Source organism: Cavia porcellus, unplaced genomic scaffold (assembly GCF_034190915.1).
Source record: "Cavia porcellus strain 051 isolate PalLab524CR breed Dunkin Hartley unplaced genomic scaffold, mCavPor4.1 scaffold_2, whole genome shotgun sequence".
Classification (NCBI taxonomy): Eukaryota; Metazoa; Chordata; class Mammalia; order Rodentia; family Caviidae; genus Cavia; species Cavia porcellus.
Genome location: NW_026947485.1, coordinates 20,993,903 through 21,138,081, shown reverse-complemented (window position 1 = coordinate 21,138,081; position 144,179 = coordinate 20,993,903). Strand labels below are relative to the sequence as shown.

At 37.0% G+C, this 144,179-nt stretch overlaps 1 long non-coding RNA gene across 2 annotated transcripts; it reads left to right on the top strand.

Moving 5' to 3' along the window:
* Positions 1-27,841: 27,841 nt before the first annotated feature.
* LOC111756871 (uncharacterized) lies at positions 27,842-135,518 on the top strand. 2 transcript variants are annotated; one of them, XR_010044158.1, is made up of 5 exons: positions 27,872-27,997; positions 30,451-30,727; positions 32,968-33,038; positions 66,592-66,764; positions 129,950-135,518. It is a non-coding gene; the product is annotated as an uncharacterized LOC111756871 (long non-coding RNA). The 2 variants fall into 2 exon arrangements; XR_002791254.2 differs by lacking the exon at positions 30,451-30,727 and having other exon boundaries at positions 27,842-27,997.
* The last annotated feature ends 8,661 nt before the right edge of the window (positions 135,519-144,179 follow it).

The following is a 144,179-nucleotide window of genomic DNA, read 5'->3' as shown; positions in this document are numbered from 1 at the left end:
AAAAGTGCTAAAAGTGTTTTAGTAGTCCCCCTAGTATTTTCTTGTTTTTTGGAGTAACAGAGATGTTCAATCATTTAATAAATATTTAGAGTATCTAATCTCAGCACTAACTCTAATCCTTACTGGTTGAATGAACTTCCGTAGTTAGTGAAATGCACTCTCAGTTTCCTGATGTGAAAATTAGGAAAATAAAAGTACATACTTCCTTAGGCTGTTGTGATAATCAAATAAATGAATACATGTGCAGTGCTTAGAATAGTCTCAAACACTACAAAACTATAACTTGTCAGTTTAGGTGTAGAAGGCATAAGGATTATACTGTTGTGTACCAAATTACCCTAAAAACTTGGTAACTTGAAACTTGGTAGCATTATTACCTTATAGCTTCTGCAGACCAGAAATCTGAACATGGCTTACATGGGTCCACTGCTTCACAGGCTGCAACCACGCTGGGCTGTAGTAACCTCAAGGCTCACCTGGGGAGAATTCTAAACTCGTATATGTTTGTAGGCCGGATTTGCTCCTTGGTGGCTGTTGGCCAGTGGTTGCTCTTAATTACTTACTGTGTGAGTCTTTCCAACATGGCACCTTCCTTTTTGCAACTGAAGGAGACAATAGAGCTAGTTAGCCGAACACAAGTCACAGTATTTTACAACCTAATTAGGGAAATAACTTTCTCTCTCTCTCCCTCTCCCTACCTCTTCCCTCTGTCTCTATCTCTCTCTTTTTCTCTCTCTTTCTTGCTGTGACTCACTAGATCTAGCTTATGCTGAAGGGGACAGCATCACCCCATGTGTGAACACTAAGAGTCAGGACCATTGGGAGCCATATTTGAAGCTGCCTACCATGAGAATGAAGGCTATAAATGTAAAGATTAGATGTTTGTTGGGAAGATACAGATATTAGGAAATAATTCTAGAATAAAATGATATTTACAATTATTGATAAGTACCACAAACTGGAACTATACTGTTTGATGAGAAATAATATTATTGAAACGTAGTTTGAGTTAGAATGTTTCCAAAGATGGCATCTTCTGAGGAAATAATTTTGAACATTAGTTTGGGAGGATGAGTGGTGTTAACCAGGGTTAGGAAAGGGAGACAGGAGCCTCTTGGAAGAGTGAACTCTACTTTTTGATTGGAGGTACAGCTCACTCGTGCAGAATTATTTGGGGGCCATCTTAAGAAAACAGTAACAACCACCAGTAATGTTCACAAGAGTACTTTTGATTCTAGTTAAGGGGTGGGTAAAAAATAAGAAAGCAAAGAGTGTATGTGGATATTTCTGTAAGAAGCTTGGGTAGGGTTGGGAGGTTATGAGTTAAATGTGTTATTGGAAAAACATGAAGTAAAAGAGAGAATCTTTTTGGAAGCAATGACATACAGACAAGAGCTAGAAGCTAATGACAGAGATGGGCTAGTGAGAGAAACAGGTTTCTGAGAGACAAGAGGAGAAGGGACTGAGAATACAAATGGGGAGACTGGGCTTTGATGGAACCTTGCCATGGTAACTGGAAGAGGAGATGGTATGAGCAGATAGTTAGTGAAGGCTGATTTTCTACGAGTGTTCAGGATTCTAAGTGGCAGAGGCTCAATAAATATTTATGAACAAGTGACCTTATGAATCACAGTGACACAAATAGAATGTAGAGGAAGGAGGGCAGGATGGGGGAATTGGTGCCCTCCAACAGGGCAAGGAAGAAAGGAAGATGGGATTGTCATAGGTGCCATTGGACTCAGGTCCAGGAAAGACTTCTTTAGTTTTATTAGTATGTTCTCTCTCAGTAGATTGTTTTATCGTGGGATTTATTCTCATGTTGTCTCCTGAACAGGGAACAGCCCAAAGATGGTTTTATTCAACTGCATGGGCTCTGATGTCTTTTGGGCTTGCTTCTTAAACCAAACTGAGCTGGACAAGATGCGGACAGTCCTTTCAGAAGGAGCAGGGCCCGGTGCTGTGGGAGCCATCTGCTCTCCAGCTCGTGGTTTCTTCTCACTGGCTTCCAGATTGGCGTCATTTCCTCTGCTTGGATTGAAGGCTTGCAGAAGAAACATGTGAAACATACTGAAAGCTGTTTTATTCTGGTTAAAATGCCCGTTATTTCTCACAAAGTCCCTACCTGATTTATTCTTCCTCAACTTTTTGCAGAGTTTCTCTTTTGAAGAAACAGTCTAATTTGTTGGATGCTTAAGATGGCCTAGCCATCGCTGCCTCATTTGGGCTTTGATGTCAGGATCTCAGACTTAAACCTTGTTCAGTGTCACAGTGTTGAGGAATGTTCATGTTGAACAGTTTAAGAACGCAGATTTTGGAGTTATAGTTCTTTAAACCAAAGTTTTTTTTTTTTCTTTCAATATCTGGGGATTGAACCCAAGACCTCTGCGCTAAGCACTGTCCCCATGCCCCTACCCTCACTTTTTAAATTTTGAGATAAGTTCTTGGCAAGTCTCTCAGAGTGGCTTGATTTTTGATCCTCCTATCTAGCCTCCCGGAGTGCTGATACTACAGATGTGTTCCACTATACCCAGCTACCACATTTTTTAAATCTGTAAAATAAGATAATTTTGGAACCTACCTTGTAGAGTTATTTTGAGGACTAACTACTTGTAGACTACTTAGAATAGTACTTGGCATTGATTATTAGCTCTATTGCCTTTTATTACGTCATTTAATTGGTGGTGACTGAGTTTTACACGTAGAACTTTAATTCTCACATTCCATAAGTAAATTCACATTTGTTTGACAGAATCATCTTTTCTTTTCATTTCTTCCTCCTAAAATATTTTTACCCCAGGATCTTAAAAAGATCAGTCTTCTAAATGCCTCCTGTGAACCTTTCATTCTTCAGTCATGTACATTTTATGACTTCTCCGTGGAGGCAGAGGTGAAGAACAATACACATTCAAATCAATATAAATGGTTCTAACCTAACTCTGATACACTTTTTAGTTACTTTTCAGCTGGAAAGTGACTATTAATTTGACCATCATGGTTTGTTTTCTTCCTGTATATGCTCTGTTCCTACTGGTTCACATAATGTGGCAAAAGGCAAGATCAGAAAGCACCAACACGCTGGTCCTGTAGGGGCACAGAAACGTAGTTATTTACCATTAGTGTGAAAAAAACCAGCAAGAGGGATACATAGCATTTTAGGTACCGAGGGTCACATTGGCACTGTGAAATCATTTCCTTGACCAAAGGTTTTGGATCATTTTTCTGGCATGCTGTGGAGGTAACTAGACTATTAAGAAGAAGACTGAGGTAGATAAAACTCTGTTGTCCTTCCAACCATGTGATCCTGTGTCCAGAGCACCAAGTCTGGAATTTCTCTCCTGGCAGTGTGATGGCCTTGTGTGAGGATCTGCTGAGTCATTTTAACTTCGTAGGGGGCCCAGACGTCAGGATATCCCAAACATCAGTAATCAGACCTTTCCCTGGACTTCTAAATTACTTTGAGGTCAACTGTAACTGTTATTTCAAAAACTGGCTCTCAGTGTGCATTCTTCAGGATGACAGTATGACTTTATTTGTAGCTCCATGACAGTTTGGGTTGTCAATTTCTGGTGAAGAGTTGAGTAGGTTACGTGTACTTTGGCATGAAATTTGATATTTTTCCTTTTATTTCATGTCTACCTTGGCATAGATGTGCCACAGATTTTTTTTTTTCTATCTGAGGCATCACTGACTGCCACCCAAAGCTTTATATTAAGCTAGGATTTTCTCTCCTCACTGTGTTTCATGCTTCATTCGTACTGTTGTGATCGATCATGTCTGTGGTCTCAGAGTCACAGGCGTGACAGTGGGCAGATTTGGACCCTGGGGGAAGTTCTCCTCATATTTTTACTTTGCCAGAATGAAACCAACTTCCTTTTGAAGGTTCCAGGATGCTGTAAACTTACTAAAACTCCACTCTTACACTGGTCATGAATTGGCAATTATCAGATACATCGATGTCTTACTTCCATTGTATGGAAAGAAGAAACCCAATTGGATGTGTCCCATGTCCTGAAAGACTTCACATAAATACTAGAGAGTAGAAGGTAAGAGGTGCTAAGGATGGCTTTTGATGCCTGGCATGGATGTCCTAGGACTAATGTTGGGAACATTAGTCCCAACACCGTTAAACTAGCTAGGAAACATAGGCAAGCATGTATGAATATTGTCTTTTTTCTCTTGAATATTCCCTTCCAAGGCTTTCATTTTTTCCTTTATCTCTACCTTGCTTGAACTGCAAACTGGATGCATTTCCATGGAAAGCCCTGGGCTCCCTAATTCCCTCTTAAAACTTTATATGCTTTCTTGAGAATCATCTCTCGAGATTTATTTTTTGATTGACTAAGAAATGGGACTTGGTTTCAGCTGATGCATTAGACAGTGGCCTTCCTTTAGATCACCCTAGGTCCTCTAACAGTTGAACAGTGTGGAAGGAACACACTTTCTCTGCTATGAACAGTTAATCTGTCAACATGAGAGGAAAAGGAAAAGCCAAAAGGCAGAAGTCTGGGAGTGGAGTAGCAGTTTGTCTCCCCAGGACATAGCTTAGTGCCTTCTTGATGTGCAATTGCCACTTGGCAGAGGGTTGTTGATGAATAAATGACTGTATGAAAACTAATTTAATGTGAATAGTTAAGCTGGATTAACTCCAAACCTGTTCTTCCTTTTCTTGAGAACGCTGAATTAAATCCAGCTGTTCTTTAGCCTACCAAACTATTTAAGCAAGTTCCTTTTTATGTCTTCCTTTTCTATTTATTTTACCCTTGAGTGGTGAAGAAATAAATGCTTCAACTATTATTTATTGTTTAAAAAGAATGACATTTTGTGCTTGTTATCTTCTTTATTGTCCGCATTGTGCACATTTACTTATTTTTCCTAATGCAATTCGTTTCTCAATAACAACTTACTATGTGACTCTTGCGATTAATGTGTAGTGGGTTTCCTAGCTGAACATTTATATTTTCTCCTTTCTGCAAGTCTCTACTGCATATTTTTCCTGATCCAAATTTTATTATGTACACTGACCACATTATTAACTTTATAAATGTGACCTTGAAGTTTCAAATAAAATGAGATGTATCTCCTAAAATGAGACCAAAGTGTTTCAAAAACAGGGATGTGCTTTCCCCAGAGATTTTTGGCAAGCTTCTGAAATATATGCAACATTAGTCAGGCTCATTGATCTAATGTGACACCTGACAAGCTGAGCGGGGACTTACTAGTGGTAGATTTATTTACATGATGGTGTGCACAGCCCTGGGGCCTTCAGGGTGCTACCACGGTGCTGTCAGGTAGAGCAGAAGTCTGAATCAGAGCCCAGCATCCCAGTCAGCACACACAACTTTCCCTTACCTTTTAGCCAGCACAATTCAGCAATTGGCACCAAGGTCACTCTTAACATTAACAATCATCCTCTCTGAAGTGCTAGTTACTATACATTTGATCTTGACAGCACTTTAAAAATAGTGCTCATTAAAACACAGATAGGTAACTTTACATCTACTCTAAAATGCTATTTACTTGTATATTCCAGTTCTCATTTATATAATACCACTTTAAAAACGGTACTCATTAGAACATACCTGGGTAATTTTACATTACATTTTTTCTTGACAGTTATTTTTATCATTATACTTTTTTATTGTTGTATCACTTCGAGTTTACTTGTCTCCTACTCTCATTTCCTAGCTTTCTTTTTCTTCTTAAATAGTAGCTAGTACTGGTCCTGCTGACTAAATTCGGAGTCAATTTGAAATTCAATGCAACCGCCAAATTCAAACTTTAACCATCCATCCATCCATCAGTCCGTCCGTCCGTCTGTCCGTCCATCCACCCTTCCATCCATCCATCCATCCATCCATCCATCCATCCATCCATCCATATATCCATCCATCTTGCCCATTATTTTTCTTCTTCTCTCCTTGTCTTTCTGATGCACAGAATTCAAACTTAATAAACAGCACTGAAGTCCCTATTTCAGGAATGCCCTTTGTATTAATGACCCTTCCATGCCTCATTCCCAGACTTGGGTCCCACTCATAACACATTCTATTTTCATGTAATCACTTTGTGAATTCAAAGATACTTCTGTGTTTTCGAGGGGAGCCTTCCTTCTTTGATAGAAACTGGGAATTTCTTTATAGTTTTCACATTTATTTGTGCTGATTCTCAGCCCTAGACACAGGGTGAAGTATATCCATAAGGTTGAGCAGATTCCATCTGCAAAACCAAAGACAATTTCTTTGTGCTTGTGGGTTGGTGTGAAGCTGAGGCAGAGGCCAGTGGCAGCCACATCTCCTTCCCTGTAGAAAAAGATGACTTCAGAAAAAGAGTGAACTGTCACATGAGAAGCACAGAAAAGCAGGTAAGAGGGATGAATGGAGATAGAATCAGGAGGGAAGAAACTCTTGGTGAGTTGCTTTTTGCAGATTTTGTCAGTATTGAACCTATTTCAACAAACAAAGTAGCTTCTTTGGCTTAAATTAGAATTGAATCTGTGTCACTTGAAATCCAGTCCTAATCTAGGCATCTTTCCTAATTTTAAACTATCATCCTCCATCATTACTGGCAATCTGTTTCCAAAAAAAAATCTTTAAAAAAGTTTCTGAGTAATGCTTTTCACAGAAACTTCCATGGTACTATCCGCTACTAGAATGAATCTGTACACTCTTGGCTTAATTTCAAAGCCAAAAAAAGCTGTCATCTATGAGTTCCCAGTGTTTCAAACCACTAAATGACGTAGGACATAATTTAAAGAACAGCTAAGCATCAAATACTCTAATCCACTTTGGAGGTCAAAGGAGTTTGTTTTAGAAAGTTGCAGAATTCTTAACATTGTCAGTGAGAATTGATAATTATCATCGATGACAAATAGGCTGAATCTGATTTAAATTTTGGATTCAAAAGAGCTTGGCCTGCAGGTCTTTTCTTGAGGAGGGTCAAAGCTTTTAGAAAAACTAGGACCAATTCAGTCTGTTTTTCTACTTCAAACTGCTGCAGCCAGACAAGCAGACGAAAATGCCCAAATTCTCCGTGAGAAAGCATTGCCCAGGTGATTGCGGTGTTTTTTCCAGACAATTTTTGCCATTTTCTGGACTTCTGTGCAGCAATAGCAGAGCACTGGAGTGCACTCTCCAAACTCAGTTGGTCTTTGAGGGACTGATCAGTTAGCTTTTATGAAAATGCTTTCTTTAAAGGAGACCTTTAGCATGTATTGGATTCAAACCATCATGGTTTATTGCTTGGATATCTGTGACTTGGGAGAGTGTTTTCCGATAAGCAGACTTGATTTATTTTTCTAAACTGGTGAATCTGAATGTTTTAGGATTCAGATCTCCTTCACTAGTTAGCAATGAACTCATATCAAGTTATTTTATAAGAGCACTCTAACATCCACCAAACTTTTGGAGTATCTATGCAATGTGTGCCACGTTCCTTTTGACCTTAGAGGACATTAGGGAGGACGTGAAGGGCATCTGACATGTGGTGAAGACATGAATCTGGCACTGATGGAATCAGGTTGCAGTAGGTGAAGGGCCAGCGAAGTTGTACTCCAGCAGGTGATGCACAGATTCTAACTTAGCTGGTTGGGAGATGATGGGCTCTCCCTGCCTTCATCTTCCTGCCTAATAAGGGGACTAATATGGAGCAAAGCTCAGTAATTTGGGCGATCTGTCTTTTTCTTCCTCAGTGATGATGATACACTGGATATTGAAGTGTACCTGTGCCAAGAGCTCTTGAAATTATAAACTCACATGGATCTTATTTCCCAAATATTCCCCAGTGTCTTTATGTTACATTTCCATAAATGCAAGTTTTGTGATGTGACTGAATAATCACAGCGTTCTGAGCTTGAAATTCATATGTTTCAGTAATAGAACTGGAGGTGAGTCAATGACCCAGGTTTTCCAATGTTTCCAGGTTTTCCTAGGCGGAGCAGCAGGGTAGAGAGGAGGTGATACAGGCGTGTGGGTCAGGTGCTTGTGAGGCATCGCCCACTCACCTGCCTGGAGCAACACAAAGTGGAGTATATTCCTTTTCAGAGATACACACTCCATGTGTAAATTTATGTGCAAATACATTAATAATACATCTAATACACATTTAATATAGAAGTGTGTGTAACATAACATGGGGCAAATTAAATGCATGGATGGTTTGATTTCCACAGGAAGTTGTAGGGTGTTAATCATATATTACACTTAAGGTTTTCCTCATTAGTCTTCTGAAAGGGTTTGTTTTACAGCTGAAATAGGAGTATTCTCATGACCCTTTCCCAGTAGGCTCAGTCCTGGGGAGCAGGGGGCAGTCCTGGGTATGGCGGTGTGTTGCACTCTGGCCTGAGCCTGGTGATTTTTTTGCCCCGTCTTGTCTCTCCTCATTGTCAATTAGCCTACAAGATTCTGTCAGATTTTTTTTTCTAAATTACAACTCTGATTATGAAATTGCATGGAACATAAATTTTGATGTGCCCACACTATTAAATTAAATGGAAAATGTATCAAACTAGCATTCAGAATTCTCTAAAATACAATATAAGCCTTCATAGATATCTAATTGAACCTTTTAGTTTTTATGCTATCAAATTAGGCTATTTACTGTGCTGCTCCTTGTCTTTTAAAGTCATTTCCCTCCTTTACAAGCCCTATCTCAAAAAGCCACTGCCGTATTTTTCCAGCTGCCAAGAAACCTGCTGTGTTCTTCCAATGGCTGTTTTGTGCCCGATGAAAACCTGCATCAGGGGAAGTCAGCATGAACTTTTCAGGGGCAGAGCTTGGTGTCTCCCTTTATCTTCTGCCATATTGATTACCCCAGCATGGTCATGTAACAGACTTCCAGTGATACTGCTTAGGCTAAAAATTGAGCTTGAATATTCTCTAACTTTTGTCCATCCACTTCATTATCTCCTAAGTTCAACCTTAGGTCTCCTTCACAAATTCTTCTCTGATAAGGTCAGCTGGAATTTTCCCTTATTATTGGGTAACTCATTATTTTTGGAAAGGCTTGGTAATTACTATTTTATTTAAGCTAATACAGGTTAAAATTGTCCAGCATATTTTGGCAGAGAATACTTAATGAAAAGTAGACAACACTCAAGTTCATCATGAGGCAAGAAGTATACTGCATTAACTCTTGCAGAGGGGATAACATCTACAATTTTGATTATTGCCACCATGTGAATGGTGGTGTTAACAGTGTAAGAGTTACTTGAGTGCTCTGGGGACCTATCATATTTTGGTTCATGTTTCTGGACTGTACCCACTCTAGGACTCAGATGGCTTGAATTGGGAACCACACATGTACTGGCCTGTTTGTTTGTTTATACATGTTTATTATACATACTGATCACATTCATCATAAGGAATTTGTACCTGGACATAATTTTTTTCTTACTCCTTCCTTTACTTCAATCCTTTCTCCCTCTCCATTTTGTCTTACAGTCTCAGGCAGTTCTGAGTTACATCCATAGCTAAAAGCCACTGGTTTGGAGCTTGGGTTATGTTGGTGCTGGAGAATAGGTTTTCTTCAGACAGAAAGCAATGTGTGCCTGACTTTGGTTTTCTTGATACACGTACATTTGAGAAAATGACACAGATATAGTATTGATGAGCTTTAACCCTCAGATACTTATGTTAGAATAGTAAAAGAAACTCACACTCCTAAATAAAGGACAAAGGATATAGTTGTAAGCAATAATTGACACAAACTGAGTGTTTAAGAATTCACCTTTTTAAAAAACCTAAATGAAGGCATGTGACGTTCTATCAGCCATGAGACTTCTGGTCTTATTCTAGCTATTTCTATTTCTACTCAAAGGAAAAAGCATAATTTTTTTTCTCCTCCAGTAAAGCTTTCAGTTCTGTTTCTTAGTCACTTTCTTGTTGCAAGACCACAAGACTTGACACCCACAAGTTAACAGAGAGATTTGTTTTGGTTTACAGTTTGTAGAGGTTTCAGTCTGTAGTTTGCTGGCTCCGAAGAAGGATGGCATAGCACAGGGCCGTGGCAGAAGACTGCTGGCTGAGGAAAGCTGCCCTTGGCAATGGCAAAGGGGAAGCAGAAAGGGAGAGGGGAGAAGCTGAGGAGGTGGATACACCCCCAGGGAGCCGCCTCTTCCTACCAGAGCCCAGCCTCTGATGGCAAGTCAGCCATAAACCCTTATAGCCTAATTACCTCTGAAAGGCCCATCTACGAGCACACAAGGCTCTTGGGAGACAGATAGATCTAACTCATATCACTGCAATCCTTAGCGTGATTACTTTTGTGTTTGTGCTGCTTAGATCCATGGACAGATCACTAAGCTCTTGGAAATATGACAGTTTTGGATGTGTATTTGTTACTAACGTCCTCTTTCGCATAAGCAAAATAGTAAAGGAATCAAGTTCAGGGCATGAGTCTGTAGTGCCCACTCGGGGTCTACATGAGAGATGCTAAAATAGCACATTAATGGTGTGAAAGTGACACCTGTTGACATGTTCTTTGATGAGTGTACTCATTTAATTTCCATAGAAACAAACTTCTAGGAACATGAGCGAACTTTCATAAAGCTAACAGATTTGCTCAGGAATCAACTCAGTGAAAGACTTAATAACTTGTATCCTTCTAGTTCTCCCTTGGCCTTAGTTAATTAGAAGACTACTTCTCTGCTTTAAGGCAATATCTTTGGTTGGCTCTATACATTTCTGAACCATTTTGGTTACTGTAACTCAGCTCAGTTTTCCAATTTCAAGATCACAATTTAATCTAGAATTCAAAATCTTCCCCATCTTCCAGTAACCTCCAGTATCTTGGGATGGGAGGAAGTAAGCCAGGGGAGATTCTCTAAGGTGTTTTTGTGGTCCTGGTTTTAATCACTGCTGGTTGACTGTGGCTGCTTCTTTCCTGGATTTCTATGCCTCTGTTTTGATCTTTTCCTGGGGAACTAGTGTGGTCTCCCCACTGCCCAGTTCTTGGATAGTGAAACCTCACGTTTTCTGGTGCCCGTAGTTTCCACCATCAATCTTTGAGTTCTGTTGATACCAGCTGTGGAGCATAGCTGACTCTTCCAGGAAGATGATCCTCCCCAATATCTTGTTACCTAGGAAGAAATGATGAGCTCAAATAAGGAGAATGAAGGGAAATAAAGTTCTCCTGCTCTCTTCCCTCCAATGCATCCCCTGAAAGGGAGGTGACCATAAAGTTAAACCGAACCAAGTATTTGTTTTGAGAATCAATTGTACAGATGTCAGCAATCAACTAGCTTTTTTTCTTTTTTTTTAACTTATTTTTTAAAATTTTATTTTAAAGAGGATAAAATCAAGGAAAATAAAACACAATAAAACCAATCAAAATAAACCAGTATAAGTGATACAGTACTTCAAAACCTTACAAACTCAACAATAGTTACCATAATGCCTTTTGTTGTCTTCAAAATAGCTACAGATACCTTAGGAAATAGTAAAAATTGAACCGAACAAATTAGAATAGAAATAATAAAAACACAACAATGAATAGAACTAAGAACTTCAAAACAAGCCAATAGTAAATCCAAAATGGCTGCCTATTAATATGTCTTGCTATGTTTTAAATAGCTGCTCATGCCATTGGCTTTAACATAAATGAAAGAGAATAAAACCCAACCCAATAAAACAATGAAAAGGATATGGTTTCCAGGCAGAGACTGCTTTCAGGTGAGGCCTGGTTCTCCCTCTGCAGTCTGCAAATGGCACTGACTCACAGAGAGAGGCTTGGGTCGGGCTGTCCCCACTCCAGCACTGGCCTATGCATGGCGCTGGTTCCCTGGCGGGCATCACCTCCTGATGAGGCCTGGTTCTCTCCCCACCACAGTCCACGGATGGCCTCAACTTGTTTTTTATTCCTACATTTCTAGGACAAATGAAAGCAGGCACTACATGTGGTAATTATTACTGTTTTTGTTTCATTTTCTCCCATTTTGTGTCAGGAACGCATAATGCTGAGGCTCTTTTGTTGTGGCTTAGCTGGTCATGCTTTGGTTGTAGTGATTTGTAGAATAAGTGGAGCTGAGGAGAAAATTTCCATTTGAGAAAATGAGAAACAATCCACTTGAAAATTTGAGGAACAGAGGAAGAATTTTGTTAGGAAGAAGTCTTGGTGACCAGCCTGATGGAAAGGCATCTTAATCATGTAGGCAAAAGGGTACTTTATAGAGGAAAGAACATGAGATGTAGAATGTAAGTTTTTATTTTATTTAAATTTTTTTATTTTGGCCTCACCTTTGCTGCTAACTGCTATATGAGTTAGTGCATTTTACATAAAAGAGATTTGAAAGGCAAATAGAGCAGAAACCTGATGTATCGTGTGTGCATTCAACAGCAAGGACCTGGCTTTCATGCTGATGGGAAAGTTGCTTCTCAGTCCTCTCATCTGTAAAATGGGGATCACAGTGGCACATACAGCAAGATTGAGTTGATATTCTAGCATGTTTTGTGTAAACAGTTGCTAAATACAAAAGCAAGAAATCTGAGCATCCTTTATCTTTTTGGGCCATGGACCAAGATGATTAATTACTCATTGTAGTAACACAGCCAGAGTCCCAGCATCTGTGCCTAATTTCCTGAGCCCCAGTTCCTGTAGGGTGGCATGAAGGCATCTAGTGACGTGTGTGTAGGGACCAGCATCACAGTGGAGGAAGCCTGGGCTTGGGGATCAGAGATCTTTGATGACTGCCTGAAAGCCTGCTTCACCTTTGATCCAGAGATTATCAGTTTTTTCTTAGAGAGAGAACTGTGTCTTCTAAGACAGGTCTACACACATCCTTAAAAAAGATACTCTAAGTCAAAGACAGTCAGTGCTCTGCTCTACATGCAGAAATGTAGGAGACCCATGGAGAGCTAACCTTGGCATGCAGGTTTTGCTTATGATAAATAAAGCTGTTATAGACATTAGCGTACAGATTTTGGTGTGGACATTTTTCCCTCCTGGGTGAATACAAGTTGAATTTCTAGGTAAAATGACATGGTATGTTTGACTTTGTAAGAAAATGCCAAGCAGTCACCCAACGTGCTGTACCATTTTATAATCTTACCAGCAATGCTTGAGATTTCCAGTTGCTCTGCATCCTCACCAGCGCTTTGCTTGGGAAGTCTTTTTAAATTTTAGCCACTCTAGAGTTGTGTTGGACGTTGCCCTGGGTTTTAATTTATATTTCTCTAATAACTAATAATAAATACTTTCCCACACACTGCTGCTCCCATATTAACATCTCTTTTTGCCAAAATGTCTTTTATTTACCCTTTTATTAAAATTGTAGGTTGTTTTTAATTGCGTTTTCTGAGTCCTTCGTAGGCTCAGGATATCTGCTCTGCTGTGTATTTTGTGAGGAGATAGTCTTCCATAGATCTCTTGTGTTTTTGTACATTTTGTGAGCAAAGGCACTGACAGCTATTTTCCAGACCACCCGCCTATATAGCAAAAGAGTTGTGATGTTGGAGAGATGAGACGTTGTCTCCTTCTGAGGACAGGGAAGGGTTTTTGCTATCAGGATAATAAAGATAGTATAGTATCTCCCAGGTTTTACTGTAGCTCTTTAGAAAGAGTGAATTGTTCTAAGCTCAGTTTTTGGCTACATCCATGAGGCCTGGCCACACATCAACCCCTTGGGTGCCTGCCGCACTGTAATACGTGCCTGACTGTGACCTGGGAGGTTTTGCCAGCTGTGAGAATGCATGAATTGGCAGGACGGAAGTTGCTAGTAATCAACTTGCTAGTGGTACAAATTTCTCACACCCTTCATAGTTCTTAACACGCAAGTGCTTTCCAAAGTTTTTCTTCTAAATCTGTGGCTTCTTTTTCGTTTTCTTCTTGAAAAGCAAAATGTTTAAATTTTGATGAGGCTTTATTTATCTTTTCTCTGTTGTGGTTCTTACCTTTTCTATAAGTTTTTGTTGAAACCAAGAAAAACATATTTGTTTTTTTCTCTTACAGGCTTTAGAACTTTAGGCTTTACATGTAGGTCTATGAGTCACTTTGAGATTTTACATGTGGCGAGAGACTCATTATTGTACTTCTTTGTATAGGGATATTAAATTGTTCAGCAGGATTTGTTGGAAAGATTATTTTTCCACACTGAGTTTCCTTGGAACTTCTGTAAGGAAATGAATTGGCTGAAGATCTACTTACATATCTTTTTGTACTATTCTGTTCTTTGTATGTATACACACTACCTTGGTTACTGAAGTTTTATAAGTTCCTGCACTTAGATATATTAGCTATATTGTAGCTATAGCTTTGTTCTTCCTTTTGAAATTTTTTAATATTTAATTTTACTTATTTTTTTTATTAGTGCATGTTGTAGTCCATATTGTTTATGTTCCTTGTGTAGAGCTGGTACATGCACACAACACATTTGCATTCCTATGGACATTTGAAAATCAACTTGAAGTTTCTGCTGGAAAAAAATAAAGGTGAGTGGAGTTTCTGGGGTTTTATTTGGATTGTATTGAATCTTTAGATTTGAGATGAAGTGATGGTTGTGCAGTCCTGGATCTCTTGGTTTAATACCGTAATTTATCTATTTAAGTCTTTATCTCAATAATGTTTCATAGTTGCCACTTTTAAATCTTACAAATATTTGTTGCATATCCCTAAATAAGTATTTCTTGATGCCATTGTGAAAGGTACTTATATTAGTCAGGGTTCATGAGAAAAACAGTATCTATCTATCTATCTATCTATCTATGTATCTATCTATTTATTATCTAACTATTATCTATCATTGATCTATCTATCTATTTGATTACACAAGAGGATTTATTAGGTAGGTCTACAGGATCAGAGAGAGAACAGTTGCAGTGGCAGTCCACATGCTGGAGTTGTTCGTAGCTGCTTCATCCCAGAGGCCTCAGAACAAGAGGGACCTAGGATGCAGCACTGGTGACAGGCCTACAAGCTCCCTGGAAGAGAGTAGCTGCTGTGGGTCTGCACTGAAATGCTACAGAAGCAGGAGTGGGATCCACAGGTGGTGGCTGCAGTGGCAACCTAGGGTGCTACTGCAGCCAGAGATCCCTCCCTTTCCCTTTTGTTCTATTTGAGCTTTAAGTCTATTGGTTGGTGCCACCCACATTAGGGAGTGTCTTCCCCCTTCAGTTTGCTGGGCCACATGTCAATCATTGCTGGGCAGGCTGGAATCACACCCAGAACTGACACATGAACTATCACAGTAATGCTTTCTGCAAGTTTAACTTCTAACTTTTTATTTCTAGTTATTGGGTGGAATACAATCAATCTCTGAATATTGACTCAGTCGTCTCAAGAAATTTCCCTGTAATCCCAGGTTATGGAGAGTTTCCATCATGATTTAAATATTGAATTTGGTTGATGATATTTTCTATATTTGTTGAACTGATTACATGGTTTTTCCTGTTGTGAGTTTTGGAATCAATAGCTTGCTTTTCCTTTATTTATTTTAAATAAAACTCACATTTCTAAAGAGAAACTAAGGTGCCAAGTGACATGATGATTTATTTTTTCTATATTGAGTTGAATTAAAATTGTAAAAATTTTGTTAAGGAATTTTGTGCTTGTACTGATCTTCAGTTTCTAAGAAACTGGATAACTTTATTGAGTTTTGATAGTAAGATAATGAGGTCCTCTTACAATGAAAGGAGAAATGTACCCTTTTCTACTTTCTGGATGAGTTTGTGTATCTTATTTACTTTTAAGTATTTGGTAGAATTCACAAGAGAAACTATCTGAGTCTGAACATTCCTTTGTGGAAGTTTTGAAATTATAAATTTGTTCTCTCTGGTAAATATAGAATTAGTCAAGCTTCTTTTTTCTAGTGAATTTTAGTATTATCTTTGAAGGACTTTATCATTTCAGCAGGGTTATCTTAATTATCAAGTAATTGTTATCATTTTTCCTTATTCTCATTTTAACATCTATAGATTATGTGGTGATGTCCTTACTCATTTTTTTTGAGATGCTAGACCCAGAGACTTGTATATGCAAAACAGGAACTCTACCACTGTGCTACATGCCCAGAACCTCATTCTTTTTGTTTTTGTTTTTGTACCAGGGATCAAATTTATGACCAGCGCTTGCCTGGCAGGTGCTTGTGCTGCTGAGCTAAATCCGCAGCCCCCCTGCCCAAATGATTCTTGATGTTGACATTTTGTTTCTTTTTCTCTGCCTTTCTTTCCCTCTATCTCATTTAATCTTTCTGGCTGGGGTTAATCAATATTTTTCTTTTCTTTTTTTCTTCTTCAGGGAGTCAATCTTTGACTTTATTGCATTTCTCTATTGTATTTCTATTTATTATTGATTTTAAAAATCTAACTTATTTCATAATTCCACTCATTTTGAGTTTATCTTTTTCTGCTTTCTAAAGTCTTTCATTTATAAATATTGCTAAAATAGTTCTTCTAAGCACTGTATTAATTGAATCATATAAATTTTGATATGTTATAATTTCAATCTTATTCAGTTTGTTTTACAGTTTATCTTGTGTGATTTCTTGTCTGACTTTTGGGTTATTAAGCAATGTAAAAAACCAGAAACTTTCTATTTTTATTACTGATTTCTAAGTTAATCCATGGTAAACAACATAGTATGTTCTTTTCATTTTCTTGACACTTATTTTATGGCTGAAAATATGGCATGTTAGAAAAAGTGTTCCATATACATTCAAGTAGAATATTCTGCTGATGTTGGTGTACAGTCTTCTAGAAATGTCAGGTAAGCAAATTTGCTTAATAGGGCTATTATCTTTTTATATCCTTACTGATTTTTATATCCTTACTAATTTTTTGTGAGTTATCATTGAAAGCATTTTAGAGATACACAAGTATAATTGTGGATCTGTCCCTCACTCTCTTCAGTTTTTGCTTTATTTACTTTGAAGCAAAATACTTTTCTAGTAATATTCTTTACTGAAATCAACTTCATCTGATGTGGATATTGGGAGTCCAATTTTGCTTTGGATAGTGATGACATAGTGTGTCTTTTGCCAGTTTAATATATTTTATCTGTCTTTATATTTAAAGTGAAGTGGTTGTAACAGTATGTACTTTGGTCTTGCTTTTCTTCTTTATGTCAAACCTGATGATCTTTGCCTTTTTATTGGAGTGTTTAGACAATTTAAATTGATGATTATCAATATTTTGGGTTTAAATCTCTTATTTTTCTTATTTGTTCCATCAGTTCTTCACCTTTTTCTTCTTTGGAATTCATAATTTCTTTCATTTTTATGTACATTTTTTAGCCTATGATACACTTTGAAGTGGTTCTTCTAGATTATATATCATTGTTTTAATGCAACCTATTTGTTATATTATTTCATGTAAAGTTTAAGAGTTTTATGATATGTTTTTATTTTTCCTTTGTCAGTTTTTGTATGCCTTTAATTTAATTATTTCTACATTTGTTATAAATCACATGATACAGAATATTGTTTTGATTTAAATGGTACTGTATCTTTTAACATTTTAAAAGGTCTCTAAAATTTTTACATTTACACACATGCATTATTTACAATGTTTTTCATTTATATATATCAAAATTTCCCTCTAGTGTTATTTTCCCTTAAACACTATTTTTAGAATTTCTCACACTAGCAGATGTTTACTAGCAATGAATAATGAATGTTTGCTTTTGTGTATATGAAAAAGCCATTAATTCCTCCTTCTTTTTTCTTTTTTTTTTTAAAGGCTATTTTTGTGAAGTATAGAATTTTGTTAATTTCTTTTCTTCCTATTGTCCTCTGGCTTTTGATGTTTTTAACCAAAAGTTTGATGTCATTCTTATCTTTGTTCCTTAGTATATTATGTAGTTTTTTCTCTGGTTAATTTAAAGTCTTTTCTCCTTAAATTATTGACTTTTAGCCACTTCAGGATAAGGTGATTTGGTGTGGGTTTTTTTCTTGTTTTTATTTAGGTTTTGATCATGGAGATTATTGGATTTGTGCCTTTTAGTTTTTACCCAAAATTAATTTTTTAACAAATATTTTAATTCACTTATTCTTTACTTCTTTCACTTTTGCATTTCTTTTTATAGAGATATTAACCGAGAATATGTGACGATCTCAGTGTCTTTAGCCTTTTATATGAAAGATGATATAGTAAGAAAGAAAATTTTAATTTAAAAACTTTTGTTTCTCTTTTATGCTGGTAATAGTAAAGTACATTGAATAATATCAATTTTACTTTCCAAAAGAATGGTAATTCATATTTGCCTATTTGGCATTAGGGATACTAGACATTTGCTAATTAAAATTCTGAAAATATTTGTGAATAGTTTTAAATATTGTAGGCATGTATTGGAGTTGCAGAATATTTACAATTTAATTTTAAGAAAATCTATAGCTCAATTTTTGGTTCTGTGTTTAGCCATGAGATTGTCACTTCATTAAAAGAGTTTTAATATGCTTATATAAAGAAAAAATTATTTAGGTCAATAATCTTGTGTTTATGCCAAACAGACATAGAAAGATCCAATGTGTGTTATATGCTCCAAAATAAACTAATTATTTTGTGTGACTGATACTGTCATCTTATGTAGCAAGAAGATTACTTATTATAACGAAATTAGCAACTGAATATTTCTAGAATATATGAAATGGAAAAAGTACTTAAATAGCATTGATATGTAGAGTACATCAAAATTTTGGAGCAAATTTCTCAACGTCCTATGAGGTAAGCAGGAAGAAATTGCTATTATATAAATACAGTAAGGTCAAATTTCAAGTTTGTTACATGAGTCACATTGTTGAGGAAGAAATCCTACTCATGAGATCTTTATTACCTCTTTTGCTATTTTTGTGTATCCCTGTTATAATTTGAAACCAAGGTTACTAATAAATCTTTAAATTAGTGTAAATGGTAGTTTATTTTATTTTAGAAAATGTAATGATATTGTCCTAGTCATGGCAAATAAAATAGATTAGAATCATCTGTGGACTGAAGAAGCACTACAGCTCTAGCAACCACTTTCCCAGATAATTAAGTCTAGGTTTATGAATTAGAAGGAAGAGCTTATTCAGAAGTTGCACATGGTTATGCAGCTTTGTGGATGTGCATCTATACACACGTTTGAAAGGCAGGAGGGGTGGTCTGTTCCTAAGGCGATGCATGTTTAAGCAGTGTGAGGCAGTAGCAAGAGTTGTTTTTAAAGTCAGGAATTTGGAAGAAAACCGAGGGCAAGAGTTAAAGTGAATTTGAAATGTCTTTCTTGATGGTTTACTTGTTATTACAGACTATTTTTGATTCATAGATCGCATTACTGTGTTATCACTTTTATAGAAGAGATTGTTTTATAATTGCTTTTATACGTGGAAAATACGCATTTCTTCTAAATAGGTTCTTTTTTTCATATAAGAAATAACCTAGGGTAGATATTTGCTGGAATTGATTTAACTCCCAAAAGATTAGGAATTTTCTTTTTAAGTTTGGGTATTTTTATTTTGTTGTCTGTTATCCTGAGGGTTGCTACCTATCAAGAATAATATGCTTTCTGTGGTATTGGTTACATCCAAGATGCTTCATTCAGTCAGAAAGCTGCAGAGAAGGGGCTGTACCTGGACAGCCTGTCCCCTTTTGCTAGGAAAGCAGAGTACCAGAAGCCTACCTGGAGACTTTCAGTACATCTCATGACAAGGACTGGGTCACATGACTGTAACTAGCTGCAAGGAGAATTGGGAAATCAAGTTTGCAGATTCAGACTCATCATAATAGACCACCTGAATGCAGTGTAGGAGTGTGTCATGGGTGGCAATGAATAGTGTCTGTCACACAGGGCATGTGTATGTCATTACTATAATGTGAGTAGTTCTGTACCATAATGTACATCAGGCATTCACTGAAAGAGAATTCCTTTGTATTTTAAACATCACCATAAATGCTAAAATCCTCCTAAAGTAGCTTTATTTATTGATTGGGTCTCTTTTACATCCATGGAGGAAAACACCAGATGATTTGCTAAATATTTAATTACAGATCCAGAATAGAGAGAAAATACAAACCTACCTTTCAAAGCATGTAAAAATTTATCACAAGACTTTTATGGAAGCAAAAGAGTCTTCTAAATGTAAGCTGTGCAGTAGCTGCACACACAATATTGATATTTATTTTCTTTGATGTTAGAGTCTTTGATATTGAGCAGACACCAGACAGAATCATTTGCCTGTGTCCCACCATTCAGTCATCAAGATGTTGAAATAAATATTTGAAAATACAGTAAAATCTTTGTTTGTGAGCATAATTCATTTTGGAAGCATGCTTGTAATCTAAAGCACTTATATATTATTTCTTGTTCCCCATAAGAAATAATAGAAACTCAAATGATTCATTTCACAACCCAAACATATTCATATAAAAGTGGCTACAGTACTATAATATAATAGAAAATAATAAAGGCAATATAAAATGTAAAGAAAAATAAACATATTAACCTGCACTTACCAAGCTTCCTGGCTGCTGTGAGCAAGATAAGAGAGAAGGTCATTGTGCAGGACCGCTTTCTCCATCACTAATGGAAACGCCACTGTTACTGGCTCAATGGAATTTTTTTTTTGATGCAACTTTAGCAAGGAACCTATCTATCCAATGACCCTTGCTTTTGTGTCTTTTATGGACTTTGCAGAAATGTGACATTGCATTGCTATTAAACAGATTCATAGCTCCCGCAGATAACCTTTGGGTGTTGCTTTTCTACAAAATTTTGCACTGTTTCCCACATTGTGCACATTTCCCCAATCTCTGCAGAGGAGTTATCCAACTCCTCTGGACATGATAGCTTCTCCACAACCTCCTGCCTTTGGGAGATGATTACCCACAGTTCCAAAGTGGTGAGGGAGACAGAAGAGAGAGAAGGAGGGAGAAGGAAAGAAAGGGAGAGGTAGAGGCAGGAACACAGAAGCAGCATTGGCTCAGTTGTGATCATGTGACATTTCTCATCAGGTACCACTCATATTGCAAGACATCAGTCATTTATCACGATAAAATGTATTACAAATGTTTTCTCGTTTCATCTTGTGGAACACTCTCAGAATAAGCCAATCACAATCCAGAGTTTTATTGTGTAAATATGTAGTTTTTTTTTTTTTAGGAAGAAAGGTAGGGCATTTGAGATAAAATGGTTCAAGTTAAAATCTTCTTTCAGTCTCACAGAAGATGACCTGTGCCTCTCAGGGACACAGGGTAAGAAGTTAACATCTTTTCATTAGGAAGAATGCCATCATGAGAGTATTTATATCATGTGTGAGAATGCGAATATAGGACCATTTGTTCAGTATTGAACAAGATGAGTAAAGTTATCAAATACCACATTGTTTCTTTAAATTTTGATATAGGGATAGAACAAATATGAGCTGATTGTATTTGCCTACTTTTGAGATGTTTTTGGCAGTCTAAATTCATACTTTAAATTGCATAGATGAAGAAATTAATGATGTTACACTTGAAATGTTTTAACTATAAGTCAGACACAGAATGTTCACTTAGAAACATGTAAATGCAAACGAGAAATGTGTGAAGAATAATGTGCCTGGATCTATAGGTATCTGTTTTTAAAGTGATGATCCAGTCTCCAGGCTAAAGAATGTACTTGGGAGGTATATGATTTCAATTTTATTTTCATTTTTGTGATGCTATTTTTAGTTACTTGAAAAATAATTTCAAAAGTGGCTGCACAATTTCACATTGCCACCAACAGTTTCTCCATAATCTCACCAGAATTTATTATCTTCTTCTTTTAGTAGAAGTTTTTCCCTCGCAGTCATCCTTGAGTTCTCTTTCAGCAATGTGGAAACTACATTATAATAACTTGCCCAAGTTCTTACAGGATATAAAGCTATGATGGCAGTTCAGGCAACCCTAAGGGCAGAAGGGATAATAATCTCTAAATCCATTTTACTTGTCTAACAGATTAGTGCTCAACCCTAGTCTACAATAGAGTCACCACAGGAACTTTAAAAACATACTGATGTGTGGCCTCCACCCTGTAGCAATGAAACAAACAAAAGCAACAAACTCAGATGACTCTGCTACGTGGTCAGTGCTAAGGACCACAGATGATATTGTGGACCTAAAGGATGTGATTAATCGGGTTGCTGAATCAGGGTGCATGGTAGTCCTTGGGTACTCAATGATTCTATTCCTGTTATATTTCATGACCTGAAGGCCAGTGCAGATGTGCAGATGAGTGTGTTGGGTCTTATTTTAAATGTTGTTACATCATCTTTTCCAGTTCTTTATTTTAGGTGATTCACGCTGAATAGTATGTGTGTTTCATGTTGCAGCTTAGTCCTTCATGTGGCTGTTACAGTGCCCTATTTATCTCTGTGGCCTCATGGCATTGACTGGAAGTTTAAGAACACTGCGAGTCACTTTGAAATTTAGGGAGACATGGGATCATTGTGATTAGTCCTGGTTAAGTGCTGGAAATGACAACTGAATCATATACAGCTTTTTTCATTTTCAGTGTTTTTACTGGAACTGAGTAAAGATTTATAAGCATTTAATCCATATTTTTAAAGGAAGAGAGAATATAATTTGGTTTTTTAGATTTTATTTTAGAGAAGATAAAACCAAGAAAAAGAAAACAGAATAAAACCAATAAAACCAAGACAGTATAAGTGACACAGGATTTCAAAACAAGGTAATAGGAAATCAACAATAGTTACCATAATGCTTCTTGTTATTTTCGAAATAGCTGCCCATACCTTGAGATACAGTGAAATAAAACAAAACAGAAGCAGAATAGAATCAATAAAAACAAAACAATGAATACAATACAGGACTTCAAAACAAGATAATAGTAAATCCAAAATAGATACTATAATATATCTTGTTATCTTCAAAATAGCTGCCCATGCCATCAGATACAACAAATGAGATAAAACAGTATAAAACCCAACTAAACAAAACAATGAGAATGATACAGGATTTCAAAACAGGAATAGGGAATTAATAATGGCCACCACCTTCAGGAAAAGATCCCCATAGATACTACATTGTGTGTTGTTATCATCTGAATAGATAATCAGACTACCACTGGCTTTAGGTTTCTAAAGGCTGTGAAACACTAACCACTACAAGCATCAACTTGTATTTTACCTTATTAGCTATCATCACAGCCTGTGTTTCTCCGGATTGGCCAAGGACATCTAATTTGGACACACACACAAACCTACCTGGCCATACAAATATTCATTTTAGATGAGATGAATAAAAGGACAGAGATTAATTCTGTTAGAAATATCCTGACCTAGAATAAAGAGTTTGTGTATTCTGGTTGTCCCAGGGTCATCTTTTACCTAAATTTCAGGTACACTGTTTTCCATGGTCTGTGATACATCACCTGCCCTCAAAAATTCTTTCTGGAGGACTCTGGAGAACATGGCGGACAGACAACAGCAACTACTGAACGCTCTCTAAAGGCTCGGCTCAGAGGCCAGGAATGATGCGGACTAAGGAGATAAGAACCAGTAGAGATATGCTCTGCTGACTCAGGAATGAACTGGGCTGAGAGAATCCAACTTGGAATACAGTCCTGGCGCTAAAATAGGAACAGAAAAATCTCGGTGTGGAGGCTCGACTCCGTGCCATTGGAAACCGCGGCTTGGATTTCCCGCCGCGCGGCGGCCGGCCACCTCCACAGCGGCTCAGCAAGGAGAGACGCGACCCCCGAGCTCTGGGAACGGGCGTCTGGGAACGGTCTCGGAAACGCGACGGGCAGGAAGGAAGGCTGACTGGTGGCGAGGTGAGCGAGGAACTGACTCCCTACCGCAGTCTGACTCCAGCGGAGGTTTTTCTGGGCGCGGGCAGTCCTGTAAGAGCAGGGCGCGGTGGCAACTGCAGCCGCGCATTTCCCTCTCGGACGGGATTGGTGAAAGGTGCCTGGCCGGAGGGACGCTGCTCGCGGACTCCCTAGGCTGGCCTAGCCCAGATCCCAGAGCCTGACGGTGGCCCGGAGGAGTGACCGACTTCCGCGTAGGCTGCCTCCTCCGCAACTCCCTGGGGCGCAGCGGTGAGCTGGAACAACTAGCCAGCGCAATTCGATCAAGCTGTAGCTGACAGGCAGGGAAGCCGGGCCTCCTGTGTAAGATTACATTTTATAAGGAACAGAAAATATGGGGAAGGGAAGCAACAAAAAAGGCTCCTCGACCCCCAATCCTGAGAATCAGGCAATAGTGGACACTGTACCAATATACATTAAGCGCCATTTAGAGAGCCTCATAGACCAATTCAGGCATGAAGTTATCAATGACCTGAAGCTAGAAGTATGCAGAATAGTTAGAGAAATGCTAAGCACCACCCAGGAAAAAGCAGATGGTGGAGTGGAAGAACAGAAAAAGAGGGGAGAATTGCTTGATGGAGAAAACAGAGAAAGCATTGAGTATGTGAAGCAGGTGCAAAGGGACTATCAAGAAATCAAGAAGTATACCCAAGACTGGCATAACAGCTTGAAAGAAACTAAGGACAGACTATCTGAATTGGAGGGCAGACTTGAAACATGGGAGAATGAAATGAAAAACTTCTTAAAAATAACAAGAAACACACAGCAATAATACAAAGACAAGAAGATGATAAGAGGAGCCATAACTTAAGGATTAAGAACATAAAAGAAGAAGTAGGGACACAAACAAGTGAACTACAAAAGCTACTCACAGAAATAATCCAGGAGAATTTTCCTAATTTAGCAAAAGGTAAAGATACTCAAATATATGAGGCATACAGGACCCCAGCTACCTACAACCCTAACAGAGAAACACCCAGGCATATAATAATAAAAATTCCAGAAATTCAATACAAGAACAGAATATTAAAAGCTGTAAGAGACAAGAAACAGATCACTTACAAGGGAAGACCCATCAAAATTACAGCAGATTTCTCTTCACAAACCATCAAATCACGAAGAGCATGGGGAGAAATAATTCAAGCTTTGAAAGATAAAAATCTACAGCCAAGATTGAGATATCCTGCACAACTGTCCCTGGAAATTGATGGAAAAACGAGGTGCTTCCAAGATAAAGAGGAACTGGGGGAATTTGCAACCACCAATCCAACCCTACAGAAAGTATTGCAGGATATTCTAAAAAAAGAAAAATACAAAGAACCCAGAAATAGGGGCGGGGAGACCACAACGAATAGAGCAGAGACCAAAACGAAGAAGACAAACTGACAGCTACTGACAGAAAAAGAGCTCAACAGAAATGAGACAGAGAAGATTGGATGATAGGAACAGCTTTTTTTGGAGAAAATGACATCTTAATAGGTAATGCTGATTTAGTACCATCTTGTTTTGAAGTCTCATCTAGCTTTTGTTCTTCTGTCTCCAATGGTCTAAACAGGTTGTATCTTATTGGATTTTACTATGTACGATAGTATAAGAAAAAACCTTTTAAAGACAAGGAGATTATACAGAGACCATTGTTCATTTTCTGTTAGTCGATTCTAAATACTCTATAATGCTGTTATTCTCTTAAATGGATTTACATTGTTTTGATATACTTAATGCTACAGTATATGAAGTTGTACTCAAGGACTTCAGGGAGGGAGTCAATATGGTAACTATCTTTGGGTCAGGATTAGCTGGTGGTGAAACACTATTCTGCTTAAATGGTTATGTTTTGATCTGCCCTGTTTCGCTGTTATGCCCTCTTTTTTTTTCTCAATCTCCACTCCATTATTTACTTTTTTATTTTTACCCATTTAATTACAGGGAAAAATATAGCAGGATATAATATAGTAACCCACTTTGACCTTCTATTATCTCGATTTGAAGCCCTGTATTACTCTCACCATCTTGTTTTTGACTGAGGTTCCTATATTCTGTTTTGCTGGATAGTATCAGGTTCGAAAGTTTAGGCATCAGCTGAGAAGATAATGAGATTCATTATAACGCCCATTCTCGTTGACTTTTATCTACTTTTGAAGACCTACAATGTCTCCAATGTTTTGGTTTTGTCGGTTTTATTCTTTACGGTTTTGTTCAATTGTATTACAACTAATGATATAGGCAATTCTATTAGAAATAGCGGGAGGCATTAGGGTAACCATTGTTGATCACCTTGTATTATGTTTTTATATTATCTATTATGTCCACCCTTTTGACTTGACCGATTCTGTTCTGTTATGTCACATTTGGTTTTACTCTCTTCCAAAAAAGCAACAAGAACCGTGGGAGCAATGAAACCCAAAATGTGTAATAGTCACTGTACAAAAGAGAGGAAAAGAAAGTGCTCTAAACTATATAACTGCATGTATATTTAAAAGTATAAGATAGAAAATGATATCATAGAGTTTTATTGGATCATTGAACAGAACTGTTTGCAGTATCATTGGTGGAATGTCCACTCTACAAGCTTTAATTTTGTGACTTGAACAATTATTTCTAAGATGGCAATATGTAATCCATTAACTAGTGATTTCCTACTGTGCATTTTTTTATTCTGTAAATCTGTATAACTTGTACCCCTTCACTGTTTTTTTTTCTTTCTTTTCTTTTCTCCTTAAATAAAAATTAAAAAAAAAATTCTTTCTGAGGTGTGTGTGTGTGTGTGTGTGTGAGTGTGCATTTAAAAAAACCTTGTATATTACAATCCTGATTTCTGATTAATTTAAGCAATGTTGCTTTATTAAAATGACTTTATTGAATTCCAAATCTAATGTTTACCAGCTCTAGACACTAGCCAAACTGATTAACTCTGTTGAGACTGAGTTTGTTCATCGCTAAAGTGCAGACAGTGTTATCTACAGCTTACCATGGTTGCAGAAATGAAAAAGAGAAAATTTATGTGAAGTGTGGTTAGTACAAAGTCTGCAATATAGTCATTTCCCAATGAATGTAATTTATCCTTTATTTTCCTTTCCCTTTTCTCAATTAAGATATATTCTTTGGAAGACACTAAGCCTAGTCATTTATATAAAAGTGACAGATTATGTCACTTTGTAAATTTCCTAGAATGTTTTATGGAAGTGGGCTTATTCATCATCATGATCATGATCATCATTATAGACAGTTCTAATGCTTGTGCATACTGTCCTGAGTTACAGGGTGGATGACTTATATTCTTCATAGAAATTTAGTCAGTGAGAGGAAAAGGTTGGTCAAAGGTTGGGAATGTCACAGAGTTTTCCATTTTGTGTCCAAGGTAGACCCACTTAGGGTCACATTTGGTGATGTGTTTTGAGCAGGTGACAGTTAATGAACATCCAGGAGGACCTGTCATCAGAGCTCCACTCCCACTGATTCAGGGTAAGGCTAATATGAAAATCAAGTCTTAGACATGCATCTGGAGGCACGTGATCTAAAAAAGAAATTTGACAGTGCTGTCCTGAAAATCATTACAAAGAGGTAACAATTCAGTAAATAGAAAGTGTGGCCTTTATCAATGTAGTGCCCATTGGAGATCTATTAACACAGCCCGCTTCCAATTGGTAGACACGACAGAACAAATTCTGGGAAGGCTTGAGGTGACTTGGAAAGATTTTTCCAAGATACCCCTCCTGGGAAATTGGTCAAAAGTGCCTTAGTCTTTTCTGTGGGAGATGTGGATTCTTTTGTCCAGGGACCAGTTGAAAGAAGAGTGTGGATTTGGTTCTTACATCCTCTTGAGGGCACACGTTATTTACAAAAGGAAATTTATATTACATGATCCCATCAAACTTGGCATCCAGAAACTCAAGCAAATATTTACTCTACAGGGATGGGCTGGCAGTGTTAAGGTAGAAAGGTTGACCCTGTGCAACTTCAATGAAGTTTATCAAGTTCTTAATGGAATAACATTATCTATGATGAACAAATATTAAGAAATTGCCTTCAGTAATTGCTGGTAAATATTTAACAACACTTGTGTGTCAGACAACAGAAATAGAATAAATATCCAGAAGAAAGCACCTTTTTCATCCTGCTTGAAGTCAGTACTAAGAAGTTATTGGAAATAAGATTTCTGCCTTATGGAGTGGGCCCTCTGTTACTGTATGTTCTTGTGGCTTCTGAGTCAGCATTACAGGGAACTGTGGGAGCCTGCATGGCTGCCCAGGTAAGCTTGCTCCATTTTGCTGACTCACAGACTCCTTGAACATTGTACTGCGTTGTGCTGAAAGTTCTTTTGGCACCAATTCTTCCTGATTAGTTTTGGCTCTTTAGAATCCTGGAGCTGTGGTAGATGATGTCACAGGGTGCAAAATATCAGTGTGTGTCTTTAAATAAGAGATCAAAGCTAATAGGCAGTTGATTTCTAAGTCTGTTTTGTAAGTTTTGGAGAAGAATATCAAACATTCATGAGTCATTAAGAGTGTGCAACATGAAAAAGAAATGGAAATGTGTATCTTATTTAGGCATTAATGCACCTAAGCTGATAGACCCCAATAATCAGACGAAGTGGCTGAATCGACTGACCTCGATTTCACTTTTTATTTTACAGCCATCTCAGTGTACATATCCCAAATGTTTTATTCTGTCATTGTGCATGATTCTTAGGATGACTTTTGGCCAGTCTAAACATTGCCTAGGAGTTGTTTATCATGTTTGATTTATATGCCTCCTGGAGCATGTGTACTGTTAATTTCTGCTTGAGAATTTCCAACAAAGCAAACATTTACAAAAAGAGGGTGATTTTCTTTTAGCTATGATATTGGACCAAGTCAGTGGTACCAAAATAGATATCACTGTGTCTAGATTCCCAAGAATTTAGTCACAATCACTGTACCAGTTGTGCTGGGAGAAACATGCTGTCTCCCTAGAGCTCTGCAGGGTATCTTGTCCACTGTTCAGTGGAGCTGTTTGTGTGGCTGTAAGAGACAAGAGTCCCTGTGCTCCCTCACTCGAGTCCCTCTGCCAGTTATTAGTAGAAAGCCAAACTATTTCCAAGATGATATTATGTAATCTATTAACAGGTGATTTCTTACTGTTATGTTTTTTTTTTGTAGTTATGTATTATGTGTAACCTTACACTGCTTTGTTCTGTTTTGTGTTTTTCTCTTTTTCCTCTTAAATAAAAAAAAAAAAATAAATAAAAAAATAAAAAAAATAAAAATATTAAGAGGAGAACAAGGCAAAGGAAGAGGAAAGATGTTAACATAAAATTTTCCGCAGGAATTAACAAGAATTCACCCCACAGGGGAAGTCCTCAATTGCTGCTTGCTTAAGAAAATGTTTTCACCACTCTTGCCAATGCTGTGATATCTAGGAGGTATTAAACAATCCAGAAAGTTTATTCATTAGCTCTGATGCATCTTAATTCTTGAGAAAGCATGGAAATCATGTCATTTCTGTCTTCTCCTTGAAGTTGGGAATTGGAATACCAAAAACTCTTTTCCCTCCTCAGAGCAAATGCATTAGTCCAATTTGATATATTGACTCATAAGCCACACAGTAAGTAGTTTGAGTCACTGTGTTCTAGAAAATTAAGACTCCGTATTGATGTACCACTTGGCTCTGACTCTGAAATGAATATATATATAGTTTTTCAAATGTTCCATTTGGAAAGTAGATTAAAATATTCAATAAATGATCTCTTATTTAGTAAGTGCTTCTTATGGAGACCGCTGGATTCAGGGTAAAAGACTGTGTGTTCTGGGGGGGTCCTTTCTGAAATATGCCCTTTCTTAGAACTTCTGACTCAGTTGGGGTGTGTTCTAATGCCTGTGCCTGTTACGGGAACAAAAAAAAGGAAGTGGAGTTTGCCTGAGAGAGGCAGCTCCTGGTCTAATGTGAGGATCATTCTTCCTGCTTCGATTTGAGCTCAAACTCCAGGACAGCCACACTCTAATCATCCACACTGAAACTTAAGAACCAAGGATGAATGTACCACTTAGGATCGTCGGTCACATTATTTTGGTTTCTACATTGAATTAGCAGTGCTAGAAATAGTTATTTACTTGATTTGCAAACCAAAATATTTGAGATCTGAGGAGAGTAGACTAATAGCTGACTCATGCTGCTCAAGAAGGACTTCAAAGAAGTTACCAATCTGGATACTATATCACCCAATTTTGTAGAGAAAAAGCAACCCATCTGCCACTTTTCCATTAATCAAAATCATTTAAAAATAGGATGTTCTTCCTCTGTGAAATTATGAGTCTCTTAAGTTATGAGGATGTTATTCTAATCTACTTAACTCTTTGGGGGAAATTCTAGATTTAACAGTTTTATGTACAGCTTTTGTTACCTCAGAGATACTTTCTACATAGAAATACTTCTATCTTAATAAAGTGTCCGAGCTACTCTGAGGCTGTCTTCTGTGTCCTTAGAGGTGTTTACTCCCTGCTTCTGCTACATTTTCCTTACAGGTCAGGCTAACTTTTGGTGCTGAAGTCAAGGGAAACCAGACCTTGGATGAGGGTGTTAGGTAATCAGTAGCAAAGCCACCTTGTTATCTGAGAGGGGAAGCAAGTGCGTATGGATTGTGGCAATATGTTTGATGAATTCCATGAAATCTTGAAAATCAGTGTGTCTGTAGAGTCATTTCCTTTTGTTTTTCTTTTTTAACAGAAGCACCGTGGTCTAATGGAAAACAGCAGGGCTTTCAACAAGAACCCCAAGTTCTTATTTGAGCAACCAGTTTTCCCTTGGGTGACCTTTGACTATTTAACTTATCAGGACTTCAGATTCCTGATTTATAACCTCAGAATAAAACCATCTTGGATATTTAGAAGTGTTGACATGCCTCAGTAAATTTTAGTTAGCCATTTTTTTCTTAGCCTTCTCCTATCACACATGAGAAAAATATTTAAAGGATATGACAACAATAAAGAAGAAAGAAATGAAGGTAAGTGTAGAACTAGCATCTAGGAGGAAAATTGGGAAACAAATGTGGCACAGGTAGCTTGTGACCTAAGGTGAACGTATTTCCAGGGAAAGAATTTTACATGCCTGCTGATAAGAAGCCAGTGGTATCCCAGAGCTGGGGCAGGTTCCTGCCAACTGCTGTGTGGTTTGATTTACAGTGCGTGAGTTATCTTGATTCTGTTCCTTTAATACTATCTGTAGCAGATCAGAGCCCCTCTTTTGTGAGGCAGAATAGATTTGTGCTTTTTTGGGAGGACAGCTGGCTTGGTTAGCATTGTTGGAGATTTTTCCTGAGGCTTGTGGTACCTGAATGAATAAGTCAGCTGTGAGACACTTTTGGGCATGAGCTTTTCTTTCTGCCAAGGCGATGTGAGTATGCACAGAACAAAAACAGAAAGCTAGCCAGACAGCTCTTGGAAGACGAATAGATCAATAAATATCTTTTCCATCATTAAATGCAATCTTTTACAATTTTTATCTCTCTTCGTGCACCATAGGCTTCTGGATTTATTTTGAGAAGAATGAGCTTAGTTTTCCTAGCTGTCATAGAGTTACCACTGACTACTTGTGCCTCAGTCAAGAGGCAAGAGCAGAGATAACTCTAGTCAGGTCACTGGCTCGGAAGAAAGAACCCTAAAAATAGCCAGGAGCTATGGAGCCAGGTAAGGTGCCTTGAAAGTCCTCTGAAATAAGTGAATCAAAAATTCCTGCTCCATAAATGGGACTCTCATGAACGCAGGACAGAGTCTGATTAAGCTTAGTCCTTTGTGATTAAGGTAGTCCTTTGTGAGGAGTTCCTAAGTATAATCAGAAAGCTGGATATCCACAGATGGAACGCATCTTTGATCAAGAATGCTCAAATTGCTTCATGTTGGCAGGCCCAAGCAAAGTGTAGACTACAAGGTAGACGAGAGCCTGGATACAAAGGAGGAACGCATAAAGCATGTAATCCTTAGAGAGGAAATTAAAAGTTGATTGTATCCAGATGGCTTCGGGAACGTTCATTTATTCCAACAATGATAGCTGCAAAGTGCAACAGTGACATCCTTCAGTGCATGAGCTGGATGGAGAGCTGGTTCATTAGCGGAGGACTGGACTTGGATAGAAGCATGCAGAGCTCTTCTGGAGGAACAGGACCGAGTGGGAGGGAAGGGAACTGCACACGGATGGGTCTCTGTTGATTACTGTAGTAAGGAGGGGTACTCTGTGCCAACTATGGTTTTCAAGCTGCATTATCACTAAGTAGAAAGGAACACAAACTTCTGTATCTGCTGTCATGGTAGTGCAGGAATTTGAGAGAGAAGATAGCAGTCTTATAGAAGGCTACAAGGTGTGGTTGAAAAAAACATAAATGGTTAAAATTAAAAAAAAAAAAAACCAATACAGTGAAAGGCACATTGGAAGAACAATGGGATAAGTTTTCAAATTGAAGGAGAGTATTCTGAGGGCGTTAATGGACATGTGTTTTTAACGCAATCTATTTAAGATTTATATACTAGTCATACTCTTGTGTCACACCTCATATAAAGGAAATTGTTCTTAAGAGAATTTAGGTTTCAGATACAACTGGGGGGTCAGGAGAACATTGTCATAGGTTTCTGAAATTCCTGTGGATTTTACTGATGACACATTAGGAATGCCAGAGAACACAAGAGTAAGGAAGATCAGAGTTGGCTGAAAAGTGGGTGAAATCAGAGGACGAAGTTACATGGAAATGATCATCTGGGTGATGAGGAACAACCAGGGGATGAGAAAAATATCTTAGGATCACAGTTATTTTTAGAGAGGGGGAAATGTAGAAGTTTACATTTTAGCTTCATACATCATCGTCATCGTCATTACCATCCTCCTCCTCCACTTCCTCTTCCTCAAATTGGATCATGCTTGTGACTTTGAAGTTGTCTGTGTCAGATTGGTTCTGTTCATGTAGGTTCTGGCCCATGGTTTTGGACCATGTTTATTAATATTGATACACTAGACTTGAAATATATTCTGAGGCCTTTAGTTTATTCTTGTGTTTTGGGTCAGTTTTACTGAGGTATAATTTATACATGAGTTTCATTCCTTTTAGTATATATTTTTGTGTGTTTTGGAAAATCTATACACTACACCAACAAGTCAAAGTTCCCCCTATTCTTTGTGCTTGTATTTAACACCTTATCCTCCCCTCAGTTCCTGGCACCCACTGATGTAACTTTAGTTCCTTTTGCCTTTTTGCAGAATGACAGTGAAATGTAACCAGATACTTCTTTAAGACCTTTGCATCTGGATTCCATTACTTGCCATAGTGGGTATGTGTATCAAAAGTTTTTTCCTGGTTCTTGCTAAATTATCCATATTATTCCAATGTATGAAAATATCACAGTCTATTTATGAATTTACCAGCTAAAGGACATGTGGGTGGCTACTAGTTCTTGGAGTTTGTGAATAAAGTCACTAAAATGGTCAGTTTTTGTGAAGTTTAAATTCTCATTTTTCTTGGGAAAAAGTCAAGGAGTAAGATTGTTGGATTGTATAGTAAATACTTGTACCTCCTAAAAATGGCTGTACTGTTTTCTAAAGTGGCCCTATCACTTTGCAGCCCCACCAGCCAAAAATGGGAATTTTAACCGCCACTCTCTGTGCCGGTGCTATTAGTGATTTATTTTAGTCTATTAAGTGCATGGGTCATATTATCACACTGTGGTTTTAATGTGAATTTTTCTAATGATAACTAATGCTAGACATCTATATGTTTATTTACCATTCATATATTCTCTTTGATGAAATGTCAGACCAAATATTCTGCCTCTTTAAAGTATTGTTTTCTTATTTCATTTTAAGAGATTTTAAAGCATGTATTCTAGATAGGATTGTATCTGACATTGTTTTTTTTTTAAATTAAAAACAAAAACCAAAATCTTAAGATCTGATTTTTTTAACTGAAACTTGTACATGTGCATGAATTTGTGTCCTGGCTCTTTATTCTGTTTCACTGATCTGGGAGCTGTGTTCATGGTCCATGTTCAGTGGTCCTGTTAACAGTGGAATAGGTGGGTTTGGCTCCTGTTCTCTGGGTGGTTGGGACAGCTTCTGAGACTGGGACTACAGGCTGCATCCACTTCCACCGTGGTACACCTGCTACCTAGGGGCAGGTGGGCCCTCCCAAGGTGGCTGTCTTTGGCCTTGGACTCCATGGCTGTGGCTGATCAGCTCCACTGGCTGCTGATTTGGGTCGTATAGTACTCGATCCATGGATAATTGCTTGCCAAATTAGCATTTCTGTGGGTAAGTGAGGACTGGGATGAGGACTAATCTGCCTTCTTGCTGACCTCACTCTGAGATACTATTCAAGACTGTTTTATCCAGATTAACTGATTGTATTTTTATTTTTATAATAGTGTGTTTTGAAGATTATATTTTGATAAATTTTAATAGCTTTTTAAAAATGAAATTTGCTTTTGGTTTCTAATAAATCACTACCTAATCCAAGGTGACAAATATTTTCCTCTTTTTTTAAAGATATTTTATAGTTTAAGGTTTTACATAAGGATCAATCTACTTTGAATATTTATTGTGTGTCAAAGTGGTTTCTTTAATACTGATATCTAATTTTTCAGCACATCTGTTGAAAAACAGTTCTTTTATGTTTAAATTTCCTTGCATCTTTGTCAAAGCAAAAAAATTGATCATATTTGTGTTGGTAAAATTCTGGACATTTATTTTATTGATTTGTAAATCTACTTTACGTTAATACCATGTTTTTTAAAATTATTACTGCTTGATAGAAAGTCTTGAAATCAGTCAGTATGAGGACTTTAATCCTTATCATTTTTAAAATTTTCAGAGCTATTCTGGTATCTCTATCTTTCTAGGTACATTTTAAAATATTACCAATTTAAAAAAAATCAGAGTGGGATTTTGATTAGGATTGCATTTACATCTATAGATTAATTTAGGGGGAACTAGTACCTTAACAGTACTGAGTTATCTACCATAAGAACGTGTAATATATCTCTCCATTTATTTAGATCGTCCACGTTCCTCTATCAGACTCGTAGTTTTCAGAAAATTTACCGATGTTGGTCATATTTTGTTAAATTATATGTAAGAATGTCATACTTTTTGCTACAGTATAAATATAGCTTAAATATTTTTTACTATGAAAATATAATGAAATTATAAGCATATAAGATGAAACTGATTTTTAAAATGTTTGCCTTACATGTTGCATTGCTGAAGTCACTTATTAATTTCAGTAGAGTTTTGTAAAATCTTTGATTTGCTATGTTTGCTGCAAATAGAAGTATGTATTATCTTTTCTGACTTGATTTGCATGCCTTTATTTTCCTCTTTTTTTTTCTTTATTACACTTGCTACAAATTCCAGTATGATTTTACACACACATGTAAAAACAGATATCCTTGGCTTTTTCATGATCTGAAGAATAAATGTAGTCCTACATTAGGTATGGTGACTTGTGTCACACTGAAGAAGTTCCCTTTAATTTTTACTTGGTTGTCATGGCATTAATGGATGTCAAGTTTTATTCAATGCATCTACTAAGATAATCATGTGATATTTTCATGGATTAATTTCCTAATGATGAAACAACTTCATTTTACCAATTTAAATCTCATTTGAAGATTGTATTCATTAGCTTTCCTGTTTCTGGGATGAAATGCCTCACATCTGCAATTTAAAAGGCAGGATGGTTTGTTTTAGCTCCAAGTTTCAAGTTTTAAGTTTTATTCCATGGTTGGCTAGGTCCAAAGTAGATACAAAATGTTGGAAGGGTGTGATGGGGAAAGACCATGGCAACCAGAAAGCAGAATGTGTTGGAAAGATCCAGAAAGGACTAAGTATAGATATAGTCCCCATGTTCCTGCCCCCCACAATGACCCACTTCCTTCTAGTGGGCCCATCTTCTACGAACCCATTCAGCTATAAACTCATCCAGCTGTCTAACCCACTGAAGAAGTTAGTGCCCTCACACCACATTAGGAGTCTCCATGAGTCTCTTAATGCAGTCACATTGACATTAACTGGCACAGTGATGCATTATCAGATAGAGACAGATAGCTAAAGCTCATTTGCCAAAACTCTACTGAGGAGTTTTTGTTCTCAGTACTGGGTACTGGACTCAGCCCCGTCCAGTTTTTATTTTGAGATAGGGTCTCACTATACTGCCCAGGCTGGACTTTAATTTGGGATTTCACTACCTCAGCCTCCCAGAGTGCAGGGATTACAGGTTATGCACCTCTATGCCTGGCTTTCATTAAAGACTTTTGTCTGCACCGTTGATAAGGAATATTGGTCTGTAGTTTTCCATTCATTATAATTCATCTGGTTTTGGTATCATAGCAATGCTGGCCTCATAAAATGAGTTGGAAACTGTTTCCTCTTCTAGTTTTTGGAAGATTTTGTGTATCCTTCATATTATCTCTTTCTTAAGATTTTTTTATATATAATCTGCCAGCATATCCATCTGGTCTTGGTATTTTCCTTGTTTGGAAGTTTTAACTACAAATTCAATTTATTTAAGAGATTTATAGATACTTAGGTAATGTATTTCTTCCTGAATGAACTTCGGTAGTTGGTGGTTTTTAAAACAATTGTCTGTTCCACGTGAGTTTTGAATGACCGATACTTACAGTTGTATCCTCTCACACCTCCCTCTCCCCTGCCCCTGTCCCCTTGCTTTCCTTGTTCCTCTGTCCTTTAAAAACACAGTCAGCTTCACCGATTCTCTCCATTGTGTTTCTTTTTACAATTTCATTAACTTTTAGCTAATTCATCATTTCTCCCTTTCACCTTGCTTTGGTTTCATTTACCCTTTTAAAGATTTCTTGAGTAAAATTTAGATACTTGTTTTGAGCCTTTTCTTTTCCAATACAGATATTTAATGCTATATATTTCTCTTTACTCCCTGCTCCTCAGGGAGTAAAATATGTCATGTTTTTACTTCAATCCAAGCAAAATACTTTCCAATTTCTCCTGTCTCTCTTTGACCTATGAGCTGTTTATCAGTTTACTGCTGGATCTCCAAATACGTAAAAATTTCAATATATGTTTGTGACTGATATCTAGATTAAGTTTGTTAATATTTTAGGACATACTTTGTGTGATTTTAATTATTGTAAGTCGGTGGAGATTTGCTTAAGGGACCAGAAGGTGGCTTACCATGTTGAATATTCCTTGTGCACTTGAACAGAATGAGTACTCTGCAGGGTTGGGTCATTCATTTTATAAATACCAATCCTCTCATGTTGTTTGATAGATTTGCCCAGGTTCTATGTTCTTACTGACTTTCTCTCTGCTTCTTTTATTAATTACAGAAAATAATTTTTTAGCTATAATGATGGATTTTCCCATTTTTGCCTTTAGTTGTGTCAGTTTTTTAAATTTTAAAGAGAAAAACAATAAAAATAATGATACGAAATTGCATTTCAAGTCTTTATTAGGATATCCATGCACTTAGGATTGTAATGTATTTTTTGTGCATTGACCCTTCTGTGATTATATATATATTGCCATGCTTTTTGCTAAAGAGCTTTGCTGTTCTAAGATTCATTTTGTTTGACAGCTTCCTACTGATTAGTTTTTGTATAGCTTATCTTTCCCCATACTTTTAGTTTTAACTCGTTTGACTTCTTAGATTTAAGGGAGGTTTATTGTCTTTAGGATATATTTGCATTTTGCTTTTTCTTTTCCAATCTATTGTTTGTTTTTAATGGTTTTGTATTAACACGGCCTTTAATATAATTATTGATAAGATTACATTAAAATATACCATCTTACTGCTTGTTTCCTATTTTTCCATTATTTTCTGCTTTTCTTTTCCGCATATTTTTAGATTATTTTCAATCCTAATTTTCTTTGTTTTCACTATTGGCTGATTTTTACTTTTTAAGTCTTTTTATCTCATATTCTAGCAACTTCAGTATACATATTTCTAATTCACTGTAGCAGTCACTTGACTGCTTTGAAATGCATTAAATTGGCAATTACCAGATTTTTGATGGGGAAATTTTGTTCCAGTACTCGTTTGTTGGGTATGTGAGGCACAGGCTAGAACCTCTTGGTGTTGATTACCTGGAAACTTGCTACTCTTTCCAGTCAAAACAATTTGTTCTGATACTCATCAGTTTTGGTCTTGTCGCACTTCATGGAACCAATTAACAAAGAGTATCAAGGTGCGCCTGTATAATATAAGAATTTTACAACAATATACTTCTGATACACCCTCCTAGCGTTTGAGCTAATGCTATAAGTTTTATTTTTTCTTCCCATTACTGGGAATTGATATCACGATTTTTTTTTTACCACTGAGTTGTATCTTCAGTCCCTTTTTTACATTTTGAGGCAGATCTCACTGAGTTGCTCAGGCTGGCCTTGTACTTGAGATTCTCTTTCCTCAGCCTCCTGTATACCTGAGATTATAGGTTTGTGCCACCACACCTGAATTTCTTATCTATTTCCTATTAACACAATAAATTTGTACTCTCATTCTATTAGACAGTGATTTTAGAATCATTAAGACTAAGAAAACATTTTTTTGTATTCACCTTAATTTTAATGAATTCTCAAGGTCTTCAGTTCTTCAATACCATATATGGGAAATTTATAAGTAGCAGAAATTTATTTCTCATAGTTCTGGATACTAAAAGGCCAAGATCAAGGCATAGATGTTTGATTTCTCAATAGGGTGCTTTTTCTGGTGAGCAGGACACTGTGCCTTCAGACGGCAGAAGGGGAAAGGAAATTTCCTTGTGAACCACCTCATCCCTTTCATGTGCAAGGCGCCCTAATGGGGACACATTTAAACCACAGCATTCTGGGATGGTCCCTTCTGCTCTGGTTAGTCTCTGTGCTTTGGTCTGAGTAATTTCTCACATGACTCAGTACACTTGATCTGCCTCCAAGTACACTGAATTGTTTCCAAGAGCCCTGTGTCGACTGATATGACTGGTGTGGGCAGTTCTCTGTTTTTAGCATTTTCATTTAACCTTATTGTTTTCATCTTTCTACTAAAATTCAGTATGTTTATGCATGTTGACCGCTTTTTTGGCTAGAGCCTTTAACATGTTTATTACAGTGATATTTAAATTCACTGTTATGGTGTACATATGGAACATCTTTAATTTTCTTCATTATTTTTTTCTCTTGTAAATGGTTCTCTTTGCTTTTTTTTTTTTTTTTTTGTTATGTTCCATCATCTTTCACGAACACTGGGTATGATGCATAGAACTATAGAGAATAAGAAACTCTTATTTATGCCTGGAAATGGGTATGCCATCTGTTGCTAGGTTGTTATTGTCTCACGTTAGATTTTTCTAGTCACTGCACCTGGCTTAGGGTTTGTTGTTGCTGTGGACTCATTCACTGAATGGCTGGCTTCAAATTTCCCTAGATGTTCAGAGTAGAGTCTGATTCACCAGACGGTATTTCTTTTGCTTCCTTTTTGTGGTACAGGAGATTGAACCCAAGGCCTTCACACTGAGCTGTGCAATCCCTAACCCCTTCCACTTCTTTTTTAGACAGTGTCTTGCTAAATCATTAATCCTCCTGCCTCAGCTCCCCACAGTGTTGGGATTATGCGAGTATGCTTGCACACCCAGTTGGGTTTGTCTTTGTATTATTGCTCTGGCCTCATTATTGGACTTCCTTTGCATTTATACTTCAGAGAGAGTTTGTCTCCCTTATCACTAATGCCTTCAGTGATAGAGTGCTGTTGCTTGTTGCTTGGTTCTTATTATTGTAGCAGGGAGAGATCTTCTTAGTGGAAGATTATGAGGAAGAATGACTGAGATACATGAATTACCCTGTGTCTACAATTCTCAGGGGTCCACTTTGCATCACTGCAGCAAAACATTTGCGATCATTGTCTTATATAGGAGAACGTTTTATTTTGGTTTCAGTTCTGTGAGCCACGATTGGTTCATGGTGTTTCTTTTGGGCCTGTGCTGCACCAGCACAATGCAGCAGGGCTGCACGGGAGAGGAAGCCCGCTCACTTCATGCTGGGTGCCAAAAGACAAAATGGGGAGGAGGCCAGGGTCCCCCTGTCTCTTATGAGCACATGGCCTCAGTATCCTGAAACCTCCCCCTAAACCTTGCCCCAGTAATGCCCAGGGCTGGGGACCACAGCTTTGACATACAGACCTTTGCTGGACATTTGCCCAAACCGTACATCACACCAGGGTTCCTATATTCTCACAGAGGTCTGCCTTTGGACTTCACGCATTCATTAAGGTTTTTGAACGAATTTGTCTTACCACCTTCTATGGCAGCTTGTGTTTCCTCTTTCCTTTCCAACACCTGTCTGTTCTTTGGCATAAAGCTAGTTACATACCTTGTTTCCTCAGTTTCTAGGTTCAGTGAGAAGTAAGACTTGAGGAATGTCCAGTGCTTTCTGGTTGGTATGGTAAGAATGGCATTCTTGCCACATTTTTGTGTCCCGGCTAGAATCCAGAGGTCACTGGGAGCTTTTGTGTAATTTTTTTAAATCATTTTCCACTTTAACTGATGTCAGAATACATGCTAAAACATTGATCTTAACAATATTGACATTTATTCTGGTTTTAAAAAAATAGATCATCTTGACTTATGAATCTCTGAGCTCAGCCTGTAAAATTCCAAACATGAGGAAATAGTACGTTTCTTGGAAGGTGATTCTACAGGAATGAACCATCTCCTTGGATGGTGGGGCCCATAGTCAGCGCCCTCCTTTAACTGCCCAAGTATGAGCATAATGAGTCACAGGCACATTTCTAAATATATCGATGGCCCTGCGGAGTATTTGGGGGCATATCCATCAATTATGGTCATGGGAAAGGTCACCATAGTTCAGGCTTTCATCATAATTCAATGCTTCCTCCTCAGTTTGCCTTGGGTGTGTTGAAATACTGTGATTATTCAGGGAGAGGCATTGTTCATTTGTGAGGACCGCTTACTGGAAACAAGTAAAATATCCGAGAGAGGCCATCCCCTTTAAAGACCTATTTCCTCATTCAAAAGCTTTTTGTGTAATAAAAATATCTCAAAAATTCCTCTGTGAGATTCACCAGCCTTGTTGCTTTCAAACCATTGATTACAATCCCCAGTTTCAACCAAAGAAAAGGCTTTGCTGTGGACTTGGATGCCAGCCATTTCTGTTGAATTCCCCTCTCACATTCTCTGTATCCTTAGTGCTATGGCCTTTCTGTCCAGCATGGTGGACATTTCTCAAAGTATAGCACTGACAGCATAGGACAATCCATTAAGTCTTCTGACACTTTAATGTGGGTAAAAAATTGGGTGGAATCTGACAGAAATCCGCGCTAGAAATTAGACTTGGATAAAAGAAAATTGTTCTGAATCCCATTACTTTGAACAGTGTTTCTTTTTTTTACCAAAAGCAGGGATCTTGCCAAAATTCCACAGTCTGTGTAAATAAAAGCAGATAACAGGAAACTGCAAGTTGGAAAATACTTCAGAATTAATTATTAAAAGACTTTCTAATGAGCACTCTTAACTCAGTATTTCTTATTTTTATTATCATTTTGGTAAAACAAAATTGTTCATATTTTCTTTTGCTGTTAGTCTAAAATGATGTGTATTTGTCAAACTTCAGGAGATTGTTCCCCAGAATAGTTAATTTCAGTAACTTATCACTTTGTACTGCTTGCATGTGGTATATCAATGCTTTCCAGAACATTGTGGATTATGTTTTCCACATACTCTTTAGATACAGAAAGAATTCCTAAAGGAAGTCACATCTCTTTTTTGTCTGCTTATATTTTGAAACTGATACATCTTCCCCTCCAGTTAATCTGTATTTTTTTCTTTTTTTGCAATTCTTCATCACTTATTATTACTCCCTCTCCACGTATTTGTACCAGTGATGAGTGTTGAAGTTCTTAAACTACTAAGTTAATGAGAATCTATGGCTCTGGGAAGGTCTGGACCCACATCATAAGTCTTTTGATGCAAAAACAGAACATATTTCCTTTGGAAGAAAAGCAACACTAGTGAAGACCAAACCATTTGGGATATATTTTTGTTTGTACTAGAACTAAATTAATCAAGCCAGAAAAAATTGCCTAGCAACATCTGACATTTAAAAGATTCCATAACAAAAAATAAACCATATGAAGGACAAGATAGAAGAGAGCTCAGATCATGTTCAGATAAGGTTGAGAGTCTATATAAGGAACTGCATTTAACCCCAAATAGAGAAGGGAGAAAAGAAATTGAATAACAATAGGAATACCTCAGATAAAGTGACCTGACCTATGCTGAGAGTCTAGTAGGTTTCAGATCCTATCCTAAGGGGATTATATACATCTTATTTAATTCTATAAAATCAGTTATCTTCATTTATTGAGAAGTGAGCCAAAGTAAAGCTGATTCAACTTAGAAAATCAGTCAGCCGAGAATTAGCAACAAGAAATCAACCAAATTGAAAGTATGAGAAAGTCAGCACTCCAGCTGACTGATTTTCTAAACCGAACCATCTTTAATTACATTGGTGTGCTGAGACTGATGTGAGGCTGACTCCCATGTAGGCATCTCTGAGGGGCAAAGCTAGCCACAGCCCTGCCACTGAGTTTGATGGTGTTCTGTGAAACTCAGGGTGGCTTGCTTAGTACCAGGTTTGGACATTCCCCCATCCCAAAGAAATCCTTTAGGTCCTCTAAATAGCAGAATTAAAAATCATCTTTATTTTGAAAAATCCCAGGGAGAAAGAAGAAAAAAGATGGCTGCCGAAAACCAAAGACTTTTAAGATGTTCCATTCATTCTATGGGAGAGTGGCTAGGGAAACTTTTATCCACATACTGACATCTTCATACTAGGTGGACACTCTGTAGTGGTCAGTATGTGATGACCTAAGTGATCATCATGGGACATCATGGCTTACAGGGAATTGGTTTTCATGTCATTATGTGGGAGGCCATGGGAAAAGTACTGATCCAGTGAAAACTTGAAATATAAAAAATTTCACACTGCTAACTACTCTAAAAATGTAATGATTTTATTTTGTGAATGAATTTCTTGGTTGTACTTTTTGTTTTCAGAAAAATCGGCAAGTGCTGGACCCTCCCACCCTTTCTTTTTTTGCAGTATTAGGACTCAAACTATGGCCTTTAAACTGAACCATTCGCCTAGCCCTTTTTTGTTTGCTTTTTTGTATTTCGAGGTAGGGTTTCACTAAGTTGCTAGTTGCCTAGGTCTGGCCCAAACTTGCAATCTTCTTGGATCAGTCTCCCATAGTGCCAAGACTTCAGGGCTGAAACTTTTCGGTATGGCAAACACTACTGAGGATACCAGCAGAGGGCGAGGCGAGGAAATGATAAGGCCCTTTCAGAACCTTTGACTACAATCAATCATTTCATGACTTGCACATCTTAGATATCGATGAATATACTCTTTTCTTGGTTGTTAACATTTTTAGAGTGTGGATATCTACATGTGTATTTGTAAAGATTTTATTTTCATGTGTGCCATGGCCCAAATCACTCAGTACCCAGGAGATTATTACCTGAAGAGATCATAAGGCTCAGAACCAATTAAGAGTAATCACAGAACCCTGAAAGTATAACCTGCCTTTTAGATGTGACTCTTCTTACCATCCCTAACCTCTCTCAGTGTCAGTCTGCTTTCTGTATAGTGAGCAAAGCTAACTGTATTTGTCAGCTTTCCATCACTGGGACCAAAAGCCTGATACTTTCAGTTTAAAGAAGTAGAAAGTTTATTTGGCTCATGGCTTCAGAAGGGTCAGTCCAAGGTTGGATAGCTCCAAGGCAGAAACATTATGGCAGAAGGGTGTGGTGGAGCAAAGCTGCTCACTTTTTGCCTAGGAAGCAAAGTGTGTGGGAATGAGCATCATCAAGAGATACACCCTGCAAAGGCGTGCCTATGGTGACTTACCTCCACCTGGCCCTGCTTCCTATCAGCACAGCTATCGACATCAGCAGATTCATCTACGGTGGGTGTAGCACCCCATCATCTAATCACCTCTCTCAGAGCCTCTTAACACAGTCAATCTGACAATAGCTTTTCTGTATACTGTTTACCCAGTCTACATGGAGGTGTGAAGTTACGTTAGCCACATGTAGTGGTGCATGTCTGTCATCCAGCACTCTGGAAGTCTGAAGGATGAAGGTTATGAAGCAGGAGGATTGGAAATTGGAGCTCAGCCTTGGCAATTTGGGACTTAGGAGTTCCTGTTGCAAAAATAAAATAAAATAAAATAAAATAAAAAAGGACTTGGGATATTGCTTAGTTTGAAGGCCCTGGGTTCAATCCCCCATATGGAAAAGAAAAGTTACATTAAATTCATGCAGTTCAAGAGGAAAAAAAAAGTCACTTTATCTAGGCTGGAAAGAAAAATCAGAATGGTATCAAAGTGAGATCTAGAAATGTTTAATGAGTTTAATTCTATTCTTTAAACTTGGCAGAGAAAAAAATTTTGTCTCTCTTGGCAGATGGAGAGAGCATCTTTGTGTGCATCTCCATGTTGAATTCTTTAAGAAGGAACAGGCTAATGAGTTGGCTCCCCTGAGAATCACTTGGCCTCGTAACAGCATTATGAAAAAGTACGCTCCTTTTACTGATTCTTCTCAGCTTTAGGCTTTCTTCGTTCATCCCTCTGTGCATTTCCTCCACCCAAGAAACAAGGAACCAACAACAAAGCACAACAATTGATGTCTCTTTCTTCCAGAGAATGATCCTCTGTGGGTCAGTGGGCGCAGGGACAGAATTGTCCTCCACCTGTGTTGCTCAGCTACTGATAAACTTTTCTAGAAAGCTTTCTAGTGTTTCTTAGGAACTAGCGTCAAAGATTCCGTAATATTGGGAATCTTCAGGGCTATCAATTCCAAGTGTGTTATGATAATTAAGACAGTCCTAGCATGTCTTTACAAAGTAATATGGGTCCAAGACATATGTGTTGAACCCTCATGGGTTCAAAGTACTTCTACATGTATAAGGATAAGTGAAAATATTTTAAAAATAATAATAGTCACAGGAGTCTTTCTTTAAAAAGGAAAGAATTACAACACTGGAAAATGTTTAGTCACGTTGCCTAAGAATCCTAGGTTTGGAAGGTTAATTCAGAAGAAGCATCACCACAGCGTCTTACAGCTGTCTGTCCTGGAAACATGGGTAGTTTTGAGTAAATATTTTATATGTGGAGACTGTTTTGGGAGATTTACGTTTAGATAGAACCATGGCACACTATGGTTTACTCTAGCAAATCAGTTTTGAAGAACTCATTTACAGCTGGCTCTGAGTCAGCCTTGGGGCTAAGCCTGGCTGACCGGAAACTAGGCAGAGTTTGACTTTAATGTCATTTTGCTTCTTTTTTTTTTTTATATCATCTCTTCTTCACCTTTGATCTAGGACCATCACATTGAAGTGTCACAGAAAACGTGATCCATGGGATGATCCCATTGGATTTACCTGTAAGGGTCATGGTTCTTTGCCACGTCATGACTGAACCCTTCTCCGTTCAGGCCCACTTCTTCAAATAGCCTTATTGCTGACTAAAGATTTCTCTGGAAACTTGTGTGTACACAGAGAGAGAGAAAACTGAAAGCCATGTGACACAGGGCAGGGCTGGGGAGTGGAACGGGTTCAGACCCAAATGTTTCCTAAGTGACTACCTCCTATTTCCTCTCTACATGCTTCATACACAAGCACCCTTTTGAGTGAATTTGTTAAGTACAGTCCTCCAGGAATGCTGGTTTCCGTTTACTTGTGTCAAATTAATTTGGGCTATTCCACCTGGATTCTGAAGTTTTCAAACAATACCAAGCTGCTGGACCAATGATCTGTTGTTGGTGAGCAGGATTTGGCTAGCAAGGAGATCATCTGTGTCCTGACTTAGCCCTTCAGCTGGGAACTCAGTGTGGCAGACAAGGAAGCCTCTCTTTGAAAAGATATTTCAGGAATTACGGTGCCATACTTAGTCACTGACTCAGCTTAGAAAGTAGACCTTGCTACATGGATGCTGGAGGTCTTTGCCTGATGCTTATACAGGCTACTCATTTTGCTTCTGATGATAAAAAGAATTCAAATTTAACTCAAAAAACCTCAATGATAAGACAAAAATGCAAAAATAAACTTATAATCTTACCTCCATGTTATGCTCTATGCTTATCGCCCTAGTAACAATGTACCTAGAGCACCAACCACATTGTTATAAATTAGTTATAAATTAACTGACCGCATCATCATGCTGTTCTGTATGTGTCATTCCCCCCACCCCAGTAACCTGTTTGATGTGTCAACTTTTGTTTCCCTTGTAAGAGACAAATGATGCTGTGTCAACCATTGTTCCCTTTATGAGATACAAATGTTCCTGGAATTGGCAGACCAAGGGCTGTGAATTGCCTAACCACCCCCTGTGAAATGTCTTTGACCTCAAGTAAAGGGGAACAAAGGCCCACCTTGTTTCTGTTTCTCATTGCTAGCTATATACTTAATGATCAATGAGCTAATCATAAATGAACTATAAAAATAAGTCAAAATTCTGACTCAGTTGCACAGCTTTGCAAATTCCATCTGCACTGTGTCTCTGGGCCAGCTAAAATAAAAGCGCTTCTTTTTCTCGGGGGTCTTGCCCCATTTTTCATCTTGAGGGGCCTTTTTTGGGGGAGTACAACACACCAGACGTAATTTACATTAATAGTGTTTTGATGAATATTGTTAGGGTCATTGTCAAAAAGCGTATAGGGTGTGTGTGAGCAGGGCTGGGAAGAGAAGGGGGTTGGAGGAAGCCAAGTATACTTGTCGAAATACTTTGTAGCTTCTTCTATCCTTTAACCCATTGTGGGCATTTTCCCATGACAGTATATATCCTGTAACAGTGTGTGTCAGCCAGGGACAATTTTCATACCTGGGGGACATCTGGAATGTTTTTGTCACCGGTCTTTATTAGATATTTGTATTTACTGTGTGTCAGGTCCCATTCATTTCTTTTTTTTTTTTTTTTTTGTCTTTTTGAGACAGGGTTTTCACCATGTATTTCAGGCTGGCCTTGAATTCACTTTGTAGCCCAGGCTGGCCTTGAACTCATGGGGCTCCGCCTGCCCCACCCCCCACCCCCCACCCCAATCCAAGTGCTGGGATTACAGTCATGCGCCACCGCGCCCAGCTCCTTCAGGCCCCATTCTATGTGCATCCGCATACATGGAATCATTTATCGCTCAAAATAAACTAATGAAGTGCTGATCGGATCCTTTATGTTTCCCTTTATTAAGATCCAACCACAGATTTATAATATTTATAATATTATATATTTATAATATTTATAATATTAACCAAAATTCTTTTTGGTTAAATCTTTTATATGAAAAATTTGTATTTTAAAAATAGGTCTCTTGGTCTGCTTACAGATGCTTTGAAAACACCTCTTTTTAGTTGCCTACGTAGACAGCCACATGTTCATATTTCATTTAGGTGGAATTACATTCAAGCATGATTTTGGTTCTAATTTTCCTTTCTGTTAAATACCTTGGCTTTTGGGGATCAACTTTTAATCACTAGAATCAGACAATGAGCTGAAGAATGTTTTTTCTTGTTTTGTTTTCTGGATTAATGTTTGTAAGATTATGGGGTTTTAAAGCACCTTGGAATACCTTCCCAATCATGTCATTTAGTCTCTGTCTTTTTTTATGGGATGACCGTAAACTCTTTCTTTGAATGTGTTGCAACGTATCTTCAAAAGCCCCAGTATTGTTGGAGTTACAATAGATTTTTATTATTTTTGTTAATGTATGTCTGTGTTACATAATGAATACATTCATCACTAGGAATTGGTACATTATATATTGCATTTTAATCTTCTCTTGCCTTTTGGCTAAGATCAAGTATAATATCTTCTTATCAGTGTATTGTTATGATTTTTGACACCGATGTCATGATTCTCAATTTAATGAATTCTCTGAGGCCAAGTAATAAGCATATTCCAAAACTGCATATGTGCTTTTGTTTCTTTTGGAAGGGTTGGATTTTAATTCCCTGAAGAAGTGAGGTAATTGGTAATTGTAGAGGGCAAAAATCTTTATCCTATCTGAATTTCTTTCACTTTTTAAAAAAATTGCTTTTGTCTTCATTTTCATGTATGTAAATAAATCTAGGAGAGGTAATTCTGTACCTAAATTGTTTCCATTTAAAAACTTGGCTTGCTTTTTAATTATTTAATATTATTAGTTACCAGAAAGATTAATTTTAAGATAGTAAGCCAACTGAGGAGTTCTGAGGCCAACCATGTAAGTTAGAGTGCCTTAAATAGCCAGTTTAAGCATCTTTAACTAAGGTCTATCTTTGATGATGTGAGTGAGTCTGGGGCTGGTCTCCCCATTCTCCCTGGCATGGGTGAAGACTGTAGCGACTTTATATTTGTGTTAAAATGAGTGATGCCATCAGGAAACCATTGCTTTCTGCGAGAAGTATTAGTCCTTGATGTTGCTCAACCCACAGGCTAATTAAATCCTTATTTTCTCTTTTTTCTCCAGATACATCAGTCATCCAAATATAGTTCATACATATTTTTAAAGCCTTATTAGTAGAAGCATCACAAAACTGGCTGGTTTCTTCTACCCACATTCTCATATGCAACAAAAGCCAGATTTTACACATAGATTGTAAATTGTATCTTACTATGAAGTGAGACAGGAGGACAGCATGAAATCTGAATCAGAGTCATACTTTCTAGTGATTCCTTTTGTAAGACATGGATCCCAGTATTTTTCCAGTACACTGTAAGGTTTCTTTGGTGGCAAACGTCTCTATGCTTAAGAAACTATCTGCAAACGGAGGACCACAACTCCCTGCAGTAAAAGCCAGTGCAATGGGCTGAAATATTAGACCTGTGACTTAAAGACAATTAATGTGACTTTCCTGCCCTGAAATCTCTCTTTTAAATGACCCAGATTATTTTCATGAGTATGGGGATTTTGATTTCCTGTACAAAACATGTCCATGTTATTATAGGTACTTAATAAACATTTGTCATATGAGGGAAATACATGTACCATTTTTTTGAGCTGGAATTCACGCTGTTTATCTGATCTGTTGCCACAATTTTGGGAGTATAACTTCAAATTCTGTAGTCTTAGGGAAAATATTTTGTAATTCAAACAACTTTTTTTAACAATACTGATACCATTCGGTAGCGACATTGTGAGACCCTATTATGGCATGTCAAGTCAGCATTGAGCCTACAGGTAGAACCTGCATGTGGTCTCAGTCCAGATTGTTTTCCTCCATCACAACACTATGTGGCAACATGTGTCTAGTATTAATTTTAAAAAAGGAACAAATATTCAAATTCTTACAGCTGTGCTTTGTGTTTCATTTTTGAGGGATAAGCCTTTTATAAATGATTCTGTGAACATACAAATCTCATTTTATATAAGACAGCTCCTTGTGGAAAGGGATTTACTTTTATTATTCATTTACTAATGTATATGCTGTGTTCTGGCGGTTATGGGAGGCATAGGGCCATTTGATTACTGGTTATTTCAATTCCTGGAAGTGAAAATATCATCACCTTTGAAGGTCAAACCATCTTGGGCTGGAGAGAATCATTAAGATTGATGCCTCATTTATGTAAATGCAGACAGACTCCCACCAACCTGAAATCTTAAGTAGAACAGAAGCAAACTTCTGTCTGAATGCAGATGCCAGGTCCTGGTGTGTTACATCTTCAGTTTAGTAAGTTGAATTGGAGGTGAGGGTAGTTCAACTATGACTTAAACAAGTGAAATAAATAGTTTCCTAAAAAGAGGAGATTGTATTAGACTATTGTGGATGGAGGGCTATTTAAAATGAATTAAGCTACACAACATGAACATCTGGGCAATTTCCTCTTTTCAACCTTATAGTCTTTCAGTTATGTCCACTATGAAAGCGAGTCAATTGAAGATCAATCTATTAATTTATTTATTAATCTATAATAATTTTTTTGATCTTGTATTTTCATAGCAACATCTCTACTTTTTCACCTAACTTTCTGGTTTGTGTTCCCAATATCCTCTATTATCTTTGAGGATGTTTTATGTTTACATGCTTTCATGGTCTCATTGTGGTCTGTGAATTGTACTTTCCAAAGATTCCGCACTACTCTTCTTTATGAGTTTGCATTACCCAGACAGTGATGCAGGGGAGGGTGGTACTTTTGATGAGTGCAGTTGGTTTAGGGTGGTGGGGTGATTGTTATTTTCCCTAGAGGAGCTTTTTAAGAAGGCCGGTGGGATGAGTGGAACACAGGGTGGGCGACCAGCAGCAGGAGGAGCTTGGGGTGGACAGCTGTGGTTGTTCGTGTTGTCAGCATCTCCCCTCCCAGTCAGCTCTAGTCCTGCTCTGCCTCCTCCACTGGGCACTGGACTGGCCCCCTACTCTCTTGTTTCATGGTGGTAAACGGTGAATTTTCTACTAGATAAATTAAGGGGAGAAAACCGCGTAAAATTTCCTTCCTTCTGCGTTCATTGTGTTGCTTGAATCTGGATGGGTGTCTGAGTCTTAAAGGATAATGAGAGGTTGGTGGAGGCTTGAGAGACAGCTGCTGGCAGACACGGTATTGTGGTTGGATGTCCTGTGTGGCAGGGAACAAGGAAGTGGACAGTAGAGTGACACCTTATCACCTCTGCTGGGTGCTTGTTATCAGTAAGTCGGTTCTTGAAAGCCTTCTCTGTCCTCTACCTGTATCCCAACACCCTGCAGCATACTGAGTCCTTCCTGGGAAGGCAAAATGATTCTGAGCAACCCATCCTTGGACCCTTCCTCCTTTGTCCCCTGGGGGATCACCTATTAGTGGCCCTTTGTGTGTCATTCTATGTGCTTCTGTCTGATGAGTAATGCTTTTATATTTTAGGCAGTGGATGTGGCAGTTCCATCAACAGGCAACTATAAAAGCTAAGCGTCTCTAAATCCTTTTCGTAAATATTTGTGAACTTTCAAAATCTCAATGTTTGATCAGTGTAAGTCAGCCTGAAAGATCGTCTGCAAAGAAAGCCCTTTGGAGACAGCAGTGCTTTCTGGCTAAGGGAACTTCCTTCTGAGACGAGGGGTGGAGACTTATGAAAGACTCCAGCAGAGAAACGAGATGGTCACTTCAGGGCGATTTTATTGAGATCAAACTTAAAAATCTTACTATGGTGAGGAGAGTTGGAAGAACAAAAATCTGGGATAAACTAATAACCTCTAAGGTTTTCTCTTCTCATTGAATGCAGGCATAGTTCTGCACCATGAGGAAAACTGTCAAAATGCAAAAATATATTTACACCATTAGGAATATTTTTCTCATTTTTTTCCACTAAGTTTTTACTGCATTATTCACAAAGAAATAAAAGATATTAAAAAAATAAAGCACTATATCTTTTTGAAGAAAAGCAAAGGCATGGATAGATTTTTAAGGAAAGTAAAATCCCAACTGCACTAACTGAATGAGCTGGATTCAGTAATACAAAGTTAGAAAGTAGCTGTTGCTTCTCCTACAATGTCCCACACTCTGGCATCTGGTATATAGCTCTGAAGCCCAGGCCAGCCTCGAAATTGTGATCCTCCTGCCTCAGGCTCCTGACGGCTGGGAATACAGGCTCACGCCGCCATTCCTGGCTTCTCTTACCATTACTTTTGACTCTCAGGTATTCCTTGTTTATATTTGATTTTTTTGGTCACTTTTAGTTTCATTGGCCCCCGGGAAGGCACAGTGAGCCTCTTCTTTCTTTCTTGCCACAAAACTTCCTGACTTGCTCTCCTTTCTCTGGATCCTCCAGGGCTGGAGGGCACGGAGGAACAAAACCAAAAGGGAAAATTACTTTTATTCACTTGGTGGTGCTGTTAGTGGACCCTACTTGGATGCCAAGGACACTCTGTCACTCAGTCTTCTAAGGCTGGCTCTTCCTCTATTGGGGTGCCACTGTGAGCTTCCTCTCCATCAACACCCCACCTCTCCCTCACACACTTCCCTTCTCCTGTCGCACTCTGGCTCCACCTCCATTCTGTGCTGCTTGGCTGCTCCAGTGGCATTTGTCACTCTATAGTTTTGTTTGCTGTGTGGGGTCACTCAGCTCTAAGTGACAGCCTGTTTGGGGTGAAGTTCTTTAAGGTCACTGAACCCAGTGGTCTTGTGTAGTTTTTTGATCCTGGCAAGCCCAGGCCACTTTCAAGAATTTTATCATCACATTCACAGATTGTATCTTAGAACAGGGCCACACAGGTGTGTATAGCTCTGGAACCATGAGAGCAGAAGGTAGGTAGGTAGACAGGGGTGTGTACATGTGTGTGCGCGTGCATGAAAGAGAAAGAGAGAGAGAGAGAGAGAGAGAGAGAGAGAGAGAGAGAGAGAGAGAGAGAGAGAGAGAGAGAGAGAGAGAGAGAGAGAGAGAGAGAGAGAGAGAGAGAAACAGAAAGAGAGAGAGCGCTCAGCAATCACCTCTTACCTAATCAAGTCCCATAAAGGCACAATTTATGAATTTAAGTGAGGGAAACGAGGTACAAATGAATCAGTTCATCGTTTTAGTTCACTAAATGTAATAGAAAGTTTTCACAGGACAAATATAGTTGGATTGTGGTGTTTTGGAGACACACTGATGTATTTTCAGATTCAAATGACTGAGGTGAAAGGCTCCATGCGCAAGGATTCCTGACTGGGCCCAGGGTGAGCCATTCCCCTTACAAAGGGGAGTTGAAGATGTTTTTCTCTGAAAATGCCTGTAGATGTCACTAAAGGAACTGACTCCTTTACCAGTGATTTGACAGTGGAGCAAAGCAGCTAACCTAAAAGTGAAAAAAAGATACTCTGCAAAGTCCATCTGATGTTGTACGAACAAAACATAAAACGCAACAACCATATAATTCGCAGTAAGTTTTCAGATACCCCTTCCACTTTACAATTATGATTGACCTCAGACAATAAGCATGTGTCCAGTCTTCAGGATACAGCAGAGAGGGGAAACTCCTTTCTTTTTCTCTGAAAACACATTTCCTGCAGGGCAGGAGACGTGCTTCTTCTTCTTTATCTGATACCAATCACTCAGTGGACACGGAGCTATGCTAAGAATACTGATCCCACATGAAAGAAAAATAATCACCTACGCACTGGCCAGGAGAACAAAGGTGGAAAGACACCTAAAAGCATTAACAATTTTTTCCTCTGACCTAGTCTTAAAGATCTGCAGATCTGATCACGTAGAAAAGGTAAATTTCCTGCATTCTTCTAGGGAAGGGAAACAGTGCAAACTAGGTGAGAAGTGACTTCCCTGCTGAGCTGCAGCAGCCGGGGAGAGTTTCATGATATGACGCAGGAAGCCCTTTGGCACCTGGGTTTTGATTACGTAGAGGATGTTTTTGGCTGGGTTCGGATGCTGGGTACCGTTCTTCTCATCAGGAGACTACATCTCATCAGTGAGTGGTCAGGACTGAGGACCACAGGGAGAAAAAGCGATAGAACCTGGAGTGCCACGATGAGAGTGTGAACAAACTTTTGTAGGCCTAATAAGAAAAGAGATCCTCTCATGGCGTTACTTAAGGTGAAACCTAAGCTAGTGAAAGAGTAGACGTGGGGAATACGACCCCTGGGGAAAATGGTTCAGGACAAGAAGGACAAAGTGAGAATTATTAGCAGTGTGTTAAAAAAACCTAGACAGGACAGATTATTTTATGTCATCCTAGAATAAGTATTATTGCATTTTCCATGTGAAAGAATTTAAAGTTGACAACGGGACTCCTTTATACAGTTTTTAGACTTTGTGATGAATAAGTTTATACAAGTGATAAAATGCAATCTTAATTTCAAAATAACGTATTCAGTAAGGATTGAAGCATGTTCTAGTGATCTTTTTAGGTGCTTATAAAAGCCCACAGCAAAGAACTCTTTCTTGTATCATTGCTTACAGATACTCAAAAAGAATGAACCACATTTATATAACACAGGATTCTGGTGTCCAGATTTTGGAAAAAAAAAAATAGCATCCTTTGCAGAATTCTGTCCTAATGAGACATGTTTTTTGCTTGCAATTTCTTTCCCTTCAGTAATGCTAAAAGAAAAATTATTCCATTCAGTAGATATAAAAAAATAAGAGAACTTCTAAAAAGAAAGTAATTCTTTAAAAAAGTAAACAAAATTACCATATAGTTGGAAAATTTCCTTCATATATATTAAAGGGAAATGACAATGTGACCACACAAAAAGTTATACATAGATGTTCAAAGCAACATTATCTATAATAACCAGAAGGTGGAAGCAACTCAAGTATTCTCAGTTAATGAAAGGAAGTATGGTATTTATGCAAAGAAATATTTGGCAACAGAAAGGAACGTGATACTGATACCTGACACAACATAGATGAAGCTTGACAACAGTGTACAAAGTGCGATGGTTAGCTTGGCTGTGTCAACTCCACAGGCTGGAAGGGCATTGGTGGAGCACACTTTTGGGTGTGTTTGGGTGGGTCATGGTGGCATGACTTGGGAATTAAATCTGGTCCTTGGTCCATTTTACTACGGTATTGTTCCCCATGCTTTACTTCCCAGCCATGATGAACTAAGCATCTGTGCGGTGTCATTTGCTTCTGCATGACGTTTCTCACTCAGAGCCAGCAGAGCATGGACCAATTTCCCTAAAACCTTGAGCCTTATCAAGGTTCTCTTTCTTTAAGTTGCGGATGTTGGGTATTGTGTCAGCAATGGAAAAGCTAACTAATACACCAAGGGAAGCAAGAAGACAGTCAAATAAAACTCAGCCAGCCAACCAACCAAACAAACAAACCAAACAATACATTGTATGATTACATTTAGATGAAACATTCAGAAAATAGAAGCATGGTTGCCTGGGATGGGGAGTGCACCGTTAGGGAGTGACTACTATCTCCTAGTTTTGGGAGTAATAAAAGTGTTCATGAGTTAGTGATGAAGACTGCAATTTGCAAATATGTTAAAAATCACTGAATTGTATAATTCAGAAGCTAAACTATGTAATGCATGAATTATATCTCAATTGTGGAAAAAGAGATGGATTGTTTGCTGGGCATACTGTATTCAGTTTGAAATTCTTTCTTTCTTCCTTCCTTTCTTTCTTTCTTTCTTTCTTTCTTTCTTTCTTTCTTTCTTTCTTTCTTTCTTTCTTTCTTTCTTTCCTTTTTCCTTGCAACAATGCAGAAAAATGTCTGAGAGATGTGCCATATTCAGAAGTGGCAAGAAAGATACGGTCTTTCATTAACCACTTGGAACAGGCCAATTTTCCACAGGACAGGCTATCAGTGTATACAAATGAATTGCTGCTCCAGTGAATGAGTTCCATTAAATTTGAAAATGGGAAGGAAACAGAGCCCTAAATAAACAATAGACATATTAAAATAAACCGCATTTTCAGAGTTGTGTGTATATGCATAGAAAGTACAGGAAATCAGTCTAATTCTGTGCTTTTGGTTATATTTTTTTGTACAGAATATAATTATACCTTCAAAATCTGAAACTTTAAAACTACAGATATAATTATTTTCAATACCATAGTCTTTTTTTTTTTTTTTTTTTTTTGAGAAATTAGGTTCAAATGACTCCTGCAGTAATCTCTCCCTTGCAAACAATATGAAGAAATGATACTCAGGTCAAGATGATCCTGCCAGTCATTACATAGCTTCCTCCAGTGGCTTTGAGTAAAAACCTTAAAGTGTGTGTCTGAAAACCCAGTGGACTTTTGTAACTAGCAAAGTCCCAAATATGTCCCGGACTGTGACATGTGATGTTCAGTCTGAGGATTGATTTTCTGACTCCTTTTTCCCTAGATCTGGGATGGTTTCTTCGGACTTCACCATGTGCTAGTGCTCTCTGGCTCAGGATGGATTCCTTTGACTGCTAGGTATCAGTAATAACAAATTAGTTATGGTACCTTGGTGATAATTATTTTCAGCTGTCAGAGAGGTTATTTCACTTCTTCATTTTTAAACAGTACACTTTAAAGCTGTTTAAGCAGTTTTCCTCCAATAGGAGCAACATTTTTACATAGTTGTATAAAATCACTTAGAAGTACAGATGAAGCCTGTGCATTACTAGGTAGTCTAGTGTAGAAGTTACAAGTAAAAACAACAAAGACAGAAAAGAAACACTAACACAGTCTTAAAGCCTCTTTAGAGAAGAGATCAGAGCAGCAGGTATAAAATCAGCTCTCCTCACTCTGAATCTTTGAAGCAGCTCTGTTCCCTTTCAGCCAAGTGCCCGAGCTTCACACCCACCCTAATAGGAGCCCTATCAGTAGACAAGTTTACACATCTTCCTCGGAAAGACTTCACCATGGAATACAAGTACAGAGGAGCAGAGGAGACTCCTGCTTTCTACCTGAGAAAATCAGTTCGGTCCATTAATTTCTTCACAAAATGGCAGCCAAAGATTTAAAAAAAATTAAATAGAACTTGCAGCATGAAAGAACAAGGGAAACAAGACTATTCATTTCAGAAGAAATGCACGCAATTCAAAAAAAAGAAAAAAATTAAAAAGCTAGTTGTCTTCCTTGTGAAAAATTGAGAGGGTATGATATTACCTACATTGAAGGAATAATGGAGAATAAAAATGAGTTCCTTCATATTGAAGATAACATGGCAAAGGTTCCCGAGAGAGAGAGAGAGAGAGAGAGAGAGAGAGAGAGAGAGAGAGAGAGAACTGAGAGAAAATTAGAAATATAGAGACTTAATCCAGAAAGTCTGAAATAGACCTAATGGGATTTCTAGAAAATTTAGCAAAAAACATGAAATGGAGAAAGTTAGCAAGTTAGCAATGAAAAAAGTAAGAAAAAATTCCAATACAAGTATCAGATATCCTAAATTTAAGAACATAGGAAATTCTAAAAATGTGTAAAAGCTTAAGGTTTGCACATAGGAGATGGGTCATATTTATGACTCACTAAAATGAATGCAATTGACGTCATGTATCTCACCAACAGCGCTGCCCTAAGAGGGCCATGGAGCAGTGCCTTCAGAGCTCTGAGGAAAGATTCTCAGCTTGAGCACCACGGTAATCAAGTGTGATAGTTAGCTATAGCTATTTTCAGACTTTCAGAAATCTTTTCCTACACTCTTTTCTAAAGAGGCTGTTTAAATGTTTACTCCAGAAAAAGTTGAAAAACAGAACAGATCAAGATATGGGGTAAAGAATACAGATGAATTAAGCCAAGTATTTATTGAAGCTATGTAGGTGTCACGGAAAGATATTTACCCCAAATTATATTAAGCTGTAATCATGATAGAGACAACTAGGCCATTTGAGAGTAAATGTCTGGGATCAGAGGACAAGAAACAAGGCTGTAAAGTTGAAAGAACAAAGTTCATTAAGATGGCATATGATTTTTCTAAGAGTAAGTATAGAGCTGAAATTTTAACTTTAATTACAATTAGACTTGAACCACATAACCATAAAAAAAAGTTTAAAAACACAAGATTTTGTTTTGTTCTCCAAATAAGTCCAGTGGTCAAGAGTTTTTTTTTTTTTTTTTTTTTTTTTTTTTTTTGGTCTTTTTCGTTTTTATCGGTACCAAGGATCGAACTCACGACGGCCTGCTTGCAAGGCAGGCGCTTATGCCGCTGAGCTAAATCCCCAGCCCGTGGTCAAGAGTTTTAATGGAGAATTTGAGTCCCTCAAATCTCCAGGTTCTATAAAGACCCCTCCCTCTACCTCCATCCCTGGAGTATGGTCCTGGGAAAGATTTTCTGCAGGTGCCTCGGGGAAACAAATGGGGGAAAAGTATATGCATGGGCTTCCTGCATGGGCTGTGCATATTACTTCTATGTATCTCTCCACCGCTGTGAAATACATGACCACATCTGCGAGAACTGGGGGGACCCAGTGGGAAGGTTAAGGAGTAGGATGTGTATTTGTGAATAAAGCTGGAATAGATAATTGGGGGGCTACAGAGCTCTGGCATAGACCCCAAGGACAGTTCTTTTGGTGGCGATTCTGATAGGTCTTCCCTGGGATGGAAAGAAACTTGTGGTTGCTTTGCAGCTGGTCTCTGGTGTGGTTTCCTGTGAAGCCCTTGGGTCTCTCTTCATACTGATGAAGGCAACACCTCTGCCATGCCCGGGTCTTCACCATGTGACTGAGCCTATCCTTCACATCTTCATTTTCCTTTTCTGGATGGTTAATGTTTTTATTACCTGTGATCAATTCTTTGCAGCTAGAATAGTACGTTTGCTTGGTGTCTTTTCTCCTATGATCGGCAGGATATACTCATTTCATTTGGGGATTTTCAGTTATCTTTTATATTTATTTTTAGTCTGCTCTGAGGTTATTGAATCCAGACTTCCTCTCAGTTAATCCTGAGTTTCTATGGATTATCACGTTGTCATATCCAAACATAACTGCCAAATATATGATCTTCATCTTGGCTTGGGTTGATTCTCCCTGATCTTTTATGAGTTGTACCAAGACCTTTGAAGTCAAGTTCCTCTCCCCAGGGACTGCCCTTGGCAGAGATGCAGCTGCCTGCTGTGGGGAGGGGGGTGGGCAGGTATCATTGCCAAATAGCTGTGGCATTCTAAACAATGCAAAGGGCCTTGCCAAAGCCTATTCTCTAACCCTTTTTGGCTCAGAGGGCAACGAAGGAAGGGTATTAAATGTTTGAGGTTGTGAGACAGTACACTATCATCAAATACATGAAAGTAGCATCGTCTTTCTCAGTAGAGTGTGCAAAAAGTTTTTACAAGGAGAAATAATTACCACTTTGTACAGAATGTGGATTTTCTCTTGGTTTCAAGAACTGGCTATTTGCTGTGATTTACCAAAATTTGTACTGGTGAAAAATTTGAATCTAAGTGAAACCTTACTTCAATTGTGGACGTTGCCAAATGTGGGAACTTTCAGTCATATCCATAGGAATAAGGAGCAGGTAGAAGACAGACCACAAGGAAGGAAAGAAAACCTATCTGGTATTAAGTGCCTAGAATTCACTTTATGTAGGGTGTTATAAGTTAAGTTTGGAAATAACACAAGCGCTAACAGTGCAAAAGTCCAAACATTTGACTAGGAAGAGGCTAGTACACAGGAGACTAATACAAATGTTTTTGTATTTTATGTTTCACTTAGCAGTTAACATGGCAATTAGCATAATGATAAGAAGGTAACTTTTATTAGTAAAATGGGCAGTTTAGTGATTAGCATAATTTCATCATGAAGTTGAAAGTTTTCAAGAAAAACGATTTTGTTAAAAACATGTTAGAGTTCCTCCTTATACTAACATGTAGTTTAATCAGGAAACTAGCAAAGTCTACACTCTGCACCCTTAAAAGAGTGCCAAAGGCTTGATCTCTAAGTGGTCCTGTGGTCTACTATTGGTTATCACATAAACTAATATGCTTCAATTTGTCTGCAGTGATTACTCAAGTACCAGGTCTTGATTCAGAAAGTTTGTTTTGAAGTTAATTTTTTTTTTTTTTATGCAGAGAAGGGGCTGGATCATTTAAGAGGACAGAGCAGACATTCTAGGGAAACCACAGAAGAGATTGTATTTTTCTGCTTGTCAATGGTTGAGACTATAAGGTTAAGTGAGATAAATCAGACACCCAAGCCTAAGTATTATATGGTTTCTCGGATATGAGAGACCTGCAAAATAAGTAAAGCACAAAATAAAAGGTAGATCCTAGGAAATAAGGATTTTGCAAAAGGGAAGGGAACCAAAGTTTGGAAAGAGAAGGGAGAGAAGAGAAAGGGATACAAAAAAAGAATTAAGATGTTGTATGTACACTTACTGGTTCCCTATAAAGTAATCATTATGTACTAGAAACATGTATTAAACAACCAAAATTGAAAAAAAGCAAAAAAATTTTAAGTGTGACAGAATTCTATTTGAGATTTAGTTTCACTGCAACCTAGTAGATCACTTTTTACTGAACAGTTAATTTAATAAAACAATGGTAAAATTTGTATGATGGGCTATTCTTATTCTATAAAATTTTTATCTTGAAGACTGACAAGTATGTCATTTGTTTAAACTTCTTTTTTTATTAGTGGAGGTGTTGGGAATGCTCCCTTCTTGCCCATTAGTGACTTATCTTGCAAATACTTTATGTGTCTTGTTTCTTATTATTTAAGTTTCTGGAGTCGTTTTTCACAACATTTAAATATTTTAAATCTTTAAATTAGCCAATCTGTTTCCTTATTTCTCAGGTCTTTTTCCTCTCATGATTGGAAAATTTGCTTCAGTTTTTCTATTTTATGATATAGGTAAATGATTTTTACATTTGATTTTCTTCATTTTGAATTATTTCTGGACTACTCATCAAACAAATATTTCCACTTTCTCATTTAAAATGTGTTATTTATTACAGACATGGTTTTTACATATTTGACAGCACCATACTCTTTAAATTATTAATATTTTATAGCATATTTTAATACTTGGTAGGAACAAATTCCTTTCCTCCGTCACCCTTCTTTTTCACGATTTCCTTTTCATCATCTATTCTCATATTAAATCTACAAACATTATATTTAGTTTCAAAATACAATCTTGAGATTTCTATGTAATTGCTTCATTTTTATACATTTTAAAGTGACTATCATTTTAATAATACTGGATTTCCTTATCCATGAATATAGAATATTTTATGAGTAATTCATAAAGATGTTCATGGTTCATGACATTTGTTTTAAAAGTCACTTATATATTTACATTCTTCTCTATCTTACTTTTAAGCTGGTGATCGCTGTCATATTGAGGAGCAGTTCTTTTTTTACTTAATCTTGCATCTATTTAATCCACTCAACTTTCTTATAAAATCTAATAGCTTTTCAATTATCTCGGATTTTCTGGGTGGAATATTATACCTCATTTCCAATTTTGGAAACTTCAAGTTCTGTTTTATATTTTATGTAATTAGCTGAAATGCCCAGAGAAATGCTAAATAATAATAAGAATTATGGAGCCCTGTGCCCACTCCAGATTTTAATACACAGGCATGCCTAAAGGTTTACTAAGTAAGAAATGCTATTAATTTTAGATTGATATTTTTGCAAAAATAACATGATATTTTTATCCTAGACTTTAAAAAAATACTTAAAACCTGGAAAAGACCTGGCTTTTATCAAAATGATTCTTAGCATCTGTTAAGACAATTGAATATTTTGAGTCTTTATGTAATCTTTCACACGGCCACATTCCCAATTATTACTCCTATTTTGCAAAAAGAGTTTCATTTTCATTGTAAAAAGACTTTTGAAGCTTTTTAATAGGGAGAATTTAGATATGCACAAATATAATAGAAGATTATAGTGAGTCCCTTGACCCATCATATAACTACAATAATTTTCAGTTTCTAATCATAAATCTTTATTCACTTTCACTTTCTTAGATAATCTTGAAGAAAATTTCCAACAACTAGTATTTCATTTGTAGATATCTCAGCGTCACTAAACGTTAATTTTTCTCTTAAGAAAAAATCACAATGCTATTATACAAAAATAATATCACTAAATTATTATTCTTTACTCAAATTTCTAAGTATGTTTTGTGGAAGGCAGATAGTTTGAGGCATCGAGTCAAATAAAGTCTGTATTTCCCAGAGAAATATTTTCAAAGTGCAAGCTCAGTGAATATGTAACTCTAGAATATGTAACTATTAAATCTATTGTGTAAAGATTATAGCACTATTTGTTTAAAAATAAGAATTTTGTCTATTTTTTTGTTTTCATTGTCGCTTTTACTTAACAGCTCCTCATTCATATTACAAATTTAAAAAGCAAACTTTTTTCTTTTAAGTTTTAAGACTGAGTTTTCTTTTTCTTTGTTGCTTTAGGTTTGCAAATGGATATTTAGATTGAAATGCTTTTTCTCTTTTCAATTATATTTGGAAATTTTATTGTTTCACAAAGTGACTTGCTAATGTTTTTCTTTCACATAGCTTACTTCTCATACTGGTTTCAGGAAACTGTTTGTGGCCGATGCTGTTTTGTTATTTTTGTGAGCACATGACTCATGTCCTTTTGTGTTCCTTCCTTCGTTGAGTTTTAAACAAACTTAGAGAAAAAAACTAAAAGATTCAATTTGCATAGCAATCGGAGCACAGAAAAAAGGGACTGCATACTGACAAGATCATAATAACTCCTAAATTTGTAGTCCAAATGAGCTCAAGATAATCAAAGTATTTTGTGAATTATGTATATAGATAGTTATCTTTTCAAGTTGAAATTTGCAGAGTGAGGTAGTTGTATGAACCTTTCCAGGAGAAGCCCACATTAATCATACATTTTTCTTGGGGCTCAGCTTTGATGTCTTGGTTAGCATCCTGTACAAATTCAGTGTAAATGCATGAGGTCGATATATGTTACAAAAAGCCTATTCATACTATAGCTGAAATAATCAAAGATTAACCAATACTGTTTTACAGAGAACAAAATACCTCTTGCCAAAATAGACATTTTATAATTTAGTTCTGCACTTAGTGCCTATAAGATACTATATATGCTATGTTATGGTATTGAGTTTGAAATCTGGGCTATGGAATAAGGAAATGTAAATAATTTTTTAAAAAATAGGAACTCGATCACATTATGAGAAAAAAATTTAACACTATTATTTTATCTGATTAAAAATTATAACTTGAAAATGATAATGACACTTCAGAAATGCTGTGCCACCCATGAAAAGAGTAGGGAAGGAAGACAAAAGTAGTTTTCAATCCACTCTGTCATTTATTTGTGTGGGTGGACAAGTTAACTTTATTTAGTTTCAATTTTACTATTGAAAAAAAACAGAATAGTAATCATCTTGTAAAATTGATTTGATTATTTCATGATATGAAGCTTAAAGTTCCAGAAAGTAGCATGGGTGTTACCTGCATTGTTACAAATAAAGACTCAGTTCCATCTAGACAAGTGAGTCACAATCTGTGTTTTAATAAAACGCATAAAGATTAATTTATGTGTTAGTGCTAGAAACATTGTCTATTCTATACAGTGCCTCATATCAGCTTGTGTTTAAAGTAGCTTTTTTTTTTTAAATTAAACTTTTATCTATGAATCTACCTCTTTTTGCATTTAAGCAAAAATAGCCAACAACCGTAACCATAAAATGTGGCATTGGCATATTTTTCATTTGGCTGTATTTCTGGTAGTTCTTCCAAACAGAATGTATGTTTGAGATTCCTTCCTCTTTTTCACTAGTTATGCTTAGTTATTGAAACAGGATGTTAAAAGTGAGTTCAGGACAAAATGTGCAGGAAATTTCAAAGACAGATCAATATACAGAATTCACCAGTTTCACAACTCTTTGACCCTTTACCAGTGGAAGTTATACTGCCTCAGGATGCTGGACCAAAGACTCTTTCAGTGAGCACTGCTTTTGAGCTATAGTCCTGTGAAGGGTGGATCCCTGCACCTCCTCATCAGACACAATCACGAGGAAATTTCTACAAACAGTCGAGAAGCTTAGCATGTGACTCCTACACTGAAGAATTCTGTGATCTTAATTCTTACCAGCAATATTTAGAGTAGGAAACAGTGCTAGCTACTGTGTTGGTGGTGGATCCACTAAAGGGAATGTTGAGATTCCCTAAATCTCTATAGTTTTCTGGGATAAAAGATGTTTACGTGTTTGCCTTGGACCCAGTGTTTTGCTGAAAAATATATTCTTCCAATCACACACACACACCCCAAAACAACAACAGAAAAAGAGAAACAAAGCAAAATTAGTTCTTCCCCTATTCACAAATTATAGCACTTTCCAACTTCTATGGGATAGATAAAGCTATTATGACCTTAGGAAGCTACAGCTTTTCATCACTGATGTTCAATATGGAATTGGGAGGCATGAGGACAGTCTGCCTCAGGAACTCCTCCGAACTGGTCATGAAATAACACTGTGTGGAGAGAAATTAAAAGAAATAGAAACTTACAAAGAACATGATACTTGACTGGTGAGATAAAGAATTTATAAACAGTGGCTTGAAATACAAGTATTCCTCACTAGAGAAAAGAAACTACAGGGTAAGCAGTTAATTCTTTTTTTAAGTTTTCTTTTAAAGAGGCTAAAACCAAGGAAAATAAAACAGAATAAGACTAATCAAAACAAACCAGTGTAAGTGATACAGGACTTCGAAACAATATGAAATTAGTGGTTACCATTATGCTTCTTATTGTCTTCAAAATAGCTGCAGATACCATCAGGCATAGTAAAAATCAAATAGAAGAGAACAGAATTGAATCAATAAAAACAAAACAAATGCCTTAAAGGACTTCAAAGCAAGACAGTTGTAAATCCAAAATGGCTACCATGATATATCTTGCTATCTTTGAAAAAACTGCTTATGCCATCGGATATAACTAAATCAAACAAAACAAAACAGCACAAAACCCAACCAACAAAACAAAACAATATAGGACTTCAAAACAAAACAATAAGAGTCAACAGTGGCTATCACCCTCAGAAGAAGATGCCCCTAGATGCCACACTGCGTACTGTTATCCTCTGAACCTATGATCAGACCACTGGCCCTAGACCTGCAAGATCAGTGAAACACCAAAACTCTTCAAGCATCAAATTGCATTTCACCTCAATAGCTATGGTTGCAGCCTGTGTTTCTCTGGATCAGCTGGTCACTTATGAGGGTGGGAGTGGGGGGCAGGGATTGGTTGTTTCTTGTGTGCCAGCCTGCACCCCTAAAGGGGCTGGAGTCTGGCTGTCCCCCTGCTGGCAGCAGCCCGTGCATGGTGATGTTTCGCAGGGAGGGCTTGCTTCTTGTGAATCCTTGTTCTCTTCTCCCCACAGTCTGTGAATGGCACTGACTCAGAGGGAAAGGCTTGGATCTGGCTGTGCCCTGCTGGTGGTGGCCTGCGCATGGTGCTGGTTTAAGCAATCAATTCCTTGGAGACTTCATTAAAGTGATTTTAAAAAAATAAGTTGGTGCATATTGTCCAGAATAATGGGCTTTATATTTGTACATGTATTTAAATCTGCTGGTTGACCCAGAGAACTTCAAGCATGCTAACAGTGGTGCCCAAAGTAATCTTACTATTCTTTCTTTACTATGAACCTTAGGAAGGACCAAAACCAGGCCAACCAACTAAGGGAAGGAAGATTTTATGTTAAATCAAAATTTACACTTAGTATGATGGATTAGATATTTTAATTACTAAGCTGAGGTTGTGTTTGTCGTACAGTGATCATAAGAGTCTTTATTACCCACAGATGAGCCCTTGAGTACTCAACTGGTGCTATGGGGAACTTACAGGAATTAAAATAATGTGTTTCAATCAAATCGTGAATCGTGCTAAGCCAGTACGGTAGTTACAGATGTACGAGTTCAAGCTTCTAGCCAAGGCTTTACCTACAGGTCAAACTTCATGCAACACTGGATAGTTTCTTACACTGCCTCATGCTTTTTTTGGGGTATAAGATACAGTAAATATATAATACGCTTTTGTGAATCTTAATATTTTTCTTATTCTTATGTGAATGTTCTTTTAAGATTAAGGATTATTTCTCCTACCTCTGTATAACTTCCCCTTTTCCAGCAAAACATTCTCACCTCATTGCCTGGTAGAGGACTTAGGTAGCAACTGCTGGTTTAAAAAAGGTGTTACATTTTACTTTCAGTAACCTTTTGATGTGAAAGCAGACATGAGTCAGAACATACGGCAGAAGAGGAGATATACTGTATAAATTTCTTATTTAACTAATCTCTTATTTAACTAATTCTAGCTGACTTAGCTCTTTAATATACAGCTTATTATAGGAAAAAGGTCTTAAAAACCTGTTTTCATGTTGTATTCTTGAAAATGACATAGAAATGACTTGAAATGTCAGGGATTTAACTCAGAAGCACAAGCTGCTGCTTGGCAAGTGTGAGGTCATGAGTTTTATCTCCAGCACCAAAAAGAAAAAAAAAAAAAAACAAAACTCCCTGGACATGGCCACTGAACATAATGTAGAAATTAGTATATTTTAGGTTCATAAATTAGTACATTTTGGATTCAGTTCTTTCAGTTGCATTCTAATCATATCATATTCTTCAAATAAGCAAGAAAATTTCAGGACATTCATGGTAGAAACTAAAGTTTGCAGCATAAAGACCACACTATACAAACGCCTCCAATATATTTAATAATTTTTTATTTTAGAGATTTAATATTATTTGATTAAAATTATTTTCCATTTTATGTTTTATTGTGTTACAAAATCCTAATAAAAAGTCTTAGGATGTCGAGGATTTAGCTCAGTGGCATAAGCACCTGCCTGGTAAGCACAAGGTCGAGAGTTCAATCCCCGGTGCCAAAAAAAAAAGTCTTAGGGTTTCTTAAAAGTATGATGGACTGACTTGCTTTCACCATAGTACTAAGAACTGCTCTGCGCCTCCCCTTCCTATGGGATAGGTGTTTAGAATGTTAATAATGTCTCACCTCTCCCACGATAGGACACTGGAAAGAAAATAAAATATATTTAATAACTGCCATTGGAATTCTTCTAAGAACGGGAGTGGAAAATATCACTTTAAGAGGCTATTGCATCAGAAGTTACCTCCAAAACCTTTGATATTGGCTGGTACCTAAGATTCCAGGAAAAAGTCAGACAGTAACCACATTTAAGGGACTATCTAAGAATTTGTTACTTCCTCAGAAGAAGAAGGGAGACAAAGGAACTGATGGAATAAAGCATGGGAGGAAGAGTCAGCAAGATGAAAAGAATGTACGCTGCATAAAGTGCGGGGCCAGGAGCCGCTCGTGGTGGAGAAGACCCGGAGGGGATCTGAAGATGAATGATACTTGTTATTTAATGTTGAGTTGACATTGTGGCCTGAATACAAACTTATTTTCTGTCTTCATTCCAAAAATCATTTAGCAAAATGTATCATGCCCTCAAATGTGGATTCTATTTGCTTTGTTCTTTTGTAGATATCAAAGAAGATGGATTTGAAGTTTGGGTTGAAACATGAGAGATGACAAAATGGCATTGTAGAATGAGAAGACACGAAAACAAGGATCTTCATTTCCCCTGCCATGTCTAATGAATTGTAGAGAACCCGGGGAAGATTTCGTACTTTCAAATCCATGTGTGGAGTGAAGAGGTAATTTCAATTAGTAGGGTGTTATGTAACTGGCATTGGAGGGGCAGAAAGATCATCGGAAATTGTTTGCATCTAGATTTTGTTTCTGTTTTGATAGTTCTCCCTTTTGAAGAAAACACCCAGCAGATTTTAAAAATTAAATCTCATATATATATTACCCTACTCATTCTCTTAAATATCCTTAAAGTCAAAGAATTAGGATTTGGGATATAATTTTCTTGGGAATAGTGGAGTCCAAATAACATCTTGATTCATTAACTTGAATGGGAAGTTTTTGAACCGCGATTTAATGGCAATGAGTAATTGTAATCAGCTGTTCCTATGAGCAAGCCTGGCGAAGAGCCTGACATCTGGATCAGCGTTGTTAAACATCGGTACCCTTACACATTCAAAATTAGGAACCGATGAGCCAGAGAAATCCAGCCTGGTTGTGCACATCCTACAATAATAACATATTGGGGGAATATACAAATAAATTATTCACGGTGAAGAAAAAGGTGCAGACAAGCATGGCTTCTTTGGGGACGTTGTTTAGGCTCAAACCGAGGACCTCATGAAAACGTGCGAGGCAAGTGCTCTACCACTAAGCCTCCTCTCTAAGCAAAGAGGCAGGCTTTAAAATAAATGAGCTATGTTGTAGTTTAAAGCTAAAAATGACAGTTACGAATTACATCTGCTTTTCCGTTGTCCTTAGGGGGAGGTCAGAGGTCCATATATCACTTTGACATAGTCTCTATCATCCTGTAGAAGAAAGAAGCTAATTCGATGCATGGGAGGATAATAGGGTCTCAGATATGAGTGAATGTGCTTATGAAGAAATAATAAGTTGAATGCTACAGAGGGAAAAAGAAAATCTCAACTTAAAAATTATTGTAAAAAATTCTAAACTTTCCTTTTATTATTTTATTTATTTATTTTTAAATGTTTTTGGTACCAGGGATTGAGCTCATGACTTTGCACTTACCAGGCAGGCACTTATGATGCTGTGTTAAACATCCAGCCCTCTTTTTATGTTTTTTTTTTTAACAAAACAATAAAAACAACATATAAAATTTCAAAACAAGATTTGTAGGAGAGTAACAATGGTTAGTACATTGCATATCATTATCTTCAAAGTAGGTGCTCATAAGACAGACATGAAAAATTGATCAAACAATATAGGCACAAGTCTTTCCTTTCAATGAATGATAGTGCTTAATAGTATAACTATCTTAACTATTTTGTGTGCATATATATGTAAGTATATATACTTTTTTCCTTTTGGTTCCTTCTTTTCTCCTTTTCTCCATGCCAGTTTCTCTTTCCTTTTGAACAGTTTCTTCCGAGTTCACAATATCTTTGTACTTTTTGAGTCTTATTTACTTTTTCAGCTTCTTACACTGGGAAGACAGTACAATGTTTATACATGTGAGTCTGATTTATTTCACTTAGTAAGTATGGTATCAAGCTGCATCCATTTACCTATAAAGGTCTCAAGTTTATCCATCTTTATGGCTGACTAGTACTCCACTGTACAAAAATACATCTTTTTTTTTATCCATTCCTTGGTTAATGGGCATTTGGGTTGTTTCCAAGATTTAGCTATTACAAATTGTGCTGCTATAAACACGAGTGTACATATATTGCTGTGTTATGATGTTTTTAACTCTTCTAGAAAAATACCCAGAAGGAGAATAACTCGGTTGAATGGGACTTGTACTCCTAGTTTTTGGAGTTTCTCCAGCCTGATTTTCATAGCTGTTACACCAATATACATGCCCAGTAACAGTGGAGAAGGGTTCCTTTTTCCCCAAAGCCCTTCTATCTTTTATTATTGGTTGATTTCTTGATGATAGCCATTCTTATGGGGTGAGATGGAATCTGTGTTTAGGTTGTTTATTGAATGACCAATGATGTTGACCACTTTTTTATACATTTATTTGCTATTTGTGTTTCTTCATTTGAGAAGTGTTTATCTCAGCCACCCACTTATGGATTGGGTCTTTTGATTTGAAGGATCTATCTTTTGGGATCTATTTTTTTTCAGTTGTTCATATGTTCTCAATGTAAGTTCTTTGTCTGAAGGACAGTTGGCTAAAATTTTTTTCCACATTGAGGGTTGTCTTTTACTCTGTTGGTGATTTCTCTGATGTGCAAATGCTTTTTAATAAGATGAAATCCCAGTTGTTGGTTCTTTGAGGTATTTCTTGTGCAGCTTGAATTTTGTTCATGAAGTTTCTGCCTACACCTATGTCTTCAAGAGTTTTACCTACTTTCTCTTCCATTAGAGTTAGAATTTCTGTTTTAATGCTTAGATCTTTGATCCATTTTAACTTTAGTTTAGTGCATGGTGGTAGACATGGGTCTAGTTCTTTTGGCATGTGGAAAGCCAGTTTTTCTAGCACCATTTACTACAGAGGCAATCTTTCTTTCAGTGAACATGTTTGGCTCCTTTTTAAAATACGGCTGAGTGTGTTTGTAATGATGTCTGCATCTTCTAAACTATTCCACTGCTCAGGTGTGTGTGTGTGTGTGTGTGTGTGTGTGTGTGTGTGTGTGCCAGTACCATGCTGATTTTATCACTGTAGCTTTGTAGTGTAGTTTCAAGTCAGGGTTTGTGATGCCTCCTGCCTTGCCTCCAATCTTGCCCAAGATTGTCTTTGCTATTCTAGGTCTCTTCTGGTTCCAGATGAATTTTAGAAGTGTTTTCTCTATTTCTGAGAGGTATGTTAATGGTGTTTTGATTGGGATTGCATTAAATCTGTATAACAATTTTGAGAATATAGCCATTTCACTATGTTGGTATTTCTTACCCATGAGCAAGGGACACTTTTCCATTTTCTGTTGTGCTTTTCAATCTCTTTTTTCAAAGTACTATAATTTTCAATAAATAGATCCTTTACTTCGTTAGATTGATTCCTAAGTATTTCAATTTTTTTGGATGCTAGTATGAAGTTGTGATTTCCCTAACTTTTGTTTCAGTAAATTTGTTGTTTGTAAGGAATGTTATTGATTTCTGAGTGATGATTTATATCCAGCTATGCTACTGAATTTGGGTATGAACTCTAGGAATCTTTGGTACAGTTTTTGGGGTCTTCTATGTAAAATATCATGTCATCTGCAAATAATGTAAATTTAACTTCTTTATTTCCTAGCCTTATTCCTTTTATTTATCTCTCTTGTCTAATTGTTTTGGCTGTTTTCAGAATTGTAATGAATAGGAGTAGTGTTAGTAGACATCTACATCTTATTTCTGGATTTAGGGTGAAAACTTTCAGATTTTGTCCATTTAGTGTGGTGTTGGCTTTTGGTTTGTTATTGATGACTTTTATCAGGTTGAGGTAAATTCTGATTTTCTGATGAGTTTTTTTAAATCATGACTGGGTTTTGGACTTTATCAAAAGCTTTTTCTGCATCTATTGAAATCATCATCTGAATTTTGTCTTTGACTCTGTTGATAAGATGTATTGCATTTATATATTCCTTCAAAGAACCAGTTCTTTGATTCAATAATTTTTTGTATTGTTTTCTTGGTCTTCACAGTATCAATTTTCCCCTGGTCTTTATAATTTCTTCCTTTGTATGGGTTTTAGGTTTGTCTTGCTCTTTTTTTTCCCTAGAAAGTTGCAGTGTAGCATTGTTTATTTATGTCCCTTCTGTTTTCCTGATGTGAGAATTCACTGCTATAAATTTCCTTTTTAAGAGTGCTTTCATTGTATCCCATAAGTTCCAATACACTGTGTCTGCATTCTCTTTAATTATAGATATTGTTTAATTTCTTCTTTTATTTCATCTGTCACCCATTGGTGGTTTAGGAGGGTGTTATTTAATTTACATGTGTTTATGGAGTTTTTGCCATTTTTTTGCCATTAATTTATGATTTGATTGCACTCTGGTAGGATAATATGAATTGGATAATTCCAATTTCTCTGCATTTACTTATTCACATTTTGTGGGATAATATATGGCCTTTTGGAGAATGTTCCACCTGCAGTTGAGAAGAATGTGTACTCTGATGATGTTGGGTGGAATACTCTGAAAATACCTACTAATTTGATTTGTTCACAGGTTTGGTTCAGTTCTGATATTTCTTTGCTAATTTTTGTATAGTTGATCTATCTCTTTGTGACAATGGGGTATTGAGGTCTTCTGTTACAACTGTATTACTGCTTATTTCATTTTTCATGTCTATTAATATTTGTCTTATATAATTGGGTGCTCACATACTTGGTGTGTACATATTTATGATTGTTATTTCTTTCTCTTGAAGTTTTATCCTAACATGCATATAGTAACCTTCTTTACCTCTTTTGATCATTCTTGGCTTGAAGTTCACATTGTCTGCAAACAGAATAGCTATCCCTGCTTTTTTCTGGGTTCCTATTGTCCGGAAAATTGTTTTCCATCTTTCGCCTTTCAGTCTATGAATTTCTTTTTGAGTTACATGTGTTTCTTGTATACAAAATATTGTTGGATGTTGTTTCTTGATGCAGTCTATCAGCCTGTTTATTTTTATTGGTGAATCAGGTCATTTCCATTGATAATTATAACTGAAATGTACTAGCTTATTTTTTCATGGTATTTTCCTGCTGATGGTTCCTTGCTTTTCCTTTCTGTTTAATTGCTTGCCCTGCCTGGTGTTTTTTTCTGTTGTTCTGTAATTGTTTTTATTTTTATCTCTGTGTGGAATATCTTTCGCTACTCTTTATAGGAATGGTCATACATTTTTTTCAGTTGTTCTTTGTCATGTAACTAATTTCTCCTTTAATTTTGAAAGATAATTTTGCAGGGTATAGCAATATGGGTTGGAAGTTGCCTTCTTTCAGGACTTTGAAATACTTCATTCCAAACTGCTTGACTTGAAGTTTTATGTTCAGAAGTCTTCTGTGATTCTGATGGGCTTTCCTTTATAGGTGATCTGTTTCCTTTCTCTAACAGCTTTTAGTATTCTATTCTTGTGCTGAATTTCTTGAATCTAGGCTATTATACGTCTTGGTGCAGTTTTATTTTGCTCATAGCTCTCTGGAGTTCTATTGGCTTCATTTATTTGTATGTTAAAATCTTTATGCACTCTTAGGAAGTTTTCTACCATTATTCTGTGAAGAGTTTTTCTTAAAATGGCATTTGAGCTGTGTCTAGCTTTCTCATTGACCCCAGTCAATCTTATGTTATTCTTCTTTGCTTCATCTTGTAGTTGTTGTATTGGTTTTTCATGGTCTTTTGCTATTTTTAAAATATCTTTCTTTTCATGATCACTAGCTCTAATTCTCTCTTCAAGATTTGCAATTCTAATCTCTCCTTCATTTGACCTGTTGCATATACTCTTTTTTTCTTTTTATTGGTACCAGGGATAGAACTCACAAACATGCGCTTGCAAAGCAGGTGCTTATGCCGTTGAGCTAAATCCCCAGCCCTGTTGCATATACTTTTAATGAAGGTTTATTCTCTTGGATTTCTGTTTGGATCTGTTTCATGGATTCCATTTCTTTCCTATGTTGGGCATTTTTAGTTTTCACCCTTTATTAAAGCTCATCTATTCCTTTATCTGTGTCTTCTCTAATATCTTTGATTTTCAGCATCATTTCTTTTTTATACCTGAGAGATTTTTTCTCTATAGCCTATTGCATGTGTTTCTTCACTTCTGTTGCTGCCATTTCAGAAAGTTTCAGTGTTTACCTTCCAATTTCATCTACCTCATTGAGTTCTGGGCTTGTCCTGGGTGGGAGTCTGGGTTACATTTTGCTTCTGTGTCTTATCATTTCAAATTTTTTATTTTACTTTGTTTTCTATGTTGATGTTTGCTGATTTCTTATGATATACAACTTTATCACTAGCAGTGAAGCTTCCCTAGGAGATGTCTGTTCTTCATAGATGTCCTCTAGATGTAGGTTTGTTCTTTATAGGTATTCTGAAACCCACCTTCCCAATTTTTAAAGGATGAAAATTTACTACTTGACTCAGCACCCAATTCTTTGGTACCGGGGTGTGATGATTATGACCCCATACAATCACTGTAATCATTCAGGGCAGAAAAACTGTTTATAGCACATATGACATCCTGGCTAATGTAGTGGTTAGTAATAACAATAGTTGCAAGTACAGCTTAACTACTGACAAATCATGGTAACTATTAGCATTCTACTTCTGTCCATAGGAGCAAACTCTAAGGTTATACAACAAAATCAAACATATACTGTACATTTGTGTGCAGTGATTTTATCCTTAGTGGAATGATTTTGCCCTGCTGTGTGGCATGGGGTAGATAAAACGGGTAGGGGACAGGCTGAAGTGATTAATGAGGTTAGAGATAGTAGAGTCAAGGCTGGAGGTCAAAGGATGATCACCCAAGCTTTGGGAAACTGAAGGACACAGGGGAAGAATGAAATAGAATGTGAAGGAGTAATCAGAAAAGGCAGAGACAATGATTACTCATTGATACTTTAAATTGGAGAAGTAGCTGAGGAAGAAAAGATCAATTAGAAGATAATGAAAAAAAGGGGAAGTAATCTAAATGACAAAAAGAAGGAAGAAGGAGAATAAAAAAAAAAAAGAAGAAATAAAGAATAAGACCGGAGAGAGAGAGAGAGAGAGGGAGGGAGAGAGAGAGAGAAAGAAGAGAGAGAGATCCCAAATACAAAAATAACCACAAAATACAACAACACAGAACAAAATGACATCCAACCAGGAAGGGACAGCTAATCAGAGAAACAAGAAAGAACAAAAGTAGCAAAATAGCTTTAATGTTTACAGCTCTGTAATAGTGTCCATGTTGCGTCCCGGAAACACACTGGGGTGGAGCCGATCTTGGCCTCTGATGTGGGGCGGAGACTGATTCTCTGTTGGTGGAGTTTAGAGTCCAGCTGTGGGCTCTTCATTGCTGTTTCCGATGCTTTCAGGTTGCTGAACTTGGTAATTACTCTGCCCTCCAAAGGTGTGTATGCCCCGCCGTGCCTGGGCCCTGGCTGCTGTCCTGGCTCTTGGGTTCTCGTCAGTCCACCTTCCAGGGCATGTGTTGTTACACTCTTCTTGCAGACCCACAGCCACATCGGGCACACGGGAGGAAGCACGGAGCACAGACTCACGCTCTTCTGGCAGGCACGTCTGTCCCAGGGGCAGTCAAAATGCTGAACTTTCTATGGAGGGAGATAAAATGCTACACAAAACAGAAACAAAGCAATAAATTACACTGGAGTTTGGGGTGAAATTACCCTGGAGCTATTTTAATTTGGTCTTCAGGAAATCAAACTTAAATCAGGTTAACCACATCGTTGTGTAAATAAGTTTAGAGTGGGCCAAAAACTAATCAGTGTCACTGAATTCCTTTCCTTCTTATTCTCTTAGAAAAGGGAATATTTTATATACATTAAATTGCAATCAGTAGTTTTTCTTTTGAACAAGAGATAGTAAAGTTCAATTCTTAATATATCTGATTCTGAACATTTCTAATAAAACAGATCAGGTACACTTGCTAAATTATTTTTAGATTCTTTAAAAAATATATCAATATTCATTTTTCAGTCTTTGGCAATAAGTATAATGAATAGAAGAAAAAACAGAAACTGAATAGAATCAGCAGCCAGATAGACCATTCCATCAAACCACAGAGTACATATGAGTTTTTAAAAAAGGCTTAACGTTTTCAGAGAAATTTTCATTTCACAGAAAAGTGGAAAGAAACATATAGAGAGGGTCTATATGCCCTCTCACACACAGGCATTGCCTCCCTAAAGTGTTCCCCTCCCAAGTCTCTTGTGTTTAGAGGGGGAATTTTGGAAAGTGATTGGGTCATGAGGGCTCTGTCCTCATCAGTGGACTGGTCCATTGATAAATTCATAGCTAAATGTGCTGATAGGAGATAGGGCCTCTTTGGAAGATGTGTGATACTGGGATGTACCTTTGGAGGGTGCATTTTCCTTTCTGACTCCTCCCTCCTTTCTCTGCTTTTTGATTGCCATGAGGTGAGCAGCCTCTGTGATGCCCTTCCACCATGACATTTCTGCCTTGGACTAAACCCCAAAAACTGTGAGCCAAATTAAAACCTCTCCATGGAGGGTAAAAAATTTTCCCCCAGTGATGAGAAAGCTGACTGATGCAAAAATGATCAGGAGACCATGTGATTTATAGGAGCTTGAGGGTGGTTTGCAACAGATACTTGCAAAGATTTGGAAATGTGAGCTAGAGAATCTCCAGAATGCTGTGAACAGAACCAGAGGAGTGATTCTAGTTAGGGCTCGAAATACCAGAATGCTTTAGAGCTTTTCATTGTTGTTTTCAGACAGAGTCTCGCTGTGTAGTGCAGTTTGGTCTTGAACTCACTATGTGCTTCAGGTTGGTGGTGGCGATCCTCCTGCTTCAGCTTCTTGTGTCATGGCAGCCAGGGAGCAAAGAGAAACAGGAAGGAACTAGAGTTCTGATAGCCACTTAAAGGGCACAGCTCCATCAAATATCCTTCAACTAGGTCCCAGCTCCTGAAATTTCCACCAATTTCCCACAGCACTACAACCTAGGAACCAAGCCTCAACACACAGGCAAGGTTGGTTTCACATTTGAAAATTGATCTACGATATTTACAGAATTAAGAAACAAGAAACCTATAGGATTATTTCTATAGCATTAAGAAAAAAATTGATATAATTTAACATTCATTTGTTGTAAGGACTCCCAGCAAATAAGAAATTTAAGGGAATATTACCTATCTATCTGATAAAGGTATCTGTAAAAATCCCACAGCTAACACTTTAGTTAAAAAAATATTAGTATATGTTTGTGATATCTAATAAATATTTTCACTGAGGGGTATTGGTACATATATGTATCAGTGTTGGCAGCTAACAATTTAAATGTGAAAATTTAAATGCTTCTTTTTCTAAGTCAGGACCAAGGCAGAGGCTGACAGCACTTCTATTTAACAGTTCATTGCAGGGCTCATTTAGAGCCGAGAGGCTAATGAATGAGCAATACTTCATATTTAATGAAATGACACAAAGCTGTCTTTATTTGTAAATAACACAACCGACGAAGTATGAACCCAATGAAATACACAAAAATACTATTAAAACTAAAAATGACCTTATCTATTTATAAGCCATAGTGTCACCTTATTTAAACTATGATTTACTAAAAGAAATCCTAGAATCCAGTTCCCTTGGAGCCTGGTGCTCTAGTCATTGCTGTTTTCCTGTCTTTGAATAGCTAATTTTAATTTTATCATAACCCATGAGCATATCATAATTGGATTAGTTTTTCTCTACATAAAATTTCAACACTGACTTCATTCCTACCCAGATTGCTAGCTGTGTCCATTAATTAGCTGGTAAAGGCACTGGGAGAAGTGATCAAGTGATTTTAAGTTTGAATATAAAAATTTGTTCATATAAGTCTCTTATTTCCAGACCTAGGTATTAATTCATAGTTATAGCTTGAGCTTTAATGCAGGAGGAAATTGCTTCCTTGTAGGTAAAATGTTTTTCTGGTGGAGAAAACTATCATTTCTCCCTTTTTGGAAAAATGCACTCAGTATTACCTTTGACATAAAAATCAGCATTAACATCACATTTTGCTACTTTACCCAGCCAGTGACAGGGTTGGAATGTGGCAACACACTTGAAACACACCACTTGAGAGAATAAAGCATTGTGTTATGACAAATAAAGAAATGTCTTTGTTGCTTAGTTGCATTGATATTTGTTTATTTCCATTTGTTTATTTACTCAAATAAAACATTTTAAGAGGTTAACTTCCAAGCATCTGTGCACATTCCTTTCATCTATTTGTGAAAACGATCACCGTGCATTTATAGTTTATATCTATTGGCATGGAGCCTCAGTCTCCCAGTATTTATGTATGTATAGAAAATCTGCCAACCTGCCTTGGAAAACATGACCATCAATATTTGAAGAGATGAATAAATGAACATGAGAATCAGTGGTTAGAAATTGGTAGAGATTCAAAAATTTTCTTTTTGGAATAACATAACGAGTTTTAGGACCTACTGATGACACCAACAACAGCAAAACTTCAAATTGGCACCTTGTGACTTAATTACTTGTATTTTATTGCAGAAAATGTGAATTATGTTTTAAGGTAAAGAAATAAAAAATGGTAGCAATTTATAAATATTTGAAGGGTGTAACTATCAAAAAAGGGCAGGTGTGGAACTTGAAAAAATGGTGAGATGGGAAATAAAGTCATACATATAAGGCAAACAACAATGTAGTTCAAGTAGATAAAATAAAAAATTATCACATGAATAATCGCTTTTATTAATTATGTTTATTTTAACCTCGGTATGTTAGAGAGCATGGTGCTCTTTGTGTGCAATCCTAAAGTCGTCTCTTACTCTTTAAAATTTAAAGAGCTTTGGTTCACTTGCAGACACCACCACTAAGTGAAACAGACATACGAGCCTCGCAAAGCTCAGTCACTGCAGACTAATTGGGCATCTGATCATGAAATACTGCACATGAACAGAAGAGCCTTTTGGAGAAGAGGTTCAGGTGTTATTGTCAATGAGCCTTTTTCCAGGAGAGTGCGGCAATTTAAAACGTTTCATAATTAGATAAAACCTGTTTTGTTACTCATAGCAAACAAATCAGGCATTAATTTTACACACCATCAGAAATACCCGGGGCTTCCATTGGAAGGCTTCTGTGTGTTCACTTTTTCCAGAGTTGTTCTTATTTCTGTATTCCCTCCCTTTTAGTTCGCACATATCCTTATAGCTTGTGGTGAATGGACTGCTCCCAGGATTTCTTACTGTTTTCTCTCAAAAAACCATCAGAGTAAGTGAATGAACAGCTGACATAAAATGTTAGTGTACCTTATATTTGTCAAAATCATTTCTCATTACCATAATATGGCATGAAAATGACAGCGGCCAATGATTTTTTTTTATGGCCTTTGTAAGATACTCCAAACTCACTGGTTAAAGGGGACATTCCAGGAGTGAGGGTCAGTCCAGTCATATCTTGATAACTGATTTGTTAATCTTATTTTTCCATGAAATTTAAGTGGAAATGAAGCTGATACAAAGCATTCCATAGAATGCTTTCAAAGAATGTGTAAGTTTCGAAGTCAGTAAATATAGCTTCCAGGGGAGAATATAAAACCTGCAAGGATTTTTATTCTTAAAGCTGGAAAAGTATTTTAAAAATCTTTCAAAACTATGATACAAGAAATCAATTTTCCTTTGGTAAAGTGTTTTAGATAAATAGGGAAGGGCTTTTGCATTGCAAACTTCTTAGATTATAAGAAAAGGAAAATCCATTCACGAAAATTAATTTGTAGCACTTGTCACGTACCCAACACATCACAGATGTGTATAGGTATTATTTTACTAAACTGTTCCAGGCTAATTTTATTATACCAATTATATAAATGAAGAAATTGAAGAATGAAAGTTAAATGGTGGCACCTGTGTTTCCAGCACTTGGGAAGCTGAGGCAGGGGTATAGCCACAATTTTGAGGCCAGCCTGGGCTACAGAAGTGAGTTTAAGGCCCTACATAGTGAGACCTTGTCAAACAAACAAACAAACAAACAAACAAATGTTAAATACTAATACCAACATTTGAGGAATAGACTATGCTTTTCCAGGTTTATAGAAAGGCTTGCTATATCTACAACTATGGTTTCTATCAGTCCTTCAGCATTCAAAAGCCCTCAGTTTTCAAAACCCATGATAAAATACAGCTGAAAAATTTCTGGCAGAAGCTTCCTTCAGTTCCCAAACTAACTGTTTTATTATGAGTCTTATAATTGTATAACAAAAAGTTATCTTTTGCTTCAACAATTTCTAACAGCAGTAAAATAGTGCCAACTTCAAAAAATGATTTGGGAATATTTGCTTTTTATGACTTGGAGAGAAAGGTAAAAAAATCCCAGTTGCAGCTGGATACATTGTTTCGTATAATGGAGACTATTTCTCAGCTTTCTGTGCCTTGAGACAGACTGCTATGATTAAGTTCTGGAATATAATGCAAGAAAAAATAGCATGTGCATCTTTTGATGAGATTTATCAAGGAAGGGTTTTTTTGCTTTATTTTTCCATTTTCTTCTTGCTGTCTGGAAAACATGCTGACTGGCCCTGAAGCAGTCACTGGACCACAGGCTGGTTGCTGAGATGCTTAAGCAATGAGAGGGGAGGAGCCTGCATTCCTGTGATTAAGGAGTCAGCCCTTGACCTAGTGCGTTCATACAAACGGGAAAAATGCGCGTCTGGATGTTCTGACCTGGTTATTTTTACTTATTTGCTTCTCTCAAATGAACTTGACCTTGTATAATCTAATGAACCAACTCCTCACAAGGAATATAATCATTATGTACTGCAAACATGTACTAACAAAAAATGAAAACTGAAAAACATAAAATTAAAATCAAGAACTAGCTAAGTTAATGGATATTGTCACATTTGGAGGTCCCAGCAAATACAATAAAAGAAGAAAATGTAATAAAATATTAACAAATAGGATGTAAAAATTTATATATTATTATATATCTATAAAGAAACAAAATTAGATAGGTAAATGAACATGTAAAAATGGGTATAGAATAAATACAATCAAAATCACCAGATTTTCTTTGTGATAGTAATAAGATACATACAGTTAAAACTATAAAAAAGATTTAGCAGTAAATTTAATTGGAAAGATTCAGAGTTACTTATATAGAATCCTGTTAATGATCAGGAAAAATCAAATCTTAGTAGGAGGAATACTATATCCTTGGATGGGAATGTTTATATAATATCAATGCCATATTTTTATAAACACAAATTAGTGAAATTGCTACCAGCACCCCAACCAAGTTTTCTGTATGGAATTACATCAAACTAGTTTTTTAAATCTTGAAGAAAAATTAGTATCTCTGAATGACCAGTAATATTTTGGGGAAAATTGAGGGGGCATTACAAGATTAGTTCTCAGAAGAGAACTACCAGTCAAATCAGTATAGTTTTGGCATAAGCATAGAAAAACTCATTAGTGAAAGCACAGAAAATTGAGAAATGATTCCAAATACATGGAAAAATGCATTTTAATTTAACGGGAAATGTATGGTTTATTAAATTGTGCTGCACAGTGACTGTTCTTCCAAAATATCTTAAATTACAAGTTCTAATTTCCGTGTGTCAAAAATGGCCTTGGATTCATTATTATCTACAGCCTAGACCCCATTTTCCAGCTCCATATACCTCACCCTTAAAGAGCTAATGCTTGCCTGTCTCTTGGGCTCAGTGGTGTATTCTCCCATAGCCTTGTCTGTCCCCATAAGGTTGAGTTCAGAACAGGCCCTTACAGAGCTGAGTCATAGATTTTCAGGATGCTGGCAGCTGCAGCCTAGTCTAGATTATGGTTTGAGCAGGCAAATGAGTAGCTAGACCTTCAAACAGCTTGTTCATTAAGACTCACATGGCCAGAGACAGGCCAGGCCTGTGGCGCTTAAGGAATGTAGACCAGGGCAGGGTCTGCCTTGCCTGGGTCCGAGCACAGGGGTGTCACTGTACTGTTTTTCTCCATGGAGCCCCAGCTACGTTAACCTGCCATCAGCCAGAATGTTAAAGGCAATGGGAGGCAGAAATGGTCTAAAATGGAAACATATCATGATGAATAAATAATTGTTATTTATTCTGGGGGCTGTCACTGGATTGGGCAGCATAACTCCATCTTTCATGGTGGTATGTACAGTATGTTTGGCACACGTGTGCCTACACACGTGATGAGGCTCTTTCATCATGGAAATTTCTCAACTTCCACGTTAGCGGTTTATTAACATGAGTTACTGTCCAGGGATGATATGGGCAGAGGTTGGGGAAATGGAAAATAACGGGAAGGGAAGGGAAGCAAAAAGAAAAAAAATGGTAGCATAATAGAATATACTTTGCAAAAACACATAAGATACAATGCTGTTTTCTAAAATGTCTTACACTGGTATGTATTGTATAGAAGGAGGTACATAGAAGATGAGCACTAAAATTTTCGATTATTTCCCAGAGGTGAGATGTTAGGGAAAGTCATTCTTTATTTGGACTTTGTGTCATTTAAATTTTTTAAGTGATCACATTAATTAAACAACAAAAGCGTTTAGGAGAAAAAGAATGAAGCTATTTTCATTATAGGGGTAAAAGAGTTAAAGGAGAGTGTGAGCCACTTCTCTTTCCTTGAACTGACTGCTTCTTCCTTCTGATCTTAGTGAGTGACCTCTTTTCTTCTAATAAACTGTGATTTACTTCTAGAAAGTTCCCAGAATCAAACAATTTTACTGAATAGAAATAATAAACTTCTACCACTGCTATGGATTGATTCATGAAGGAAAAATATCACTGTGATTGAGATGTATTTTTGTCCTACAGGTTTTTTGGATTACCTAGCAGCACAGGTCAATATAACGGTCTCTTCCAGATTGATTTCACCATCAAATGGCCCTTCTAGAGAGAAAATTTAGGAACCAGTTTTAGTAATCTGGAAGACATGTTATAAAACCCATAACAGGATAAAAAAATAGCCACCTTCTTTTACTCAGGGCCTAGACTGACCACCCACATGCTTCCTTTTAGCTAATATTTCTACTTGCTATTTATAAAATTGGATAATGTTAAAAAATCCAATGATTACATTTTAAAATACATGATGAAATTGATCAAGATAACATAATAACATAAAACAGCAAGATAAAGTATGAAATAAGCACTATAAAATGACAAAACCAGTATTACTAGCATATGATAAAATTAAGAAAGAAGATTAATAAAAACTGGAAACTGAAAGATGAAAGAAAATCTGAGTTAAAAGGAAAGTATTATCTGGAAGAGCACAATAAATCGTGAGATAGAACATATAAATTAGCTAAAAGAACATAACAAAATGGTTAGAATAATAAATGAGGGCTGAAGCAGGGATTAACTGGGATCCTTTGGTTTGAGTCTGCTGCGGACATGTACTGAGCTCAATTTTTCTTCCTGGCCTCTTGGCAGTGATTTCTGGGCACTGAGGTTCCCAGACAGACGATTTCAGGAAACAGTGCCCGGAGCTCTTGGCCATGAATGTCTCTTCTTGTATTTTCCTATCATGATCTCACCATCATTGCCAGTCAAACAAAGTTGACCTGAGCACTGTGCATCTCCCAAACACAGGCAATCTTTATTTTAACATAGACTTAAATATTTGTGTTTCTTTGCACTGGTCTATTTGGGCATAGGAAAAGAATTAAAGTAAAATTTAAACTTAGAAAAGCCCCTAAATTTTTCATAGACCCTTGTTCCCATTTTTAAAAGAGAAATCATTCCGCATATGCTATTTTCTCAATTTGTAAAGCTGGTTTAAATTACTTTTGTGCCAGCACTAATTTATATTACAAAACTATAATTTTTATTGCATTTCACATATGTGAAGTCCTTAAAGATCGGATGCCCCCCACTTCCATTGTCTACTGTATGTAAATCAAGTGGCCCAGACTGCTTTGGCTCTCAAAATCCTAGAATAGTTTTGCTGAAGTTTCATTTCAGTCCTCTAAATTAGAACAAACAAATTTTTTTGAAATGAAATTGACGTTACTAAGAATAATGAACAAACTTGTTCTAACTTGGGATAGCTTGAATTCATTTTATTTTTCCACTTGCAATGTGATATTATAAGCAAAATGATTTGAATTAAACAAATGTCCTTGAGTAAAATTTCACCTTGACTGCATTCCCATTTGACTAAACTATTGTAGTAAAACGGTTACATGTTGTATATAAGTGGTAACGTGTGCATCCATTCTCTGTCAACAGGCAACAGATGGTAAATATCATATCAGAGCTGACACAAAAGAATAATTATGGTTCAGAAAGATCTTGAAATTTGGGAAAGGTTGCTAAGGCATTTGAAGGCGGCATCATCAGATGTGGTCAGTGGGATAAGGCCAGCAAAAAGACCACTTTACAGAGTTAATACATGTATTGACTTTTTCCGCTGGTTCATTCATTTCAGAATTAGTAACCACCCTCTTTTAGGTTTCAGCAACACATTCTAAAAATCTCTTTAAAAGTAGTTATCATCATTAAAGATCATCATTAAAGATCATCCACAAATCCAGAATTATCTCTTAAGTCTTAGCTAAAATTAATCATGTCCATTAAGCAGTTCAAATGAATTTATCTCAAAGTGGTCCTAGCTGGGTTAATCTGGTTTTGGAGTCACAGTTCTGATGGAATCTCAGGTACTGATGAGCCTTCTGGAAGCTGAGAACACACAAGGTAGGCACAGTGGTGCCACCACACAGGCTGCATGACGATGTTGCCTGACACAGCTGCCGTAAAAGAGCTGAAGAATGCCACACAGAGCAAAGGTCACCTGTACTGCCGGGGCCATTGGCTCCTTCCTGTGTCACTACTCACTTCACTAAACATGGAAACATTTTTTCCAGAAGCTTCTACAGCAAATAGGCTTGAGAAACATGTTCATTCTTGATCCTTGAGCACTTAGAGGCAATAGATTATTTTAAAGTTTTTCCATTACAAGTTTTAATGATGGGCTAACTCAAAGGCATAGCTCACTTTCTTTATAGAACATTATATGTCTCAGGCAAAACAGCACAGTTCCTACAGGAAGCGTTTGGCTACACTACATACTGAAAATTATTCTTTAGAATCCTGGGACTCTGATCATGTCTTCATCTCAGAGGTATTTAAATAATTACAAATGCTTCTATACTTCAAAGTAGAAGAGACCTTTTCTCTTGGATTATAAGAATTATAGACATCATTGACCACTTCCCACTTTGCTTGGTCAAAATCGAATTTTGTCCTGATTCACATTTGATTTACTTCACACTACTGCTGTTGGAACCCCAGATTGGACAGGAGACTTCAGTGGAGAGAATCATATGTCTATGTGCATAGCTCAACCTTACCACCACACTAATAATGGTATTTAGGCCTGTGTTATGCTGACTGGTCTGAGTATTATCCTGCTGATTTTGCTTTGCCCAACAAGACTTTTGGGTAGCTGCAGCCTTAAAGCCTGCCACAGTCACTTAGGGAGAAACCATAATGTTTGGCATGGACTATCTGGCTCACAAGGCTGCAGACACATAGCCCCTGGGGAGCAAGAAGGGAACTAAGCACAAGAGCTTACTTGAGTCCACCTTGACTTAATTTTCTGGTAGCTTCATTCCAGGAAAGCTTCTGCACATGTTAACCAGCTCCAGTTCAAAGATAATGTTTAATTCCTTAAGAAGTCTGATCCTTGCCTGTCCCTTACCCCCAAGTTAGGCTGCTTGTCGAACAGTGTCTCTGCAATGCATAGTCAGTGTTCAACAGCAAAACTTCCCCAACCATGCTTAATTTACCTCTGACACTCTTTCATTTTCAGGTGCATCTTCTCTTTGCTCTGTTTCTGTAATCGCCAACTCGGTGTTTTCCTGCTTTGAGGTTTAGTCCCAGAATTCTGGTCATCCTTTGCATTTGCAGAGCCTCTCTCCAAGATGGCGACTGTGAATGACCACTACCTACTTTTCTGTACCACGTGCTTACTTCCTACAGGGTACTGCTCTTCAAACAACTCGCTCCAGGAATGTCTCATTCTTCAAGCACTCATTAGACCTAGCCAAGACCAAGAGAAAATTTGTGAAGGTCATTCAATCCTATGTAAATTAGTTCAACCTAGTTCTGGCTCTCACAAACCAGGTCAAATGGATTCAAGCTAGATTTGGATAGTTAAAACTTTTAATAATAACCACACGTGAAATTGGAGATCGAATCCCACTTTATCTAATTTTAGTGCTGGTCAGCAACCTGTTTAAATACGCAATAGGAATAAATTAGATGAGCAATGTTTACTTCATTTGACATTGTAAGATCTTGTGGGCTTAAAAGAATTATTTATTCAAAAATACCTATGCTATAAGTTCTATTTCTCTGATCCTAAGAAAGTAATCTTATTTCAAGAAACACTAGGTGAAATACTCTGGCAACACACATGGGAAGAGATTAACTGAAATTTGGGACAATGCAGATAAGAAAATACATACTTTTTCCAACATTTCTTCTTTGAATTTCTAAATGTTAAAATCATTCATATCTTAGGATATGAAGAGACAGAATAGAATCACTTTTAAATCCAGTATTATTAAGGGAAATGGGGAAAGAAAAGAGAATGTTAAAACTATGAAAAGTATTTCCATTTGAAATAAAATAAGATTCATAGAATTCCAGTCTTTGACCTACACTTCTCAAAATTTTGAGTCAACACCAAAAATTAGATATTTTTAGGTAGCAAGTTGTTCCAAAGTCAAAAGAAAGAGTCCCTTTCTATTAAAAGGATTTAAGAAGTATGTTCTAAAAGTTATTTTCCTTTGAAGCAGTGTTCAGATCCAGATTTTCTTTTTTTAAAACCTACCTAAACATTTATTCATGTACCATGCTTTTTCAATCAGTTTTTGGCAACATATCTTAAATTTAGAATTGAAACTGTTCCATTGAAGGCTTCCAGAAAAAGGAAAATGAAAAATTAAGTGCTGATTTCAGGCATATTGAAGTCTTTGCCTAAATCTGCTTTTGAGAATTAATAGTGCCAAAATTGTTTCATTTGTGACTTATTTACTATTTGGCTGAAATGAAAAAATAGAAATCTTTATCTTATCACATCTTTGCTTCCAGACCCATCAATTTCCCTTTGTTTGCCTTACAGGATAACAATTATTTTTTATAGAAAAATGGTATTTATATTAAAATATGGATATTCTTTTGCTTAGTAATAAGGATGCCTCTTTTACACTTAATGGATGAATGATGCTTAAATTTTTATTGTTCTTTGTACAAAGCGTATTAGTATCTTTGGTACTATATAGCATACCAAATAATCGTTATTAGAAAGTATTTGCCATGAAGATGTGTCCTAAGCTATATAAATAAATTATATCACCATATGAATCTAAGTGATTTTAGAGTAAATTCCTTAGGTAGGGGATAAAACTAAATCAGAACATTCAGAGATTGGAAAGATCTTCAAGAACATTCCAGTACAAACTTAGTAAACAAAATTAAAATATAGATAATTTGAGAGTTTTGTCCAAATAGCACAGATTATTAAGCACGAATAAAGCCCAGCTTCTAGAAACCTATTTTGGAAGTGACAATGATAAATGTCCACTTTTATGTGGAAAGAAATCCTTAAAGATTTTACACAGCACTGTCAGTCATGATGTATGTAGTGAACACTATGATCCGGTTAGAAAAAAATGAATTGTTTTCATTTGAAGTTGGACCACAGTAGCGGAGCAGACAGCCAGCAGCAAATAGAATTTCTGTCAAAGATTCTTTTGCTTAGCTGATTTCCTCAGTGACCCAATGTCCAAGTCAACCAACTTTAAACTTAATTTAGAGTGACGCTGGGTAGCCCTAGGTGATAATGATAATTAGCACATGTGATTTGTGAAGCTTACTGCAGTTTGTTGTGTTAAATTTCATTTACAGAATGTGGCTAAGGTGGAGGTTTTAGTATTACCTGAACTTTGGTATCATCTAAGGGCTTAAAAATACTAATTAATGCCTAGGTCCCAACCACAGAGACTTTCCTTTAATTGGTTGGGGGTATGGCCTGGATATCATATTTTGAAAGATCTTTCTTGCTTATTCTAGTGTGGAGCTCAGTTGAGAAACACAGGATAAGGAAAAATGATAACTGTCCTTGTAGCTGATCAGAGGCACTTGGGGATCCAAATTCCTGTCCCAGATCTTTCAGGAATCCTGTTCCTGCTTTTGTGCCTCAAAGCTAATGTGGTGGGATATTCTATCTCTAAAGCAAGAAGTGCAAACCGAGCAGATGTGTGGAAATACACACACACTGCCATGCTGGGTGAGGAGACCCCGTGCCACTCTGCCTGACCATGCAGGTCTACCTGCATTGAGCTTCTGCAGGATGATCAGTCAGCAGAGCAGTGTGGTGATACTTTGAATACAGTTTGAGATTGTTTTACATATGTTAAGGCATTTAATGTGAAAGTATTTTCCAGCTGCCAAAATTATGAAAGTAGTTTGATAACTTTTTCTATACTTTGAAGAATGTTATTTTTGTTTGGTATACTAAAATACTCTTCCAGACTAGCTAACCCTATATTAATTGTATTAAATAAATATCTACATTTATAAATATATAATTTTACAAATTATAAAGTTATATAGCATTACCCATGTGAGATGGAATCGGTAACTTATGAAAAACTGCCCTGGTGAATTTCAAGTTGGTGTTCGTAATGAAATCACATTTTCTTTGATTCATAGCATTTTACATTTACATCATTTCTCTCCTGATTGGTTGGCACTCCTAAATAGCCTCTTGTCCTTCCTGTGCTTTGATATCTAACACTGAGTATCGCATCTGTCACATGGTTCATTTTCAGTTAAACTATTCCTAACACGTTCTCTCAATTTAGATAAAAATTATTTATCAGTGTAGTTTTTTAATATTGTGATAATAACCAAATTGCACACAAGTTATTTTATTTATATTGATTAAAATGTAATTGATCATTCTAACAGACCTAATGACCTCTTTTTCAACATGAGCACCTCTTTGGAAGGCATTGACTGTGACATGTGTTTTCTATATGATGCCTGATTCTGTAATCCTGAGCCGTGGCTCACATCACTACATTCTCCACCTTTTAGTTGCCCAACTACTTCACTCCTAACCCTGTCTCCTGCATGTTTTTCTTTTTGTGAAGAAATGGTCTGACTCATTGCTGCAGGGGCCTATCTGGATGTTGATTCCTTATTTTTCTTATATGTGGATTTCACACAAGAGTTGTTCACTCAAGTAAGGAATGGGTATTCAGAGGCCTTTTAATGGGCAATACTTGCTGAGCCCTGTTTTCTAAAGAAAGGATCATGCATGGCACATGTCTATAATTCCAGCACTCTGAGATGTCGAGGCAGGAAGACTGCAAGTTCAAGCCTAAGCTGGGCAACTTGGCAACTTAATAAGACCCTGTCTCTAAATAAAGAAGAAAAGGGCCTGGGGATGTAGCTCATTGTGAATATACTGAGTTCCCTGGGTTCTATCTCTAGTTCAAAAATAAAACAAATGAAAAATAATGAAAGAACCCCCCCCCCCCGTTTTTAAAAAGTTCTTAGAGCAAAGGAAGGGCCAGAAATCTTGGCTTCCATGTGAATGCTCCAGTGTCCCCCTAGGCTTCTGATTTGACAGTTCTGGCTGTCGATGTTCAAAACAGCTAAGATTGTTAAAATTTTAAAAATCTGACCTCTCTGACAGAAAACAAGCTGATCTGTTACAGATTGAAAGAAAATACACTTTGAGATCCATGTGAATTAGTTTTTCCCAAACTATTTATTCATTATATAGCTAAAGGTCACCAGTGCACATGGGTGTTTCAACTTTCTGGGAATCTATTCATGCTGGTAACTTAAATGAAGCTGTTCTGTTTTTCATTACTGCCTGGTATTTTAAAAGTTGAGTTCTGACCTTCTAACACAGAGAGAGGACAAAATAGATTGGTTTCAACATTTTGAATCATGGCAAAGAGGTTTCCTAATACTCAAGATGCCCACATGAACTGAACGCGATGGGATCTTCTTTGGTAACCAGTGTTATGCAAGAAACTCATATGTTCACTGCGTTCAACTAAATCTGATGGTGTTAGTTTCAGTGAAAACATTGCCAAGATTCTGTTAGAGCAGGATAAAACTGTCGCTTTTAATAATCTGTTGTTAATCTCTCTGGAGAGTTTTCTTCGGAAAGAATAGACAATTATCAATATTTTCAGCATATGACAGGACCACATGTGATTTCCATTTGCTTGATCAGGCTTTTCTACATTTAAAACTTTGCCACTATAAAAATGAATTTTTTGCAATTAAAAAGAAGCCTGCCATATATTATCAGAATTATAGTTAATATTTTTTTAATTGTATTCTCTCAAACATCTGGGTAAGGATTTTGAGGAGAAAGTTGAGAACCATTCCAGTGGTTCCCATACTTCAATATGCATGCATATCATCTGAAATGTCATGAAAATGCAGATTCTGATTTAGGAAGTTGGGAGTGAGGGCTGAAATACTTATAAACGTCTGATGCTGCTGCTGGTGTTGGTCTGATAACCATATTTGGGTTAATAAGGGTTTAACAAATGGTTTCAAACTTTGGATCAAGTCTGAGCACCTGGAAGGTTTGTTAAGGTGCATGTTGCTGCTTCTTCTCAATCACAAGTTTCTGATTGGGCCTTCTGAGAATTTAAATTTCAAAACAATTTCCCAGGCAATATGGCTCCCCCTGGATCCTCACTTTGTGGCCACTGATCTTAAACTTTGTCCCTCAAAGTCTGGTTCCCAGAGCACACCAGTGTGAGAAGAGCTTGTGACACAAGGTTGATGGCAGTGCAGTATCTTAGGCTGCCCTCTCTCCAGACCTACCAAGAAAGATCTGAGAAGCTCGACTTGAAAGTCCTTCACTCCTCCTACCACACACTGTCAGCTTTTGCTGTGTTAGAATCAATTCTAAATGTTTTTTTAAAAAATTGTTATCCTCAGGCCAAACCTTGGGGCCATTCCATCAGACTCGCTGGGTGTGGGACCAAGGCATCAGTTTCTAAAGCTCCCCCGCGGGATTCCATTGTACAGTCAACTGGAGAACCACACCATGGATGGAACAGAAGAACTTAAAGCCACCTTGCTGGCCAACAAAAGTGGCCTTAGAGGGTTGACTGCTTATTAGGCAATGTGTCTTCTGCGACCCGGCCTAGGGGAAACACTTTGGATGAGAAATTTAAATTGAGAGTTAGTTGACACACTAGATTAGGTAGACGAGAATGTTGACCTCAAGTGCATAATTGTGATTTTCACTAAAAGCATTGGTTTGTCCTGTATGGGATGTAAGCTGGAATACTTGCTGTTGTGAGTAGGTCTCCCAAGAATTCAAATCTTCCCTAAGCCAGCCAATTGCTTATGGTTGATTATTGATCTTGGGATAACCATCATGTATTACTCACCTATGAAAAAGAGTGTACATAGGTTTATTTCTAAGGGTTGTAAAAGTTCCATTTAATCACGGTATTTCCTAATCTTATGTCCCAGGAAAAGTGAACTACATTTTAAAACACAAACCCTAGGAATTTCTGTGTTCATGAGAGCTTTGATCTGTTTTGTTTTGGCAAGAGAAACATAGCTTAGGGAAAGGCACAGTTTATTCTAAATGCTCTTCTCAGCAAAGGGGAAAGGTGTTTAAATTGTTTTCTTTGTGTTGCTGTCAACTCTTTTAAATCTTTTTGATTTGACTGCCATAGTCTGTAAATCTAAATATTCCCGTAAGTTTAATAACCTGTTTGTCCGAATTAGTAAGCTTCTTTCATTTTTCCTTCCTTTCCTTACTGGGGGAAGCAGGGTCTTTTCTCGCTGCCCTCGGTCTCTAGTCTACAAAGAAGGCCACTGCCAGCACCTTGTGTGTCCTGGCCAAGATAAGGTTGCCCTTTTCAAGAAGTTCTCCAGCCCACACTATCGTTTCTGAGGCAACAAACTTGGCTACACACAGATCCAAATATGATTTGATTCACCATCTTGTTCAGATTGGAAACACACTCCTTACTATAAACATTGTTAAGAAGGTTATTGAATAAAACAAACTGTAAAGCATGACATTTTTATCACATGGAATGCCCCAAAACAGGTCCTTGAGGAAACCTCCTTATCTCTTCCATAAATGTTAGTAAATATTTAATAATAATGTTTGGGGTAGGGGGTGAGAGACTTGGTTATAGCATTTGCTGATTTCTGTGGTGCATAGACACTTAGCATGGCTAATTTCAAGCTATTGGGGACAGAAGTAAACGATAGACTCCTGCAAATTAGTATGTGTGACAGCCAGCCAGCACAGAAAAATACTGAACACCAAAACACTGGTGCATTGGGCTTCCAGGTCCCGTTTTTCTTTACTTTAAGCGATACAAAGATGTGTAAGACAGAAGTGTCTACAAGCATATTTTCCCCAGCAGATATTATTTTTGTAACTTATTCCCATATTGTCCTGTGTTTTGCAGGAAAGTTTTAGAATCATCTCAGGAATCTCCAGTAAGATGTATTTTCTCATCTGGTCAACATTTCCAGAATTCCTGCAAAAATCTCAGGCCAAAAAAGCAAAGTAGTCCAATAAAGATGTAATACTTAACTCAGGAACCAAGGTGAATATCCCAAATCGTTAAGTCACGGTACTGCCAATGAGCCTATTTAAAAATCATCTAAAGCCATCTTTCTAAAAACTCTTTTACTTCTTAAATCTAGGCATGTTTATGGCTATTAAAAATTAACAAGAGACATGATTAACCTCTTAGACATGTTATCTCCTGTGTTCCCTAGCCAAAGCTATACAATTTGTGAATATTGCTGCTAATTGAGATTCTTGTTAATTTTTAGTGTGTAATTCTGATATAAAAAGATGGCTTGTTCTTTTTAAAAATGCGTTTAATACTCAACATGATTTCTAAATATTTATATTACACTCTGTCCCAATTTAAGATATTAAAGGGAAGGGGTAGGGAGCTGTGTGATATATTTCTACCTTTCCTTGAGAAATCCTAATGTAAGTACTGGACACCCTTGAGAGGTCAATTAGTATGAGAGCTGGCAGGAGCAAAACTTTCCTAAGCATGGAAACATATGTGCTTCTGTACTTCAAGCTAGATTCATATTGAAAACACAACACGTATGTTTAGAATGTTTCATTTTATCCTTGTGCATAGCAAAATTATTTGGAAATCAAGATAAAGACTTGAAAAGTATGGAATCTGAAAAAAGGTCTTACAAGATTTATAATTTAGTAAAGCTCTGATTAACTCATATAAACACAACTGCATAGAAAATCAAATACATTTGTGTATGGAATATATTGCTTGTTCTTTAGACTAACATTACAGTTATGTCGAATTCTTTGGCCTCACAGTGTATAGTCATTTTTACTGAAATAGGGGAATATGAAAGCCCTGGGTTAGCAATAAAATAGTATATAGCAGAATTTTTCTTATTGTTAAATGAACAGCATTGTTTAGATATTTCAAGATACTTTGAAAACAAAACTGTATGAGGCAAACAAGGCATATTATCCAAACTTATTCACTAATTTATATTTACATGTTAGGTTATATTTACATTTACATTTATATTTACATATTTACATTTATATTTACATTTACATTCTAAAATGTATACCATGTACAATGGTGTGTACATATTGCTTCCCATAATACCTAGACTTTTTCATTATTTTCTGTATTGATGTTAGAACATGTAAAATATGAGTCACAATAATTGTTTTTACTAAATTTACTAAATTTTACTAAAAATTACAATAATTTTACTAAATTTACTAAATTTTTACTGATTTTTTACTGAATTTGGTAAATATTTTTTTTACTAAATTTACTAATAATAATCTTTACTAAATAAAATGCAGGATGAGGGAATCCTAATAATCAAAGGTGTGGCTAGTACCTTCCTAATGTTAAGTCTCAACTACTATGATGGTTGCTTTCATTATAACATTCTTGTTCTTAAGGGGAATTATTAATTGGTGAGCAGTATATTATATGTAAATTTTCATGATCATATTCCTATTATGGTTAGTCTTGCTTTAACAAAGATGCATTCTTTATTAGTATGTACCATTTGGAGGCAAATTGATGCCAGAAATGGATTATCTCTTACTAATACAAATACTCCTACAATTTATTTGTTTGTGCTGGGATTGAAGCCAGCATCTTTCACGTGCTTTATTGCTTGGTTACTTCTCTATCCCTGCAGTCATCTCTTGACAGCTCACTTCTCAACAATTTATACTTATATAAATTGTTGGACCCCTTCCTTCAAAATTGGTAAAGTTTGACTCTAGCTCTTTTATCCTGTCACTGGTGATTTTTTGAAAATTACATTCCACCATAAATTTCTTTTTTTTCTAATTTGGAAAATTGGGCAAATATTTGCCTTGGGTTTTTGTTGAGCATTATATGGGAAAATGAACACTGAGCATTACATACAGTCCTGATAGGATACAATAAATTATGTATGCATGTGCACACATTGGCACAAATACATTTAGACATGCATGTCTATAAATGAATAGACATAGTCCTATATTTAGGAAATTTTGCATTTTATTGGCACAAATTGACAAATTTCTGTGGTACTCTTTGGACAGATTTTATAATCTAGATATCATCAGAAGGAATGAGACTGCAAGGAGGATCATTCTTTCACAGCTAGAAAAACAGTTTTTGTGCTAAGTATTAAACCCAGAGCCTTGCACATGCTGAGCATTGAGCTATACTCCTCCCCGCTCAGAAAAGAATTTATGTTGCCTGTGGGAGACATGATAATATGTCACAGCACAGGGAATTTCAAATAACTGATGTCAGCAAACTTGTTTCATGGATTCTTAATGCAGAAGTGCTCAGTGACCTGTAGAACACAAGCAGAAGAGTGGTCACCATTACCTGGTGTCTAGGGAGAAACGAAACCTAGAGAGAATTGGAAAAATGTTACTTGAGTTATCACTTCAAATGAGTTCACTTGATCACAGACTTGCTTATTTTTCTATGTTGACAATTGTAGAGAACTATATTTTATCAGGACTTATATGCTTACGTAAAGTCTCCAATTTATCCTTTTTTATAGCTGAACATCCCATTGTAAAAAAATACCACATCTTTTCTTTTTATCCATTCTTTGATTGATGGATATTTGGGTTGTTTCCAACATTTAGATACTACAAATTGTCTGCTATAAACATGGGTGCATGTATATCGCTGTGGTATGATGTTTTCAAAATCCAAGAACATTTTGCAAACAGTGTGAACCATACAACATTAGAATGAATAGAACAAGTATCTCAAGGTGAAATACTTTGCCTAAATAATATCCAATTGGAAGCAGGGAAATATGGTAATAAAATATTTAATCACTTCATTTCTCATGTGGTATGGTAGCAGATTAATGAGAGGGATATTTTACTGAGGACAAGAACAGTGTCTAATGCAGATTTGAACCTTGGCCAATAGGAGGCCATAATCAGTTTATATTGCAAAGTACCTAGCAAATTATAAGTGCCTGATTAATTTGTGGAGCAATTAGCATGTACTAGACAAACACTGAATTTGGAGGTTGCAGTCTTGCCAGACCACTGGACACTAGGATAAATTTTATATCATGCAAGATCACAAATGCTTTAATATGGAAACAAAGAAGAAAAACAACATCCAGAGTAAGGAAAAAATTCTCCCATTTTTGTCTTATCCCATAAAATGCAAGTTACATACAAATGCAGAAAGGACACAAGAGAAGGAATGACACTTGGAACAGAATTAAAGAAAAGTAATTTGTAATACGTTTGTGCTGAAGTGTTTAAGATTCTTATTTGAAAGATAAAAGGCTTAGTTTACAGATGGCTTCAAAGGCAGTTACTTTGTACAGAACAATTATTTACCAAAAGCATGTGAATAGTTAATATAACCAAGTACAAAATATATAATCCTGAGTCTTGTGAATTTCAGCATAATTCAAAATAAATGCAAAAGATAAATTCATTAGTATTTTTTGATTTTTCTACACTCAGTTTCATAAGTAGCTTCTATGTGATTTTTTTATCTGGAAGAGGAAAAACCAATGAAAACAATAATGCAACATTTCAAAACAAGAAAGTAGGAGAGTAACAATGGTTAACACATTGCATCTTGTTGTCTTCAACAAGATATGGGCTTGAGAAATTGATCAAGCAATACAGGCAGACACTTTTTTTATGAACTAACAGCAATTAGTAGTATAACTCTCTTAACTATTTTGTGTATATATATATGTATGTGTATATATTATATATTTTTTTTCCTTTTCCATTTCTTCTTTTCTCCTTTCCTCAATCACAGTTTTTTTTTTCCTTTTCAACAGTTTCTTCCCACTTCACAATATCTATTATACATTTTGGATCTTATATACTCTTTCTGCTTCTTACACTAGGGAGACAATACAAAGTTTTCACAAGTCTAATTTATTTCATTTATGAGTATGGTCTCAAATTGCATCCATTTACCTATAGAAGTCTCCAATTTATCCTTCTTTATAGCTGAACATCCCATTGTATAAAAATACCACATCTTTTCTTTTTATCCATTCTTTGATTGATGGGTATTTGGGTTGTTTCCAACATTTAGATACTACAAATTGTCTGCTATAAACATGGGTGCATGTATATCGCTGTGGTATGATGTTTTCAATTCTTTTGGGAAGATGCTCAGAATATCTGGGTCGAATGGGACCTCTAGTCCTACTTTTTGGAGGCATCTCCACCCTGACTTCCACAGTGGTTGTACCAGTCTACAGTCCTACCAACAGTGGAGAAGCGTGCACCTGTCCTCACAGTCCCACCAGAATTTGTTATTTGTTGATTTCTATAATAACTATTCTTTCTAGAGTGAGATAGAATCTCAGTGTTGTTTGAATTTGAATTTCTTGAATGAGGAATGATGCTGAACATTTTTGCATATATTTATTTGCCAATTGTATTTTTTGTGTGTTCATATCAGCATTGGGTCTTTGAATTCAGTTTTTATTTTCATTTCTTTATGTGTTCTAGATGTAAGTCCCTTGTCTTAGGGACAGTTGGCTAAAATTGGGGTTGTCTTTTCACTCTGTTGTTTTCTTTTGATGTGCAAAAGCTGTGTAATAAGATGAGCTGCCAGTTGAGTCTTTGAAGTATTTCCCAAGCAGTTTGGGCTCTGTTCATGAAGTCTCTGCCTACATCTATGTCTTCAAGATTTTCACCTATTTTCTCTTCCAGTTGATTTAGTGCTTCTGTTTTAATATTTAGATCTTTGATCCAATTTTACTTTACCTTCCTGCATGGTGATAAACATGGATCTACTTCTGGACTTCAGCATGTAGAGAGCCAGTTTTTCCAGCACCGTTTACTAAAGAGGTGATCTTCCAGTGAACATGTTTGATCCCTTTGTCAAAGATAAGGTGGCTGAGTGTTTGTAGTTGTGTCTGCATCTTCCAATCTATTTCATTAATCATCAGATCTGTTTTTTTGCCCAGTACCATGCTGATTTTTTTCATAGTAGCTTTGCAGTATAATTTAGAGTCTGGGATTGTGATGCCTCCTCCCTTGCCTTTGTTGCCCAGAATTGCTTTTGCTATTTTAGGTCTCTTTTGGCTCCAAATGAATTTTAGGAGTGATTTCTCTAGTTCTGTGAAGTATGCTAATGGTATTTTGATTGGAATTGTATTAAATCTTTATAAAAATTTTTGGAGTGTGGCCATTTTCAATATGTTGAGTCTTCCTATCCATGAGCAAGGAATATCTATTTTCTAATACCCTTTCAATCTCTCTTTCCTGAGTACTTTAATTTTCAATGTATAAATCTTTTCCTTCCTTTGTTAGACTGATTCCTAAGTATTTCCTTTTTTGGATGCTATTGCACTTCTATGTGGAATATCAAATGTATATTTGAATTGCCATATCTTCATTCAAGCATTTACGTATGTCTTCTACACACGTTCACTGAAAAACTTGAGGGTGCCAAATGCAACTATCAACTTTTATTTAGGGACTCAGAAAAACTGGGTTTCCTGAAGGGTTCTGAGAGTTGAAGATTCAAATGAAGAAAATGTTCACTGAATTCTTCATTTCTTCTTATCCTTAGTACTTGCCATAGGTGTGATTGGTTATGGTGTGCTAAGATACAAGAGTGATAAATGAGGTCATTTATGCCCAATTTGCAACAAGTCACATTGCCTTTCTTGCGCTATTTGGATAATTCTAGTAGATTTGCTATATTTTGAGCTATGCATGCATTTGTCTTGCTCCTTGTCTAAGGTATAGTCTTAAGGTTTTCATGCTAAAGATGACAGGTTTCATACATTATATAGGGTTATTGTAGATGTCATCTAGATTTTTATGGCCCTGTGTGAAACTTAGCTTTAGGTAGAATAGATGCTTAAAAACTACTAAACCTTTGCAAAAGCTATGGCACCAATATTAACATGAGTAGAAACTGAGATTCCTAAGTATAAATCATCCTAAAAGTTGCTGATAGCTGTTTTGTGTATTCTAGCATGCTAACAAACCTTGAGTGTTAGAAGAATTGCAGTATGAGTCTTTAAGAAATCAGACTTTAAAAACTAGATTGATGTTTCCAAAGCCACCTAACATAGGGATCTTGTGCATATTCTACGACGACAAAGCCTTAAATATGATCAAGTTAATTCTTTCAAAAAAACACATATAACACAAAATCCTTAGTTGGCCTAAACAAATAAAGCACTTATTTTTTGTCCTGTGATATCCTTCCAGAGGTGATGCTCCAAACAGATAGATACTCACAAAGGACCCAGGCTTCTTTTCTAGCATTCTAATGATGAACCAGTGTTAAGATTGTCTTGAATATAAGTTGGTTGTCTCACTTCCAAGTCTGCATGTTTCATTTATCAGAAAGGGTATTAATATAAGGAAGAAAAAAGAACAGTACCAAGAAAGAAGGGAAAAGAGTACTTTCCCTTGAACACTCAGTCAAATTCATAATCTTACAGGCCAAAACTATATTGCATGACCATTGTTACATACAAATAAGAATGTTTATTTGTTCCTAACAAATTATGTTGCTATCCATCCTCCATCTAATGATAGCATTCCATTGGCAAGCAAGGAAGAAAAAGATGCGTGGTTGATGTTACCTGTCACATACATAGGAGAAATTCATCCAGGACCACCTGACCAACTCATGAGGAATAGTTATTATAGATTATCAGGAAGTGGAGGAGGTAGATTTTGCATTTTCACTTTATACCTAAAGATACTGAGGCTCAAAGGGTAAGTAATGGAGAGCGTTAAGATAGAAATTCCAGGCTGATTGACCGTAAGGCTGACTTTTTCCTTGATCCATGATGCGCTACAAAGATAAGTTGCCTATGTCAGTTTCTTCTCCCCAGTGTTTTTACCCACAGACCCATTTGTCGAAATGTTCTCTTTCTTTTATAGAATAAGAGAATAAACCCTTTACCATCAAAGACTGGAACATTTAACGAGCACTTAAGTCAGTAAGCACTGGATCAGACACAAATTTATATTGTTTAGTTTCACAATCTTGAAAGATTTATCACCTTAATCTCATATGACTACTGAGATTTCAGACTTAATTTACGAATCACTTTAAACTCAGTTGGTCTTTAAGGATCCCTTCCAGGAATTCATTCCAGCCATTGACCTTCCCAGGCATCAAACTCAATGATCAGAGTGGGGCCTGATAGGATTTTTGGCGTAATTAAAGAGAGAGAATACAAAGTAAAAATGGCCTTTATTCTAAGGAGGTGGAGAGAAACTCCATGACCGCAAGGGCCTGGCTTTCTCAGCCGACACATGGTGTGGGGGGCATACATATAGCTTTGGTCTGGGGTGGTGCCTAAAGGGGGCATCCTTATGCACAAGCAGATGATTGGAATTTTTTTCTCGCCACAGATAAATTGCCTAGGGGCGGAGAAAATGACCTCAAGGTAAATGTCCTTGGTCCTGCCTCCCACTGCTGTAGTGTCCTATCTAGGGCAAAATCCTTTCAGGCCATTCAATGTTATACTTTCTGATAAAAGTAGGAAGCCTATTTAAAAGAAACTTCTGGGTTCATAAGAGAAATGAATGTGTATAGTCAAGAGGAAGATTAATAGACAAATACTATGCAGATATACATAAGGGTAGAGAATCACAACTGGAAACAGGTCTTTCAGTTTTCTGTATTCCTGCTTGCAAGTAATAGCAGTTTCTCTGCCTTGGTACTAACTGATATTTTGGGCTGGATGATTCATTATAAGCAGGGCTTTCTGGAGCACTGTACAATATTTAATAGCTCCTGCTGACCTCAGCCTACAAGATGCCAATAACAACCCCCTCTTTACCCAACAGCTGTGATTACCAATAAAGTCATTGCTAAAATCACCCCTAGAGGAGAACCCGTGGATTATAGTAAAATTCTGATAAAATCCCATCCTGGTGGCTCCATCATTGATGGGGAATTTTACTTATTCATGGAGAAATGAAGCAAGACCTTGTGAGAACCACAGAATGCCTGCTTGACTCCAGGCCTGAGAGTGCATGCTGAAGAGGATCCTCTTCCTTTCCTTGTAAGGGCTACCACTGGGGGAGGGAGAAGAGCAGGAAGAGTGATTCTGCCCCCAGTCTGCCCTTGAATCAGAACTAAAGCAGGAGATGGAGGGAAGAGTTCTCACTTGGCTTTTATTGTCTTTTTTCCTGAGAGTCCTTTTGTTTTTCCTTTTTAAACAGAATTGTTTCATTTGAGCAGTAATTAAGCTAATTTGTTTGTGAATGTGGGGTTTAAAGAAGCCTCCAGAAATCATAGCCCAATAGTTCTAAAGTGACAAAGGAAGCACAAAAGCTAACCCTCATCAGTGTAATGTGCTGGACCTCAGCCTGGGGAAGGACTGATTTTCATTATTCATCCTCAACATCTGGAAGGTCAACTTGGCATTTATAATTTGATTATATTTAGGATTAGGATACGCTTTGTTGTCAAATGTTTCTAAAGCCACATTTAACTATTTAAACGCTGTGCAAATTATTTAAATCCATGGCTAGTAAGTACATCAAGCTAGATTGGGAAAAATGGCTACAAATGGGCTCATGCTTCTTAAATATCCTGTTTTTCTCTTTTTTGTCTTTGTGAGACAGGATCTTGCTATGTAGTTCAGGCTGGCTTTGAACTTACTTTGTAGCCCAAGCTGGCCTTTAATTTACGGTGACCCTCCTGTATTAGCCTCCTGAGTGCTGAAATTATATGTTCCCGTCACCATGCCCAGCTCACTTTCTTTTTAACCCATTGTTTTACATACTTCTTTTTCCTTTGGTCTTCTACTTTCTACTCTTCTTGCTCTTACTCTTTTCCATGTCTACTTTCACTGTTCTTTTTTCGGAAGGATCCCTAACTGTTGGTCTGAGGAGCCCTAGGCAGTCCATGGAAGAGCTTTCCTTGGATTTGGGTAATTATATATCCCATTTTATGTGGGCAGAAGTGCTTTTCTCTGCTCAGGGGGCTCTTACACCCTCTCTCGTTTCCCCAAGAGTCTCTGACCTAAAAGTGGCAAGAGACCCTAAAAACCATTTGCTCGGGACTTTTGATAGAGGAAGGGGTGCATGTGGACAGAGGGCCAACTTTTTGGTAGGCTCTTGGCTCTGCTTCCTTATTTAACCCATCTGACCTTCAAGATAGGAGGAATAATTTTCATAGATAGTGGAGAGCATGAATCCTAAATTATCATATTGATGTTTTGAAAAGAAAACTATAACCTGCAATTACCATTTTCAGTTTTGAAAATTTTCTTCCAGTCTTTATTTGTGCCCCTCATTTACTTTATATCTGTGCCAACTGTTCCTCATGTTTCTGTATTATTCATGTTGCTATATAGTCATCAAGTTATGATCTTAGTGACTGCATCATATACTGTTGTGTTGATTCATGATAATTTACTTAAGAGTACCTTATTTCAGGACAGCTTCATTGCTTTAAAGTTGTTAACATTTTAAATGATATTGAAAGAAACTCTTTCTTATATATTGCCTTTTTCTTTCATTTTATTCAGGATAATAGATTGGCAAGTTTACCCTGCATCAGGATTGATAAACTTTTATTAGAGATTTTTAAAATGTCCCTCCAATTACCATTAGTTGTTGGATCAAATTTTGTGTCATGAGAGTGTTTTTTAGAATGTCTCTAGATAAGATTCACATGTATGAGTAAAATGTGAGTTTTATGTGGGTGAGACTCAGCAAATTCATTGATGGCCTAATGAAGCCTCTCTCTCTCTCTCTCTCTCTCTCTCTCTCTCCTGCTCCTTTTCTTTCTTTTCATTTCTATTCTTTCTTGTAAGTACACAGGATTGAACCCATGACCTTCTCACTGGGCTTCACTCCCAGACTGATTGACAGGGTCTTGCTAAGTTGCCCAGGCTGAGTTCAAACTTGTAATCCACCTGCTTCGGCCTCCCAGGGGGCTGGTTTTATAGACAGACAATGTTTCTATATATTCTTTATATTCTACTATAGCAATTTTATAAAATTGAACTGTTGTTCTAAAATTGGACATTAAGACAGGAGTTTTGTCAAAGATTCATTCTAAATTTTAGTAGCACACAGAAGCATGGTGAGATGAGAGCCGAGAACCAAGTTCCTAGTAACTAGTTCTTTAGTTAATAGTTCTAGTCCTCCTTTGAAAGTGATATCAGTAGGTCATTCTATGTGAAAGAGGAACACAGCAGAAGAAATCTGTAGCTGTTCTCTACTGCAGAATTCTGTGAATTTACTATAGTAACTAGCATAACTATTTTAATGATGCAATACAATTTTCTAAAAGAATTATTAAATATGTTGAAATTGGGTAAGAGATGAAAATTGAAGATCTCACATTCAAGGAACAGCCTTGGTTCTTTTTTAAAAAATAATTTTAAAACAGAATAAAAAAGATGATACAGCGTTTCAAAACAAAATACTAGGAGATTAACAATGGTTCATATATGACATGTTGCCTTGATTCTTTTGAGACATAACTACCACAATTGTTTACTGTCATTTTGCTGCAACCAACAAAAAGCTGACAAGTGGACAGGGGACACCTTACAGTAGGCCGCTAGGAGAAGCTTCCAAGTTACACTATTTATTATGAGCTGCTCTCTGAGGGCAAATATGGAAATTGCTGCCACATCCAATTTAGATAAGCAGTCAGATAACAACAGCTTGCTGGGGAGGAAAGACCAGCCGGTTCCTTGCCTGCAATATTGACCAGTGAAATGAAGCTGCAGGAGGCTCTGTGTGGCTTCCCCACTTAGACCCCAGTGCTGCACGGGAGGCCCTCAAGGCAGCCCACTGGCTGTGTCTTCTGCTGTGCCCGACTGACGCCACATTAGCGACGGCCAGAGTATTCACGCCATGGAAACCAACAGAGGGTACCAAATCGGAGCTTTTTACTGGGTGTGGGAGCTAATTTTAAGCACTTGCCAGCACGTCACTGCTGACATCCATGCATTTCTTCAGGACCGACATCATTCAGGGCCACATTAGGAGCTTCATGTTGTCATGACCAACAGATTTAACTAGCTTGCCTCAGTTGAAATCTCAACTGGATAGATATTATATCCATCGATGTAAGTTAATTTCTGTGTGACTAATTATGTAAGTGGTTAAAGTTTCCTCCCTCTCTCCCTTCCTTCCTTCCTTCTTTCCTTCCCTTCTTTCCTTTCTTCTTCCCATCCTTCCTTCTTTCCTTTCTTCCCTTCATTTGTGGGACTGAGGAGGACTGAGAATTGAACCCAGGGAGTACTGAGCTATACACCAGCCCCTTTCTACATTTGCTTTTGAGACAAGGTTTCACTAAGTTGTCCAGTTGGGCCTTGAACCTGAGATCTTCCTGTTTTAGCCTTCTGAATAGCTGGAATCATAGATAGACATTATCATACTTGACTAAAATTATATTTTAAATTACATTTTTGTTGTAAAAACAGACCCATTTAGAAGGATTTCATTTGAAAATTTTACATGTATCATTGAATTATATGTCAATCATATCTCAATTTTTAAATGTTATATATAGTTCTCAATCCTAGAATTGACCAGATTTTCAGTAGTTTTGCCTCATGTAATTTACCAGTGTCAAGGATTTTAAGTTTATAGGCAGTAGTGTTAAAGATGACTTATTTTGTGTTCTGTAGCATGCTTTGTAAGACTGAGAATGGGTTTAAATGATTTTTTTTTCAAATTTGTTTTGTAGGGACTAGTTAGGTTCCATCTGATTAGGTTCATGCTGTATAATTAGTGAGTGGCTGATATATTTCTGACTGGAAATAAATTTTTTACAACCAACTTCATACCAGATCAGCCCTCGGGATTTGAGTAATGAGGCACGCTGGACTTTTCCTAGAAAATTGCAATTACAGGATTCAGTTTTCATGACCTCTGTAGTCCCCATGATTCTTAGGGCCAAACTGCAGATTCCTAGGAAAAGACTAGGATTCACTGAGCTGTGTCCAGAAGACAGAGCTACATGATCTCATGCAGCTCCTATGAGAATCACTTTGCCAAGTGTGCTGGGGGGATTGAAAGCAACATCTCAAATGGAGCTTCAGGACAGCAGGAGCACCAACATCTGGGATGATGTGGTTTTCTTACCAGAACATATCTCTGAAGAAAATGTTCAGTGAAGATCTTTGATACTTAGTTGAGTGCCTAGAATATTATACTACAGTGTACTTAAAATTAGCATACATTTTCTATAATCTTAAAAAATAGGAGAATGAAGGGAATTAATTAATAGAACTCCTTTGGGACTAAAATTTTTTCATAAAATTAATTCCTTACATTTAAACAGGAAGTTCTTTTGGACACTTTCTGGTATTCTTTAAACATTAACACATTCTATCATACTTTCAAGTGAGAATGGGGTTTCAGGTAATTGTTACCTCATTTAAAGCTCCTCCCTGTGAATCAGCACCATGGGGGCCCTGGGGGGGGGGGTCAGCCAGATGCCAGTCTTTTCCCATGAGTCACTGCAATTCGAAGACTGCGGGGGTGGGGGGGGGAAGCGGAAAATAAGAGTCACCAAGAAGCAAGCCTTCCCTGTGAATCAGTGCCATGAGTGGGCTGCAGGGGGAGAGCCAGATGCCAGCCCCTTCTGGTGTGTGGGCTGGGGAAACAAGAAGAGCCGCCCCCTACCCCACCCCCATGCCCACTGTAACCTGCCAGCTGATCTGGAGAAACAAAGGCGATGATGATAGCTATTGAGGTAAAATACAACTTCATGCTTATAGTGTTTAGTGTTTCACTGACTTTGCAGGCTTAAAGCTAGTAATTTGATCATCTATTCAGAGGATAATGCCATGCAGGGTGGCATCTATGGAGGATCTCCTTCTAAAGGTGGTGGCCGTTGTTAATTCCCTGTTATCTTGTTTTGAAATCCTGTACCATACTCATTGTTTGGTTTGGTTGGGTTGTATTCTGTTTTACCTTGTTTGTTGTATTTGATGGCATGAGCAGCTATTTCAAAGATGACAAGATATATTATGGTAGCCATTTTAGCTTTACTGTTATCTCATTTTAAAGCCTTTTATTGCATTCATTCTTTTGTTTTTATTGGTTCTAGTGTGTTCTGTTTTGTTTGATTTTTGCTATGTCTGAAGGTATCTGCTGCTATTTTAAAGACAAGAAGCATGAGGGTAACCATTGTCAATTTCCTATTGTTTTGAAGTCCTGTGACACACTGGTTTGTTTTGATTGGCTTTATTCTGTTTTATTTTGCTTGGTTTTATTCTCTTTAAAATAAAAACAAGAAAATAAAGTGAATGAATTGTGACAGGAACAGTTGAAGCGGGTAACTTCCAGAAACACAGCAGTTCACAGTGAGGTCTGGCGTCTTCTCAAGGCCGTGTTGTCCTTCCCTGTTGTGTTTATTGTCTAAGAGATGTAGAAATGGACCCTGAGGCTTGAAAACATGAGTCATTTCATTTTTCCAGCGTTCACTAGTATGTGATATGGACATAGCATTTAACGTCTTGCACATAAAACAAGGAAAACAATATTTGACAGACTATTTTGAAGATTAATGGAAAGTCCCAGTATGTAGCGTGGGCAGCCAGGGCTCAGGGAGCTGGGAAGATGGCCTGCAGCGGACACAGAGGAACCCAGTGAGTTCTTCTGTGCTCCTCAGGACCTGTGGGTGATGTTCTGTCCCACTCACAGCCACTGTCATGGGACTGAAGGACACCCTCTTCTCTGGCACAGGACCCTTCCAGCTTCCTCACCACGAGTGATTTGGCTTCAGGGCACAGAACAGTGGGCTTCTGATACATGCAGTGTGTTACAGAATCATGTCCTGAGGAATCCGAGTGCATTCTGGAGGCTCCCAAAAACAGGGACACTGTGACTGGAAAACGGAAGCCTCATTCATTCTGTGGCTTCTGCTGTCTTTCGGTGTATTTCTCTCCTCACACTAAGAAGCAGCAAGTGGAAGATGTTGGGACATGAAGCATATAACACTCTATAAAAGATGACCTTTTGGTTTGAAGCAAAAACAAAATTATGCAAACTGGAAATCTGTTATCCTTTTCTTTGTGATGAGAGTTCCCTCACTTCACCTTCTTTTATCAGGAGTCTACACAAAACCCAAGTGTAAGCCATCGGCAGACTAGAACACAAATAGCAGGGGAGAGTCTCAAGTGTAATTAAGAGTTCAATTTCCTCATAACTCAAAAAAGAAGAGAAAAGAATGTATTTGAATATTTTGAAACTATATAATGCTGTTTATATACTTACCTTAGTTATAGGTACCTTTTTTCATGTTTAACCAATGACACATGCTATTGGGAATTGTAGTGACCATTTGGGTCTTTCCAGGCTTTTACTGACCATTCAAGTAACTAGGTAAAATTATCAATGCAAGTGAAAGTATAATGTTTATTGGAGGCAAATGAAGAAGAAAAGGAAGCACAAAAGAAGAACCCAAGAAGAGAAAGGACTTAGAAAAGAAGTACTCTGCTGAGTGAGTATTGGCCAGTCAAAGTAGGAAAACAAGTACCCTTCAGCAGGAGGTTGGGATGGTGAGAAGGCTCACAGCAGCCATGAACGCAACGGCCACCATCTTTTCTATCTTTCAGTTGTCAGTTCAAAGCCAGCTCATCATAAACCCCCTTGTTCTTGTGCCTGAAGATCCATATCGGCTGCAGGGCTTCTCTTGATCTTATGAAACTCTCATGCCAGAAGAATTGAAGACACCACCCCCTGATTGGTGTTAGATGCAGAGCTTGGCTTGATTCCACAAAGATTTCATGCCAGCACTGAAGGCCACATTCTCTGTGATTAGAAGGTGTCTGAAATTGACAGAACACCCACAATTACCCAGGTGTTTGCTATGCACTGATCTCCTGCTTCACATACTGATGTCTGCCTACCCTTTCCTCAAGACTTTGGCACCTGTCATGAGGCAGATGCGAGGGCAGGCTATTGGGATATCTAGCAGGATCACTGCGCTCAAATGGCTAGATATGAAGCTATTTGTTTTTTAATGTGAACATTTATCATCAGTGCTTAAGTTACATAGCCATACTAAAAAGAACCAACCAAAAATCTAAGGATTCTAGACTTTTGCATGTGATCTTTGTATTCACTGGGCCATACGTTATGCAGTCTTCATGCTGAAGAGACTAAGGCAGAGTGGACTTGGGAGACAGCCTCCCAGAGAAAGTAGTTGTGAAGGAGGGTCCTTGGCAAAACTCAGTTTGGGTCACTGCATCTTCTGTGTAATACATGTAGAATATCAGAAGATATGCTTATTGCTTTCTGAAATCTGGATTTAGTTTTGGACTCTTATTGAGGTGGACACTGTGACCCTTTACCAGAACTCCCCTGTAGGACTTGTTCTGTCCTCTTGGAGTGTCACAAAGTACCATAGACTGTGTGGTTTAACAGAGTTTGTTCTCACAGTTTTCAGGTAAGAAATCCAAAACCATCATGCAGGGAGAGTCATGTTCTTTTAAACCTTGAGAGGAGGATGTATGCTACCTCATTCAGCTTTTGATAACCCAGGAGTTCCTTGGTTTGTGACAGAATAATCTCTGCCTTCTATTTAACATAGTCATCTCTCTTTTGTGTCTGTTTCCCTGTTTGTGTTCATATTTTCCTTGTGTTATAAATGCACCAGTCATGATGAGTTAAGGACCATGCCGATTCAGCAGAGCCTTGCTGTAATCTGATTACATTTGGAAATACTGATTCCAAACTAGATTATCCTTACAAGGTAAATAATCTTAGGATTTGTCTCTATTTTTTGTTGGTGGAGGAGAACTTAATCTATAATATCCAATCCTTTATTTATATATACCTATTGACAAGACATCTTGAGGGCAGTTTTAGTAATGCTTCAGGAAAATTCAACTTTGTGTAATCAATATTCTTCTTATTGGAGATACAGTCACGGGAGAAGGCAGTCAGTTTACTCATGCTTTCTAAAGCAGCTGAGAAAGTAATAATCTGAATTAAACTTACTAAGCAGGAATTATAAATGAAATTTGTTTTTTCTTCCAAGATAAAAATGCTATCTTGAGTCCTTTGAAGTTTTGAATTGTACTGGAGACTGTTAATCCACTTATCTTTGAAAGAATGCCCCTATTGTTGAGTAAGTGTTGCAAAGAGCTATTAAATCCTATGGCGCTGTGAATTATGGCATAGAAAAACACGCGTCAATTCCAATAGGCTCTCTCTTTCCACAGTGGCATTTGATATCACAGAGGTTGAGTTAAAGCTGCCACCAAAGCAACCACAGCAGAAGCTTCCTCCCTGAGATAACAGGAGCCCTTGCTTCTGGTCCCTCATCTCAGACAATATGCCAACTGTACTCTGGGAGCTCTGCCTAGTGGCAGCAGAGGCCGTGACATCTGGCTTCTAATGCTGTCACGTTCTCTTTCTTCTTTTCTGTTTGCTTTCTCCTCAACAAGAAAGTAACCATGAAGACATTTACTGGGGCAGGGATGACATAAACCATTGCAAATTGGAATAAATTAGTTAATGAACGAGACAAGCTGACCTGGCAACCAAGGCATACTATTGTATGTTAGACGAAGTCTTCTATCATGAGAAACAAACTTTTGTGCTTTGCTTTTATGTTGTTTTGTGTTTTGTCAGTTTCTCAGAGCATTTGGTGGTGCTTGCTGTGAAAAGGAAAATTATTTTATAAGAAATGAATAAAAAACTTAAAGGAAGAACTTCTAAATCTGAAATCTCCCAAGATAAATATACTGAAATGATTCCAACTTTGATATCTAGAGCTAAGTATAAATTGTTGATGTGGTTTCGTCATGGCTTAGAGTGGTTACTAATAAAGGTGAAATATGCAAGAAGTTAGCCTTTAATTGTGTTATATAATTGGTTATAAAATTTAGATCTTCTGATATGTCAACAAAATAAGTATATTATATATTAGAGCTGATGATATAAACTGACTTAAGACTGTAATTTGTGCAATGTTTTTAGATAAAAAAAGGCATTTCAACAGAAATAACTAGCTCCTAGTACATGAATATTTACTTTGAGCTGCATTTTTAATACCTCAAGTGTAAAAGAATGAAAAACATATGAATTACATCTTCCTTCAAATATTCAATTTTTTAAAAAAAAAATATGTGCCAGACAAAATGATTGAGTACATTTCAAGTTACTGACACAAATTCTGGTTGATTTAGCTGTTCCAAGTGGATTTCATGCTTCTATTTGTGGAGTTTGTTGTCTGTCATTTATTATACAAAAAAATGGTTTCTATTTTACTACAAATATCATTTTATGACAATTAAATGCACCCAAATATCTTTTTTTCCATTCTTTTCAGTGGTATACATGAAGAATCTAAAAGGAATGAGAATATCTCATTCAAAATATTAGAGCTTTGGCTTCGGGTGTTTTAACTGATACATTGGCTCTCTTGCTAAGTTTATTGGTTCCTTATCTTCATCAGTGTTCACTTTGATGGTCCTTGCCAATAATTCTAATATTACTCCGGATACTTTTCTGAGTTACATCTGTGCTTGCAAAATTTTTCCCCTTCTAGGAACATCTTTGAACTCCTTCTAGTTTGAAAAGTATTCTTTAGTTTATTACTCAAATACTTCCTAAAATACTATTTTATCAAATAAAGATTTTTTTCTAAATCTTTTTCCACGACATTTTAATGGATAGTAACAATATCACACTAGAGCTGAAGATGTGTGAGACCTGTGGTTCTTTCCGTTATTCAAACTATTCATCCAAAGTATTGGGATCTATGAAGCAATGCAACAAAAAGTAACACCTTTCTGGCTGTTCGAGCATCCTATGAATTGGCTCCTGATGATGACGGGCTGGGGTGACAGCTTCACTGTGCCCAAATGCAACAGGCATTGAAGCGTATAGGTTTTGATTATTAGCAAATTTCTGGGGCCACATCAAAGGGTTAGATTTGGGCTCTAAGTGTGAAGAAAGCAGTATACTGTTAGAATGCTAGGCTGTGGAGGCTAGAGAATTTTTTACTGAAAATGACCAAGGAAGATTAATCACGGGAGCACTTATTATTAAAGTTGAAGGTACCCAGAAATTTCTGAGGCCAGAGTGCAATGGTCAGGCCATGTGGTTTCTCTGGAGGCCACCGATTCAGTCAGGCAAAGGCACTTTGTTCAATGTAAATATTAAGTCCTAAGAGGAGACAAATACATTTCTATGTTGTCAATAGCAGAGATTTCTGCAAAAGATTTAGGTTGTTAACCAGATATCCCCATTCTTATTGAGCAGTATTTCCATAAGAAATAAACATTTATCTGGACATATCAGGCAATATTTTCTACTTTTCTGAAACAAGAATTTATCTGAATTACTTTCTACATGAAATATGAATAGAGAATAAATAAAATTCTCAAATTAATTGGGCTTTTTCCTGATGAAACATTATACAGTGCTAAATCTTTACAGAATCTTAGGTAATATTTATATGCTAAATATAGACAAATGTATTAATTTACTTAAAGGAATAATAAAAAGATTTCATTCAGTTGACAAGAATAATAGAATATGAAATATAAAGGTGATGGCATTTATTAAAACATCAAGCTTACTACTTATTCTCAGTATGTACAGTTGATAAATATTCTATTCTTTACACTAAATGATAAGATCTCAAATCCTGTGGGTCAGTTACTGATTCTGCTAATTACCTGTTAAATGTTCTACTCCTAGGCATTTAAACCTTGCAAAGTTTTCCAAAACCTTTTTGTGGCATACCATATTTCATAAGATAGAAAATGTAGACAGGAATGAAAGTACATGTTGGACTGCTTTATGAATCAAGTAAAAAGTGTTGCTGAAGAATGTAGTGAATTTTATGACAGTATTAAAAATTATTTGCTTATCACTTTAAAAAAATCAGACTAATCCTTTCAGTGTGCTTAGTCTACTTCTGAACTACTTAACCTTGTCCACATGATATTAATACTGTATTTTGTTACATAAGTGAATGAATAATTTTATATTTAAATTTAGTAAAAGTTATCAAACATAGCTCACCAGAAAAATCCTTATTATTTTTCTCATACAAAAATAACCATCAATAATCAGGTCAACATTTGTGTTTATTCATCTTCACATCACTTATAAATATAAAACCTGTAGAGTCAACATTTGCCTGGCAGTCAATTTCGTTTCCAGCTTGGACATCCATTGGGATGTTGTTTTAGGGCCATCAGAAAATGCAATTTGGCACCAAATGGATGCAGAGAGCAGAGACACCATAAGAGGAAGAGAGCTTCATGCAGGACAAGTTGTGTTTCCAGCCTATGAAGCCCCTAAGAGCAATGTGGAGCATGTTAATGAGCCCGGTGTCTGGGCCTAGCACCTCTAGATAGGAGGACGTCTCAGCTCTCTCTGGGCCTCTCTCCAGCTCTGTCCTTGGGTGTACATAAGCGCGTTGGTGCTGGGCTGCTCTGTCCCTGCCCTCCTGCTTGTGGTGACCGCTGCTCTCAGCGCTTGAGCTGGTCTCCTGGACGTCATCCGTGTCTTCCCCAGCTTCTGCCACTGACCACCCGGGACTCAAACCACTGGGCTTCTCCCCCACTTCTCACGATTCACATTCTGTAAGAAGTCTCACAGCAGGACCAGCCCTTAACTGCATAGTTCCCTCCTTGTCAGAGTGGACAAGAACGCTGGATGGGGAAGGCAAAGTTCTTATGTGGTATCAGTTTGAGGTAGGAGGTTCTACTTTTCTTGGACCCATTGCTTTCTCTGTCTTAAATGCCTACTTGGAAAGATTTCATTTCTGTTTCTATGGTCAGATTTTTTGTTTCATTTTGATTTTTATTTGTTCATTGCTTGAAACTTCTGTTGATCTTTGTATCTCATCATGCTGGCAAGCCCATGGACAGCAGACCAGGTATTTAACAATGACTAGGTACTTATTATGAGTTATAAACCATAATAGATTTAGAAGAGAGAAATTTCTATCTATAGGAAGGACCATTTCAGCCATGAGCATTAGATTCTAATGCATCCACAATGATGACTAAAGTTCAGTAAAGAAGGATTGTAAGTTGGATGGCACAAGGAGAGGGCTCCAAGGTGAACTGGAATCAAGACCCTACAGATCATCCCACACATCTTCGTGAATAGCAAATTCTAAAATAGTGTGCTGCATACATACTGTATATGCTTATCTACATTTAAATGATTGTTTAAATGAGAGATATAGTAAAATTTTGGTGTTCTGCATTTTGTCATCTTCAATATCATCCTTGAATGTCTTCACAAAGTTAAGGGAAATATGAGGGTTTTTTTTTTTAAACAAAAATCTAGTGCTTGATCTGGACACTAGTTGAGTCAGCAACTATGTTGTGCTTTAATATCAGAATAGTAGGAAAATACAAATATATCTCTCTTTTTTTTGTCTTTTTGAGACAGGGTCTCACTATGCAGTTTGAGTTGGCCTTGAACTCCCTATGTAGCCCAGGATGGTCTCAAACTCGCAACAATCCTCCTGCCTCAGCCTCCCAAACTGGGATTATAAGCATGGACCACCATGCCAGTCTTGAAAATGCAAATATTCTTGAAAATAACATGGAAGAACTAAAATTCATGGAAGGCAGAATGTACAACAGTGACCAGCAAGAAACCATTAAGCAACACAAGGATGTCTCAGAAGTGGCTAAACTTTGTAGTTACAATCATTGAGTGAAAAAAAATTTTTGAGGCCATTATTAGAAAGTAACTATTTTTAACATGTAAGACAATTCTCATGGTTTACAAAAACATAGTAAAGCTGGGTGTATATTCCCTATGAACCTAGTACTCTGGGAGGCTGAGGCAGAAGGATCACAAGTTCAAGCCTTGGCAATTCAGGGAGACCTTGTATCAACACAGAATATAAAAAAAACCTCAATATAAAGACCCAAGTTTCAAAGCAAAACAAGAACAAAAATGAAAACAAACTACCTTTTCTCCATAAATTAAAAAAATTGCTGTTTAACAAACAAAAACAAAAACAAACAAACAAAAATTAAACTCAATGGCACATAAGAAACTGGACACTGTCCTAGAATATGATGTGCTATTTAACCTAACTTTCCAGTCCTATTTTATTTTTCTAGAATTCTGTAAATATTATGTCTCTTCAGTTGTACCTTAACTTTCAGTGTTGTTGTTAGTGACCTCAAGACAGAAGATCAAACAAACAAACAAACAAAAGAACAAAATAACTTCCATCTTCACATACAATTGAAATTAGCTTAAAAAAATGCAAAAGAGAAAACCAGAAGAATTTGTAAAGTTTGTAGCTAATTAAAACCAATAAAAACATAAGCCTGATGAAACAGCATCCAACCAGGCATACTGAGCAGAGTAGGTTTGCGTCTGGGTGAGGGTGTTTGTAAGGCATCATTCTCCTCTTGCCTTGTCCAGCAAATCCATGCTCCAGCCCCATACTCTAGGACGACATTATAGAACATAGCATAATTTTGTCATTATCTCATTGCTATATTTTGTCACACTAGTAAAAGACCATTGTGTCTCTGGCTTTTAAGTAGATTGTTGCATTAATAGTAACTAAAAATCTGCAGAGGAGGTTTGGGTGCCAGGTACCAGCTGTATTAATTTGAAAAAAAAATTCACTTTCTTTGATCTCCATTTCTGTTTTGATTAAGTAGGAAACTTGTGCTGGCTAGGCTTTAATGCTCATCTACCCTCCCCTGTGATTCATATCAGGGGAAAAGTGCACTCTTTTTATACTAATAAAATGAATAGCATTCATATTGCTTAAGTGTTTTGTCAGTGGATTAACAACAATAAGAATACATAGAATGGAAGCATTTTAATTGGAATGTCAAGCAGTTGATAACTTTCCATTTTCTGGGGTCTTTTATAGCATAATTGAAATTTTGTTTTAATTTTTTAAGGTCATGGAACTAAAGCTATGAATGTATTTCTGGTTAGAGAATTTTTATTTCATCATGGCACTGATCTCTTAGCCTATTGGTTTCTGTGCCTTTGATTTGGTGTAGTCAAATTTTGTTTTATTTTAACTGATAGGTATGTAATGGTATCACAGTATGGTAATAATTTGCATTTTCTTAAGGGAAACATTTGAGCATGTTTTCATATGCTTATTTCCCATCTATATGCTCTTCAGTGAAGTGTCTTTTGCCCCTTTTCTACTTGGATTTTTAAAAATTTTTTACAGTTGAGTTTTTGAGGTTTCTTTTTTTAATATTCTAGGTATAGAGTCATTCATGAGATATGATTTGAAAATATTTTTCCCAGGATGTAGTGTGTTTGTCCAGTGTCTTAACAAGGATATTTTATTGAATAAAATTCTTAAATTCTGAGGAAGTACAGCTTATCAGTTTTTTCCCCTGATTTTGAGTCATGCTGTTGGTGTCAAGTGTTGTCTTGACCTAGTTCTAGGTTTTGCTCTGAAAGCTTTATAGTTTTATGCTGTCCACTTGATTCCTTTTTAAACTATCTGCCTCTTACTTGGTCTTCTAGCTTATTGAACAGGCTGGGACTACATTGAATAACAACAAAACTGAGCTTTCATTGTTCCTATCTTAGAAGGAAGCAAACATTTAGTTTTTCATCATTCAGCGTAATGTGAACTGTAGAGTTTCAGTATATTATTGATTTTAGAAAATTTCCTTCTGCTCCTAGTATTCTTTGAATTTTGTCATGAATGAGTATAGAATTTTGTCAAGTGGTTTCTCTGCATTGATTGGTATGGCCATGTCATTTTTCTTTAGTCTTTTAAAATAAATTATTACATTTCTTGATTTTTCAATGATTGACCTAGCCTGATATTCTGGAATAAGACTTACTTGGACATAGGGTCTAATTTTTATTTTGTATACTGCTGAATTCTATGTGCCAGTATTTTTTTAGTGATTTTACATGAATATTCATGAGGAAAGCTTTCATTTTGAAATGTTATCATTGTCTGGTTCTGGGATTATGGAGAGTCTTGGTACATGTTAGCACTGTAACAAAATACTTTCTACTGGGTAACTATAATAGCAGTTTATTACTCACAATCCAGAGGCTGGGAAACCTATGATCAGGGTGCCAGAAGTATCTGTTGGGGTCCTTCCTCACAGATGGGGCTCATCAATGGAATATCTGTGTCCTAGCATAATAGAAGGAGTAATCAAGTCCCCTAAGGCCTCTCATAATGGTATTGGTTCTACTTCAGTGACCTAATTACCTCCAAAAAGGCCTCACCTCCTAATACATTCATGACCTTGGGGATTAGGATTTTGACATATACATTTTTAGGGAATGCATAATTCAAATCATAGGAAAGGGAAAGACAAAATTGAAAAACCAAGCATCAGTCTGTTCAAACTATCTGTTTCATCCTGGGTAAAGAAATTTTAATTGCATGCCATGTGAGTTGTGTGGGGTGCAGGTAAGCACATGTACCAAGGGGCTTAATGCATTTGTAGGAGGGTAGACAGGGCAGAGCGGGCCTCTTGGAGGAGGCTGTCTCCAACACACACACACACGAGAGTTAATCAGGCCAACGAAGAGGGAACATAAGAAGTTCAATGTTTCAGTCAAAGAAACTTTGTGAGGGAAGATGTGCTTGTTGGTAGATATGCACTGTGTATTTTGTGGATTGGGAAAGGTAGGGCAAATGAGGATCCTGATCAGAACAATATGGTAAGACGTAAAACTGAGGTACAAATAAGACTTAATATTCATAAATTTGATCTGATCCGCTAAGGAACTTGAACCACAGGATATAACGGTGGGGAATCAGTCTTCTGTGTCATGCCCAGAAGATACTTAATGACAGGCAATGGAAATGCTATTGATAGACAATGGAATCTATGTTTAAAGTTCTGCTTGAATAATCATAATTTTTATTCTTCCTTATGCATTTGGTTGTTGAAATTCCCAGTGCATTGGCATCTAACTGTTGCTCCTTGAAACAAGCTCTGTATGACACTGGTTTGTCATTGGTTGGACACAATAAGAAACCCAGATGCAAAGATAATAACATAAGAAATCATTATTTGTGTGATCTTGCCTGTGTCTGAATTTCTATTATACTACTCACTAAATTGCCTTTTCCTCACCTGGGGATTTAGCTCAGTGGTCTAAGCACCTGCTTGGCAAGCACAAGGTCCTGGGTTTGATCCCCAATACCAAAAAACAAAACAAAACAAAAAAAGATTAGTTAAATTGACTTTTCCCAATGTTCACGTTACAAAAATTATGAAGGAAAAAGAAACATTTTTAGGGAATCACGGATCGTCTGCCACATGACTACAGATGAGAGAGAGAGAGAGAGAGAGAGAGAGAGAGAGAGAAACATTTCCCCTGAGAATAACAAACCAAATGCTATTTTTCTTTTATCCCAGATAAAAACAATGAAATTTCAAGCAACAATATTACTTCTCTTGTGTCTCTTGCTCTTTTAAGATCCAGATCTTCCAGATTCAACTGAATTTTCACTGAAACTCATTGCAGTCCGTTCTGCAGCTGTGGTCTCAAAATACCCTTTCTGCATTTGTTAGAGCCCACGGAATAACTGTGCAGAGAAACCACAGAGTCAGTCAGACTCAAAATGCCCCAAATCCTTCCTGCTCTGGAGTTTTCCATCTTCAGATCAAAGCGTTTCATGCCCGTCAGCAACTTTTAGTGCGTTTGCTGCTAGCGTACCACTTCCATTTAAAGGCTCGCCTTGGCTGCCTTCTCGGATGCAGCTGTCTGCGAGCCAAGAAAGCAGCACAAACGCCCCAGTTATGGAGCGGCCGGGTCCTCTTTTCAGAGGTCTCCATGTTACAAAGAAGGGCAACTTCACTTTTTGAGAAACTGCTGTTCTTTGTACTCCGCAAAGGAATCAGTCTTCGGCCTCAGCAACCTGCAAAACAGAAACAAATGTAAGAGACTTAAAATGTCATTTAGAAAGATCATTGACTATCCGATGGAAGCAATTACTGGGACTATCAAAATAATGTCATGTCCTTCGTAGAGAATTGAAAAGTACAGTAGTTCTGTTTGTTCTAATTTAAGCTTAAATGTATGCCATGGAGTTGAGAAAACTTGGAAAGATTCTGTCCTGGCATCACTTTTTGAAATACTGAGTTGATTTTGATAGTCTTGATTGGAGAAATAATATATGTAAAAGTATATCTGAAAAAGAAAATCCCAGATTTCCAAGGGCAATAATCTTGGTTTAGAGAAAGTTAATACTCACGAGTTATGGGAAAGCAATGAGAGCCAACATCACTTTTCTTTGCTCAAAGTATTCAACTCTTTGCGTAGAACCAGGCCTAAAATCAATATTACTTGAAGGAGAGTAACAAACACATTATTGAAGCTTTATGATCTCAAGACAATAAACGTAGGGTTTGTATTTTTATTGATTTGTCTGATGTTCATACTTGGCTATAAAAGCTGCTTTTTTTCTGTTTTCTCAAACTGTAGTCCTGGTAATTTTCATCTTGGAATTTTTAGCTTTATGATAGCTAAAAGTGATACACATTCAGTAGAACATACACTCCGAATTTGCTCTTTCTCTGGTTGGCAGTGTTCTGTAGCGTACTCTGTCACTGAGTTGAGCTGGGCGGCAGCAGTGAATCCCCAGCTCTGTCACTCACATGGCCCAACAGCAATGCCCTGTACCATGTGCTGCATGCCTAATGCTACACTAAAGATGTAAATTGAAGTGGATTTAATAAATTAACCTATAGAATAGCATTTACTAAATTCATTTTCATTCTATAATTTCAACTCACAGTGGGGTTTATAAAGTTGTAACCCCATTATAAGTCAAGGAGCATCTCTGTTTCTACTTTTAAAAATGTGGTTCAGAGCCCGTAATCCCAGCATTTTGGAGCTGAAGCATGAGGATCACTGTGAGTTCAAGGACAGTTTGGGCTACCTGGAGAGTTTAGAGCTAGTCTGAACCATGTAGCCAGACTCTATCTCAAAAAACAAACAAACAAAAATGTGGTCGGTGAAATTTGGCTTAGCTATTTTTATTTCTGTGTTTATTTTAATGCAGTTCACCACAGTTCAGATCCAATATTTGACTAATATTGAGTAAACTGGCTAATTTATTCATTGACTATCCATCCTATCTTCCACAATACTTGTCATTACAAAAAAGTAGAAATAATATTTCCAGGTCTTCTTTTTCAACGATGTGGATTAAACATATCTAGATTTCTTTTTTTCCATTTTCTTGTTTCCTTTTAGGGGGAAAGCTGCAGTTTCTGAAGTGATGGGCAAATCTGGAGGTTGATATTCCAGTTCCCAGCTTTGGAGGGATGATTTTGTGAAGAAAAAATGAAGAGGTGATAGAGAAGAAGGGGAGGAGAGGAAGGCAGCCCAGAGTGAAAGGGAGGGGCCCTCTGGGCTCTAAATACAGTTCTTCCAGGAAAAGAAATAGCCTGGGATTTGTTTATCATCCTGTTTCAACTAGCAAGGAAAAAATTAATGCACTCATGGGACTCCTTTTGAAGCCTGCAATGTTCTCATAGAGTTATATGTTCTGTTTGGTGGATTTACAAGCCTATAGACAAGAAGCACAGGTCTGCAGATAAATGCTTCAAATCATCAAGAGTTAATCTCAGCAATAGGTGAGAAAGATACACTCCTCAACTGAGTACTGATTAGCCAAAGACATGTGTATGTATGTTTAGCAATTAGTGGAGGCACCAATAGGAAACATAGTATTTAATTAGCCATATGGTTTATTTTACTGGATGGGAGCTGCATGTCTTTCCCACTCTGCTTGGCTTTCAGGACTTCACAAGTGTATGTGTATATATCATCCATGTTCTTCAGGCTGCTTGATCATGAATGAAAGACTTGGGATGGTACCTGTTCCATATTTTGTTACTTGCTAGAAAAGTAAAACAAATGTAACAGTGAGATTTCCATTCTTTACAGATCAGGAAGAAGGGAAACTCTTCATTTCAAATGTGTAAAATGTGTTTTTCATTCTTTTATACATTGATAAAATGTTAAATTATGCAAATTACTCTATTCTTGACATACATTTCTAACATTTTATAGCTTTGCATTTTATGATATTTCTTTGAACACTATTTCCCATTTACTTTTCAACTTCTCATTGAAAAAATAGATACTAGTCTATTTTCTGGTCATAGCACAGTTATCATAAGACAGCAGTATTGTTTTAGCTAGTATGCAGGTGAGAGTCATACTTCAATCAGGAAAAACCAAGCTTCTTGGGAAATAGAAAACATTCTTGGACCTGAACATGAATCACATAAGATCTACATTGAAAAGAGCTAATGTTAAAAAGTGAGTGTGTAAAATAGGAGTATAAGTTATCTTTACATGAAAAGCAGCAACGAAATGAGTTCAAGATAGTGATAAGTTCAAGCTTTGAAGTCAAGTTCTAGTGTATAAAGTTGGTTTTCAATTTAATCGAAACTCTAAGATATCTGTAACATCTACATCCTCATTCTGTGTCTCGTTATACTACAAGGTACTGAATACAAACTGTGTAATAAAAAATTTTTGTTACTATTCATGAATTATTCATCCCGTCTATCCAAAAGTTTCCTTAGAAAGAGCTTTCTGAACCACTCCATCAGCCTTGTCTGGATAAAATGCCAGCCAGGTACTCTTCTCTCTGTAAGGGATCCAGGCCCTGACCTGACTATCTCATTGTACGACAAGTTTGGTGTGGTGGATTACAGAAAGCACAAGATGCTCTATTAGTATAATTAGTCAGGGTGTTCCTTCATACTGATGATTTTTATCTGTAGTATTCACATTTTACCGTTTTTTAAAATAGAGAAATCACCAATCACTATATCTTTTCAGGTTGTTAATGTAAAATGACCTTACTCAGGCAAGAAAAACTAAGTATCACAACTCTTAGATTTTATGAGTCATTCTTATGTAACAAAAATAATTGATTTCTATCAAATCAATAAGTTCAAGGATTTTTCAATTTCAAAGTGAAGTCTTATCATTCAAAATGACAATGTAAACAGTGAGAAGTTGACCAAGGACTCGCTGTTGACTCAAGGACAGTTTACTCAAATTGTTCTGTCTTTGATTAGCCCAAGAATTCATGGTGTATATTTTTTGTAGCTTCTTCCACAACTGTAATTAATCACAGAAATTTGTCATTAATCTTTCCACCAAGGCTATGAATTCTTTTTGAATGAATGATGATTATTTCTTTGTGTTAAGTCTCTGAGCCCCCAGGCTCAGCCTCTCCAAATTCCATAGTTGAGTTTCTCCATGTTCTTCAAAGCTTTCTCTTTCAACATTTGGCTAAAAACAACATGACAGAACAGGATCCATTATCTGGGCCTATGAATTAATCTACATGGAGGTGATTCACGATTGTAGCACTTAACCCTGCTTACTGGAACACACAGATTTTGGAGAGTATTTTTGAGAATTGTGTCTGTAAGAGGGAGAAGAAAAGGTTATAGTGTGATCAAAGCATTTAATCCAGGCAGCCATCCATCCACAGGGACTCCTGTATGAAGGATTAGGCTACCCAGAGCAGCTGAGTTTACAAAGTTATAAAATTGTCAAAGGATTAGAAAATAGTAGGATTAGTTGTCTATTTGATTGTTCTGGGATTCTGATTCTAGATTATGAAGGATCAAAGGGATTGTTCACCTTTTCCTGTGTTGAGGTCTAGAACCCACTTTTTAACTGGTGTGGCAATGTTTATCAGTGCATAAGCGAGATTCCAGGCATTATGTTTAGCTTTTAAATTTATAGGAGCTGTTGCCTTTTTAACATTGAAAACACTCAAAATCTTCTCCTTCTGATCTTAGTCCACTTTTTCATGACAGCAAATTAGTTTTTGCTTTCACTTTTTCTTCTGTTTTCAGATTCTTTTATGCATTCCTTGACGTTTTTCTTTTTTTCTAATTTGTCCCTCTTCTTCCACTTCTTATTGTCTACCAGCCCTGTTATCATCCAAGTCAAACTAGGTATGAGTCTTCCTAGCTTCTGAGATTAGATGAGATCAGCCACGTTCAGGGTGGCAGACCATAAACTACTATACCATTCTCTATGACCTTAGACGGCCTTTTTCTTTGAGAGAGGAATTCTCAGCTTCCTCAAAGATTTTTCCATATAGAGAAATACATGAAAGAGGAAAAAGGCAAATCAGTTGAGTAACTTAGAGATGTTGGATTTTGAGAGAAATAGATTACAGTGCCTGGAAGCAAGACGTCCAACTATGTGATCCAATTATCATAAATCCATTTCCCTGTGGTAAGAATGTTTTGGTTAATAGAAAGAAAACAATGTGCAAAGTTGGATCAAACTCGTAGTGAATTATACATGGAAATAGGCAGAATCTTAAGCCGAATCAATCATCTATGAGAATTATTTTAACATCATTAGCTTGAGTAATGACCTGAGTGCCTAGTTATTAGGACATTTGAAAGAATTTTGAAATTCACATTGCTTTCTTAACTGTGTGGCATATTCTCATTCATTAATTTTGCTCTTCATTCTGTTTTATGCTAGGGACAGAGTGATGGTTCTAAAATTAATTGAACATCTTCCTTGTTAAATGTTTTATATTTGTTAGTGCTGTTAGTCTTCATGACTATTCTGAGACGTAAACTGTATTGCCATCATATTTTAGAGGATAAAGCTAAAAAACATTGTAGGTGGTTACTCAACAATGTTACATACTAATGTTGAAGCTTGGGCTTTAATTCAGGCCTGGCTCTGTTGATCAGGCATTTTGCTAACTACATATTTACAGTTCTAAGGCCATTATTGGAAACCACGGTGTCCTGTAAAGAGACCTGGGTTTTTGACATCAATTCCAGGAATGTTCAGGGTTACATGACATGAAAGGAAGGGAGCTGTAATTTTCAGATCAAATGATGTAAGAAAGTCAACAGGTCATGGAATTTTTCACTAACGTTACGCTAACCCTTTAGATAATCAGAGTCCCCTTTACTGGAACTAGATAGAGAGCACTGAAACTCCCTTTATTCAGATATTCAAGATTTTATTTAAATATTTATAGAGAATCTCATACAAGCAATGATATTATTTCATGTTTTCAGATCCTTTTAGTTTCAGGGAAGGACTAAACATGCAAGTAACAGCAAATAAATTCTATCAAATGTAATGTACCATTAATTTTAAGATATATTATTTGATTTTAAGATGTACTATCTATTTTATCTATTTTACTCTCATTTACAAAGAAAAAAAGATGCCAAACTATTCAGATCATCACTGTAAGTTTGGAATGTTCATGTTAGAATCAACAGTGAATGACTACTCAGTGTAAATGCATTTATAGTGATTTATAAATCGGATGAGGTTAGATGAAGAAGAGGATCAGAAAAACCTTTCTTGACAGAGTGATCTTTGAATTGAGTTTGGAAGAGTGAAGAATTATGGAATGGACGAGAGCAGTAAAGGATATTCCATGCAGATCAAATAGAATGGGTAAAAGGAAAATGTGCCTGCCTAGATCTGGCCCATTCTGGTGTTTCCTGGGATGATAAAGAGATGGGAGGCAACTGGACAGGGAAGCATAAAGACAGTGTGGTGGTTTGTGACAAAGGTCACAAGGTACAAGCTAGATTAGGGAGTCTTGAAAAATGTGCTAGAGTTTGCTTTCACCAGGCAAACTTCAAGCAGAAAGTTAAGTTTACCCTGACTGCCCCCTTTCCAGGTATATTCCCATTAGTTCACTCACATCTGAACATTGTCACTTCAATGTCCCTGCTGCACTTCTACAGTCATTAAGCGATGAATTATCAGAATTTGTGATTTGAAGGCTCTTGGTAAGATTGTCTTTTGTGAAGCTTACATTATTTCCTTTCTATTTTTTTCCTTGCCCTCTTCTTTACGCTGAAATCTGACATACTTCAAGGAAATAGGCAATACCATTTTTAGGCTTTGCCTTATTCTTCTCTAAGTGCAATTTTTAAAATTCTGTTATAATTTGAGCATGGCATTTTAAAAAATTCTGTTATACTTTGGGCTCTCTCATTGATTGCCTTTGATTTACTCTATTACATGGTGTTCTTTGAGTACAAGGGATATGGTCTTAATGTCTTATCAACTTTATATTAATATCTGTTCTGAGATCAACCTAGTGGATATAATAAATAACTGGTGTAATACTAAATATAATGAGTTATGTACATTCATGGAAAAAATTCCTTTTACAGACCCCTTGTTCTGCCTCTGAGTGGCAGCAAAAGGATAAAATATCCCTACATGTGTGTGCTGTCAGTCAGCCTCCAAGATCTCCTGCCATCCCATCCAATGATCCTTACCTCTTAAACTTCGTACTTTTGTGTTGTCCCCTACTACACTGTACCAGGTCTGGCCTCTGGAATCAAAGAATACAGCAAAAGCAATGTTATGTCACCACCAATAGGAAGTCGTAAAAGAATGGTACTGCCACCGTGGGGTTTCTTTCCTGGGTCACTTTCTCTGGGGAAGCCAGCAGCCATGTTCTGAGAGCACTTGTGTAGCACAAGGAGAGAGAGGTGCACACGTCAAGGATGGAGACAGCTGCACAACAGCTGCTAGAAACTGAGGCCTGCAAGCAACAGCATGAGTGAACCTCAACGAGTTCCCCTAATTCTCAGTGACAGCTAATCTGGCCAACACCTCGATGGCGACCTCAACAGGGAATCTGAATCAGAATCACTTAGCTAAATGGCTGCTGGATCCTTGTCTAGGGTAACCGTGAGATAATGTCTAGTAGTTTAAGTTTCTCAATGTGGGGGTAAATTGGTAGCTAAGACAAACATCATCCCAATTATATTTGACTTGAGGTTACATAGACACCATAAAATGGGCACTTTATAACTTTGCCTTGATGTTAAGATAAATCTGTGTTACAGTTTGGATTTAGGGTCACATACACCATAATCCATCCAATCTAAACAAGACCACAAGACAAGAGGAGTGGAGTGGTAGAAAGAAGGTTCAGTTCTCCATTGGAGAAATCAGCTTGTGCTCCAGCTCTGTGACTTACTGCTTAGTTACCAATGGGGAACTTAATTTATCTGTGTTACATCATGGCCTCCACCCTAGAAAAAAAAAGGCATAATAATTTATTCCTTGCGTATATTTAAGATTAAATGAGTCAGTATGCATAGTAGAACTTTGTAAACTATAAGACTCCATGTAAATATATGGGACTTTAAAAATTATAATGCTTCTGTGGTTTTGCCGCAACAGGTCTGGTTTCTTCAATCCATTGGAGGAAGATCAGCCATTCTCTTTCTGAGGAGACTTTTGGCCTCTAGGGGACTTGAGTGCCAGGCACAAAAGTACTAGTCTCAAGCTTTTTGACTTACCCTGGCACATTCTAACCTTTTCAGGTCTCTAATCTTCTGCACTGAACTTGGTTTGCAGAGAAAGATATCAAAGAGTATTGACTGATTAACACAGAAGTTTTGACCTGCTTTATTTCCATCCTGGTACAGTTCACCCTCCTTAGGCAACCTGGTGGTCCCCTGCTCCTGAGAGGTCACCATACTGATGCCAGACTTAGTGTGAATCCCCCATTGGCATAGCACATTGCAGCCCAGAACTCCTGGACTCAAGCCGTCCTCTACCTCAGCCTCCTGAGTACTGGGACTACGGCCGTATACCTGAGTAAGCACTTTGAGGAAAACAATACGCAGTATAAGAACCATTGTTAAATTGCTATCATCTCATTTTGAAATCCTATGATAAACCATTGTTTCTATTGTCATTGTCATTTTGCTTTTATTATTGTTTTTAATTGTTTATTTGCTCCTTGATTTTTTTATTTTTTTCTTTTTAAAATAAAAAAAATAAAAACAAAGAGAATTGAAAACAGAACATGCCCTTCTAAGCGGTGAACTCAATACGGTTGCTTACAAATTGAGGAAAACTGTGTGCTTTGTATATGAGGCAGGGAAATGAATGGGTCTGCATATCATGAAAAAGGTTCCACATGCCTAATTCCTGAAAGAAATTATAAAAACAATGGAAAATCAATCCTCACTTTTAAGCTTCTAAATAGAAGCAATAAATCACTCCAGCTGGTTTTATCATGTATTAAAACAAACATTTTTATGTTAACTTTTGAATATAAATAGTTAACGTGCGGCATAACTATTTGAGCACATGAGGGGCCCCATGTAGAGCGGTGGTCCCATTAGATTATATCACCCAGAGATGTCACAGCCAGCATAGTTTAAGTGCTTTCTGAAATGTTTACACTATTAGAAAATCACCTAACAGTATATTTTTCAGACCACATCCAATTGTTTAGTGATACATGACTATACTCATAATTCACAATGTATTTTTATAAATGCTAAATTTAGTGCTAAAATATAACTTTTTGATAAAACTCTTTGTGACAAAATCATGACATTCTCTCATTACACAATAGCATTGGAGTTTTTCTAGGGGCTAGAATGTTAGAATTTTAATAAATCTGATAATCACCACCTCTACCTTTTCTCAAAAAGGTTAGATTTTAAGTAATCTATTCTAAGACTTTGGGGCAAGGTATGTTAAAAGTTCTGTAGTAGATACTGTCAGTGCCCAAATCCTATTTCCTCAAATACCACACAGTCGGAGGACTTCTTCATGTGAACCCCTGAAGCGCTCTGCCTGAAAGCTTCCTTTGAGTTCAAGGACATGAACATCCCTAACAGCCTAATCTCCAAAGGGCAGCAATTGGTTGATAAAACAGTCTTGCTCCCTCACCAGTCCGTCAAGACCACTCTGAGGAGTGCTGTTGCCTGGGAGACTGGAGCTCCTGTTGCCTACAAGCCTGTGCACTCCCACATCCTGCACTGGATTCCTTTCTCATCTGTCACACTTCTTGCTCTTCCAAAGAATCCCGTTTTCTTCCTAAATAAACTATATGGACTTGGATTACTGTCTCAAGAGTTTACTGTTGGGGAAAGATTTGACCTAAAATATTTTTTTAATTTTTCTAAAAATATTTCCATCCAGTTCCAAATTACACATTAAACTGATCTTCCTCAGTGACATTCCCTCGGGAAAATGTGCCTGCATGCCATTGTAGAAAAGTTTGTCACAGAGTTATTCAAGCCAGAACAATGTATCAGAACCACATTTTTCACAGACATCAGCTGCTGTATATTGAGGTGAAATGTGCTAAAGCAAAGATTTTTCAAAAGAAATAAAATACCCTTATTAAATGCATGTCTACCTTGGGTTACATAATAAAGAGTGCCTTTTATCCAGGTACCCTTCACAAATTAGTTTGTAATTTCACCAACTTCTCTTGGGTCTGGTAAGTCACCAACTACTTCTTCACAGACACACCTGGGTGAAGGAGGTGATGGCTGCCAGAAAAATTTGTCCCGTAGTTTGAGGGTGGGAGCTTGTAGCCCCACCCTCTAACCTGGAGATTGAGTCAATGACCAATGGATGGGAGTTTCATCTGTCAGTTAAACCCCCTAAAGGAGAGGTGATGATCACAGCAAGGCTTTTACCTTGCTCTGTACATCTCGTCCTTTACAATAAAGCAGCAAACACAATGAATGCTTCTTTGAGCTGTGGGAGACACTCTAGCAAATTACTGAACATTTCTTCTCTTTTGATAGCTATTGTTTCTCTGGCTGATTTAAGTCTGGTTACTAGTGCCTCAGGGATGGGAGAATCCAGATAGTGACTCTCTGGGGAGCTTCTGCCCCCTGCATTGCTCCCTGGGCTGGAAGGTCCACTATGCTTTCCTTCCTGCCTAATCCAAACCGGTTCTCTGTATCACTTAATGTGGTACCCAAGGAAGAGGAGGAACTGAACACTGTCTGAGTGAATGAAGGTTTAACTGGTCTGCAATTCTTCATAAACAAAAACTGTTTCACAAGTCAGAGCCGAAGTGGTCCTATTGCATCTTGTTCTGTTTTTCACTGGAGGAAAAACATCTGTTCCCCAACCCATTTAAACGGCATGTTATATACACTGAGACTGTAATTAAGTCACCCGCAGCCTTCTCCTCTTCTGGCCAACCACCATCATTTCCCTGATTCCTTCCGACTAAGCCTGAGTTTCCAACTCTTTAATCATTTCTGCTCTCTTCTAGATCCAAATGTCCCACTTACTTTTAAACTGTGGAGACTCAAATGGAAATCTATTGTAATGATACTGTAAAAGTTTGGCAAATTTCAGAGGAAACCATCTGTTTGGTCCTGTCTCATTATCTTCTGCTGCCTTTTCATTAAAGGATTCTCAGGAAAAGCTGTAAAATTTATTTTTAAAATTAATTCAACCATTTCTTTTCTGGTCTAGATTTTTGTATTTATGCACATACAATTTCTACACAAAAAAGGGTTCATAAATGGAAAGATTACAAACTCACAAATGTAAGTTTCTATAAAATATTTTGAATATGATTTTAGAGTCTGGATGCAGAATGACTGCTCATTTAGCATTTTTAATGCACATTTTTTTACCATATTTAAGCTATTTTCTAACTTAAAAATATTTGTGTTGTCTTTATTTGAACTTCTCCTATGCCTTTGGTATAGATCATTGAATAAGGATGAAAGTAATGGTTTTACACAACGCTTCCTGCATGCAAGGGAAGCGTTTCACATGTGTCATCTTATATTATCTTCATAACAGCCCAGTGAGCCCAGTATGCTAAGTACCAGTGGCATCCCCATTGTTTCAAATGAAGAAAATGAAGCAAAGAGAAGCTAAAAATTCAGAAATCCAGTAAATGAAAGTCACACTTGGGATTCGAACTGCACTAGCCTCATTATCTGTGTTTTTCTAGTGACATGCTCCCATATATTTACAAATATTGAGGCACACTGGCTGCTGTATAGCTTTATTCTTTTTGGTTACCCTTAATGTAGTTTTGTGTCTAAAGTTCATTTTTTTCAGTAAAGTTTGAGTGTCCTTTACTCAAGATGTTTGGAACACGAAATGTTGCAGATTTTCTTTTCTGGTTTTCATTTTTTTGAGGGGAACATATAGATATATAGATAGATAGATAGAAGACAGAGAGACAGAGAAACAGAGAGACAAAGAAAAAGACAGAGACAGAGAAAGATATATATATAGAAGAGAGAGAGAGAGAGAGAGAGAGAGAGAGAGAGAGAGAGAGAAGCACAGAGGAGAGAGCAGAGAGGGAGAAGGGAGAGAGGGAAAGAGAGGGAGAGGCAGAGGCAGAGGGAGATATATTAGGGAAGGGACTAAGCCTACACACAAAAATTATTTGTATTTCACGTATACCTTATACACATAGCCTGAAAATAGTTTTTATACTATGTTTTTGACAATTTTGTACGTGAAACAAAATTTCATAATGTGGAACTTCCTACTTGCAGTATGATGTCCATGATCAGGGTTTTGATTTTTGGAGCATTTTGGATTTTTGGCTTAGGGATCATCGACCTGTACAATAATTATAGCTCAGAGCTGATGCTGGTTTGATTACAGAACTGACTCATGATTATTTTCAGCTGGTAGACTTTCATTGCTTTTTTTACATTAAAACAGTTTTATTTAGTTTTTGCTCTGAGGTATGAACCATACAATTGATAAATATTGGTGAATTTAACTTCCTTATGGTCAAATATTGAGCTTGTCTTGCTGCCATGTATTACAAAGGTAACCTCTAGGAGCCCTGTACATTTGTCCCAGGTAGCTGTGATGTACATCTTGGGCCACCCACAAATACAGAGGTGCATTTGTTCTTCTCTCCCTAAATGTAATTCCTTTCAATCAGCTTTGCAGACCATGTGGCCCTGTTGTTACTGTGGAAGCCTTCCTATGGGCTTGCAGAAACTCTACTCCTTTGCAGAGAACACGGGAGACCTTTCCAAGAACACCCTTGGGAGTGTTTAATTGGTAGTGCTGAGTTGATGCTCTGGTAAACTAAATTCAACTGGAAGTGTTATTTAAATTTTTACTTACACTTTAGCAAGGCAATTATTTTTTCTAAAGAAAAATATGCTATTCTAGTTTATTTTATTTGAATTAATAAATTTGAAATAATATCAAGTGCTTAAAAAACTCAAACCCTCAAGTGCTGTTTATAATCATTTAAGAGGAAGGTTTGCGAAAACACGGAAGTCTCTCTCCAAATGTGCCTTTGTGCTTCCTGTCTGTACCCAGGACAGGAAACAGTCCCTACACACAAGCATTTTAGGAAATTTCTTCTTCACCCAGTTTCTACCATTAAAAAAAAAAGTTCTCTAGAACAAAGATGTTTCTTTTAAAATATTGTATATATATATATATATATATATATATATATATATATATGAAGAAATATTCAAGCATCAAATATCTCCTGGTATGCCGTAATTTTAAGAGATTCACAACAAAACATTAATATTTTCCTTTCAGGAAATTGAACACACTGTTAGGAGATGACATGGGCTTTTCATTCCATTTCATATTTCCTCAGTTTTTTGGTTAAAATCTTGATGTGTATTTCTTTACAAATAGTTATATGAGCAGTGAGGTCATTTTTCTTTTTATTATGTTAGAGAACAAACTTTTTTATATTAAAGAGAAAAATAAAAATAGCATAAAACAGAGTTTCAAAACAGTGTAGCAAGAGTTATAATAATGAGTACACTGTGTGCTGTGTTCATCTTGACTTGGTCTTCATAGCGTTATTGAGAATAACAGATATAGGCATGATATCTGTCCAAACAATATTAGCAAAAATCTTATTTTCAATGAACTAAGAGAGGGTAATTTGTTTTCATAAAATTTTCCAGGTTAAACAGAAATAGTCTTTAAAAATGCAAATTGCTTCTTTAACCATATCATTAAAGCTTAAATAATCAATGTATTTCAACAGTTGTCTGACTTTGAAAGGAAAAGTGCCTATTTTTAAATGGTAGCACTCCATGGCTGTAGCTTTGTTTTAAAATAAGGAAAAGAACTTAAATGAAGTTAAATAATTTATGTTTACACAGCTAATTAATGACTAAAGCACCAATTAGTACCCAGGTCTCTTAACTCCAGCCAGCACTTTTTGCAAGAAATTGTGTCTTCCCTACATGTTAATTATTTGTATTTTCAAAGTAATGTTTTAACTTGTGAATGTAAAAATTCAAATATATGCCACTGGTTTAATGGTACCATAAATCTAAGTATTATAATATGGGTGAAGGAGAAATATAGTGATTTCTATGTCAAATGATTTCAGCTAAGTGCTGGAAATAACACTCAGTTCAAAATAAAATGGTGCTCAGTTGGAGAAAACCTCATTTTTGAGGAATAAAGTACTCTAGATAAAAAATAAGGATCTAACCTAAAGATTTATAAGCTGCCATTCTTTGGGGTTGTAATGAGAACTTCTATTTATAGCTCATAAAAACACTTCAATTGCAAATATCTTCCAGTTTTTTAAAAGGCTTGTAGAGATACACGTGTTCCTATAAAAGCCTGATATGCAGTGTATGTTTCATTCCAGGATTTTGCAGTTATAAAAAAAAACTAATAATAGGCTAGAAAAAAGTAAGATGAATAAAATTACCAGCATTATTGCTGAAACCTAATTTAAAGGTAGGCCATATTAAAAATACACCTCAGTAGAGAAGTATGAAATTGTGGCTTTTTAAAAATTAGAATCAATATTGTTTCTAAAGAGAGGCTATTAATACTATTTATAAAAAAGCTTAGCTCAGCTCTTATAATTAGTGAACAGAGATCCAGGATCCTTATTGTGTCCTTTCTTTGTCTGTGGCTTGTGGAAACATGTGTACACACACACACACACACACACACACAGACAGACAGACACACACACAGGCACACACACAGCTCTGTGGATGGTTCTTCTCCATACAGAAGAGTTACCTAGCACAGAGCAGGCATTCAACAGTCAATAAATCAGTAATAATTGCAGCTTTCCCATCTCTACTCCAAACCCTTAATTTTGAAAAGTTGTAAGAAATTACTCCTATTCTTTCCTGTTCTATTTTTGAACTGGAAATACATGAACGAAATGAGCTAGCTACCTATTTATAGATGTCTGGAAGTTGAATTTTTGTGATGAAATAAATTCTCATTTTATCATTTTTTTTTTCCTGGAGATGATTGTCATTGTTAGATTTGCATTATTCTCACTTACTATGCCATTATGGGATGATAAATTATAAATTTATGTTTTTATTTTTTCATATGAAAATTTAACTGGTCTACACAACAGGCGGGGACAGGGATGACGAGTTTGAAGAAGAGCCTGGACAAGGAGGGGCCGGTGCGGAATCCATGGACTGTGGAAAGTCACTGCGCCCAGCAAGGAGGCCCGCAGGGAAGACGGGACTTGTACACAAGGCCAGCCTTCTCCCCAGGTAAAGGAAAACACACAAGTGACGACCCTGACAAGATAACAACCAAGTCGGAGCACTTTAACAAAACTGAGTGTGCCTACCACACGATTTAAGCAGAAAGTCTTTGAGCAAGACTTAAGCATATGGAAAATATTTTTAAAAGTGGGTACATATACTGGGACAGAAAGAATTTCTAGGGAAGCTAAGGATAGTTCTAGATTTCTTGTCATGTCTTGGGACTGTTAGGAACCAAAGGGAGTTTTCACTTTAAAAGAAAATGAAAGAGACAGACCTCATTAAAAGAATAATGTTAAATTAATTTTAGCTGCAAAATAGCATTGCTGTCATTTAAAGTAAAGGCAGAGCTGCCAGCATTGCTGCCACAGGTTCAGTTCATTACAGCTAGTGATGGACCCTGAGGACATGAGAGAGAGAAGACCTAAGTACCCACAGAGCATGTCCGGGAGTGATTAAAATTCACTGGTTCACGAGTCCTTCCAAACACTTTCTGGTCCATTCATTGAAACTATGGAAAAATTGGGAACTCACATTTCTAACTCTACAATGTGGAAAGCTTAAATTATAAAAAGATGGAAATGAAGGAAATGTTGAAAACAAGAAACACCAATTTAGTAATAGCTAATCTGAATTTATTGGTATTTTTTAATTTAAGAAAATGCAGAGGAGATAAAAGGATCAGAATTGTAATGAAGTTCCTATCATAATGTATCAATGGAAGGGAAAAAGGGGGCTTTCATAAAGCTTGTACAAATGAAGGGCAACACCATCATCCAGACTCTATTTATATCTTATTATAATAAATATTTGAGTTGCTCTTTACATAATGCATATGCTAATAAGAAGTCCTTAAAAAGTCAGTTGACCTCCTTGAACATGCCAATATCAAATGAATTGGAAACTATCTTTTAAACATTAGAATTGCTACATTTGGTGAATGCTTTCCATGATCCTAGCATTGTTTAAGGCAATTTACACTCAATTTCATTGAACTTTTCTAGGAGCTTCATGAAGAACTACTGCTTTCATACAGTAGCAGGGTAAAATGAGAGAGGGTTAGTAACTCATCCAAGGACACATTGACAGTAAATAGAGGAGCCATGGCTTAAATCTAAGTATGGATCTCTCTGATACAGAGCACATGGTCTTTCTGTTATGCCACACTCTGACATCTCCATCTGAATTAAGAAGATTTCATAGTTTAAGGAGGAAGAGAGAGTATTCTGAGGCATGGAAACCAAAGGCAGTGCTACTGGGGGCAGACAGCCAGAGGAGGAGAGGTAAGGTGGTGAGGCAGAAAATCAGGTGTTCAATGAATGATGATGTTGATGGGAAACAGGAAGGCATGCTTAGGAGAAGAAATGACAGGATAAGTAGGATTCTCCCTTGAGTGAAGTTCACAGAGGCCTGCGTGGATCCTTCCATGACTATGAAATAAAAAGAACCATATCCAGATGGTCATGATAGAGGACTCTTGTAGAAATGGAGGAAGGATTAAGACACACGGGTGGAGACATGGTCACTGACACTGCAGAGATAATGCATCCTTATTTTGATTTTTAGCTCATTATGAAAGATAGAAAAGTCATTTAAAGATTTATGATTTCAGAGGTTTGGGATACAATTACCTGTTTTGTCATTTTCTTCTGTTAATATTTAAAGCTGTCAGTGAGTGAGGGTGCTTGCCAGGACTGGTGTAGGGAGAGGCAGTGATGGTTCCTTATCTTTTCTAATGCATACTGAAGATCATGGTAGACCAGATATCAACATTACAATCTGAGCTTTTAGTATCATCTTCCTTTATTCTCATGATACACCAAAAGGAATTCAGAGAACTCAGGATGATGCTGGATATTCTAGGGGAAAAAAGATAATATACAAAGTAAGAGAAAATCTTAGGTACTTAGAAATTTTGATTAGTTATTCTTTTTTTAAATTTTTAAAATTTTTTAAAGAAGATAAAACAATACAACCAATCACAACAAACCAGTGTAAGAGATATATGACCTCAAAACATTACAAAATTAACAATAGTTACCATAGTGCCTTTAGATGGTTTCAAAATAGCTGCAGATACCTTCGGACATAGTAAAAACCAAACAGAACAGAATAGAATAGAAACAATACAAACAAAACAATGAATGCAATAAAGCATTTCAAACACGCTAATAGTAAACCCAAAATTGCTATCATAATATGTCTTGCTATCCTTGAAATAGCTTCTCCTGCCATCAGATTTAACATAATCAAACAAAACAAAAGAGGATAAAACCCAACCCAACAAAACAAATGGAAACAATATACGGTCTCGAAACAAGAACATAGGGAGTCAACAATGGATGCAACCCTCAGAAGGAGATCCCCTCTAGATGCCACACCATAGTGGCACCATATATCAGTACATATACTGATATATGAATCCATGATCAGACCACTGGCCCTAGACCTGCAGTGTTAGTGCAACACCAGAGCACCACAGGGGCATCCAATTGCATTTCACCTGGATAGCTATCATCACAGCCTGTGTTTCTCTGGATAAGCTGGTGGCTTGGAGGGAAGGTTGGTACTTCTTGCTTACCAGCTCATATGCCAGAAGGGGCTGGGCACTGGCTGTTCCCAGTCCTGCGGCGGCCTGCACATGGCGCGTGTTTACAGACTGGGTTTGTTTGCTGGTGCGGCCATTGTTTTCTCTTGATCAGAGCTATTCTTAAGTGGAAAGATTCTATCATGTAGTAGAGCTGTAGAAAGAAGTGGCCTAACATTGAACAGTAGATAATAATAAATGGAAAACCAAAGAAAAGCTATATTAAAACAAAAACAAAAACAAAAGCAACACCTATCTTAATGTGACTGAACAATGTATAAACTGTTTTAACACAGTTATAACTAAAAAACTAGCTAAGTTTCTTCAATTCACATTTCAAATCATTTTAGGATGAAATGTTTTTGGTCTCTCTCCCTAATGTATGGGTAGAAAATTCTATTTCTAAATAGATATATTTTTACTGTTTCTTATTAATGTAAAAATATAACACATGTTCTCTTTTCCAGAAGTTTAAAAAAATAAAAATTCTTGAAATGAAATTTGCAAACCACAGAACAATCTAAAGAAAAAGGAAACAATGTCATCACCCAAAGACAACAGACTTGGGTATTTCCTCCAGGGCTCTTTGCATGTCTCTGGGAAGGTGACAGGCTTCCATAGCACTCTTTCCAACAGCCAAAATCAACATATGTACTGTTCCTGTTGCTCCCTGGTACTCATGCTGCTAAGAAAATAGGAAATTCATGATCATGGCTGTGTAACCTTAAGTCTGCACTTATCCTAAAGACAAAAGAAATGATTCTATCCACTCTGCAAAGTGATAACCCCATGGCTAAAAAATCAGACAAAAGAACAAGATTCTTACATTATAGATAGCACATAAAATAACTTCAATTTTCCAATTTGATCTTTGTGGCTTAGCATATTCAAAGTTCATAAATGGCTTCCTGATGATCCAGCAGAAAACTCATCCATATTTAGGCCTGGGTCTCAGATTCTTGGTTTCATTATTGCTCTGGGGAAGATGCTCCACTAGACACTTTTCATACTTAAATCTAAAGATAGTCATGGATTTGGGCATGCGTCTCCTGTGTTAGACAGATTCTGAAGTAATTTCTCTTCTAAATCCTTTCTTAACTCAAACATTAAAGCTGCAAAGCCTCATTTTCAAAAATTATTTAGGAAGTATTGGTTTTACTGTTCCTTTTTTCAACATTATTATTATTTACCCCTCTTGGATTTGTGTTTCATTTACTGGAGTATGCTCACAAGTACTATCTTTTCAAATCTGAAAAATTTGAGGTTGGCTAGTTTTTGTGCAATACCTATTAACAGTGTCTCAGAACTGGTGTTTTATGAAATATATATATGGGGGAACAATGGCAGAAGTTTAATAAATTTATGTTGACTAAAAGTATTGAAGTCTCAAACCAAATTTGATTCTGTTATTAAGATCAAACTTCCTGACCAAAGAACCCCTGAGGTCCATTCATTCAAATGGACCTCACACAAAAGATTACTAGGAATGTATATTTATAGTATTCCAGTACATGGTATTTTATTTTTAATCCCCCTATGACATCATATTGTATTGCTGAATTATAGACAAATAAACAGAAGTGGGAAATTTACCCTGCTTTCCTAAGGTATTAAAATAGAAAATTCCTCAAATAAGATAGATTAAATAAAGCTGTGAGTTTGTTAGTATCCCTTTTACTCCATCCTCCCATTAAAGACAAATTAAATCAGAAGTATGTAAGATAAGAAAGTGCGTATCCTCTGCTTATGAACTATTAGACCACTGAGCCCAGTTTACTTCTGTTACCAACTTACAAAAAGTGAGAAAATAAAATCTGAATAAGAGTTAATGCTTAGGAAGAACTCAGGCCAGAACCCTAGGCCAGAGTAGCAACACTATTTGAAATAAGACCTTTAAAATACTAATTTTAAAGCTATAAGTGGTTAATTCTCATTTCTTTCTTCTGAGTTATTTGTACTCAGAATTCAAATTTTCCAAGCTGAAGTGTCTCAGGCATTTGAACAAACATAAAGATAATGTATTCTAGTCTGGAAATACAGAGTTAAAGTTAAATGACAAATCTCTTTTTGGGGACAAGTTAGATCCTGCTGGGTTTGGAGAATGAATATGACAGTCTTCACCTTCATATCCTGGAGGAACTCCATCATGGCCCTGGAATTCCCACTTGGGAACTTGAAACAAGCTTGATTTCATTCTCTGCAATGAACATATGGTGCATGTACAAATAGCTTCTAAGCCTTTTGATGTTCATTAAGAGGAAGGAGTGGGGGTCTGTTTCCTGGAGAAGTATGGGGCACTAGGGAGCATTAAAGAAAGAAACAATGGCAGAGGAAATGGCAGTCTTTTGCACTCATTATGTTTTTGTGAACAATGAATTTCGTAATTTTGGGGACTTTGAATGGAAATGTTGCAGGTTCCAGTCCTGTTTCTACCGCTGTCTTGGGGGAACATGCATAGTACCTCTACACTTAGATGCTCATTTGAAAACAACAAGTCAACATCCTACTTACTTCCCTTAGTCTTCTTATGAAGATAATAAAATTTCAGTGATTACATTCACTGGAAAAAAGTCTTGTGGAATAGCTTGAAAACTTATTAAAAGGCATGACTATCGTCATTTTTTCTGTCTTCCAATTTTGCACATTTATTTTGCTTTCTTAAAGATAGAGAATAATAGAAAAATGTAAAGAAGAAAATGATAGCCCTTAATAATTACATCAACTATAAATATATAACTTTTAACGCATATCCTTACAATCATATCAATATGTATATATGGTTTTGTCTCTGAAGTAAAATTTAAACGAGTGATTTTTGTTTATTAAACAGAGTTATTCTAATAGATGACTAGTGTGATTTTACTTTTAATAAAAACTTTCTTTTAGGGGCTGGGGATTTAACTCAGCAGCATAAGGGCCTGTCTAGCAAGTGTGAGGTCATGAGTTTGATCCCTGGTACCAAAAAACAAAACAAAACAAAACAAAACTTTCTTTTAAGCAAACTATCCTAATTTTCATTTTGTCTGACCTTGAAGTACAGAAATAGTTCAACACATTTTAAATTGCCTTTGTTCAAGTCAGATATTTTGCATGCATTAGCAAATGGGACATTCAAATCTTTGGATTCCAAAGTTTCAGAAAAAGAAATCATAGTACTCTAAACAATGCTTTCTTCATAAATTCACAAATAAACTATTCGAGTTTAGCTCCATTCAGTCAAAACCACACTTAAGTGTATGAACTCAGGACTTTCTGTACTGAATATGGTTGAACAATAAGTAACCTAGTAACTATCATCACCTATAACTTCCAACAAACTGTTAGAAAGAAAAAGTACAAGCCATGGTCCCTACACATAAAAAGAGATGATTCCTCATCCCCAAGAATTTGTAAGAGATTTTAGACAAGCTTGGCAGGAGAATTCTTCCATGTCACTTCTATGGTGACAAGTAATTAAATAATTCAAGAGGAAGAGTTACATACATTTCAAATGTTACTGGCTTTGACTTCCATTCCCCTCATGTTTGTGTTTAGAGCTCTGCATTGTTTCTAATTTCACCTCTACTTCTAAAAGTTATCAATCTTTTTTAAGGACATAAATTAAAGCAAGAAAAACTTTCTTTGACCCTATGTGGTACTCCATAGTGGCATGTACAGTGATCTAAGTTTTACGTCCACCTATTTCCCTCAAATCTCATTCTTCCCATTCTGCCCAGTCCTGGGCATATGGCCTCCCTGTTCAAAGTGACATTTCGCAGCTTCACATGCAAACTCGTGGAGTGTGAGCCTGTGATTAAGTTCTTACCATGAGAGCTCCTGGATATGAGCCTTAAAAAAACTGCTCATCCTAAACTTGCTCTTTAATCCTTGCACCTTGGATTTGCTGAGACCCAACTTTGCCCTTTGAGGTGGGGAAAATGACTGCAAGACGAGCCAGGAGCAAGACAGACAGCAACTGTGGCCCTAAATGGCTTTTAGGAGTGGAACCACCCACTGAGTCTGTGGTGCCCACTCCTATGGTTACACGAAGAAGGAGCATGCCTCCGTCTGATTTGAATATTGTCTCTTCTTTTAAAAAATAGTTTTCACACTTTTTAAAATTATCACTTTATGGGGTTGGGGATTTAGCTCAGCGGCATAAGCACCTGCCTTGCAAGCAGGCAGTCATGAGTTTGATCCTTGGTACCAATAAAAACGAAAAAGACAAAAAAAAAAAGTTATCACTTTATGCTTATAGTGGATACATAATAATTTCATTCATCATGGGGAGTTTGTACCTGTACCTAATAAATGTATTAGAATACATTGAAATACATAGAAATGTCAATTCTTTTTACTTCCCCACGCCTACCCCTTCCCACCCTCCTTCCCTCCATTTCTTGGTCTCCTTTCTGTCTTTTTTTAAAGCATCGTAGTGTGAAATCTTTTTTAGTCCTTTGGTTTCTAACCAGTAGAAAATTACTGATTTCATTTTACAAGTCAGGAAAAGTGAGCTTGGTGGAGGTAAATCATTAATGTTTGGGAATTTTTTCCCAGCCTCCCCGAGCCCCCAGGAGTGGGTATTTCCACTAAATCACAGTGAGCTCCTTTACAGTGCTGCAGAATAAAACTGAGTGTGCAAGCCTGATCACACTGGGCCACTGGAGGTCGCAAGTCAAACTCTCTTTAATCTTCTTGTTTCTGGATCTCAAATGAGCACCTTTTTGCCCGACAGTCCTCCTCAAAAGATTTGCTTTCACAGGACAGCCTGACCTCATGTAAGGAGTTTTAAAAGCACTTTTGAGGTTGCAGGTTACATGGCATTATCCCAGCTTATCTCTCCTGATGGGCAGCAAAGGAAGAAGGTAACTCTTTCCACTTGAATACCTCATCGGATTCTGTCCCCTAGGGAGTGCATTATTCTTTATATAAAGACATCAATCATCTTGTTCTACAAAGTCCAAATAAATATAATTAACACCAAATAGTTCTGCTGATCAAATAACACAGCCATAAAAAGGATAATCTTGACAAAATAAATGACTAGGGCCTCCTTGAAAAGTCAATAAGGCAAAAGCCCCGAGAGTAAATTAAGACGAATGGGAAACCAGCTGGAAGAAATCAAACAGGCAAAGCAGGTGGGTTGGCTTGTGTTTAGAAAGATGAAACACAGCGTGAGGCATTGCACATTTACACAAAAGCAAGATCCATAACCTCTGCAGGCTTTGAACTGAGCTCAATGCATGACTTATTTAAGAAGAGCTAGTAGCTGGGAAATGGTTGAACGAAGAGTGTCAAAGCCAATTCTGAAGATGTTTTCTTATGCTGCCTCTGTTTTTATTTGCTGTGAAGGTTGCCAAATAGCCAGGGGCAGATGGTTCTGCACCACATGTAATTCTAAGTGATGTGAGGGATGCATGATTGACTATGTCCCCGGAGTAATAGAAAAGGAGGAATTCTTGTAAAGATGGCCTCTGTTGTGTTGGATAGCAGTGAAGCTGGCAAGGGGTGAACAGACTTTCAATAAACTATTTCGTATTGGGACAAAAGCAGATACTGAGCCAAACAGCCCTGAATCACTCCAAACACATCTGTGGACATTCAAAAATCTCACAAACTGATCCACAGTGCCACCTTGAATACATGCTCAAACAAGATGATTTTGCATCCAGCAATCTCACCACCTTTTCCCAAAAAGCACATCTTGCTGTTGTGGAAGTAGATTTAGATTCATCTTGGTTGATTCCATTTTTGGCAGGTTCATTATGCCAAAAATAATCAAACTATTATTGGTTCTTTCTGTTTGGACCCCTTGAGAATGCTTCAGAAGTTGTATTCAAAGAGTATATACATAAAAATCAGTGCCAATAACCTCTGCCTAAAAGCCTCAGAATCAGCCTTTCCCCATTTCTCAATCAAAAAAGTTAACAATGGACAAAAGCTATCAAAGACAAAAATTTTCAGAATTACAGAATTCTTACATCCCACTGCAGGATAGGTAGAATTAGACTGGAAAATGAAGCTGAGACTCACAAATGTCAACTCCTTGCAACACAGAAAGCTGCCTAGGTGGAAGAAAGGAGAAAAATCCATAAACAGTTTTCCCCAGACCAACAACACTAGCACTGTACCAGAAAGAAAGGTGGGCAGTGGTCTCTCTTGCACAAGTATAGTGGTCAAAGAGCCTTCGGAGTGAGTCCACCAAACTTTCCTCATATACACTCATTTCCATGAATGTACCTCTCTATCTGCAAATTAATGTCCTCAGAAAAAAACTCATAAAGGAGGAGCTCATAAAGTTGTCAGATTCAGCAAATAAAAATACCTGACATGCTGCTCAGTTAAGTGTGAATTTCACATAAACTAAAAGTAATCATTAATATAATTATGCCCTAAATATTAAATGGGAATAAAATTATTTTTAGCATATGTCCTAAATGCTTATGAAACATACTTACAATAAAAATTATGTTATTTATCTGATAGTCAAACTTAAGAGGGCATCCTGTACTGAATCTGACAAGATGAAGAAAAGAGAATAATAGCATGATTGCATTGTCCCATGGAGATACAGTGCTTTAGGGTGAGGTAAAGACACAGAAGACTTTGCAATGATCTAACAGGATGTTACCATCTGTATTTATTAAAATTGTTCAGAAGATTATAGCCTGGAAAGGATAATATCTCAAATCTTCCTAATATAGGCAGTGCTACTCAATTCTTAAAAACTGAAATTGGTCCAGAAAGGTTATTCATTGGCCTGTGTTTTAGTTGACTTCTAGATAGATTCCAGCCTACAATGAAAATCATACAGAGAAATTCACACACTCGTCAGTTGAAAACAGTGAGTCTAGACAATTTGTTTCATTAATTAAGAATAAACACAGGATGAAATGGGGCAGAACTCAATGATAGAGCACTTGCCTAGCATGTGGGAGGCCATGGGTTCAATCTTTAGCACTGAAAAAAGCCACTAACAAAAAAGAATAAAGGAGGAAAATTAAAAAGAGGAATCTGCATTTTATATTTTGCGACATGGGAAAATGGTTACTATTCAATAAATCCACATAAAAAGGTATTGCTAATGCTTCCTGATATACTCAGTGATATGCAGAAGAATACAAACTTCCTGCAAGAAGACCTAGCAGAGATAAAGATGAACTAAGAAACCAGACAAGTGAGAAAGGTCAAGAGACTGATTCTGTAGTAGGACTTTTAGCATCTTCATTGGTGTCAGCAAAGGAATGAACAGATCACTACTACTGAATCAGTATTTAAACTTGCAAATGTCCTCTTAGGATCTGTAAATAAGTGAAAGATTAAAAATAATGAATTGATAATAGCCAGAAAGGACAGAGAACCCTGCAAGTCTCAAGAACAAACAATCCAAATTAATTAAAGCCGAAAAAAAGTACTAGGTTTGCCTTCTGCCATCACAATTGCCAAGAAAGAGTAGAGAAATATCCATAAAATTTGAATAAAAGTTGATTCCTCCAAGTTCCTATTTACCCAAATTATCTTCTTATGTAAAGAAATGAAGACATGAGGCTGTAAGATTATCACAGTACTGGCACAGGACTATGTTCAGTCCCCAACACTGCAGAAAAAAGGGATATTCTCATGTCTGAATAACATATGTGCTTCATTTCTTGAAAATAAATTTCGTTGAGACATTCACATGCTTAAGAAATTTACAAGGACAGGGAGTTCAAGATGGCTGAATAGTCCTCAGCTCTCACCTACTACTCCACAAAGACAAATAAAAAATAACAGATGGACATGGGTATCATAAGTGGAAGACTGTGGGAGAATACTGGAAGCAAGTTAGAGATGGGCCGGAACAATGCAGCCTTGAGAGAGAACTGGGATGACCATATAGAAAGAGACTCAACACACTCCAGCCTTTGCCACTTTGGCTGTGTGGCCAGTGGAGGGGGAGTCTCTCCTTCTCAGAGGTGAGGATGAAAAGGAGAGTTGCAGGACTCCATCAGCATGGATGTTGGAACCTGAAATCTGCACTGTAGTCCGCTTTTGGAAAGGATGTCATATCATCTCTCAGTAAAGCCCAGGCTGCTGTCCCTTGGACCCATCTTGTGAAGTTAGCTATCATGTGAATTTGAGCTGCCCTGGAAATCAGAAACCCCTGTATTTTTCCTTCTCAGGGGCCCCGCAGACATACCACTGTATTGGCTTAGGGGTAAGCAGAGTTCCTTCATCAACTCAGCAGTGACTGTTACCCAAGCCCACAGTCCAGGTGTTTTCATGGGGAAGGGAACATAGAACGACAGCCTTGAAAGATGAGAGATGAGGACATGGCTAGTGTAATGTGTACTCACGCCAGCATCAGGACTAGAACTTGATGTCCCCATGTGGCTGAGACTTCTGATGGAGGTTGGAACACCATGGTTCCCACTGCTGATCCATACATGGGCAAGCCTGAGCAGCTCCCTGGTTGCACCCTCTCCCTCAAGCATCTGTAGTAAAAAGGACAGAAAACTTTGCCCCGCTGCCAGCTGCCCTCCTACTCCCAGGCATGTGGGAGAGAGGCTGGGCCCCCAATCTCCACCTTGCCTGAGCATGCACTGCCACTGAAGCCACAGAGAGGAACATCATGGTTCCTGCTACTATCCTGTCTCAACAACACATGCTGCTGTCAGAACTGGGTGTGAGCATCACAGAAGGGTGCTGCGGTTTCCACTGCTACCTCTTCTCAGGCAGAGTCTGGGCCTGCACTATTGCCTGGTCAGGGGTCGGCTGCCAGTGCCCGGTGCCATTGCTGGCAGAGCCAATATCAACAGTACCTGAGGAAACCTCTGTTACCTATTACGGTTCCCATTTCCACTGTCAGGGCAGCCAAATAGTGAGAAGCTCACATCCACCACTGTCTGCACCATACCTGCCTGAGCTGCTGGAATGTGCACTCTTGCATGGCCTGCAGAAACAGTGTGTGTCTCCATCTCCATGATGGTTAGCACTGGGCTCGAAGTCACTAGTGACAGGCAAATAAGCCGTAGGGAGATGAGTTCGCTTGCTAGTGGAAAGAAAGCCAACATTGCACAATAAACTGGCATTGTAAGACACAGTTTTAGGAGAAAGCTGTTTAAGAAAGCCATCTCATAAAACTGCCAGAGCTACCTGAGCCTCCAGACACATGTATCTCATGCAGGATCACAATGAAAAACAAGGTGACATGATGTCTCCCAGCACAATAACTCCCTAGAAACGTATTCTAAGTAAATTCATAGAGAAGATGTGCCTAAAGAATTCAAAAGACTGATTATTAAAAAAAAAGTTCAGTGAGACCCAGGAGAACACAGATACAGTTAAAAATGAAATTAGGAAGACAGTGCATATGACTGAGAAATTCAGCAAAGAAATAGAGATTTGGAAAAAGAAATCTTGGAAATGAAGTCAAAACAAGTAAGAATTTTCAAAATTTAGTTGGAAGTCTCAATAAATCAAATGGTAGAAAAAATAGGTGAACTTGAAGAAAAGTCTTTTGAAATATCTCAAGCAGGTGGCAGAGAGCATTTAAAAGATCTTTAGGACATTATTAAGGGAACAGATGTCCACATTTTTGGAATAACAGAAGAAGAAGGATAAAGGATAGAAAACCAAAGGGAATGAAATCAACACAGCAATGTGATATCTGAATTTCTATGTTTATTTCAGCACTATTTACAATAGCTAAAATCCACAGTCAGCCTAGGTGCCCAACAACAGGTAAATTTAAAAAAATGTAGAATACATACAAAATTTACCATTAAGGCAAATGAAATCCTGTAATGTACAGCAAAATGAATGAAACTGGAGGGCATCAATTTAAATGAAAAAAGCCAAATTTACACAAGTTCCACATATTATTTTACATATTGAAAAGTTTGATATGGGTGTGGATATGTGAGAACCAGACAGAGGGAGATGGGATCTGATCAGTACACAATATATACACCCGTGGAAATGCCACAGTAGAAGACATGATTTATGTTAATCAAAAAGAAAAAATCATTTAAAAAATTAATCAAATTGATAACTCAATACCAGTTAAATCCTGAATTTAAAAGACCTGTGCATACCGTCGTCACCTGAGGAACATGATAGTTTGTGCTGGCTGAGAAGCACGGGCCATCGCAATGGCTGCCAAATGTGGGTGCTTCTGAAGACGACTGGGGGACTCATTTAAAACCACCTAAGTCAGCTTCCATATGAGATGGACTGAATCAGAAATTCAGGCCAGCAATGGAGGCGTGAGCATGAGACTTTGTAAACTGTACACAGGATTTGACTACGCAGCAAAGGTAGAGACCTGTAATTTAGAGATAGAGTGTGATGTCGGGTGTGGGTTTGAACTCATGCCTATGGCTTGTGGGTCAAGTTGTGAACATGGACAAATCAACCTAAATAAAATTCATTTATCACTTTAAAAACTGGGATAACATTTTGTCTCCTGTATTTTTCATTAGCAATAAATTATGAAACGCATGTAGTTCTTCACTAAGGGTTATATGGTTTGTAGCCAGAGGGACACAGAATTTGCAGGGAAAGGAAGTGTGCATATGGTGTTTTATTTGCTCTATTACCATAAATAAGAGTTTTGTAGTTAAGCAGCCTTTCCCCACAAATTGCTAACTTCTATGTAATTCTAAACATATTTCAGTTCCATGGAGAGCAGCAACTCATTTGGCAACCTTTAAAGGAATCTGAGATCTGACCACTGCCATTTCTTTTACTTCTAAGCCGATGTTCTCTTTACAAAATCTTGGGATTTTGCGTAGCCCTATCACTTCTGCCTCTATGGACTTGTGTGTGTCGCTCCCTGGTTTACAGACCTACAGTCTCTTGACTTACACCATACTTTTTTTTGACAACTCCAGCTATAACTGCCTTTCCATAATACCCATGTAAGCTGCCATATTGTCTAATATGGACTGGATGCACTTTAGTAGAGAACTACTTGTTATTTTGTATGAAATTGTCTCAAATGAACTTCAGTGTTCTGTGAGTGATGAAGGAAGAAGAGAGGATGGTGTGGGAAGAATATTTAACAGTGTATGAAAGAAATGTTCATGATATGGTGCTGACAGTACAAAGAAGGACACCAAATTAAACACAATATTGACTTGATTATGGAAAATCGAATGAGGCATAGTGGAAAAATAAACTAATGGGTTGGCAGGGGTAGGTCAGACTATGAGAAACTTTTGTTTTCTTTATATTTTCTTCTGTGAGCTGTATTTATTAGTTCTATAGTAACTTACAGTACTTCTATTTAGCAAAAAATCTGTGACACAAAGTAACACGAGAGAATCAAGTGTTTCAAAAGTGCATATTATAAAATTCCAAGAAAATATATAGAAATCATTATTATTCACAAAAGAGAGAATAAGAATTCACATAGGCACACAACATTTGTCAAATATTACCATTTGTCGAGGAAATTCAAATTAAGGCCATAATCAATTATCACTACATAGACCAGATTATTAAAAAGTCTGACAATACCCAGTGATGGCCAGAAAGTGTTT